The 133,589-nt window shown below is 50.1% G+C and overlaps 4 protein-coding genes and 1 non-coding gene across 17 annotated transcripts; 2 read left to right on the plus strand and 3 right to left on the minus strand.

The window, feature by feature from the left end:
* Window positions 1-2,690: 2,690 nt before the first annotated feature.
* On the minus strand, window positions 2,691-25,308 carry RSPO1 (R-spondin 1). 3 transcript variants are annotated; one of them, XM_033114901.1, is made up of 6 exons: window positions 25,192-25,308; window positions 17,567-17,936; window positions 7,400-7,591; window positions 5,322-5,471; window positions 4,875-5,063; window positions 2,691-4,143 (listed from the first exon to the last, which is right to left on the minus strand). In XM_033114901.1, the coding sequence occupies exons 2-6, from the start codon at window positions 17,658-17,660 to the stop codon at window positions 3,977-3,979; spliced, it is 792 nt and encodes a 263-aa protein (XP_032970792.1). In that variant the 5' UTR covers window positions 17,661-17,936; window positions 25,192-25,308; the 3' UTR covers window positions 2,691-3,976. The 3 variants fall into 3 exon arrangements, with proteins under 3 accessions (XP_032970792.1, XP_032970793.1, XP_032970791.1); XM_033114902.1 differs by lacking the exon at window positions 25,192-25,308 and adding an exon at window positions 23,618-24,164; XM_033114900.1 differs by lacking the exon at window positions 25,192-25,308 and adding an exon at window positions 22,716-23,009.
* C9H1orf109 (chromosome 9 C1orf109 homolog) lies at window positions 25,210-66,139 on the minus strand. Of its 7 annotated transcripts, XM_033114893.1 has the most exons (8): window positions 65,891-66,139; window positions 65,426-65,703; window positions 62,361-62,540; window positions 59,778-59,896; window positions 44,588-44,693; window positions 43,641-43,818; window positions 42,402-42,520; window positions 25,210-25,322 (listed from the first exon to the last, which is right to left on the minus strand). In XM_033114893.1, exons 2-8 carry the CDS (start codon window positions 65,698-65,700, stop codon window positions 25,301-25,303), a joined length of 999 nt encoding a protein of 332 aa, XP_032970784.1. In that variant the 5' UTR covers window positions 65,701-65,703; window positions 65,891-66,139; the 3' UTR covers window positions 25,210-25,300. The 7 variants fall into 7 exon arrangements, 6 of the variants coding, with proteins under 6 accessions (XP_032970784.1, XP_032970789.1, XP_032970787.1 ...); XR_004423890.1 differs by lacking the exons at window positions 25,210-25,322; window positions 42,402-42,520; window positions 43,641-43,818 and adding an exon at window positions 59,529-59,603 and having other exon boundaries at window positions 44,658-44,693; window positions 59,778-59,900; XM_033114896.1 differs by lacking the exons at window positions 25,210-25,322; window positions 42,402-42,520; window positions 43,641-43,818 and adding an exon at window positions 59,529-59,603 and having other exon boundaries at window positions 44,675-44,693.
* A 175-nt stretch (window positions 66,140-66,314) lies between these two features.
* Window positions 66,315-82,693, plus strand: CDCA8 (cell division cycle associated 8). The gene is made up of 11 exons (XM_033115879.1): window positions 66,315-66,417; window positions 66,583-66,695; window positions 66,832-66,960; window positions 69,658-69,698; window positions 73,797-73,869; window positions 75,616-75,692; window positions 77,121-77,185; window positions 78,060-78,155; window positions 79,311-79,437; window positions 80,197-80,283; window positions 81,392-82,693. Exons 2-11 carry the CDS (start codon window positions 66,599-66,601, stop codon window positions 81,434-81,436), a joined length of 837 nt encoding a protein of 278 aa, XP_032971770.1. The 5' UTR covers window positions 66,315-66,417; window positions 66,583-66,598; the 3' UTR covers window positions 81,437-82,693.
* Window positions 82,694-85,815: 3,122 nt separating this feature from the next.
* Window positions 85,816-121,358, minus strand: EPHA10 (EPH receptor A10). Of its 5 annotated transcripts, none has more exons than XM_033115809.1 (17): window positions 121,209-121,358; window positions 119,040-119,104; window positions 117,589-118,270; window positions 111,850-112,005; window positions 110,973-111,323; window positions 102,503-102,636; window positions 99,813-99,984; window positions 96,197-96,305; window positions 92,698-92,759; window positions 92,389-92,514; window positions 91,141-91,326; window positions 90,622-90,683; window positions 90,193-90,396; window positions 89,741-89,890; window positions 89,319-89,512; window positions 88,536-88,691; window positions 85,816-88,389 (listed from the first exon to the last, which is right to left on the minus strand). In XM_033115809.1, the coding sequence occupies exons 1-17, from the start codon at window positions 121,312-121,314 to the stop codon at window positions 88,275-88,277; spliced, it is 3,030 nt and encodes a 1,009-aa protein (XP_032971700.1). In that variant the 5' UTR covers window positions 121,315-121,358; the 3' UTR covers window positions 85,816-88,274. The 5 variants fall into 5 exon arrangements, with proteins under 5 accessions (XP_032971700.1, XP_032971701.1, XP_032971702.1 ...); XM_033115810.1 differs by having other exon boundaries at window positions 89,413-89,512; window positions 121,209-121,352; XM_033115811.1 differs by lacking the exon at window positions 110,973-111,323 and having other exon boundaries at window positions 85,818-88,389; window positions 121,209-121,352.
* On the plus strand, window positions 103,439-103,545 carry LOC117027920 (U6 spliceosomal RNA). The gene has a single exon (XR_004424033.1). It is a non-coding gene; the product is annotated as a U6 spliceosomal RNA (small nuclear RNA).
* Window positions 121,359-133,589: the final 12,231 nt, after the last annotated feature.

The following is a 133,589-nucleotide window of genomic DNA, read 5'->3' on the forward strand; positions in this document are numbered from 1 at the left end:
AGAATTCCTTCCCACCAGTAATCCTGCAGACGTGGAAGCTCATAATGTCCCTTCCCTTAGCTGCCTAGAGCTTCAGGAGCAGCTTTAGGAGGCTCAAGGAGGTGATGCAGAGAAGCTGAATGCCAAGGTCATGCAGGAGATACAGCAGGATCCAGATCATTCTATGTCGCTAGGATTCTGGATTTTGATGTTGTTTTAGAGGAAAGATTAAGGCAATGCTTCTCAAACATTTATCATGTGCATGAATTACCTGGGGGATCGATTATAAGGCAGCTTCAGATTCTTTAGTCTGGGAGAGGCCTTGGCTTCTGCATTCTTTATCAAGCTCCCCAGTGAGGCTGAGGTGGCTGATCCTAGGCCATACTCTGAGTAGCGAGGACCTGAGGACATGGGAGATTGGGACAAATCAGAGCCAGGGCCACCTAACACACACAGCGATTGAGGATTGATACCCAGAAAAGAGACAGAAAAACAGAGAAACAATGGCGCATACAAATAGAATCAGAGGTTGAGGTGAGAACAAAGGGTGACAAACTGAGGGACAGAAAAGGGGACAGAGTCAGAGAAATAGGGAGTGGCAAAGGCAGAGAGACCAAAACCAGAGATGGAAGACTGACAGGGCCAGAGAGACTGGCAAAGACAGAGCCAGGGTCAGGGAAAGGAGGCAAGGCACGGAGCTGAGGTAGAAGCCAGAGGTGGCCGTGGGCAGCCGGTGACCACCCTGGCTCCTGACCAGCAGTGAAGGGACTCAAGTTTTGGTGGGACGAGCCCCAGTGTGTCAGGTGCACGAACCTGAGCTGCCCCACCTGCCAAGCCCCCCAGCCTTCCTGCCCCTGCAGCACCCTCTCCTTGCTTCTGTAAAGCTGTCCCTCCCCCCAGAGCCTTCCACTACTGATTTCCCCGTTCTCTCTCCTAAGTATTCAACCTCTTTCTCTTAACTGGACCCTTTGCAGCAGGTTTTAAACATTTTCAAATCTTCCTCGCCTAGGAAAAACAAGACTCTCGCTTGACTCCACATCTTTCTAGCCCCTTTCCTATTTCTCTCCTCTTTTTCTCAGCTAAACTTCCTGAAGGAACTGTCTGCCCTGCTTTCTGCCTCCCTCACCTTCCCCAAACAGCTCTCGCTGAGGTTCCCATTGGCACACGTTAAAAGCCCAGTGCTCGATTGCCTGTCTTCATCTACTTGGTCTCGACCTCCCCTCCTGCTTGCTGGCTTCTGCGCCATGACACTGCCTTGGTTTTCCTCTCGCCTGCTCCTTCTCTGCCTCCTTTTCTCACTGATCCTCCTACCCGTCATACGTGGTGGGCCACAGAGCTGTCCTGAGCCCCCCCATCCCCACACTGAGTCCTGAGCCCTCTCGCTACCCTGTACTCTTTTTACTCAACCTCTTCCAAACCCAGAGCCTCAATCACCTTCTCTATCCCCGTTTATATTCCAGCGCGGGCTTCCCTTGTGCACTCTACACCTGTGTTTGTGTCTACACAAAGGCTACTCGCCATCTTCACCAGGTTGTCTCAGAGGGACCTCAGACTCAACCTGGTCAAAACCAAACTTATGTTCTCCCTTCTCCTCTTCCACTGATCTTCCTCATGGATTCCCCAGCTCAGAAGACAGCACCAACATCTGCCTCGGTGTTCAAGCCAGAAACGGGGACTTTGTCCTTGACACCTCCCTCTCCCATGTCCAGTTTATCACTAAACTCTGCCAACTTTATTGTCCAAGTACCTTTAGACTTCTCCCCATTCCCACTGCCACCACCCTAGCCCAAGCCTTTGACCCCTCTCACCTGGATGACAGCAACAGCCTCCTAACCATCTTCCCTCCAATCTCTTTTCTACACTACAGCCAGCATGATCTTTGTGAAATACAAATCTGACCATGTTGGCCTGCAGCTTAAAAAACCCTTTAGCAGCTCCTCCTGGCTCTAAGAATAAAGACCCAACTCCAGGCGACCTTTCTGGGGTTGTCTCCCCTCACATGCGCTCCAGGCCTCCCAGTTATCATGGCCTTCTTTCAGTTCCTTCAAAACCGAGCTCCCTTCTGCCACAGGACATTTGCATGTGCTATGCCCTCTGTAGAGAGCTATGCTGTCCAACATAGTAGCCAGTAGCCGCAGGTGACTGGTGAGCACTTAGAACATGTCTAGTGCAACTGAAGAAATGAATTGTTAATGTGCTTTAATATTAATTAATTAAATTTAAAATTCAAAACATACTCAATTCAGTTATTGGCAAGTTTACCTCTTCTTGAAACAACTTGAGTTTGTGAATCTACTTTTCAACTTTAATTTTTGCGAAACCTACATGCAGCCCAACTATTTCTGGTGAAAGTTTAGTGTCTAAATTAAGATATGCTATAAAGTGTAAAAATACACACAGAATGTTGAAGAGTTAGTTTCAAAAAAATGTAAAAGATCTTGTTAATTTTTTATATTGATTACATGTTTAAAAAGATGAACATTTTGCATGTTTGGTTAAAAAAAGATATAATTAAAATTAACTTCACTATTTCTTTTTACTCTCTAAATGTGGCTACTAGAAAATATTAAATTACATAAATGGCTCATGTTATATTTCTATTGGACAGCACTGGACTAGAATGCCATTCCTTCTCTTTGTCTTAACTCCTTCTGCTTGTCCTTCAGAGCTTGGCTCAAATATCACGTCCTCCGAAAAGCTTCCCTGAGATAAAGTCTTTGACTTTTATTCACTTTATTTACTTTCATAGCCAGTGGTTGCCTGCCCTTAACTCTGCCCAATTGTAACTGCACATTTATTTGAATGATGACTTGATTCACACCTGTCACCACCAGCAACCTCTAAGCTCCACGGGGGCAAAGCCCAGGGTTGGCTCCCCACCGGAAACCAAACACTTAGTCCAGAGTCTGGGGCACAGATGGCTGCCAGTGGACACTTCTGAACGCATCAGAGGTGATTCCATCCACTGTGCTGCCTTTGGGTCCAACTGTCACCCACTATCTCAGGGCACTCCCTCCTCCTAGGAGTACCATTCAGTATGGAGATTCTACCTCTCCCAGATGGAAAGTCTTCCTCTATAGCGGACAAAAATCCCTTCATCCTTAGAGGTAGGTAATTAGAGCGGCGCTTCTCAAATGTGAATGTGCATGATAGTCACCTGGAACCTTGTTAAATGCAGACTGTTTCACCAGGTCTGGGATGGGCCCTGAGAGTCTCATTTCTAACAAGCTGCCCAGTGACGAGGCTAATGCAGGGCCACAGACCACACTCTGGGTACAGGGAAGCTGGTTACCATTCTGAGTATCCCCCAAGTTTCCTTCCTACTCTGTCTGCGAGGACATTAGGGGTCTCTTAAACTTCAGCTGCATCCCTTCCCGCTCCCATGCACACACCCCCAATTCCTGTTCCCTGAAAAGAATGTGGTTCCTGTGGCTTCTGTTGTCATTTGGGTTTTGTTTTTAATTTGAAATAAACCGTTAAGCAGTTTTCAGAGCCAGGCAGCCCTGATATGGATCACGGATGTGTAACAATACTCTCCAATGAAAAAGTCACACAGCTGGAAATGCTGAGCAGGCCTCACGCTTGGGCTTCTGTCTGCCACTCTGGGCCGGTCCTATCAGCTCCTCCAGAAGGCATCACTCTGCAGAAGTTTGGGCCTGGATGCTGGGCAGTGTTGTCTGCCAATCCACTGTTAGCATCGCAAACCAAGTGGGTGCTGCTGAGCCCTCTGCCAGCCAGAGATGACCTCTTCATCCCCGCCCTGTTTACATCGTGATGTCCGAGGGGTAGAAGTGTCTTCCAGTGGCCTAGAGTGTGTGTGTTGTATGTGTGTGTGCATGTGCGCACACGCACATGTGTGCATGTATGTTGGCTGCATGTTTGGACACAGGGTCTGTGCTTCATATGTGGAGTGTGTGTACTCCAGTTCCGTAAAGCTTCCATTACACAGAGCAGTGCTGGACTCTTTCTTCATGGGCCTGGAGGCTGAAGAATGTTCCTAGGTGGGCCCTGCAGATGTGAGTGGCCCCACTGTCCCTTGCTGCGGTGGCTGTTGCTGGCCCTTGCGTCTCCGAGAGCCTGTGCCCGCCTCCTTGCTCTCCTTTCTGCTCGGGTTCCTGTTGGCATTCTCCCGCCGGCCCTGGCCTCCCTTCCTCCTCTTCTGCCCTGCAACCCAATAGCAGGAAGAGTCAACAAAGGATGTCCTGCCGCAAGCCCGGGCAGGGCCAACGGCCCTGGGAGGGGAGTGGTGAGGAAGCTGGGCAGGGGGAGGCAGGGAAGAGGCTGGCTATGCTGCCTTTAGGCAGTCGGGGTCTTCTGAAGGCCTCCTCTGGCCATCAGCCACTTCAGAGGACCCTGCAACATGGGAACTGAGAAGGGGGTCCCAAGAGCCTTTGTACCTTCTACCCCTCAACGAACCAGACACCCTCCTCTTCCTCATATCTTCCTTGAACCTTGGGCCCCAATGGGTCAAGATGTTCAGTGCAGCTTTCAGGACAGGTAGGATGGTCCCCAACCCCCTCTGAGGCCATCACCCACATCAGCAACTGTAGGCTGAGTGACCTTAGTCAAATCACTGTACCTCTCTGGGTCATAGCACCCCCTTCCACACCCCATCTAACCTCTGAGGGCCCTTCCAGTGCCAACCTCTGCAGGCTCAGAAGAAACAGAGAAACTGGAAGGATGTGGACACAGAAGTTTCCAGCTCTCACCACACGTTGTTCTGGGTCTCTGAAAGCACCTGGCACTGGTTTGCACAATATGGGGTCTTGAGTTGGGGGCTGCCCATTTGTCCCTGGCCTGGGACCCTCTCCTGGGCAGCAGGCAGGAAGCAGAGGTGGTCACCTCCATGGCTGTGCCCGACCCCCGACCCCAGGGAGGCAGGGGTCGCAGCTCACCCTCAGGACAGGGTGTCCTCCGCACTGTACATCTCCGCACCTCCTTGGTGTCGGAGCAGACGGCATGGTCCCCCCCCGGGGCATGGAGCACCCTCCGTGTCCGCTCCTCAGAACCCCTCCGGAAACCACAGCGCCTCTTCTTCTTAGAGCAGGGCCCCCACGGGGACCACTCACTCATTTCACATTGTGCTGGCAGGAAGGGCGGGAAGAAGGAGAGAAAAGAAGAGAAGGGGTCACATCTCCTCCTCTGGCCCAGAACACCCCAGGGGAGCTTCTCCCACCTGCTCTCTGCCTGGGGCTCAGGCCCCGAGGGCAGAAAAGTCCTGAGAGAAACCCCAGAGCGTGGGGGGGGGTAAGCTTTCTCTGGACAACGCCCAGCCCACACTCCCTGGCTGCCCTCCTCCTGGGATCCTGGACCTTCTGCCCGCAGCGCCCATGGTGCCTTACCAGGACTGCTGCACTCTGTGGTGCCATTGGCAGCTGCAGAACCCTCGGGACAGTCGGGGTAGCAGCGGCCCTTGTGCAGGTACAAGCTCTCCTTACACTTGGTACAGAAGTTGTGGCTGAAGCAGGCCTCGCAGTGCTCAATCTTGCATTCTGAGGAGAGGACCAAAGCGGGGGCATATGGCTCAGCCTGGAATAGACACTTCCCCTCGTCCCCATCTTAACGCCCACCAGTCCAGGCCCATCCACACTGAGAGCAGGGCGGTGGCTTGGAGCTGGGACATGCAAGAGAGGAGTCTTGAGATGGAGGCAAAGGCAAGGACAGGGCCGGCGGAGGGGAGCGAGGAGGCTGAAGTGGCCACTCACAGGGTCAGCCAATTCCAACCCAAACCCTGGAACCTGAGGTGAGGCCCAAGAGAGCCAGTTTCAGAGGAGGGGGGCAGGACCTTCCGGGACGAAGGAGGGGCCTAGCCTCTCAGGGCATCCCAGGGATACAGTGACCCTCTGATTGTGGCTGTGTGTCCCCTCTGCCCCCATTGCTGGGTATCCACAACACCCCAAACCGAGGATCTCTTCCAACCAGGTAAAAAGAATCAGTTTGGAGGAGGTGGAAACAATCCCAGGGCAAATTCCTCTCCCTCTGCAAGTGAGTCCCAGGAACGGCCTTGGTTAGACTATGGGGCCCCTCCCTGATCACCTACTGCCAGCTCTCTTTCCTCTGGGGAAGTGGGGGAGTGTGGGTTGCAGGCTTGGAGAAGCAGGCAGGCTCTTGCACAATCTCTCCCTTCCCTGATTGTGGGCGGGGCTAACTTCTTCCCAGTCTCTGGCACCTGGAGCCTGGGCTGCCAGTTTCCCAGGACAGGCACAGCCAGGAACTCCCCATCCCAAATACCCTGAGGACCAAGCGGGCCGCCCCAGGTCCTACCTCCAACCTCACAAGCTCTCCCCCCCACCGCACCCTCCTCTGTGGCTTTATCTCAGCTTCTCTCTCCCTCCTTCCTGCTCTCGTGCTCTGATTCCTGGTTTGGGTTGCAAGTGAAATAGAACAATAGCAGTTACCATTTATTGAGTACCAGACAGAAAGGGCTTTACATAGGCCTCTCACAACAACCCCAGGGGTAAAAACTAGTACTCCTATTTTAAAGGTGAGGATTTGAGAGGTTGTAACATGCCCAAGGTCACACAACAAATAGGTAGCAGAGCTGAGAGTAGAACCCCAGTCGTCGCCCCTGCAGGCCTCACTGTCTCCCTCCAAAGGGTGTTGTGAGCTCAACTGACAGGAGATCGGGACATGCATTGCAAACTTCAGTGCCCTGAACAAATGGGACGGAGCGCAGGCTTTGCTCGTGGGACTGTGTTCACAGCATGTCCCCCGGGATGTCACAGCTGAGGCGGGATGGAAGTATGACAGTACATGCCTTGAAGCACATGAAACAGTTGTTATACGGGAGAGGAACAGAGTGAGAAGGAGGGAGAGAGCAGGCTCCCTGGGGCTTGAATTCCTCTGCAGTCAGTAGAGCCAGTGGTGGTTTTTAAGCAGAAGTATGATGGGATAGGTTGTGCGTCTCAGAAGCATCTTTCCGGCTGCAGTGTGGAGGGGAGATTGAAGGGAATCAGATGAGGTTTGGAAGAAGACAGATAAACAGACTATTGCCATCGTCCAGGAAAGAGGCAACGGGAGCCTGGGTAAGGCAACGGGAGCCTGGGTAAGGCAACGGCAGGGGGACAGAAGGGAGACGGAGCAGGTACGATTCAGTGATTGGATGGATGGGAGATGGCACACATGAGAGGCTGGCTATCAGGTCTCTGGTTTGGGTGCTGGCCTGGGACACAGGCATCTGTGGGAATACAGGTCGGTGCAGGTCTGGAGGGAGGAGATGCCGTTCTGATATGAACACACTGAGCTGGAAACGCGGATGGGATATGGAAGGAGATGTCTGGCCGAGCCACAGACTTGAATCAGAATTCCTATCGCCCATCCTCGGGGTCCCCCTAATCCTCTTGCTGGCTACCAACAGTTCAAACTCCCTCCCCCAGGATCCAGAGCCTCTGGTGCCCTTTTGCTCCCTGCCCACACTCACTGATGCACTTGTTCATGTCAGGGTTGCGGGCATCGAAGTATCCAGGAGGGCAGGACGGCAAGCAGACGCCCACCTGGCGGATGTCGTTCCTCTCGAGCAGGATGAACAGCTTAGGCGAGCACTTGAGGCAGCCGTTGACCTCGGAGCAGAGCTCACAGCCTTTGGTGCAGGCCTGACTCCCCTCGGCGCTGACTGCAAGTATGGAACAGGGGCGAGAATGTGGCTGGAGGAGAGACGTCTCTTTCCCAGGCTCCCACAAGGATGGGAAGTGAGCAGATGGGAGTTTCCTTCTACAGAATGAACCTGCTTCTCAGAAAGCCCAGGCCAGGCTGGCAGCTCTCTGCAAGGCTGCTTTATAAACCTCCCCAGTGTCCTCTCAAGGGAACAGCCGCCTGAAGCCAGAGCTCCCATCCACCCTAAATGCCTCCATAGCTCCAGGCACAACACAAGCTCACCCTCCAGGCTCGCAACACCCTCCCCAGAGAAGCCACAGAAGTGGCTTCATGGAATCTCCTCATACCCTTCCCCGAGGAAGAAAAGCTCAGCCTCAGGTGTGGAAGCAGGGATTTTGTTTTAATCCTTGAGAAAGTTTTAAGGACAAGAGGGATAATAGGTTAATCTATCAGAGAGAAAGATCACCTGCTCAGAGACAGGAAGACAACTGGAAGAAACCTATGTCTAGAACAGTGGTCTTAACCAGAGACAATTTTGCTTCCCAGGGAACATTTGTCGTACTGGAGACCAGAGTTGCGACTGGCGTCTAGGGGAGAGAGGCCAAAAATTCCCCTACACAGCCTACAGTGCATGGGGCCGTCCCCACAACAAATTATCAGGTTCAAACTGCTGGCGGTGCTCAGGCTGAGAACCCGCCTCTGAGAGAGCATGATCTCCAGTCACAGCGCAAGGCTCAGAGCTTCCATCTCCTTCCCTCAGCCACTTGTTGAACCAACACCCACGGAGCCCCTCCTAGGTACCATGTGCTGAGTGAGCACTGGGGACAAGAGGCCTCGCCTGGTCACTGATCTTCCAGTGGTGCAGACAGACCCGGGAACAGGCAAATGCTCAGTCACAGGATCAAGCAATCATGGACCCGAAAAGAAGAGAGGGAAAGAGTCACAGAAGAGGTGCCATTTGGGCGAACTCTTGAGACGTTAGTAGAGATTTGTCCAATAGGAAAGAGAGATAAGGGCCCCCTAGGAGCAGGACCACAGAGGTGTAAATCAACCCAAGGGGAATAGCAGATAACTTGGGGGAGTGGGCAAGAGGGGTAGGAGGAGAGTGGTGAAAGATACGGAGTCCTGTCCTGAGGAGCCTCTAATATCATGCTAAGGAACTTGTACTTGATCCTGCCAGGCTGCATTTCCCAAAGAATATTCCCTGGAACATGATTCCCCTCGATGTTCCGAGGGGTCTGTGCAGAAAAGGTCACTGAATCAGGAAAGACTGAGAACCACAGGGTGTCCAACAAGTCTAAACAGGATTCTTTACTTCTTACACCCTTTATTATGCTCCTCTGCTGAGTGCCTCTCCAAGACGGGGACAGAGAGAGTTGCATTTCCCAAACATTTGGTCACAGAACCCTGTTTTGCAGAGTTTTCTTGGGACCTTTCTGAGAGCTGATTAGCTGACAGGGAGCCACTGGCAAGTTTTAAGCTGGAGCAAGACCTGGTCTGATTGACATGTTGGAAAGGTGCTTCTGACAGCCTGGATGGAGCCCAGAGACTGAAGGACCATGTGGAAGGAAACTGACCATCAGATCATCCTGGTGAGAAAGTCTTAAAATTTGGTTCAGTGGAGATGGAGAGAAAAAGACTTCAGAGATGCTTAGCGAATACAATCAGCAGGCCACGGTGACCGATAGGAGGGGATGAGTCTGGGGTGAGTTCCAGCATTCTGGCCTGGGGTATGGGTGAACTGGGGAGGCCAGTCCCTGAAAGAGGCCCCTGGGAAGAAAAGCAAGTTGAGAAGTAAAGAGGTGAAGGAGAGTAGTATGAGTCCCTTAGGAGGAGCCAGGCAGCGAGAAACTATAGATACAGGCTGCAGGCAGGGAGCTGGGGGAATCGGAACAGAGATGGCAGGAGATCATGCAGGACCCAGAGCTCAGGCTTCAGAATCACTGGACCTGGAGTCAAATCCCCAGCCTGTGACCCCGGGCAAAACACTGCATCTTGTGTGCCACCCCCCCGCCCCCAGAAAGGGAGATGAGGATGCTGTGGGAGGAACACCTGCTCCAGGAAGGGGCCCTGATTGCCGGAGAATGAGGAAGAGGTTGGAAGGTGAGCAGAGGGAAAAAGAGAATAACAAATACAACAAGAACAAAATCACAACCATAATAATGGCAGCTGATTGCGAAGTGTTGAACACTCATTCGGTGGCAGCACGCTCTCCGTGCTTTAGAGGTATTGACTCATTTAAGCCTTACAACCCACGAGGTAGGTATTATTATTTTCTTTTCAATCCTCATTTTTACAGATAAGGAAACGGAGAAGTTAAATGACTTGAACAAGACTTCACAGCCAGTATGTGTTCCAGGCAGAGAGAAGAACGTTTGAAGGCCAGTGACAGGACAATGTGAGTTGACAAGGACACTGACAGGCAGGGCTAGACTGATTTTGTTTAAAACGTAGAATTTATTTGTATAGCGTCAACGTTATTTAATCAATCAATACATTAAAAAAAACTAATATTGTTCTTGTTGGTTTAATTATTATGAGAGGAAAATTATTCCAAATGTTATATTGGAGTCATGAGAGAGCCCTTGGGATTATTTTTCCACTTGGGGCCTTTATGCAGCTATATTACAAATTAATAAATCACTGCGGATATTAGGTACCATTTCTACTTCAAAGATATTAAATCCTCTATTACTCAAGGATTTCACTTAATTCATTGTTGAAATGAATGCTCCCTCTTGGTTTTTGCCTAGGTTTCAATAACTGAAGTCATCCGGATGTCCCATTTGCAGCCTCTACAGCTATGTTCATAATCATTTTTTCCTTCCTTATCACTTTTGTTAAGGACAGATTTGCAAAAAGCCTTCTCGGAATGCCGCGGCCTGCCTCCCATTCAACCAACAACAAATCTCGGAGTGCATTTTCCTTCAGATCTGTCAGTGACACAACAAGAAAAAGTATGGCACACATGGGCGTCTGAAATTAGTTCAGCATAGCTGGAATCTGGAGTCCGCGGTTAGACCTGAAGCTGGAGAGGGGAACAGGGCCCAGACAAGGAAGGGTCTTAAACGCATATGGAGGAGTTTGGACATTATCCTGAAGGCAACGAGCAAGCACTGTGGGTTTAAAATAAGAGCCGTGGTCAGGATTCCATTTTAGGAAGATCACTGTTGTGTAGAGACTGGGTTGGATGGAAGGGAGAAGACACATGAGATACACAGGCCAGACGACAAGGTGATGTCAGGAAAGAACAACTGAGGATGACGTGGAGGTGCTGGGCTCGGGTGACAGGATAGCTGTGGACTCTACACTGAGGAGAAGCAGGTTTGGGTGCAGACGTGATGAGCAGTTGAGTTTTAGAGTGTTGAGTTTGTGGTTTCTGTGGGATACCCAGGGGAAGGTGTCTATTAGGCAGTTGAACCTGTGGGTCTGGAACTCAAGAGAAACATTTAGGCTGGAGATGGAGACATGGAGTCCTTAACATATAAATAGTCGTCAAAGGCATGGAGGTCCATGAGACGGCAAGGAGAGAGGGTGTAGAGAGCGAGACTAGGAATTAGAAATTTAACAGAAGGACGGAAAAAGGAAGGCTAGCTTAGAGGCTGAGAAGGAGCAACCAGACAGAGAGGGGACACTCAAAAGCACATGGCATCATGGAAGCCAAGAGAAGAGTATACTCAACAGGGGAAGGAGGCGTCACATGGCAAATGCTGCTAAGGTGTCATGTAAAGAACAGCAAGAAACAGGTTGTTGGTACTCTGGGTGGGGGTGGAGAGAAGGGGCAGTAGTTCAGGAGGAAAAGGAAGGTGATGAAAGAGGGCCATCTCATTTCAGGAAACCAGCTGTGGAAAGGGGGAGAGAACTCAGGGATCCATTCTGGTTGCTGTCGTTGTGGTCAAATCCGCGGGAGGAGAAACATCCAGGGCAGAAGCTGTGCAGCTGGAGAAGAGGGCCAAGGTCTGAGGCCTGGGCAATACTCGCAGTCCACAGACAAGCAGAGGAGGACGGGTGCAGAGAGAAGCTGAGAAGGAATCATGGAAAGGTGGGAGGGGACTGAGAGAGAGAGGGAATAGAAACTGTTGGAGAGACCGCAGGGACCAGGGAGGAGAGGAGATCACGGCCAGCGAGCTCTGAGGCGAATTTGGGAGGCTTGCGTTAGGAAGTGACCTTGACAAGGGCAGTTTTGGTGGAGTGGCAGGGATGAAAGCCAACCCACAGTGCGCTGAAGAGTAGAAAGGATGGACGTGGGAGTAGAGCAAGAGGGACAGAGGGTCCAAGAACATCGAAAGAGAGAGGGAAGAGACCAGCTGGGAGCAGAACTATGCTCACAAGACTCAGAGGTGGGCTAAAGGCCTAAGGACGGGGAAGGTCAAGACACAGAGCTCAGGTGGTCGGACTGGCCGTGGGCTTGAGGTCAGGATCAAGGACAAGGGACTAGGGGGTTGAGCTCCATGAGGTTTTGGGGCTCTGGAGGAGGAGAGGGGTTAAGTGATGGACAGGGGTTAGTTCAATGAGGAAAAGGATGCTTCTCAAGGGGGATAAGAAGCAAAGGGTGTTCTCAGCTTAGCAAGGCAAACGGATGGGCAGGGAGGGGATGGAGAGCCAGAGGGGAGGGAGGCTCTGTGTGTGTGTCCAAGGAAGACAGTGGGTGTTGCATAATGATTTAAAGGGAAAAGCCAAGACTCGTTCATTCTGTGGACGTTTACTGCACATCTAACACATGCCCAGAGCTGTGTTAGGAGCGGGGAATGTGGAAGTGCAGCAACACCGGCCCACCTCGGAATGTGGGAAGCAGGGCTGGCTGTGCGCTGCGGTGAACGGAGGAGCAATGAGGGCACTCCCTTACCTAGCCGGCTAAGTGAAGAGGGTGCGCCCGGCAGGAGGCAGCCTGTGCAAAGGATCTGAACGTCCTCGAGCGGCCACGGAATGGAAACTAGGGCTTTATTCTATTGGCAAAGGGACCACAGAAGGGCATGGTCAGATTCACAGTTTGACAGGCTCCCTGAGGCTCCTGTGCCTATGATGGCGGTGAGGGTGGGGGAAAGTGTGCAGGGGAGCAGCCCTGCAGGGCTATAGCCTGGCCAAGGAAGCTGGCTCAGTGCGTGTGTGTGTGTGTGTGTGTGTATGTGTGTGTATTGTGTGTGTTGTATGTGTGTGTATGTGTGTATGTGTGTGGGTGTGTGTACATGTGTGGGTATGTGTACATGTGTGGGTGTGTGTATATGTGTGCCTGTGTGTGCCTGTGTGTGCCTGTGTGTGTGTGTGTGTGTGTGTGCAGGAGGGCTCAGAGAGGGGATGGAGCCTCCTTCCCAACTTCCTCACACACCCGCTCACACAGCTCAGCCCTCCCTAACCACCATGCCTTCTCCCTCGGCTCCCAAGCACTCAGTGAAGCCCCCTTCACTGAGCCAGGAAGGCAAGGCTGTGCCCTCCTCGATTTCTCTGTTGCTTCTCCTCCTGCTCCATCCTTGTCCAAAACCCTTCTAGTTGATATTACTGTAATCAGGCCTTGTCCCAGGGTGGCTTAGGGCCGCTGCCTCCCTGAAGACTGGCTTTTGGCCATAGTCCCTCCTCTTAAAGGGACTTGATTTCTCACAGTTCCCCAACCTTCTCATCTCCAGGGGTCTTTCTAAAACCAAAACTCTGAAGGTGTCACACCCCTGCCTAAAATCCACCCATAGTTCCCTAGGCCTGCAGAATTAAGACTCAGTTCCTCCAACTGTCCTAAAAAGTTCCCATGAGCGGATCCCACCGGCCTCAGCTCTCAACACTGCCCCTAAGCAATATGGAACTCTTTTTGTTTCTCTGGGCACATCACACTACTTCACACCTCTATTCCTTTATACAAGTTGGTCCTTCTACCTGGAACACTCTCTGCCTGCTCCTGAGCCTGACTAACTTCTTCAAGCCTCAGAACTAAAGTCACCTCCTCTAGGAAGTCTTCCCTGATCTCACCTCCCTGCAGCGACTGAATGGAATATATCTCTGTGTTCCCACACCCCCAGTACTTGAATCCATTGTGGTAGACATCAACATGTGTCATTCTTCGCTGCTAATATGTCTTTTCCTCCCACTGGAAAGAGCTTTGGAGGGCGGAGCCTATCTTATTTCTGAATGGTAGCCCAGTGAAGGGGTGAGGCCCCACAAAGGGATGGGGATTCCCCCCAGAATGTAGGGCTGAAGATGTGGTGAGTGAGGCAGAGGCTCGGGGAAGAGGGCATATGGATGAAGCTCACTGTGTGTTTGACAGAGCGTGGGGAGAGGGACTGGATGGGAATGGGGGCTTGGGGTGGGTTGGGTGAAGGTCAATGGGGGTAGAGAGGAACTCGCCAGGACGCAGAAGAGGGATGATCGTGGTATCTAGCCTTCGAGGAACCAGATTCAGTAAGAGACCTGAGTTAAATTAGCGGGAGTGGGGTGGGAGGCGACAGAGAATGAGACCTCAGTGAGGCAAGGGCCCTTCTCAGGCTTCACACGCTCCCAGGAGATGTGTCTATTCCTGAAGCCCAGGGTCACCCTGGGGCAGGCCCCCCAGGAGGATCTAGCATTCTTGAACTCACCTGGGAGCTTAGTTTAGACCTTCCCTTTTTCTCACCTGGGCCCAAATAGGCTGACCTGGCCTTTTACCGCCCACCTCAAGCCGCCTCCCCTCGCCCCTTCCTGCAGCGGGAACACACTGCTTCCTTGATTGAAACCTCTCCTCGTTACCCACAGCTCAAGTCAGGTCAAGTACAGACTCCTCAGCCTGACCCGCACAGAGCACTCCACCATCTGACCTCTGTGGCATCATACCCCCAGGATGCTCCCTCAGCCCCAGGCAGCTGTGGCTGCTCTATCCTCGGGGGTGTTGGGCTTTTTATTTTACCAGCACAACCCTTCCTTTCAACAGAAAAGATTCTCCATGTATGAAACAGATATGAGCACAGCTGCCCAAGTTAAAACCCTAGGCTCCCCTGAACTCTGCTTAGAAACTATTTCTCCAGCTACCGCTACTAGCTGTACCCCATTTCCTGAGCAAACAGTCTCAGCCTCCCCCAGCTCCACACCTGTGCACGTGCTGGTCCCTTGGCCTGAACGCCCTCCCCCTCCCCTACCTCGTACACCTTTGCCTAGACATCACCTACTGGGCTCTAAAAACAACTCAGGAGGCGCTGGCTCTGGGCCCACCCAGCCCCTCCCCCATCCTCAGGTTGCTTCCTGTTTCCTCCTGGCAGCTTGACACTAGATTGAAATTGTCTCTTCCCCTGCCCTTCTCACTCGGACTCCTCAAGATTCATCTCTGTGACCCAGGTCCAGCCTCTGTAGATTCCAAATGGACGTTTGTGGAATAGCCCAAGAAATGAATGGGAGGGAGGGGAAGAGAGACTCTGCAAGTCAGTGTGTAAGGGGACAAAAACTCCAGGTGGAAAACAGTGCAGCGAGAAGGGCCCAAAAAGGGGTCCCGCTTCTGGAGGAGTCAGGGTTCAGTGAAGGAAGGGGTCTTCATGGGGGGCGGGGTAAGACTGAGCAAGAGGGCCCAGGAATCCTGTAGGAGAAGGGTCTCGGTAAAGGGAGGGGGCACTCCAGGTGAGGGAGGGTGAGGGGCAGGAAATCCAGGTGGGAAGGCAGTCAGGAGAGGGTGAGGGCCAGTGAGGGTGAGTGAAGAGGGTGCTCAGGGTGAGGGTGGGTCCTCGGGGAGTGGAAGAGGAGAAGGAGGCCCTGCCAGGGCTCGTAAGTCACAGCCAAGGCATTATGTCCCCAACTTCCCCCCTCCATGGACGGGGAGACCCTCAGTCACACCCGAGGTCAGCCATTCCTGGGCTCAGAAGTGATGTGTGGCTTCGGATCAGAGCTATAGCAGGTGGTCGCTGGTGGCTGTAGCCACACGCAGTCACAAGATGGTGGACAGAGGCCAGAGACCTGAGGCTCATATGCCGAGCAAGCCAGCTCTGCCCCACTGGCTACACAGTGCCTTCCTCACGGTCTGGAGGCCACACACAGCTATCTCACTCCTCTTTCTTCCCTCCCCCACTTCCCCTGACACCCGAGGGCAAAATGGTCCCCACATTGTTGATATAACAATGACATGCATCCCCAAGTCAACATGCAGCTTGGTATTTCACCAAGGTTTCACTATATATCGCTCTCATCTCACGTAAGCCTAACTATATTCCTATACAACGACACCTGCAGCTTTACGGTTATTATTTAATAAGTATTGCCTAGCAACATCCACCGTCCTCATCTCTCTCCGAGCCCATGTCTCTCTTAGACCCTCACTGCACCTGGAGTCCTTCCCCCTCACCTGACCCCAATCTCATATCTCACCACCAAGGACGTCTGTCACTTATACCACTGGCTTATTGCTGCCAAGGCTGTGGGGTGTGGCTGCAGCGAAACTGTCAGAATTACGGTATTCGATCGGCCATTGCTGGGACTGGGCCCTTTCTGATGGCCAGAGCAGTTCTTTTTTTGGACAACAGTTTAGAACAACAGGTCTCCTGCCCCTGGTTTAGGTGGAGTGTGGATCTGCACGTGTGAGGGGGCAGCATGACCACGAATGCGCAACGCACGAGCCTGAGTGGTTCCCCTCAGACTCTCTCTGTCTCATCTCGGAAATTGAGGAGACTAATTATAAACCGCCAAACCACATCTGGCCCGTGGAGTCCAAAATACTGGCGGCGACAGATGAGATGGGAGGAAAATCAAGGCCTCGCTGCTGATTAAACCTAACCGTCTCTAATTGTTTGTTAAGCCAGGGATTTTCAGCTTCACCAGTTCTCTGAGCTTCTCTCCCCGGGTTCTGCCCTTGGCCGCTCCCGTGGGGACCCAACCAAACTCTGCTGCCTTTCAACTTTTACTGGAGGCCTCAGTCTGCAGCCCTCAAAAGGGAGCTAAGAGGTGGCTGGACCAGGCTTCAGAGGAGCTGCCTACCTATGGGTGTGACATCTCTGATGGCGGATGTAAACACAGGCCTCCACCCCACTCCCTATTTGTGTCTCTCACATGCACTGGCCACTCCCACAAAATAATGAGCAGGTACAGAACGCCCATCACTGGAGACTTTAAGCAGAAGCTGGAGGACCTAAATTGTGGGAGCACCTAAGACAGGACTCGTGAGGGAGAGTGAGGGCAGTGGGCACAGGTTCGTCCTGAACTCTATCAAGCTCTGTTTTCAAGAAGACTAGACTCACAGGAATCAGAAGGCCTGGGGTAAAACACGGACTGTGTGTCCGTAGGCCTGTCATCTCTTCCCCTTTCTTAGCTTCAATTTCCCCATCTGTACAATGGTAGGATTTATTTTATTTTAAGCTGTGAGAACTCTTTCTTCCAATGATATCTTATATGGACTCTTACAGAAAACAGGGAAGAGCCAAGGTTTTCTGGTTGGAGGGGCGGTAGGGCCTGTCTCCTGCCCACTTGCCTTTCCTTCACCCCTCCGCCACCCCAGTGCGGCTCCTTGATTCCCACGGGACAAGGTTAAAAACCACAGGGGTGGACAGTCTCCTGAGCCTCCTGTTCCACGGCGCCTACCCCATGATCTGGGCAGGGAAGACTTGTGGCCACCACCAAGCAGGGCAAAGTTCCTGTCCCAAAGGGGTTGCACATCAGCCACCACTAAAAGAAAGGGCCCTGAACTGTCAGTAAGAAGGGAACCAAACACCCTGGGGCGGGGGCCAGGACGCATCTCCACAGATAGCACATAAAGCTGGTGTTATGTAAAGGGCACAATCCAAACCCTGGATCCTCAGGAGAGAGGGGTTACTATAGAAAGCAGAGTCTTCAAAGGGGGAAATAGACAAAGTGAGGAATCTACATGGTAGGCACTCTCCACAAATTAATCCACAAACTGGATAATCCACAAACAGGACAATTTGTTGAGCAATCTACACATCTGTAATAGACAAAGCAGAGATCGGCAACAGTCATCACAGAATGAAGCCACCGAGGCCCGTGCCCAGGTGGCCCCCTCCCACTCCCATGGCTCCTCGCCCTGTCCCCTGTCGTTACTCACTCCGCCTCTGTCTCTTCCCTTTGATGCCCCGGCTGCCAGCAGTGAGATGCATCCAGCTCAGAACCAGGGCCACCACACACAGCCCAAGCCGCATAGTCACTCGCCAGCTCTAGGCCCCTGGTAGGAGGGGTGGTCTCTGGGGCAGTGGATGGCGCAGGGCTCTTGCTAACGCCTCCGGGGCTGGGTCAACAGCAGGAGGCCCAGGCCTGGGCCACGTCCCAAATCCACCATAACCTCAGGTGGGGACAGAGTGGGTGTAGGGAGCCCACTTCTCCATAAGGAGGTCCAGAGAGCTTTCCTCAAAGGCACTTGGGAATGTCACATGGGAGAACTCGTTGTCACTTCAGCAGGGACACCTCCAAAACCCAACCTGTTGTGGGAGGAGAGAGAATGATTAATTCCAGGGTACTATGGGGTACCCCCAATTTATGCCTCCTATACTGCCATGTGGTCTCCTGCCCAGGAGACTGTGAGAACTCAGAATGTTTGAACATTACAAGTTGCCCACCTGGCACCCCCGTAGAAGAAATCTGTTCCTTTTCCTATCTTGCAGAATTCCCTAACCTGGGACTAGAGCTGGCTACCCAAGCAGCTGGAATATAGTAGACCCTCAAACTAAACTTGTGGATCATTGGGAATCAGCTGATCCCTACCCAATATTGGCCAGTTCTAACTGGAAGTCCTTCGTTAGGTCTACCCTATAGACCTCATGCTGCAGTAATGTCATGCCTGTTGAAGAGGAGCTCTCTCTGTCCTTCTGTGACTGACCCCTCAGCTTTCTCTTCCCAGTGCTGCGTCACCCCTATGCCTTTCACCTATCCTGGAGCTAGAGCAGTGGCCCCTGACAAGCTGGCAGACTCTGCATAGCCCTCTGGGCTTGGCGGGAGAAAAGGAAGTAAGGCTTCCCCAGCCACAGAAACTCTGACACAGCAGGCCTGGTGGGCCTGGCCTTTGTGAGAGGATAAAAGAGGCAGCTATGCCTACTCTGGCCAGAGACATAGAGAATGGGGATAATCCCCAGCCCAGTGAGAGCCAGGTCTCCGGATGGCTGGCTGGATGATGGGGGCAGGGGGAGCTAGTCCTTCCCCAACAAAATGTGTCTGGGAAGCTGGAGCCCAACCTGGGAGTCAGAGTATGGAACCCCAGCGCACACTCACAAGATCGAATGCACTCACAGCAGAGGCCAGCCCAGGCATTGCGGCATACCAAAGTCCCCTCGCAGGGAGAGGAGGAAACATGGAGCCTTCAGGAAGCTTTGTAGATGCCAGGGAAGGATCGCCCTCCCACCCACTGGTTAGATGCCTTTGGACAAGTTGCTTAGCCTCTCTGAACCTCAGACTCCTCATCTGTAAGACCGGGATCAATATGCCTATTTCACAGGCTTGCTCTGAGTTGGCCGAGTTTTGGCTTACGAATGAGAAATCTGAATTGCTGGAGGAGAGGTGCCCTTCCAGCCCCTGTCCCTACCATCTCCCCTTTTGCCTCTCAGAGAGGCCTCCGGAGAGCCCACCTGCATGGCAGATAAATCATGATTCCACAGGGAAGATCAGCACCTCCCTCCTCAGCCTCTCCCACTGGCTTTGAAGGCCAGACACACTCAAGTGGTTAAGCTGCCTGTGAGAAGTGTTTACATGAGGCTGATGGATCCCACCTGGCGCTGGGGCCAGAGCCAGCAAAGATGCCCCCAGCCACCCTCAATGCCCTGTGAGCTGCCAGCCCCTACCTGCTCCTCTAGTACTCCCTGCGTGACCTGCAAAAGCCTTCCCATTCCTCCCCACCCCCCACTACACACTTCCATCACCTTGAGTTTATCAAACTGGGGTCTTGAGCCCCAAGTACATAGTCTCAGAGGTTTGCCTTAGAGCATGACGGTCCAGGGCATAAACTTCCGAGTCAGACTGCCTGGCTTCCAGTGTCGGCTCCCCGACTTGTTAGCGGTTACCTTGAGCTAATTGCTTAGCTGACCAGAACCTCAGTTTCCTTATCTGCAAGGGGGTTGTTTTTTTTTTATAGTTTCAGTGAGTTAATACATGACACTGCTTAGAATGATGCTTGGCACACAGCAAGGACTCAACGATATTCATTGTATTTCCTGTGACAGAGACTTCACTTTGTGGCTGCATTCCAATGGTCATCTAAGAAGCAATATAGACCGTTTTTGTCATCATCTAGATATGACTCGTACACTGAGCACTGTTATGCAACGTCCATATTTGCATTTCTCTCTATCGTTGATCACCGGGACCCCAGCGTGGTCCCTCAGAGTGATAGGGTTAACCTTTAATTGCAGCATTTCTCAAACTGAGGTCTGAGGACCCCAGGCAGATAGATCCTCGGGGTACCATCAGTCTTTATACTGGACAGACCCTGGAGAAGACCACCTGAGAAACACCTGGTGTTAAATCCTGGGTCTGTGAGACGGGTCTCACCTCTGGGGTCCTTGGCACAGAAAAGGTGTCCTCTGCACCGCAGCCCTCCCTGTGCCTGCCCTGCACCAAGCGAAGCTGGCACTTCAGGATTAGTGCTCAGCAAAGGTTAGCTGCCTTCCTCTACTTCCCTCTAATTCCCTGCCACTCCCCACCAATCCTCCCAGGTCTTAGCTTTCAGCTTGCTCTTGCCATGCTCACCCAAGTCCTGGCCCACACACCCACTCAAAGCACCATTGAACCAGGATCTCAGCTACCGTGTTTCCCGGAAAATAAGACCTAGCCAGACCATCAGCTCTAATGCATCTTTTGGAGCAAAAATTAATATAAGACCCGGTATTATATTATATTAATTCTATTCTATTCTATTCTATTCTATTCTATTCTATTCTATTCTATTCTATTCTATTCTAAAGACCCAGTCTTATAGTAAAATAAGACAGGGTCTTATATTAATTTTTGCTCCAAAAGACACATTAGAGCTGATGGTCCGGTAGGTCTTATTTTCGGGGAAACACGGTAGGAAATGGGGGGAGGGTCTAGATCTGAATGTCACTGGAGCAGGTGACACTGGTCCCTCTCACCCATCACTGGATGGGAAGAGTTTCAAACACTCGAAAAAATATGTACAGATAGAATCAACTCTGAAAAGGACCTAAGAGTTTATTAGACCAGGGGTACAAGCAACAAATAGGAACGAAATTGCATGTGCGTATTATATGGGGGGGAAGGAAGCGAAGGGCAAATGCCCCATTTAAAGGCAGCATATGTTATTCAGCTCCAGTTGGTTGTTGATAGGCAGAAACAATGACTCGATATTGCCAGATGTGATTTTTTAAAAGTTGAAAATTCAGAATTTTATGTGAAATCTGATTTTAAAAGCTGGATGGGTCCCAGACTAGGAACCCTGCAGTACCAAGCCCCAGTTCATCCCTGCCCTTCCCCACCACACACACACACACACACACACACACACACACACACACACTACCATGTGGGCTAGGGCTGAGAGAGGTGACAGGAGCTGATGACTTTCTTTTAAAGTAGCCTGCCTCATTTCTACTAGTTCCCTTGCCCCTTAGGTTATACGGCAGAAGCAATTCATTTTTTGAGGCCCATTACTCTTCCCAGGCAGAGCCAGCAATGGAAGGTGCTGGCAGTGATCAAGGTCTCAGGCATCTGTGGGGGGTGAGGAAGGGCATTTTGTCTCAGCCAGGGTGGGAGTGAGGGATTCACATTCATCACGGACCTGCACCACCTGCCATGTGCTAGGCCCTCATTTACTCCTCAAGGAGGAAAGTAAAATTCTTCCCCTTTTACTGGCACTGAGAGGTAAGTTAAGGGTCTTGCACTTACAAACCTCGTCAGTGACCAGCTACTTACGTAGGACTGGGGAGCCGGAGGGCGGGGCAAAGAGCGGGGAGCGGGTGGGTGTGGGGCCCGAGCCAGCTTAGGGACTAGACCCCCAGAGGTGGGGAAGGGGCTGGAGGCAGAGGCAGCGCTCGGGTGGGAGACCGAGGAGAGATGCCACTCGTGCTAGGTGGTCCGGGGAAGGGGAGGGCACTAGCCAGGCAGGGGGACACAGCTGGGGGTGGAGGTGAGGGCGGGGACTCAGTCCCCCCAGAGCGCTGGAATACTTTTCACCTTCTTGCCTGCAACACTATCAGGATAAATTGGTATTCCGTCCGCGGCCGGACACAGTCCCCACAATGTAAACCATCCACATCATTTCTCATTAGCCCTCCCCAGGACCCGCTACGGGCGTAGAGTTTTGGGGGCAGTGGGCTGGCGGGTGGGGGCAGAAGACTTGCTAGACGGAGGGCGGGACCAAGTGCTTGCTCGCCAGACCTGGGGGGATTAGTGTCCGCCGCAGCTAAACCAAGTGCCCCCCCACCCCCGCCCCCAACACCATGGGCAGCGGGGAAGGCTCCCTGTCGTCCCTCCGTCACCGCTCCAAGCGTGCAAATTTTCCGCTCCCCACCCTCCCGAAGAGGCCCGACAGGTGCAGGGGGAGGGGAGACCTGAAGTTCCCCGACTGCCCCCGCCCGCCCCCCAAATCCAAGAGTACTCTCCAAGTCCGAGAGACCGGTTTCATAAGAAAACTCCTGCCCCCAAGTGCGCGTACTCAAAACCCGCCCTTGCCCTGCGGAGCCCCGGGCGAACACACGGCCCCCACCTTCCCCCGACCAAGCAATGTCATCCTGCCCCGCGGGCCACTGAGCCGCGCCACCTCGCAGCTCGCGGGGGCCGCCGCGCAAGCTGCCTGCCACGTCGGACCCGGGCTCGGCCTGCAGGACTGGGGTGTGGATAGGTAACCAGGGGCCGTAGAACTAGGAGAAATCCGAGGTGATGAGACCAGGGATCAGTTTCTGAAGTGCGGGCGGTGTCGAATAGGGCTGGCGGACTTGGGGAGTTCCGAACTACAAGTGAAGGCGATCATCGGGGCTGCGGGGTTGAGGGGAACCCGAGGTAGCAAACGGAAGGCGGCTGCCCACTGGCTTGAGGGATGACGCGGGCGGAGGGCAGCAGGACTTGCAGGAGGGGATCCAGGAGGTGCCCTCTCCCGCCCGCGCTGACCCGAGAGCAGTCAGAAGTCCCCTTCCTCTTGCTGTCTGGCCCCCGCACTCAGCTCCGCCAAGCCCCGACGGGAGGGCCCGCGGCACCCCAGGCCCCGGGGAAAGGGGCAGGAGGGTGGAGGACCGGGCAGCTCAGGGGGCACTCACCTCCACGCTGCCAGCCGCGGCGGGGGCAGGCCCGGGAGGGGCGAGGGCGCGGCCGGCTCACCCGCCAGCCGTACGACTGTCCCGGGCTCCCGGCTCTCCCGCGCTCCGCCCGCGGGTTCCCAAGTTGCTCAATCTGCGGGCGGCTCACGCCCTCCGGGGCCAGCGCCCCACCCGGCGCATCGGTCCTCTGGGGCGGCGCGGCTCGGTCCGGCCCTCGCTCTCCGCCGTGTCCCTCTTGGCGGTCCGCTCCCGGCTCTCCTCCCGGTGCGCGTGCTTTCCGTCGCGCCTCCGCTCGGCCGGAGCTCCCAGCCGGGAGAGGAGCCAGTCCTCCGCTCGCACGAGGGAGGGAATCCCCCCCTTTGCAGTCCCACCTCCGAGCCGGCCCCCCTTCCCGGGATCCACAGCAAAAAACGGACTGGAGCGCCAGGCCCGGGAGTCCGTAGCCCCCTCCCGCACGCCCTTGCCCGCTGCTGGGGCGCTGCGCTGGGAGCGCAGGGCTGGCAGCCGCACGTGTGCTCTAGACCCTGGCGCAGACCCTCAGCCCTTATTCTTCTCCTCCCCCCGCCCTGCATCCCGGCGATTCCACGCAGCCAGAGCAGACGCCGCAGCTCCAGGCATCCTTAGGTCAAAACAGGGCGGAGGTGCCTCGGGAAACCTCAGTTTCCCTATCAGGATCCCGGAAAATGACACGGAACAAGCTCAGCTGGGTCTGTTGTCCTGGCCACGCCCTCCTCCTCTCAGGGTCAAGTCTTCTGAGCATCTTCCCAGTTCAGAGAAAACATGAGGCTATAAGATCGATCCCTAGAACCCAGGTGAGGACACTTCCACACCGGAACAGGTGTAGGAGAGTGAGAGAGCCTTTGAAATAAAACCTAAATTCAAATCCCTACTCAATCACTTACCAGCTGTGTGGCTATGCCTAAATTACTCAATCTCTCTGAGCTTCCGGGTTCTCATCTGTTTTGAGGGTTCAGTGAAGTGAGAGGTCCAACTGCCTGATAAGTGGTAGGGGCTCCATAAGTGTTTGTGGAATGAGCCCTGAAGGGCTGCAGACACCTGCAGGGACGCAGATGTTGAAGTCAAGCCTGAAGAAGACAGGCAGGGAGACACACTTCTTAGGGTGGCACCCAGCGGCTCTCCAGCCTCATTTCAGAGCGGCTAAAGGAAAATGGGCTAAAACTGTAGTTAGCAGGAGTTAAGTTAGAGCGGAAAAGCTATACTGATTGTGTGTGTGTGTGTGTGGAGGGGGTAGGAGTGGTGGTAATGAAGACAGGCTGTGGAATCTTCTCAGGAGAGGAGGGGAGAACACTGACTATTGAGACAAGGGCACAGAGTCTTTTACAGTGACAGGGGAATGGATGGAATGACCCTTGGTGTGTCGAATGGCCAAGGAACAGGGATGGTGGAGGGCACGAGAAAGTGGCGCAGTTGGGTCCCAAAGGCACTGTGTCTGGGCTCAGTCAGCCAGAGCATTGCCAAGTTTGCAGGAGGCAAATAGTCACTTCCGAGTTGGTCCTGGGCCCCCTCCAACCCCCATCCAGTCCCTCCCTTCTCCTCTCTACACTGAGCCTTCTCTAGGTCTCACTGGCCCTTGGCTCTGCTCCGTGCCTAATCAAACAGCCCCAAATGCTGAAAACTCAATGTTTATTTTATTTTATTTTTTTACACACTTGCATAACTCCCCGACAAGCCACGCCAGGCGTTGGGCTTTTTGTTTGGCTTTATTTTGTTGCATTTAGGGAAAAAAAGAGAGAGAGAGAAGAGAAGGAATAACACAAACCACCCAGCCCTAGAAGCTGTCTTAGGCCAGGCAGTGGGCTCAGATTTCCTGCCTGAGGAAAAGTCTGTGGGAGTTAAAGGGGCTCACTACTAGGCTCAGGAATGAGTGAGAAAGGGAAGAAAGCCACCTGGGTCGGAGAAGATAATGGATTAGAACCATGTGACAATGAATAATGAAGAGCATTTCTTGTGCATCTAATATATGCCAAGCACTGTGCTTGCTTATATATTGTTACTTAAGTTTGCAACTATTTTGCTTTATTTTTTCTTTTTCTATTTATCTCATAAATGTGAATTCTGAGCCTTAGAGAGGTCAAGTCGTTTGCTCAGAGACACATGACCTGAAAGTGGCCAGCCCAGTTCCGACCGTACTAAATGACTTGTAATTTCCCTCAGAGAGCCATGTTGCCCTGAGTTTGCATATGCTCTTCATTCTGCCTAGAAATGCTTTTTTCTCTGACCCTTCCTTCTCTCATCATCCTTCAAAACGCCTCCATGAAGTTTCACCTGGCCACTTTGCACATCAACCTCCCGACCTTGTATAGACTGTACATTACTCATCACTAGCCTGCAATTGTCTTTCCCACTGAGCTCCTTAGGGCAAGAACTATGTCTGACCCGTCCTTATAATCCCAGCACCCTGGACGTACTTAATTGACGTTTAGTGAACTGAACCCCCCAGCAGCCAGGATTGTACCTTTTGTAAATCCTGCTAGGTGATTCAGATGACGGCATTCAGATGTGTCCCAGGTCACTATCACTGCTCACCCGGGCCAAGATCATCATCCTCATTAGACGAGCAAAGGTCAGGGACCAGACCAGTAACTCCTAGAGATCAGCAAAGTTCTTTATACTTTATGTCATCCTTGACTAGGCAAAAAAGATTCCACCACCTGCATTATCACTGTATCAGTATACTTTTAGTTACAAGTAATAGAAGACCGAATCAAAATAGCTTCGACAGCTGGGTGGTTCATTATTTCATGTATCAAGAAGGGCTGAGGTAGGAATGATGAAGTAGCTCAGCGGCCACATCAGATTCTTTCCTATATTCCCCTTCTACCATCCTCCGTGTGTTGGCCACTAACTATCCTTGTGATCGAAAGGTGGCTGCAGCAGCTCCAGGCACTACATCTTTATCAACCAATTCCAGCTGTCTCTTTTAAAGACTTCACTGGCACTTAAACATGGTGAAAGTGGCAAATTTTGTGTTATGTGTATTTTACAATTAAAAAACCTTTTTTTTTAAGAGGAGCTAACTGGATCACATGCCCACCGATGAACCAATCAGAGATAAGAGGGATGCTGCTGCTAAGATTAGCTTAGACCCCTTGGGATTCACCTGCATTACATGGAAAGGGTGTTCACAGACAAAGGCAGGACTCTCTTAGCACTGAAGAAGGGAAAATGGCTTTGGGGAAGACAACTAACAGTGTTTGTGACCATCGCTATTACTCCAAGGAAAGCTGACTTTGTTATTGTCGAGTTCTCACAGACTCCTCTGCAAACCGTAGTTTCCGTGACCCCACTGTTTTCTGAGATCTTGTCATTCTCTCTTTCGTGGAGGCAACATAGTGCAGGGACACTGGAATGAACGCTGTCTAAGTGCAAAGCCCATTTCTACTACCAACTAGCTCAATGTCCTTGGGCAAGTTACCTCACCTCCCTGAGGCTCATCTGTAAAATGGATAGTAACAATATCTATCCCACCACAGTTCATATGGGGGTAACATAAGGTAACACATTTAAAGCGCTTAATGCAGCTGTAGGAATTATAGTGAGTCCTTACTTAGTATGTGCTGGATAATTCACTATAATTCTGTCCTTTCATTAATTAACTATTCACTGAGTGCTATTGTATCCCAGGAACCAGGCTGGAAATGGAGGATAGAGAAATGAATAGCACACTGTCTGTTTTTCTAAGGAGTTCCTGGTCTCTCTCTCTAGGGAGAGGAGATTTATAAGACAAGGCAGATGAGGCAGAGTGACAGCACAAAGGAAGAAGCTTCTCCACGACTGCTTGAGGAGAAGCTTCTCCAAGGAGGAGGTGCTTGAAAGATTTGTTGGCATTTTCCAGGCACATGAGATGAAAAAGGCATTTCAGGCAGCAGGAATGGCATGTGCAAAGGCCCAGAGGCCGGATGCATCTTGATGCCCTTAGTGAATAAGTAGTTCTGGTTTGTGGGGATTTAGGATGAGAGAGGTGGGGAGGAGGGCAGAAGCTGAGATCCTTCCAGAAGGGTCTCTGGTACCAGGCTAAAGAGGGAAGTGGGGAGCCCCTTGTGTGTTATGAGGTGAGTGAGAGGCAGGTTTGGAGTTGTGCTTTAGAAGAAGTGCCTGGTAGCTCTTTTAAAGGCTGAATTTGACAGGGAGAGATTAGAGGGGGTGCCGAGCTCCAGTGAGAGAAGGGAAGGGGCTCATTTGCAAGAGCACTGCTGTGCTCTTCCCCTTTCTTCTCTCAACCTTCCTTCCAGAGGTCCAGCTGTGTCAGCTGGGAACCCACTACACTATAGACATGCACTCCCAGATTCTCCACCTTGTGTAATGGAGGGAACTTGGGATCCCCTAATACACACCTGGGACACTGCAGCCTTCACCCAGCAAGGTCTGGGTGATCAGCCTTCTTTTCCCCTCATCCTCCCTTCCTCGCCGTCCATTCACCGTCCTGTGAATGCTCCTGCTCTTTTCCATTCTTCCTGGCACGTCCCTCCTCTCTTCATCTTTGGGACCCACCATGTGCCCCTTGGTGCCTCCTTTCTCACACAGGACTTTGACATCTGCCTCAAGGTCCTCTTGTCCACCACAGTCTCCAGCACCATCTTGAGGACCTCATTCTGCATGTCAGTGCCACACCCAACACCTCCTGAGCCTCCCAGACAGTGATGGTAAGACCCCAGACCCCTAGACCCCTAACCCCTACCAGAACGTCCTTCTGTTCCCAATCTCTTGCACACTTACTCCCAATTCAGATTCTTGACATTTCAACTACTTAATGATTTCCGCCTCGCCTCGACATCTCAATTGCCCTGCAAACCCTCTGCCTCTTCCTGCTAGTTCTACAGGAGAATCCTCCAGCTACCTGGGACAGGGCCACTGCGAATCCACAGCCAGCGTCAGCTGGGCCCTCAGCCACCAGTGTTGATCCCTCAAGCCACCCAGGCCCCACCCTCATCCAGACAGCTGAGACAGCCAAGCGCTTCAACTTTCTGCCCCCGAAACAAAACTTGTGATCCCTACCCAGAACCGCTTTCTCCCCAGATTTCCCCCATCTTAGTAAACAGCAATGAACCTGATAAACAGGAAACTGGGAGTTGTTTTTCATTCCTCCCCCTCTCTCACCTCCCACATCCACTCCATTGGCACATTCTGTTGGAGCTACCTCCAGGCCATTTCGCAAACCCATCTATTGCTCACCTACTGCCACTGCTTTAAGCCATCTTCACTTACCTGTGCGATTGTAAGCATCCTTGACTGGGTCCCCTGCTTTCACTCTGCCCCCCACCAACACAGGCTGCACACAGTAGCCAGAGAAAACTTAAAAAAAAATTATAAAGCAGATCCCATCACTCACTCCCTGCTTAAACTTTCCAGTGATTTTCCATCGCACTTAGAATCAAATCCAAACACCATCCCTTATAAGGCCACATCCTTCCAGCTTCATCTATCACCTCTCTCACAGCTTCAACCTTACCAGGCTTCTCTCAATTCCCTGAGAACGCCAAACTCTTTCTCGACTCAGGGCCTTTGCACAGGTCCTCTGCTGGCTTGGCTCGCCCTTTCCCTAGGTCTTTATATGGGCGGCTTTTCTTCCTTCCAATCTTAGTTTATACATCATTTTTGTTAGACAGGCCTTTCCTGACCTCTCCATGTAAGTCGTTTCCTATCGTTTCCTATCACAGCTGCCTTTGTGTTTTACTGGACATTGCATTTTGTAATCACTTACTTGCTGGCTCCCCTACTAGATTTGAGTTCCCAGGGCTTGCCTGTGAAAGAGCCCTTCTTCCGTTCACCGTCCTCATGCTCCCCACATGCTCCATTTCTAAGGGCACCAACAACCTCCTCGTCCCCGTGTTTTGGACCTCCTTTGTCTTCCTCCTACTGTCTCTCTGCAACTCTCGACATCGCCTCCTTCTTGGAATGCTTCTCCCCCGCCCCGACTCCTGGTCCTCGTTCTCCTGCCCACCTCTCCTCCTGGCCCTGGACAGTGGACAAGCCCAGAGTTACTCCTGGCCCTCTGCCCTGCTCTTCAACCATGAACTGATACAGATAAAAAGCACAATGTCCAAGAGTCAGTCAAATAAGGGTGATGGTTAATTTTATGTATCAGCGTGGCTAGGCCATGGTACAAACAGGAATCTAGATATTTCCATGAAGGAATTTTTTTTTTTTTTAGATGAAATGAATATGTAAGTTGCTGGACTTGGAGTAAAGCAGATCACCCTTCACAATGTGGGTGGGCCTTGTCCAATCAGTCGAAGGCCTCGATACAACAAAGACTGACCTCCACTGAACAAGAAGGAAGTCTGCCAGTAGATGGCCTTCGGACTCAAACTGCAACACCAGCTCTTCCCTAGGTCTTCAGCCTGCCAGCCTACCCTGCAGATGTTGGACTTGCTAAGCCTCCACAGTCATGTGAGCCAATTCCTTCACACACACACACACACATACACACACACACACGCACAGGTTCTGTTTCTATGGAGATTTCTAATACAGTAAGTGTTAACTAAATGTTAACTAAAAATCTCCTAAAGTCTTGTCCTTAATGAGATTATTTCAAAGATCCAAGCATGTTGGGCCTGAGAGTCAAGACACCCAGGGGTTCTAGCCCTGGCTCTGCCACTTGCTGGCTGGATGACCTTATCTAAGCTCCTTGACATTTCTAAACTTGCTTCTCCCCCACTCTCTTCCATTTCAATAAACAGCATCTCCACCCACCCGACTGTTCAAGGTAGAACCCAAGAGTGTTTATCTTTGGTTGGCATCTTTTCTTGACTCCCTACATCGGATCCATTAGCAAATCATTTTACTTTTGCCTCCAGAGGGTCTCTGGATCCACGAATTACATTCCATTTCTTCTACCATCATTCTGCTCCAAGCACCCATTGCGGTAGAATTTGTTCCTTCCAGGTATGCTGCTCGCCAACAATGATGTCACTCATCCCGTACAGTCTATCTCAATTGTCATTTTGCTAGTATTGGGCTGTGCCTTTAAAGATCTTTTGAAGTACCATTTTGTACTTCTGTAGGTGAACGTAATAACGTATATTTACCTCTCTTCCGTTGTTAGACATGTGGGTGGGTTTTTCCCCTATGATAAGTAATGCACAATGGACAGCGCGATTCCACAGGCCTGCCACTGACTGGGCAGTCATTCGAGGTCTGGTGTTTTATACTTTCATTTGCTGAGAGTCAACACAACTCTGTAAGCTGGATGTTATGATTCTTGTTGTACAGAACAGGAAACTGGTTTTGACCCCGTAGCCAGCCCCCCAAGGTGTCACAGCCACTAGTGACACCCTCTGGGTTTGGATCCATGTCTGTGTGAATCACCACCTGGCTCAATCATGTCAGTTAATGCCGTAGACGCATCTTGTTTGTGCATCGCTGGCCTGAGAGCTTTGAAGGCCCTGCACCCTTATTGCCAACAAGCTTTCTGGCCCCCTGAATGGTGCCTGGTACACAGTATGTACCTGAGAAACACTGAATTGATGAACGAAGAAGGTGGTGGTTTTTGAGGTCATCTTCTTCATTACGATATTACCTGTATTGTGTATTCTCTTTAAAGAAACATTGCTAATCTAATAGGCAGAAATGTTATTGCTTTAAATTTCCTTTCTTTGATGGTTGATAAAATGAAATGTTTTTTAACAAATGTCTACCACTAAACATTTATCATTTCTCTCCTGTGAATTTCGTACCCATATCATTTGTCCGTTAATCTCCTGGGCTCTTTGTGGGCTCCCCCCCTAAGTTGTATGAAATCAGTCTAGGGCAAGAACTGTAATTATTTCAATAGTCACTGCAACTATTTCCCCAGCCTGTTGTCTGCCCTTCCCCTCAGATTACATCATGTTGTCCCACGGGGCTCCTGAATGTGCATCCATTCTCCTGGTAAGATGATGAGTCTCAAAAAGCAGGCAGCAACTGGAGCTCAGGCTTTTCCTGTATCTGACATCCTTGTCAGGGGCCTGAGTACAAAGCAGTTTTCAAACAAATTGACCTTCAGGGTCACATGACAGTGTGCTTCATGGACACTCTCCTTCTTTGATCAAAGGCTCCCCTACAGGGGAGGTATTACCATTTCCAGTTCTGATGAGGAAACCGAGGCACAGAGAGGCTAAGTGACTTGCCCATGAGTACACCGATTGTAAGCGGCCGAGTCTGGCTCCTGAGATCCTGGGCACATAAGTGGCCAAGTGGAAAGAGCTTAGGGAAGCACCTGGCCATCAGCTTTCCTCCACCTCATTGAGGAGAGAACCAGGCCCAAGGAGAATGGTGACTCGCCCAAGGTCACACTGCAACTTAGAGAACAGAACGCAACCTCTCCAAGCAAAACCAGGATGTCGATGAGGAGACCGTGCCGAAGGTGTCTTTCATTCACTCATTCATTTCATTTATTCAATTAGTATTTATGAAGCACTTACTACATACTGTGTTTCCCTGAAAATAAGACCTACCCCGAAAATAGGCCCTAGTTAAGATCATCAGCCAGACAGACGCATTTAGTATGTTATGATGATGTTCCAGAAGGAGATGACATAACTATTTGAATAAATGTAGATTGTTGTACATGAAAAAATAAGACATCCCCTGAACATAAGCCCTAAGGCGTCTTTGGAGCAAAAATTAATATAAGACCTGGTCTTATTTTCAGGGAAACACGGTGTCAAGTTCTAAACTAAAACAATAACAACAAAAAACCCCAGAAAACACTGACAAACAAGACAGAGTTGGTCCTGGCCCTTGAGGGCAGCCCAGAGGAGAGGGACAAGTAATGCAACAATTACATTTCAGAGGACTATTGCTCCCCTTGAGATGAACTGGAGGCAGTGCCGAGCCCTGAGCAGAGTGAGACGAGCCATGAAACTTCCTGGAGAAAGTGACTCTCCGCTGAGACCAGAGAGCAGAGTGGTCAGGCTAACAGTGAGAGGGAAAGGTTCTGTATTGAGGACAAGGGCACATGCAAAGTCCTGGGGCTCAAGGTGAGTCATCATCAGAGACCTGAAGGAAGTAGGAGATGACGGAGGAGACACCCTGCAGATGGAATAATAAGAGATGAAGCTAGATAAGCAAGGCCAGTGGAAGAGTCAGCTCTTTATCCTGAGGGCAATCAGGAACTCCTCCTTTCTTTTTTAGTAGGGGTGTTACATGGTCGGAGTTCTGAGACAGGCCACCCTCACTGCCGTGTGGAGGGCAGACTGGAGGGGGACAGCAGGCAGGCAAGGAGGCCAGTGAGAGACAGGCACCTGGACAAAGGGGAAGGAAGGGCACGGTCCTGGGTCCTCTGGAGACCAAGCTGGAGAGCTGGCCTGGTGCAGGGACAAGGCGGGGGGCAGGGGCCTGTCTGAGCACTCGTGCCAGGCCCTCCTTCTGCCAGCCTGCCTCGGACAAGAGCTACACAGAGCAGGCTGGATGGAGAGCCCCACCCCCATCCTGCAGAGCGAACCCTCAGTTCAGCTCAGTCCCACGCTGCAGTGCAGTTCAGGGCCTAAGCGAGCTCAGAGGTGGTGGAGAGACAGGGTGGCTGGAGCAGGTAGAGGAGTCAAACAGGAACGCTCATGATGGACTGAATCTACTCATTGTGCCCTGTGTGTCTGTGGACCATCTGAGTCTGCGCAGGAGGAAAGTGAGCAGAGCAAGGGCTTTACAGCCAGACAAGCCCAGCTCTGCTATTTACTTGGCTGTATGACCTTGAGCAAGTTACTCAACCTCTCGGAGCCTCAGGTGAAAATAATATAACATGGAGATAATAATCATATCTGCCTCATAGAGTTATGAGAGAAGGACAGGTATTAATTTAGTCAACAGATATTTATTGAGTACCTACCATGTGCCAGGCACTGTGCTAGGCATTGGGGTTACAACAGTGAGCAAAACAGATAAGTCTCTGCCCTCATGGAATTACCTTCTGGTAGACACATACTAATATGTGTATTGTCCTGATGCAATGCCTGGCACACAGTAGGTGCTCCATAAATGTTTACGTCTTACCCTCTCCTCCCACCTGATATTATTTCCTAGGTAAGGAGCAAGAGCCCCTCTCCCCACCCATTCTCCTCCCTCCGTAGTTCTTGACTCTAGCCCAAAAACCTTCCAGCCCAGAAGCCTTCTTCAAGGAAGGGTGCACAGAGGAGACCCTGCAGCGGTGCAATAGCTAAAAGCATAGCAGTAGCAGGGGCTGCCTTTGGCCTTGGCATGCGGAGGGGAAGAAGGGCTATGTCCTGACTGCACCCCTATGGCTGGGAGGAAGCTCTCCACTGGAGGGCACAGGCAGCTCCAAGCACCGCCCGCACCGCCAGCACCACCTGCTACCAAGTAGCATCCTTCCTTTTCCAAGGGCCTACAGTCTTAGGGTGTAGGAGATTTGACAGGAAGATTGGAAGAGCCAGGAAAGACTCCCAGTGGGAGACACTGCCCCTCCTCATCCAGGAAGGAGCTTCCTCCTACTGAGGTGAGGCCCAAAAGGGAGTGTTTGCCGAAAGAGGGAATTACCAAGCCTGCAGCCTGCCCATGAGTGGAGACAGGTGACCTGACTCCAGCATCGCGTCAACAAGCTTTCACTGACCACCTACTTAGCGTCAGGCCCTTTGTGCCCACTATCTCCATGGGTTCTCACCACAAAGCCTATATCCTCCCATTTTGCAGGCGAATAAACCAAAGCGCGGAGAAGCTGAATGCTTTGCCCCAAATCACCAAGCAAGGCAATGGCTGAGAGCATCTGAACTTGGGTCTGTTCTGACTCCAAGAACAGAGGGAAGAAGGAGGAGGCCTCAGTTTGCCTAAGAGCCCAGAGCTCAAGCAGGGAAAGAAGGGGAGCTGGGGGATCTGGGGGCCCTTGGCAGCAAGGCTCTGACTCAGGCCTCCCAACACACACAAGTTCCAAGCTAGGTGCTGGGCAAGGGGGTGCCCCAGATGCCCTGGGCTCGTGGAAATCTAACAAGGAAAACCCCTCCTCCCACCTGCTTTGGGTTCTGGGTTAGGGGAGCAGGAGCTGTGACTCATAGACACACGTCATAGACATAGATACTGGTCGGTCAGCTGGGAGGACGCGGAGGGCGGCAGCACACTGGGTTCTAGACATCCTTCTCCATGATGCCTGCTTCTCAGAGCTCCTCAGCTCCACAGCAGTCCACCACCATGCCCATCCTATTGGGGGCTCCAGGCTCCTGGTGGAGGGCTCAGCTAAGCCTGTCTGGAGTGCTCCAGATAAGAGAGGTCCGGGGTTGGTCTGACGCAGCCATTCTGGAAGCCACCTGTGGTTGGCGGGAACTGGGAGAGGCAGGAAGTCTGGGAAAGGGAGGCTCTTGTTTCTAAGTTCATGGCGCAGATCTAGGGGCTGGGGTACGTGGACACAAGGTGACAACCAATGGACTATATGGATAGAGGAGTCATCACACTGACCCTACTGATTCGCCCACCCCCACCTCTAGCCTCTCTTTCACTCAGAGCTACTTGGAAGTTTCTCCAGAGGTGGGGTGACTGGGGTGGTCACTGCCAGGCATCAGGGTGGTGTTTACCATCCCCCCCACCTTTCCCACCCCCAGCCCCAAAGTTGGGTGGGGCTGGTCCTCCCCCCAACAGTAATGCACTCAGCCTGCCCAGAAGCTGGGGAGAAGTTGACTTCCTCCCTCAGTCCCCACTCCAGTAAGTCCAGCTCTGGACCCCGGAACCCACCTTCCCCCACCCCACTAACCCCCAGCCCCTCCCCAGGGCATTCCAGTGTGTGGAGCTGGGTATGAACCTGTGAATGGCTGAGAGAAGGGGATGGAAAGTGCAAGTGCCGTGGTGGTGCGCCTGTGTTAGCGAATGTGTAAGCGGGAGGTCTGGCTTCGAGTGCACGTACATTTGTTCACGTGTGTGTTGAGCTGGGTTGCTGAGCACACGTACATATGCAGCTGTGCACATCTGTAAGGGGGGAGCATCAAGAATCACAGAAGCTCAAGGTTCCCAGGGACCCTAGAGATCCTTCAATCCCACCCTGTGCTCATGTATTTAGTGCAGGAGCAAATATGTAAGTGTGTGGGGGGAGGGAATGGGGGAACTAGTGACAGTAACAATGACAGGTGCTGGTCCAGGAGCACCAGCTGCCAGGCACCAAGCCAGGTGCTTACACACAAGATTTTAACCAGCACAATAGCCCCATGAGCTAGGGAAGGTGACGACCCCATTCCATAAATAAGGGAACTGAGGCTCAGAGAACCAGAGCAAGGTCACATGACTCAGAGGGTCCGTGTCTAGACTGGAACCCAGTTTACAGGCCACCCTCCGGTGCTATGATGCTCACCTGTAGCCGGTGAGGTGGTCAGATCGTGGAGGACCTGGGGAAGGGGATGGCAGTCCCCACAAGGGGACAGATGCAGGAGACGTGCAGGCACGAGGCCGCGCATGCTGGTTTGCACGTGCCGACTAGGTGTGCAGACACACCTTGGAGATAATGCAGGTCAGTTTCTGACCATTGCACTAAAGCAAGTACCGCAATAAAGCAAGTTGTAATCTTTTGCTGGGGGTGGGGCTTGCCTTCAAATTGTAAAAACCGCAACATATGTGAAACGCAATAAAGTGGAGTGCAATAAAACGAGAGGTGCCTGTGTTGGGGTTGGAGCACATCTGTGGAAGCCGACGTACGCTTGGGAGTGAGTGCGGTGGAGTGAAAGTGAATGTGGTCTGAGTGTGGGTGAGGATAAAGGAGTGAATTGTGGGGGTCTGTGGGGGTGAAGGAGGAAAAGGGGAGAAGGGGAGAGGAGGGGAGAGGGAGAGGGAGAAACAGAGGGAGAGCAAGGGGGGTGAGAGAGGGAGAGAGAGAGAGAGACAGAGAGAGAGACAGAGAGAGAGAGGGAGGGAGGGGGAGAGAGAGAGAGAGAGGGAGGGAGAGAGATGACAGGGACGTGCGAGTCCATGTGCATTTGACTGAGGGTGTGCAAAATGCATCGAGTTGTCCTTTTTTCTTTCTCTTCTCTGACTTCAACCAGGAACAGATGTCTGAGCAGGCTAACGAATTGGAAACATCTGAAACAACTGTGCGAGCTAAAGTATAATAAATAGAGCTTTCATCACATTCCCTGCAAGGGGGTCGCTGGGGACAGGCTCCAGGGAGCACTGAGAAGGGTCGGGGTTGACAGTGGCCCAAGGATGGGTGGGTGGGAGGACCGACTGACCTCCCCTCTCCCAGGAAGGACAGACTGTCCCGGGAAGATGGGCAGACAGACTGCCTCCTAGCATCCACAGGCCTCGGTCTTCCTATCTGTGTAGTGGGCTTGGTGTTCCTTCTGGGATCTGAGACCTGGCTCCTTAAGGAAGAAGCACCTTTAACTTGGAAACGGGCTGACAATTGGCCAGACATGGTGCTGAGGGCCATAAGCCAGGCCTGAGGAAGCTCTCAGTCACAGGTGCCCTCGTCCCTGGCCCTGCCCTCCTTGGGTCTGGCCCCAGCACCCCTACGTTCACACACAGGCCTCCTTCTGGACTTCAGCTCTCCAAAGGAGGACACATTGTCCTTTCTGTCCCCAGATGTGTCAATTTGAAGGGTCTGGTGAGAAAAATTACGGCTAGGCTGGTGGGGGCAGGCAAGGGTCCAAAGAGGGGTATCAGACAAGGGGTGTCCTGACAGGCCTCATCCCAGGCCGACATCTGCCACAGTTGCAGACACACACCGCTGAGAACTGCCCGGGGAATGGAGGCCTACAGGCCTCGCTGTGACAGAAGCCAGATGCAGCCCCCAGGAATTCCAGGGACGGTGAGATGGGCAGAGGAGGGCCTAGCGAGTCAAGGCCTCCTATCAAGGCCATCAAGAAACTGAGTATGGGAGGAAGTCAGACCACAGGTTCAGGATGGACAGGGTCTCCCAGAAATCTGGGCTCAAGGTATTTGGATCTCAGAGACCCCAGGGGCTGTATCTCAAAGGAGAGGGCCTCCGGGGCCTGTCACTCGCCTGCCAGCTCCTGTCTGGGTCTTTGTTCAGGAGTCCTCTACAGTAGCAGCAAAGAAACCTTCCTCTGATCCTCCAAATAAAAGAGAAGGCAGAGGGTCCTGACTCTATCCCTGACCCACTAGCTGTGTGACCTTGGTCACCTATGTGAGTTGCTAGGCCTCAGTGTCTCTGTCTGTGAAATGGGAGTATATTTCACAAGGTTGCCACAAAGATTCCATGGGATGCAATGTGAATGTCCACTGCAGGAGTTAGAAAAAGATCAATGCCGCATTCAACAAAAATTGACCTGGGCTTTCCTCTGGGCCAGTCTCTGGAGCTTCTGACAATAACCTAGACATCGTGCCCTCTGGGCTTTTGTACATGCTGTTCCTGCTGCCTAGAGTGCCCTGCTTCCTGCTTGGGAAGTGTGAGAGGAGTGTGGGTGAGGGTAAGGGGCCTCACCCTGCATGTTCCTACCTCAGGAGGCACCTCCCCAATCCACTGCCTAGGTGAGGAGCCCTGCCTGGGGCTCCCCTAAACTCCTGCCTTCCCCCATCACAACAGCCCTCACACATTATTGTAGCTACTTGATCAAGCATGACACCTCATCCTATCCCCGACCCCAAGCCTGGAAGCTCCCTGTGGGCAGACACTGTGCCCACCTTCCTCACTGCCAGGTCCCCAGTGCCTGTCCGTGTCTGGCATGTGGCTGGACATTCTTTCACGCTAACATTTGCATGGCACTTACTTTGTGCCAGGTGCTGATCCGTGAGCTTCACATACAACTCATTCGACCTTAGAATCCTTGAGGAGGGCCCTATTATTATCCATCTTTTAGAGAAGAGAATTCACGGCCCCAGGTTATGCAGCTGGTCATGAATGAATGAGTGAGTGAATGAATAACGTAAAATAAGGTCACCATCTAGTGATGGAGGCAGGTAATTGGTCCCAATACAGAGAGACTAGTTGCAGTCCAGGAGCCATGGGAGAAGAGAGGTAGGCTGTAAGCCAGGAATGAACGAGGGGAGTCAATGAATGGACCTGGGTGACCTAGAGCTCAGGCCTCAGGCCCCAAGAGAGGCAAGTCTTCTTCTGTCTCATTCTGGTCCTTTTGGCTGTGGACATGACCTTCACCCCAAAGCCACTCCTCCCCTCCAAGCCATGCTGCCCAGAGTCGGGGGGCCAGGCTAGCCATCCTGCTCAGGTGCCCTGACCTGTCCATGCCGTGGTCCCCACCCCTGCGTGTTGTCTGTTGAGGACACCACAGGGACAGACCTCGGCCTTTTGCTCCTCCTTTTTAAGGAAACCAACCGGATGTTCTCAGCTTGGACAGGACAAGTTGTCCTCCCTAATCAAAACCAACGCTTCTCTTTGGCAGGGGCCCCCTGGGAATCCTCCTACTGGCCCACCCCTGTCCAGAACCCTCTCCCTTTGAGAGCCAGCCTCAGGCTCCAGCACCTGACAGTTTGAGTCACTGGAAGTGGTTCCTAAAGGACCAGATCAACAAGGTCCATCTGACTAAAGTCAGATGTCATGGGAACCCTTGACCTTGGAGTCAGGCCCAAGAACTGGGGCTCTCCCTGGTGATACTGCAGCAGCTGAGGAGGGCTGGGGAGGGCCTGCGGGCAGGGCCTGGACCAGGTGCACTTTCAAGGACCCTTCAGCAATGGAACCCTAGGGCTCCTCACGTGTCACCCTGTCCTGAGAATGAGGACACGCTTGAGTATGTCTGGAACAGGCCCCAGCGTGTGTATCTGTGAGTGAGCCTGCTGACATATGCGTGCCTGAGTGTGTGTCCCCAGAAGTGTCTGAGTGTGTGACTCTGAGTGCTTACATGGGGTGGCTGTGTGCATGTCCACGTGTGTTAGTACATGGCAAGGTCCGTGTGTGGCTGGAAGTACAAACATCTGTGTGTCTGGGGGAGCGTGCATCTGTGAGTGCGTGCATGTCAGTCACCGGCAGTGAGGGTCTCATGGGTTTCCGTGTGCTAGGTGGCTGTGACAGGGAGTGTTGTGTACAGTGGGAAGTGACAGGGAGCTCTGGCAGCTTGACATTTACACCCTGCTTCCCCGGCCTGGTTCAGCCTCTCAGAGGATTCCAGAACTTTAGAGAAGGCAGCATCCTAGCCCTTCGCAGTCACCCAGACAGACCCTCTGGGTGGGGAGGAAACCGGAGCCATCAGAGGCTCCCAGGGGCCTAACTCAGTTACATGCTTATTACACAGCTTCTCTGCTGTGAACCCACACTACGTAAGGGTGGGCGGGTGCAGCGTGCCCCACCTCAGCTGTGCAGCCCCATGCTGTCCTGCTGATGGGGAAAGGCTGAGGGAGGGGGCCCTGGTCCTGGAAGACTACTCAGAGGAGCCCCAGCCCTGTCCTCGGGGAGCCCTGATCAGAGGGTGGTCACTAGAGGAGCACAGGGCTGAATGCCTCTTCCATCCCTGGAAGCACAGATGGATGCAGACGAAGGCAGTGTGGCCTGGTCCCAGCCCCACTGCACCCCCTGCTCCTCTCAGGAAGCCCGCTCCCTGACCCTCCAGGCTGGCACTCGCTGAGGACAAGGGCACAGCTGTCTCGAGTGCTGGGAGTCACCCCGGGAAGTGGGAGGGGCCTGACTGCTCTCCCCTCACACGAGATGCAGTTACTCACACCCCCCACCTTCACAATTAGACGTGCGGTTTTCCAAAACCCAACACCAGCCTAATGCAAAGCACATTGTCTCCCAGAAGCAGCCGGGAAGAGAAGAGGGCAGCTCAGCACCGTGCAGCCCTACAGACGGCCTCCGAGCTGCCCGCCGCGCGCGAGGGAAGGCCGGCCAGACTCTCTGCCTACCCCCGCCAGCCCCCCTTCCCTTGCAGCGGTGTCCCCAGGCCATCACCTTCCCTCCTGGGGGGGTCATTTGGGAGCCAGATGTGGAGCTCCAGCCTCTGCAAGGCAGGGGAACAGAGGGAGCTGGAGAATGGCCTTTGGAATCAAACAGCTGCAGACACTGGAATGTGGGCTCCACCACTTGCACAGGAACTGTGTGATCTCCGGCAAGTTTCCGAACCGATCCGAGCCTTCATGCCAACACCCCCACACCCAAGGGTTGCCAGAGGATTAAAGTGGATCACTGATGCAACACCAGTGAAGCAGTGCCTGACATAAAAGGTGTGTCACACTTGGAGTCTCCACGGGGACATGGAGATTTAGCTAATACGGCAGCAGATCCTGTGGGTAGAGGCAGGTGCTGGGTGCTGAGAGCACAGCCTCGGTGAATTCCAGCTCCCTGGGCCCTGGCCCCTCTGCCATGGAGAGACAGGGAGAAGCTGCAGGGTTGGGGCCAGCTCGCCAGGCTCAGTCCCAGCTCCACACCTACTGGGGGAGTGACCCAAGACAAACCAGTCCCCTCTCCAAGCTGCGGTTTCCTCCTCCATCAAGCAGAGAGGACAATAGTCCTGCCCACCCCAGAGTGGTGATGTGAGAAGTAAACGACCAGACAGGGATCCCAACTGTGTCTGGTGCGGGGTAAGCCTGCAAAGAAGTTTCTCTCTCCTTTCTCTATTGAAAATTATCTGATATTGACTGATCTAAGCCCTTTACATACAGTATCTTATTTAACCCTTAAAACACCCTCTGAACACCCAAATGTCCATCAACTGGTAAACGGATAGATGACATCTGATGCTCCCATCAATGAAATACTACTCAGCAATGAAAAGGAACGCAGTACTGATACATGCTACGACATGGAGGATGGACCTCAAAAGTATTATGCTAAGTGAAAGAAACCAGACCCCAAAGACCACACATGATATGATGCCATTCATAGGAAGTGTCCAGAAAAGAGCAGATCCATAGAGGCAGAAAAAGGATTAGTAGCTGCCCGGTAGGAACAGGGAGTGACTGCAACTGGGCACGAGGGATATTTAGAGGGTCTAAAATGGGACTGGGATGATGGCTGCACAACTCTGTACACTTAACTAAAGATCACTGCATTGAACACTTAAAGTGGGTGGTTGTACATTTCATCCCTCAAGAAAGCTATTTAAGAAACAACCTATGAGATAAACATTATTAGTCCTTTTACCCTTAAAACAATTCACAGTCAATTTCTGGGATTCTATGCCAGGTTTGTTTGCTTTCAAAGCCCATTACTCAAGTGCTTTAATTTGGGAGACAAAAGAAAAAAAACAAAAAACACGTTTGTTTTCCACTCAGTAGCCAAGAATCGGCTCACAGAAGTGCTGCAAGGAACAAGGAAGGGGCCTGGACTCCAGAAACGGTCATTCCCCAGGGAAGGTGTCCCTGGCACTGGGGCTTCACGAGGGACCACTGAGTTCTGGCTGCCGCTGTCCTCCCCTCCACTGTGTACACTACATATATGTCATATGTCATATACTACATATAAAGCCGTATTGTGAACACCGATTGAGTTCCAGGCTTTGCACTCAGTATTGTCTAGTGCAGGGGTGTTCAAACTTTTTGCAACGTTTTTCACCAAGGGCCATATGCGGGAAAGTACACAAACAGCCGGGCCACTCACTCGAGGTGAAGTACGTATTGCCTCACCTGGTTTATTTAAACAACCTAAATATATTTTTGGAATTTGCTGTGGGCCAATTAACAATGGACTGCGGACTGCAGTTGGCCCGTGGGCCGCAGTTTTGACACCCCTGGTCTAGAGTCTAGACAGTATTTCTATGTTGCACAGTGATACTGCAAAGTAAGAATTATTACTTCCATTTTGCAGGTAAGGAAGCTGAGCCTCAAAGAGATGAAGTAGCTTGCCCAAGGCCACACTACGTACCAAGTGTGAGTCCAAACAGAGCTGAATGGTCCAAAGTCTCCTTTCTTCCTAGAATCTCTCCTCCATTTATTTTTCTTGATCCCTCCAAGCCTGTCTACCTCCTCTGTCTCTGTCTTCCCAGCTCCCTCTCCTATCTGCCTGTCTTTCTTTGTCTCTCTTTGCTTGCCTCTGTCTCTCAGTTTCTCTGTCTCTGTCTCTGTCTCTCTCTGGGTCTCTCTGTCTCTGGCTCATTTATTTTTTAATAACCACAATAATGAGAAAAGCTCCTTTCCGACCCTCCTGGGGAGGGAGACAAAAGGAGGGGAGCCCAGGGAAGAGGGGGAGGGGTAACCTTCCCTCTGGCTCCTGAGAAATGTAATAAAGGGCCTGAGAAAGTGCTGGGCTCCACTGCCGGCCAGTATCCTGGGAAAGGGGGCGACCCCCTCCCCCACCACAGACCCGGCTCTGCACGGGCCTGGGGTCAGGGGAGGGAATGGCTCCGTGCTGGGCCCCCCTTCTCCAGCTCACAGGCTTTATCTCTCCCCTCCCTGCTGGTGGGAGCAGTTCCCCCAGCTAATCCGCCCCTGAATATGGTCCATGCCAGACGCCCTCCCCTGACCCAGACCTGCCAGCTTTCCCAGGAGAGCTGCTCAGAGGAGAGAATCACTCAGGAATTGTAGCCTCTGGGCTCACAGGAGGTCAGGCTGTCCAGCCCCCTGCCTTCTGCCTGTTCAGGCCAGCTCCCCATGCGGCTGTGTCCAGCCCCCCACCAATGTCTGGCAAGAGGGGGCTGGGCCTGCCCACCCCATCATGGCCTGCAAGGAGCCTGATGCCCAAGTGCTGGCTGTTCCCAGATTGTCTCCAACTGCCCCCAGGCCCTGGCATGAGAGAGAGCCCAGGATCCCCCAAGGAAGAGAGAAGGCTCTGCCCTCCCCTCTGCCCCCTGGAGGACCAGCATTGGCCAAGACAGACGAGCAAGTTACGGTGTCCCCGTCAGCCCCCAGCCTCACCTCGCCCTCCAAGGGCTACTTGGAGAGGGGCTTAGCAGGTCCGAGGTGGGAGAATGCCTTGGTCCGAGCTCCTTATGAGACTTGAGGGAACCATGGGGATGACAGGTGAGAAGAGACTTCTGGGGAAAGGGAAAGGAAGGCCAGGTGTGGCCATGAGCTGACATGGACACCTGGCAAGGAGCAGGGGGTTGGTAAGATGCAGCCAACTCATCAGACAGGACACCGAGGCCAAGTTCACCGGTGCAGGTGGGCATATCCAGCTCCCTACCCAGGACCCGGGGTCCTGTGTGCCCAGGGAGACTGTGGGTCGTGAGGCTGCCCAGGCATTGTCATCCTGCTGCTCCCAGGTGTCTGCAGAGTTTTTCCACTGCCAAGAAACCACATTGTGGCAGAGCTGACAGCGTCTCCCACCTGGCCAGGGACGGGAAGGAGGGGTTGGGAAGCTGGAGCCGGGGGGCCTGGGACTGAGCATGGATTCACCCACTCACTGGCTACCTTCTACCCAGCCTGGTGCTGAGTTCCAGGAATAGGGCGAAAGAAATAACAGCTTATTCTTCAGAGGGCTTGCAAAGCGCCAGGTACTGTGTTAATGCATTATCTCACAAGACCCTCACCGCAACGCATGTGCTATCTGCAGTTTGAAAATTAGAGGTACAGAGAAATCGTCTAAGGCTGCACAGCCAATCACAATTCAAACTCAGCACCGAAGGGCACTGCTTAGAGCGCGGCTGACTCCACAGCCTGGGCAACACTGCTCGCCCAGGGATAACGAGACACCCTTCCTATTTCACAAAGCTCACAGACAAGAGAAGAAGTGAAGGAGGGCTAGGGTGCTGGGAGGTGCTGGGAGACGCCCAGGAGACAGAGGGTGCAGAGATGTCCGAGCTGGGACTCAGTCCACATTGTTAGAAGCAGGAAGGCAGAGCAGTGACCTCACTCACAGGCACTGCCAGCAGATCCCGCGCGTTAGGCTCTGCACAGAATCCTAGAGCAGCCCGGTGCCCAGTGGGCAGCCAGAAAGAGCCCACACTGCAGCATACCTGGGCTGACGGGCTGGCTTGGCCTTGCCCTAGGCACCCTTGCCTGGAGCCATGCGCAGAGGAAGGGAAAAGGGGTCCAGATGGAACGGGGAGACAAAGACATCCCCAGCTCCCAGCCTGATTCTGTCCGTGCCGGGGCCTGCACTGGGCTTTGTGAGCGGTTAGACGAGCCCACTGGGCAGCCAGCTCCCGGACCCACCTTAACGAGCCAATGAGGTGCCTTCCCAGCGCCTCCTCGAGAGCTGTGGCCACGGGAAGCAGAGTGAGGAGGGCACCAAGGGAAAGGCAGGCAGGACAATTCCAGGGCTTCCAAAGACCCCTCTCCTGGGTTGCAGGATGGTGTGGTGAGGGCGGGCTGGCTGCTTCCTTTTCTAAATCTGCAGGAGCAAAGGCCAGAAAAGTAAAATCTTTCCTAAACATCCCACCCCATTGGCACAACACTTGTGCCTTTTAAGACCCTTCCTCGTTCTCTCAGATGATTTTGAACCTCCAGTCCTTCAAGATAGGAATTACAAAACTCCTCCATTTGAAAAAAGAACCTGAGGCCCAGAGAGGTAAAGAGCCTTGCCTGAAGCCGCACAGCCAGTGAGGAGCAGTGTGCAGACATTGTATCACCCAGCTCCTCAGCCTGTGCGTGGAGGTCCCTGGTATCTGCTGCAGTTGACGGAGCTTGGGGGTGCTGAAACCTTGTCTCCCCTGCAGGCAGCTGCAGGTGGATGGGTACAGCTACCCCCTCACAGTTTAGCACCAGACACCAAGTGGTTAGTGGGCAGGCAGTGGGGGCTCTTCAGGACACGTGTTTCCACTTTCACTGAAGTTGGGAACTAAGAGCAGAAAAACCTGTGAAGTTGCTAATGGGATAATGGAGAAAGTATTTATTTATTTTTTGAAGGGGGCCTATGAGGATCGGGGCGGGCTCAGTGTGGGGCTCAGAGGCCGGAGGTCAGCCTGCTGCTAACAGGGATTAAGCAGACACCGTGGAATGAGGGGGTTTCCGGAGCAGAGGCTGGAGGCAGGGGCTCTGCCGCTCTCAAAGCCAGCTCTCCCTGGAGAGGGCAAGGCTGGGCCTGAGGACTCAAGTCACTTCTAGGTAGGGGCATGCATGCTCTGAGCTTCCCTCCACACCCTGCTTCCTGCTGTCCCCACCTGAGATGCAGGCCTGTGTCCCCAGCAGTCTTCCGAGGAAAGCTCCAGTGACTGCCTCCCATATTGCTGCTGCAGCTGGAGCGAGACCGTCCCCAGGAAGCTGGTTCTAGTTGAGAAACGTCTTTGTGAGAAAGGACCAACGGGCCTGGCCTCCCCACCCCTACTGTTGAACCCGACATCTTGCCAGCTGATAGCACTGCCCTTGGATCTCTCAGTCCTGAACTGCTTAGGAGCCCCACTGAACTAAAGGGCAACAAGTCCTTTAGACGTCATGTGGTCCCATGGCTTTCAGCCATGGATTTGGGTGAGGTGCCCAAGGCTGAGCAGGTAGGACCCCATGCCTCCCCGACTCCAACCAGAGCAGCTCTGCTTTTATTTTTTTTGCATATGGACATTCCACCTCAGATTTCTCTCCAAACTACTAAAGTGTCCACTACTATATATATATAAAAAAAAAAACCAAAGCATTTAAATATCCTGGCTCTCGCCCAGTCTGTGCAGGTGAAATAACCTCAGGGCTCGGAGAGAAGAGACTTGCCCAAAGTCACACAAAGCTGGAACTTCACTGGCAGTCACCTCCCTCTGCTGGAGTAAACAACACGACTTCAGGAAACCAGACAGAGACTACAAACAGCTCCTTAGGGAGTGAGGAGGAGGGAAAGAGGGTAGGGGTTGATGCCCCTGTGGGTCTTGCGAGGTTGTTTCATTTCTCAGGGCATGAGGCCTGCACAGCAGAGGGGACAGTGAACACTGGGGTGAGGGCGGAGAGGATGGCAGTGGCCCATCTGCAGTCAGGCTGGAGGCCCCTGCCTTTGGGGCTGACCCTGACTGTAGATAGGGTCCTTCCTTCCTGCAGAGGCCCCTTCTTGCCTAGTGGCGAGTAGTCCTGGCCCAGGTTCCGGGGTCCTCTGTCCAGGCCGGCCTGAGTTGCTCCTTTTAACCCCAGCCCAGCCTGGGAAGGCTGAGGTTCTGGAGAGTTCCACCCTGACTCTGCTTCCTCCACCACTGAATGTCTGCTAAGCATTCCAGGATTCCTGATATCCCACTGTGCACCAGCTGGCACCCACCGCACTCTTGGGGAGGCCTGGCTGCCCATGGCTTGAGAGCTCACCCCTCTTCATTGCCAATGCCCTTCCACCAGGAGAGCTCTTAAGATTCTGGTCAGACGCAGGCCCACTTCGCCAAGCCCCGCTCACCACAACAACATTCTGTCCTTGGAAACATGTGCTTGACATTTGTCAGTTCCATTTCTAACCTGCCCCCTACCCCCACTCTCTTTCCTGTTCTGGTCCCGCATGCAGTCTTTTCCTTGGGGAAGCAAGAAGAGGCATTTAGGGAGGACACCCATCTGCCTCCATGCTGCCTGGCTCTGGGACAACAGGCTTAAGTTATTCCTGGAGATTTAGGCAGACATTGGGAAGAACTTCCTGACCAACATGGGCTTAAAAACAGGAACGGGAGCCAGAGGAAGATGGTGAAATCATTGGCCCTGGAGACATTCCATGGGGGCTGGGTTTGGGTGGAGGCCTGAGGGGCAGTCCAAGGAGGAAATAGGTTACTGTTAGGGGCCCCAGTCCCACACCTGGCCACAGGCCCGAAGTCTGAACCTCATCCCTTTGTTTGACAAATATGAGTCGAGTGTCTTCTCTGTGCCAGGCATCTACTGGGTTCTGGAGAAGAACAGAGAACAAGGGACATGGTGCCTGGCTATCCTTCATCCTGGACGAGGAACCGGGCAACTTCACCATATGTATTGTCAGTGACAAAGAATCAGGAAACAAGGACAGGACACTGGACCCAGTCTAGAGAGGGATTGGGAAGGACTTCCTGGAGGAAGAGTCTGAGACGAGAAAAAGAGGGGAGGCAGTAAACAGAAGATCCTAGAAAGATGTCACCCAGGACTTGTACCCCATTGAGATACACCCAGCAGCTCAGCTAGGCGGTGTCAAGGAGCCTTCTTCCTTTCACTGATTTTCAAAAAATGGATAGCCCAGTGAGGAGAGAAATAAAATCACCAGATCACACGAATGACCATAACGTGGGGAGATGCCCCTATCAGCTCCCTATTTTTAGCCCAATGTTTGGCACACAGTAGGACCTCAATAAACATTTGTTAAATGCACAAGACATTTGGTTAGTCAGGAATTTACCCCTCCCACTGGCTCTTTTCCTTCCAGACTGCAATACATCTCAGCTTTGAGCCCCACCAAGGAGAGGATTAACCTCCAAAGTATTGAAGTAATGTATTTACCAGGCCTTTCTCCCATTACTGCGTCCTACAAAGAAATCAAAGCAATGATAGTTAACGTGTACTGAATGCTTACCATGTGACAGGCACTGTTCTAATCACTTTACATGTGTTACCTCATTCATGTAACCACCTGCCTTATGAGATAGACTCGACCATGGTTTCAATTTACAGGTGAGGAAATCGAAGCACAGAAAAGTTATGTATCTCACCCAAGGTTACACAGCTAATACATAATGGAGGGAAGCAGTTTATGTGTGTCTTACAGGGTGTCAGGCATATTCAGGGCCTTTCCTTCTTAGAACAATTAAGAGAAGCTGGTATCATCCCCTTTTACAAATGAGAAAACCATAGCTCGGAGAGCTAAGTAACTTACCCAGCCTGGAAGTCGCTCCTCTGGAATTTGGCTCACCGTACAGTGCTCTCTCTCCCTTACACCCCATCAGTTCCCTGGGGCCTTTCCCGAACTAGGGTGCAAACAGCTGCTCCTGGTGAGCTCTGGCAAGGAAGCAGCTCCAGGAGGAGAGCTGGCCTGGTGACTCGCCAGCAGGATTTATGTCCTGTCCAGGGTGGACAGTTTGGCTGCTGTATGAAAGGCTGAACAGAGCTCAAAGATGGAACTTATTCCCATTAAACGATTGCAAATGTCAGGCGGCAGGGCCTGGGAGCTCCTTGAGCACGCACCCAGGCGGCTGGAGGCCAGGCTGCCCGTTACGAGCATGCCCGCTGACCTCATGGTTGCTCCTAATGCAATTAGAGCCAGCTAGGAGACAGTGGATTCCATCACAGAGCCCGAGCAACGTGCTCCCCAGGAGAGCCGGGGGCCCCTCCCGCCTGAAAGATGGCGCTGGGACAAAGGGTGTTGTTCTAATTAATTGAATGAGATCCGTTTCAATGCAGATGGATGCAGAAATTACCTGCAGATGTGACTATGCACAGCCATTTTAACTGTCCGGGCTGTCACGCAGGCGTGGGGAGCCAGGGCCTCTTGGAGCAGGATTCATTCCATGCAGCCCCCTGCCTCTAGGCAGGGCAGACCTGTGCCAGCCTGAGCTGAGGAATGATTGCTACCTCTTTTGGGTCTCCTGGCCATCGGGGCCCACTGGGGCCCTGCTGTCAGGATGGGACTCCCCAGGGGTCCTGGCTAACGGCCTTGGGGAGGGCTTCTGCAGGGCTACCTTGGTGCAAGGTGCCAGTGGTGCTCTGCACACTCCCGAGGGCCAGAGTCCTCTTCCACGTGTGCTGCAAAGTCCCCTTCCCTGGGTCTTTGAACCCCTATGCACTTTTGGATCGTATAAAACCGGATCACACATTTTTAAATAAAGATGCGATAGCAGTGGTTCCCCCACTGATGACGCAGGATGCACGAGAACATGAATTGATTCATTCATTCATTCCGGCACCCATGAGACTCCAAACTCTGTTCCCTGTCGGGCCATAACAGAGGGTCAGACCTGGGCCCTGGCCTGGAGGAGCTCACAGTCGAAGGAAAGGAAGCAGATGTATTAATAGCCAGTTACACAAAGTGGGATGGGCTGACCTACTGGAGGACATGATACTAGGGGACGCAGAGGAAGGAGGTGACAGCATGGGTGGACAAGGCCGGCTTCACAGAGGAAGTGATCTTTCAACTGAACCACGAAAGGGGACTAGAAGCCCCCCAGGGGAGGAAGGGAGGAAGGCACGAGAGTTTGGGTTGCTACCTAGAAACTCTGGGGATCTTTGACAGGACAGGAGTAAGAGGACAATAGGGTTAGATTTATATTTTAGATCGATCCTCTTGGCACAGAATGAACCAGGAGGAGAGAGACTGGGGGCAAAGGCCAGCAATAGTGCCGGCCGTGAGAAAGGAGAAGAAAGGACAGATCTGAGAGGTGTGGACATTGCCACCCTTGGGGACTGCTGGAGCACAGGAGGGGAGTGGAATGAGGCGGCAGATAAGGGAGGAGACGAGGTTGAGGAGCCTGAGTGGCTGGTGGGAGGGAGAGCACCATGGCGGGAAGGAGGGGAGGCTCCTCAGGCGTGGCTGTCCAAGTGGGCCGGAGCCAGAGAACCAGGACCTCCAAGTTATGGTCCTGCTGCCTTCCGAACTTTTGTGAGCACTTCTCTTCTATTTTCCTACATCAATCAGAATGTTAATTCCCACCCCAATTCCATTTCCTCCCAATATGGAGAAGGCACAGATCTTTGAGGCGAATCACTGCCTAGAACCAGTCCATGTGGTGTTTTCTGGGCCCTCCAGGTCCACTCCAGGTGCAAGGACAGAGAAGTCCTAGGCCCAGGCTTCCCACTGAGTCTGGCAGTTTCCTCACGCAGCATCCATAGCGGCTGTCCAAACCGTCCCCTCTCTCTTCAAGCCTCCACCTGCCTGCGCCTCCTTCAGCAACCCTTCGTGCCTAGTGCCATCTAGACGCCACCCCCTCCACTCAAACTCACTGTAACTGCTTCCGTCCTTCCCTCCCCTGGTCTTACGCCGGTTTCTCACCTGTGCTCTGGGATGTGGTGCCATCAGTCATCCCCTCTCAGCCTACACAAAAGGTTCCTGTCTCCTCCATCCTAAAAGACCCCCTCTATATCTCCTTTAAGTTATTCTCTCCCTTTCCCTCTTGAAAGTCTTTCTGCACGCATTACGTGCACGTCCTCATCTCTTTTCACCCTCAGCCCAGTGCAAATTAGTGTTGCCTCCAACCCAAGAAACACTTCTTACAGCGTCCTCATCCTACGTGACCCTGACTAGCCCAGAACTTCCTTCTTAAAACTGTCTCCTTCCTTGGCTCCTGGTCCCCAGGACCTCCTGGATCTCCTCTGACCCTCTCTGACACCCACTTGGGCCATGTTGCCCAGGTTGCGATTCCCTAGCAAAGTGCCTCAGGGGCCATTTCTTCTCTCCGTACACATTCTCCCAGCTTTGATTATCACTGTAAACCTGACTCCACTAGGGACGTCCAAACCCATCTATTCCAGAAGTTGGATGTCCCCTCCCCCTGACACTTCTAATATTCTGTCTGCCACGCCCTACCCTAAGACTCATCAGCTCCTGGGTCCCCTACTTTGGGAATGGCCAGCAACCTGGAGCCATCCTCCCTCACTCCCTGTATTCAATTCATCTCAAGATCCACTTGATTCCACCTTCCAAATATCATTGGAATCGACTTTTCTCCATCTCCACTGCTGGCACTCTGGCTCGGTCTTTTTATCTCACACCTGGACAGCCTCCCGGTCCTCCTGGGCCTGAATGAGTCCTCCCTCCAGATCCACGCATGCCTGGTCTCTGCCTCCGCTCCGACCTCATCTGCCACCGACCCCTGTCCCTCCTCACTCCGGTCCCTTTGCCTTCCTGCTCTTTTCTGAACACGCCGAGTTGTTCCCACCTCAGGACGCTCTGGAGGGCTCTTCCACCAGATCAGCAGTTTTCAAACTCTTTGATCCCATGACTCTAATTTCATGCTCAGAAACTGAGGATCCCGAAGTGTTTCTGTTTGTGTTCATGTGGGTTACAGCTATCGGCACTTGCCAAAATAGAAATTCAATCTGAGAATGTTTTAAAACACTAGAATACACAAGTCCATGCCCTGTTAGCTGATGTCATTACACTTCACGGGGCACGTACACTTGAGAGAGAATGAGAGTAGAAAAGGTATATAGCGTCTTAGTAAATGTTTCACCTGGCGGACGCCCTGAAAGGGTCTCAGAGTCCCCAGGCCACACTTTGACAACGGCTGTGCCAGAGGATATGTGTCTCTCTCTTTCACTTCATTTAGGTCTCAGTGTAAATGTCACCTCCTCAGAAAGCCCTTCTGCCCCTTACCTGCTACCCAAGTCATTCTTTCCTGTTACTACTTCCATGTTCTTTATAGCACTTATTACCATCTGAAATTATCCATCTTGCTTATTTTGTCTTTCCCCACTGGAATGCAAACACCATGTGGGTAGAGATTCAGACCTTTCTGTTCACCTTAGAGCCCAACATAGCACCTGACACACAGTAGACACTCAGGAAAAGATTCTTAAATGAATGAGTTGTATAAAAGCAGTTGTTCTCAGCCTTTGCTGCATAGTGAAGTCATGGGGGGCGGGGAAGGATGTGTTTTTAAACTTCCTGCATCCCAGCCAATTAAATCAGAATCTCAGGGTGGACACAGGTGTCAGTGCTTTATAAAGCTCCCCAAGTGACCCCAATTGCAGCCAAGAATAAGAACCACTGGTCTAAATTCATAAATCCTCACTGACGGAGGGCTGTTTATTCCCCACTGGGTGAGAATTACATAGGGTGTAAATCCTGGCAACTCGACGTCTTGCCTATCCTGTGCTGGGTCAGGCTGCCAGGCCTAGGGGCGACTGGTGGAGGAAGCTATCAGGCTGCAGTCCTTCATGGAAGAGAAGTGCCCTCCTCAGATCCTTGGACCAAAGCGATGGGATCTGCAGCCTACATAGTTGGTGCTGGTTATTCTCACACACGTCTGCAGGGATTGCTGTACGGCTGCATTCTCCCCCCATGCAATGGTGTGGAATTCTGGTGCTTTGGCGACACCTGGAGAATGATGATGATTCCAGTGGATAGAGATAGAAATGAGACAGGTCCCCAGATTGCCCCGGGCAGGAGGGAGGATCACAGCTGCTGGCCTTGCCTCTGAAGTGCAGCCAAGTGTCTCCAGGAAATGACACACCTTATGCGATGAGCAAGGCTTTCCTCACTGAGGGGTCACCAGAACCTCTGCCCGCTTCAGGGGCTCACTGTTCTGGGAACCACTGTTTCCCCACAAAGGCTGGAGTCAGCCACCATCCCACCCAAAGCCGCTCCTGAGGGTAGGGCCGAGAGGGAGAGAAAATGCGCCCTGCACTGTGCCAGGTACTCTCCGGTAGGGTTTCCGGGCGGGAATTCCCGCCCATTCTCAGGAAGTTTTTTCGCTTTCCCATTCCTGAATCCCAAGATACAAACTGTTCTCTGTTCTCCACGATGAATCGTTTCCACAAAATGACAGCCAATACTATCAACCACCTGGGTTCAAGGAACCGATGTTCCCGATTTCCTGACCAACTTTTCTTGGGATTCGGGAACAGAAAAGCGAAAAAAATTCCCAAGAATGGGCGGGAAGTCCCACCCGGAAACCCTAGCGATAAATAGGAAAAATGTCTAAGAGTAGTAGTACAGAGTGAGTAGTACATTTATTTCCCATTGTGGGTATTACTGGGTTCAAAGAGCTGATTTTCCTGATTTCCCAACCAACTTTTCTCAGGATTCCAGAATGGGAAAGTGAAAAAAATTCCCGAGAATGGGCTGGAATTTCCGCCTGGAAACCCTACTCTCTGCACACGGGCTCTTGCATCCCAGCGGTTGTCAGAGGGAGATAATGGTCTCCATTGCAAGGGGAGGAAAGAGGCACAGACAGGTTCAGATGACTTGACTAAGGACACCTGGCCAGTTCCGTGTCAGACGACTGCAGCAGACTGGGATGCTAGAGTTCATCAGCTACTGAAATCTCAGACCAGCGATGTGACCTTGGAGAAGTCGCCTGACCTTCCTAAATCCGTCTCCTTATCTGTAAAACCTGGGAAATAGTACCTGCCTCACAGGGTTGTTGTAATGGATATAAAAGCACTAGACATAAGCCTGAAGCACAGAAACTGCTCAATAAATCGTAAGTATAGTGTTATCCTTAGAGGCTCCCAAATCCTTCTTTCCATCACAGCCTGCTGCTTCTCAGAGGAAAATTAATACTTAAATTTGTATGATACGACTTCAAAGTTCTTTCATGTGCATTATTGGCCCATTTCACTCTGGCAGCGGCCCAATGCAGTTGAAACTTTTATCTACCACCCCACTTTGTTTTTGTTTTTTCGATGAAGACATGGATGGGTCCAGAGAGGTCAAGTCACCTCCTCAGGTCCCGCGGGGATGAGTGACAGATGTCCCGACTCCCTGCCCAGAACCTTCTTCAGTGTAAGGCAGCAGCCACCGAGGCCGTGACTGACCCTGGCCTCAGGCAGAGGTTACACCCTGGGTTCTCTGGGAAAGAGAGAGGCAGAGAAGCCTGAGGTGGGAGGGGGTGTGGAGAGGAGGGTGGAGCCCTGTCCTTGATGTGGTGGCTGGGCCCAGATGGGGTTGTCGCCACAGTCCTAGGGTTTGGCTGGGAGAGCAACCACCGTTTCCTCTGGTGTAGCAATGCCCAGTGGATCTGGGAACCCGCTGGGCGGAGCTGGAGCAGGGAGGGGGGATGCTCTGCCTAGCTTGGCCTGGGGCTCTTCGTCATTGGGTGGGAGTCTACTCCTGTCCTGTGTCACTTCCATCAGCAGGCCCTGCTCCTAGAGGAGCAGGCACCTTCCTCCTGGTGGAGTGGGCTTAACTACAAGTCTTTGCTGAAAGGTGGTAAGGGGCCAGGAGCAGGTGACGCGACACTTAATGAGTTGAGATTGGGAGGCACCTCTTTCGGGCGGTTAGAGATATTGTCATGTGACAGGGATTGGCTGTAACCAGAAGACGGGGTAATAGGAGCCTTTGGGAGTGGGGCAAGGCCACATTCCTCAGTAACAGGTAAGTAAGCTGTTCTGCGCAGGCTTGGACTTGGACTTGGGAGGAGAGAGGGTCGTCCACAGCTCAGGGGCAGCGACCTGCATTGCAGAAGGAAGTGGGGCAGGGCCAACGATGCAGTTTGCAGGGCCCAGCGCAAAATGAAAATCTGGCCTCTTGTTCAAAAACTATCAAAAGTTTCAATAGGGTGACAGCAGAGCATTAAGCCAAACTGGGGCGGGGTGGGGGGGACCCTGGTAAGTACAGGCCACAGGCCCATGAAGCCATCCTGAAGTGGGGAACAGGGAAAGTGAGCAAAGGATGAGGCCACGTGAAGGGCAGCAACAGGGGTCGTCTTCCATCCTAGTGGCCTCCCGACCAAAATCAAGAGACCCTATAAACACCTACGTGAACAATTCTGGACACAACATTTCCTAGCCGGACAGCATGCTCCACCGAGGTGTTTATAGCTTTCCCAAGTAACCAAGCTACCTCAGCCAACCAGCATCCTTGGAGAATCCAGGTCTTGCCTTATTTGGAGGCGGGATGGCATTTAAATTTCATCTCCATCTTGGGGGAGCTTGAAATGCTGGGAAATGCTGGGAGACCATCTGGGAAAAAGGCCTCTGGAGCTGTTTCGTTAATTTACAGAACTGACAACCAAGGCTAGGGGCCTTTGGCAAGTACCAAGTGTGATGGCCCAGAAAAGAATCAAAGTATTAATAACGGGCTCGGCTGGCATGGTCCTCCAGTCCCCTACGCGGGGGTTCGTGTGGCTGGGAAGCCTGATGTCTCCCTTCCACCAGAGGGATCAAAATCAACTTTCAGAGCAACATAAGCCAGGGGTAATTTTTAGCACAGACGTAACTTTCTAGTTCCTTTTTCCTACCCCTCATTTTTCAGTTGCCTTTAAAGAGGCCGCACAGATCTAAAAAACAAATCCAAGTTTAAAGAGACAAGTGCAAAAATGCAAACTGGGCAAGGGGACAGAGCCGCCAGCTGGACAAAATGTGCCTGGAAAACAGCACCCCCTGCTTGGCAGGTGTCGGGGATTTATGGTTAAAGTTTTGCAGACGTTTCATCACGTTAGGAGCCAGCTCAGGAGACCCTCATAAAATCCTTATATGAAAGAACAAACTAGCTGATAAAAGTCAGCTGCTGCCTATAAACGCGCTGTGGGGATTGCGATTGAATAGTGGATTTATTAGTCTGGGCTCTCTGAGAATTAAGAACTACTGCGCACGTCTGAATCGGGAAGACAAGTGCCTGAGCGCAGAGCATTGCTCCTTGCTCACATGATGGCCAAGGGACCACGCTGACCCCCTCCCCCGTCACTTACTCCCTTGGAGACCAGAAGGAAGATGCTCGCTGGAATCAAGTTGCTGGGGATCTGCTCTTACATTCCCCTTTCTTGCCTCCCACAAAAACAATCAGTCATTCTCCATCCATGGCATTCCCTGCACATTTTACGATCGCATTTCTCACAACAGGCTTATGAAACTGCCTGGCCCACTAAACTGTGTGCTTCTCTTACTGATCTTTGTAGCCCCAGTAATGGGTTGTGTGCTGCGCACACAGGGAGGCCTGTGAGGCAACATACCACGGACGTTCTTACTACCCCACTGCGTGCAGCATGGAGGAGTGCGGGGGACAGAGCTGAGGTGCCTGCTGGGATTGAAGATGAGCTAGATGATGGGAAGCAAGAAGAAGGGAAGAAGGGGTACAATGAGGAAGTGAAGGCTAGTTTCTTCCCCAAAGGGCAATCTGTGGCTACTCTACCCAGTGCTCGCTCTTGCTCTCTCTTTCTCTCCTGCTTTTTCTCGGGATTAAGGTTATCTCTTAAAGAATGACCCTACAACAGAATGAGGGGTACTTGATAAGAAGGCAGATACCTAGACCCTCCCTACATATACTGGATCAGAACCTCTGCGGCTGGGGCCCTAATATGCTGTACCAGGTACTAGTCTTGGAAAAAATGACTTTCCTTTGCACTTTGTAGAAACCAAGAAGGAGCCTTCCAGGAATGATGGGGAGGAGGGAGAGTGCCTGGAAGGGGCCGCCCCCCCACCCCCACCCATCATTCCTTAAGGACTGGCTTTCTCCTCCTAGCACCTGGCATCAAGGGCAAAAGGGTAAGACTCTGGCAGACAGCCCCAGGACTCATTCCAGCCCTCCTGGCTATGGGATCAGAAGGGAGATTAACTGGCAAGGTTGCAGCTGCCCTGAGAGAACCTTGGCTGCCTCCTGTGCCACTGCCAAGCCAGATGAGTGCTGCACGTATTTCTGCTGTTTGGAAGAATCATGTTCTAAGCAGGGCTGGGTATTCAGGAAACCCAACGCTTGTCACTGCTGAGTAGGTGTTAGGGATGCTTTTGCTTTCTATGGCATAGAGGAAACAGTGATGTAAGGGAAAGACCCCTTTCACCAGAACCAAGAAAATGCTGGTGCAGATTCTGGCACTGTCACTGACACGCTGTGGACACTTCGAAAATTCACTATGTCTCTCAAGGCATACTTGTTTCACAACACAGAGCTACACACTTAGGTGACTAATAAATCTCAAGTGAATTTCAACCTCTTAAATGTTTACAAATTTCCCCAAAGCCTTCACATACCTCCTCTCACTTCAAACTTATAACCCTGTAAGGACATACATCATCCTGTCCATTCTACAGATGAAGAAACTGAAACAGAGAGGAAATGACTTACCCCAGGTCACTTGGCTAGTAAGAGGCTGTGCTGAGACTTGAACCCACGTCTGGTCATTTGCAGTTCAGCAAGGTTTCCCGAGTTGATTATCCGTGCAGTGGTTCTTTCCCCTCATCCCTGAACCTGCGCCCCCAGTTGTGCACTCTCCCTACCTTCTCCCAGGGAGAAGAAATTATAAACAACCCAGAGCTTGAACAAGTTGCAGATGGCACCTGGCCCCTATCAGCCTGATTAAAGTCAGACATAATATAACCACCAAAAGGCCCAGACGCTGGGCAGGGGGAAGTCCTCTTCAGAGCCTAGGTTTCCCACTGGGTTTGAAAAACCCCTCCTCTGCCTGGCAGAAGAATCTTGTGATTGATTTCTAAATGTGGATGGGGAAGAGACAGGAAAAAGAAAGAAACCCAAATTCCTCATTCATCCCAACAGATTGTCTCACAGACAGTGAAGGTGGTTCTGAACACAAAGAGTCTATTTCCCCAACTGAGGGAACAGAAAAGAACGCACATTTGACATCTCAACCCACAAGCCAGTGGCATGCTTGGAGGAGGGCTAGAAGGACTCCCACGATGACGATTCTCCCAAAATTAGCTTCTAAATTTAATATGATTCCACTAAAAATACCAACAGAATTCTTTTTCTATTGGGGGGTGAGTGGGTAGGGTGGGATTAGCTAATTGAAAATTTCAGGGAAAAAGGCATCATGAGCTGGTGGGAGTTGAGGGAGGGTTGCTGATACCTAACAGATAGAAAGACTCTGGAAATAGCCTATATGTCTGTCAGTAAGGGTCTAAATAAATTATGGTATACCCAGAAAACTATGCAACTGTTTAGAAAAAATCAAAGAAGCTCTTTATGTATTTACATAGAATGATCTCCAAGATACAGTAATTAGAAAAAACAAGGTCAAAACTGGGTATACAGTATGCTACTATTCGTACAAAATTATGGAGAACACATAAAAACATATTTGCTTGTTGTATAATAGTATCGATTACCCCAAAACTTACTGACTTAAAACATTTATTATGTGTTTCCATGGGTCAGGAATCCAGGCACAGCTTAGCTGGCTGCCTCTGGCTTAGGTCCTCATTAGTTGTAATCAACTTGTTAGCTGGGGCTGTGGTCTCACCTGAAGGTTCATCTGGGGAGGAGAGGCTCTACCTCCAAGCTCACTCAGGTGGCTGTTGGCAGGCGTCGGCCTCTCACAGGAGATCTTTTTTCATAACCTAGTTTCAGAAGTAACATCCTACCACTTCTGTAGTATTCTTTTCCCTAGAAGGAAATCTGTAAGTCCAGCCCACACTGAAGGGGAAGAGATGTACATGGCGTGAATACGACTAGAGGGGGATCACAGGGGGCTAGCTTAGAGGATACCCAGCACTACACTTAGATAGGCAAAGAATATTTTTGGAAGAATACACCAGAAACATTTAACATTGGTTGCCTCCAGGAAAGGGAAATGAGTAACTGGGGGAGACCTTTTCATTGAATATGCTCTTGTACGCTTTGAATTTTGTATCAAGCAATAAGCACAATGCCTGGCACACAAACTTTTGATACAGGTTGCCTTCCATTCTTTCTCAAAAGCTGCCTTTACTCAGGCTGTTCCCCATGCATGGAATGCCCCACACTCCTCTCCTAGCAACCAAGTAAAATTAGCCTCAAGCCTAACTCAGGTGTCACTGTCACTACGAAGTATTCTCAGGAGCAGGTATTAGTTGTCACCTCTGTTCTCCCACAGCATTCTGTTTTAACCTCAAATACAACACTTTAATTACTGTATTACAATTTAAATCTCTTCAACTCAGTCTGGTCCTGGGATCAAGCATCAACATTATCTGGAACCTCAGAAATGCAGAATCTAGGGCCCCGCTCCAGACCCACAGAATCAGAATCTAAATTGTAACAAGATACCAGTGATTTATATGCACATTAAAGCTTGAGAAACACTGGTTTAAATCTTTCCCTGGTTGAACTATAAACCTTTCTAAAGCTCTCTTTCATCTCTGTCCTCAGAACACATCATGAGACCTGACACCCAAACGTCTTTTGAGTTAAGTTTTATTTACAATTATTATGCATGTAATAGCATAGTTTAAAAAAAAATTCCTAGAAGAATATATATATCATATTGTTAAAAACAGTCATCTGGTAGGTGGACAATGTGCACTTTCACTTTCTGTTAATACTTCAATTTTTTACCATCAGAATGTATTATCTTTATAGGCAGGCAAACATGAAGATCTGAAAAAACAGGTAAAATGTAAGATATAATACATTCGTAAAATGGAATATGATAATGTATATGATGCTACATAATTGTGGTGGTCTATATTTACTGATATGAAAAAATGGCCAAATTATATATTTTTGAAAAAGACATTTAACACTATGTATAAATGATACCATATATATATATATATATATATATATATATATATATATATATTTTAATTTGTGAATATGGACACTGAAAGGATATATATCAAAATCTCTGATGGAGCTTGTTTTGTACTTTTGTACATTAAATTTTTTTTAAATTTTCCTATGATTTTTTAAAAAGCACATATCACTTTTGTAATAAGAAAAAAATGTCATTTTTATTTTCAAAATTATCTATACCCTTTGTTAAGACCCTTCACACCCAACGACCCAGATTTTTACAACAGCCTAGGAAGTCGGTGGGTCTGGAAGTCCCGCGACCATTTCACAGATGAAGACACCTGGCCTCAGAAACACAAGCCTGATCACCGGACTCGGGGGTAGTGTTCTCCCACCCACGCAGCTACTCCAAGATCAGAGGAATGTGGCAAATCAGGTGCCAGTTTTGGTTCAAAAACACCCCTGTGATTTTAGGAGACCCACTATCCTGTTACTTACTCTCAGATATTAAGAGCAATGAGAGAGCACCTTCGAAGACAAAGCATTCCGAATGTCATGCTGCACCACCTCCCCCTGGCGGTAGGCTCTGGAAACTAAAATGGGCTTGATGATAAGGAGTTCTGGCAATTGGAAAACAATTACTGTTTTCCATCAACATCACTCCTATTTCTTTAAATCATCAAAGTCACTTTCTCTTCCTTTAAGGGGTTGAGGACTGACACAAAACCAGGACCTGGTATCAACTAGGCTCAGAGCGCTGGATGACACCAAGGGCAGCACTAGTTTCTAGCCCCCGTCCTTTCCTTCCCTCCCACTTCTGTGGCTGCTGTTCCTGCCCACCGTGTTCCTCTGCACTGCTCTTCCTCCATTCTCTCTGCCTCCGTCCTCTCCCCTGAGCCTTAGGAAAGGGTGATGGGCGGCCCGTGTACCCTCAGCCATGACCTGGCAGGGAGAAGCCCCAACATCAGAAACATCTAGCACAGTCCTCCTGAAAGTCAGTCCTTAGGCTCTACACACTGATTTTTCAAACATCAGGTTGCGATACTGAAATTTCTTTACAAATACCAGAGGGCAGCACTATCAGTCTTCACCTGGGTTCCCTGGCCTCCAGATAAATACACAGCTTCCTTACTCTTCCAGGAAGAAGGAAACATTCAATAGGATATCTGGAATAGGAAGAGAGAAAGACTGTGACATACACCTCTCCAGAGAACACAAAACATCAGACTGGTTAAAGGATACAGAGGCGCTGGGAGGGCATCTCTACAATGCTTCCAAAGAAGTGAGACACGGCAAGAAAGGAGGCGAGGACACACGGGGGAGTAAGTGAGAACCAGTACCTTGTACGAGGTCTTGGTGTTCATCCTCCGAAATCCGGTCCCAGGCCTTGGGCATAGCTTGGATGTTCGGCAAGTCTCCCCAGTGGATTGAGGACAGGAGGTACTTTCTCTTCAGGTACCTTCCTAGAAGTTAAGGACTGCTCAAAATGAAAATGAAGTATGCTGAAGGAAAACCATACCCTGAAGAGAGCTACAGATGAATAAAAGTGAAAGTGCAGCTATCGTGACATTTTCCAGGGGCAGGATTCGCCCACGCTACCCGTCCCTACTGAGCACCTCTTCACTCACGTGGCTCTGTGCTACACGGATGGAGGAACGGAACACTGCTCCTGCAACCTAGGGTCTCACCACGAGGAGGAAAAAACCAGAAACTGCAAAGGAAGACTCTACGTGAGAGAAAACTCAGTGGAAGTTCAGAGGATGAGTTCATCCAGTTTAGAGGGTAGCAGGAAGATCCCAGCTGGGAGGAAAAGCCTAAGCAAAGGCACAGAAGTGGGGAAGCCTGGAATGGATTCAGGGACAAGTAAACCTTCCAGTCTGGCTGGTATGGAACAATGTGTAGAGCAGGAGGAAAGGTGGTTGAGAAGGCAGGTTGAGCCAGAACACAAACAGCACTACAGACCAACATGGGGCATCTGCGCCCTGCCCTCCCAACACAAGCTACCAAAAACTCCTGTACAAGCAACATGATCAGAACTTAACCTCCTGAAGATATATGGAGTGAGGTCACTCACTGGGGATGGCTTAGAGGGAAAGAAGCTAGAGACAGAGAAACCTGTCAAGAGGCTGCATGAGATCCAAGTCCAAGTGAGGAGTAAGAAACTATGGAAGAGGCAGTGGGGATAGAAGAGGGAAGTACAAAAAGCAGCAGGGAAACAGCATCAAAGGACTTGACAAGCGACTGTGTAAACATGCTCCGAACAGTACCTGGCAGAGTAAGTGCTCAGTAATGTTAGCTGCAGTTACAGCTCCTACTGTGCATGCTGTTGCTATACTGCAATTAAAAAAGAAAAGAGAGAGAAAGGGGTGGGGGGGCGGATGGCTCAGTTGGTTAGAGAGCGAGCTCTCAACAACAAGGTTGCCGGTTCAATTCCCACATGGGATTGTGGGCTGCATCCCCCGCAACTAAAGATTGAAAAACGGTGACTGGACTTGGAGCTGAGCTGTGCCCTCCACAACTAGATTGAAGGACAACGACTTGGAGCTGATGGGCCCTGGAGAGACACACTGTTCCCCAACATTCCCCAATAAAAAAATTTAAGAGAGAGAGAGAGAGAGAGAGATGTTACTTAAGCTTCCAGCCTGGGTGATTAGACAGGGTTGATTCTACAACTGATGGAAAAGGGAGCTGAATGTGAGGGCTAGACAGAGGAGTTTGATTGTAAATCTGACTTTGTAGTTCTGTGAGCAATCCAGTTAGAGGTATCTCCAGGAAACTGAAAATCAAAATTAGAGACAAGAATAAAGACTGGATTTGAAGTTATTCAAATGAATGTAGAACTTTAAACCAGCAGGTTAAATGTGAGTATCAGGCAAGAATTGAGAAAAAAGCCAGACTCCAACCAGCTGGTCTTTCGGCTTCTACCCGGCCCGCACCGCCCACAAGTCTTTCCTCAGAACACAGCCAGGGTGATTCTGTTACAAACATACTCGTAGGGGGTGGCTGGTTAGCTCAGTTGGTTAGAGCGTGGTGCTCATAACACCAAGGTTGCCAGTTCAATCCCCACATGGGTCACTGTGAGTTGCGCCCTCCTTTAAAAAAAAAAAAAATACACATAGGTTCAATTATGTTAGAACTTTCTAATAGCTTTCTGTCTCTGTCACAGTAAAAGCCAAATCCTTTCAAAGACCTTGAAGGCCTCCATGCTCCAGCCCCGTCTCCCTGACCGCATCTCCTGTTAGGCTCCCCATCTTCATTCTGCTCTAGCCGCCCTGGCCGCCTTGCTATTTTCTGAACATATCAGGCACACTCGCACCCCAGGGCCTTTGCACGTGATGTTTCTTCGGCCTGGAACACTCATCCCCCAAATAGCACATGGTTCTCTCCCTCACACTCATCAGGTTTTTCTTCAAATGTCACTTTCTCTGTGAGGCCTGTCCTGCTCACCCTATTTAAAATTACAACTCCACTCTCACCCCTCACCCCTCATTTCCCCTGTTTTATTTTTCTACATAGCACTTATTCTATGGTTTCCCTTTTTTTTCAAATCATTATCTTACTTATTTTTATTAATCCTTTTTTTTTTTAAGGAGGGTACAGCTCACAGTAGCCCATGCAGGGATCGAACCAGGGACCCTGGTGTTATTAGCACCACGCTCTAACCAACTGAGCTCACCAGCCGCCCCCTATGTTTTCCTTTTCTATTGTCTATCTCCCAGCACCTAGAACAATGTCTGGCAGGTAGTAACTACTCAATAAATGAACTGAGGAATGATTGTACGAAGGAATGCAGGAAGAACCCAAGTTTAGGAGCCAAAGAAAACTAAGCCATACTCTACAGTTTTGTACTCTTGTTAATTTTGAAATTAAAAAGACTTCCTGGAACAGCTCTGGGCACTATCTGAAATGTGTGCAAAGGATACGAACTTCGATAATGTCTCTCAATGTCTTGCAACCATTCCAACATGTCAGCCACAGAGGGGCTCACAACGGAAGCCTGCAGGACAGCATCAATGCCGATTGCGTCTGCGTGCTGCTCATAGATCTGAAGCACTTGTCCCACGTGGCTGCTGACCGTGTCACGCACCTTGAGGAGGGCAGCTCTGAGGGAAGGAGTCCGACATTAGGCTCCTCATGAGCAAGGCCGAAGGCAAGTTTCTTCAAGCTTGGCACACTGACATTTGGATCAGATGATTCTTTGTGGTGGAGAGCTGCCCTCTGCACTGCAGGATGTTTAGCAGGTTCCCTGGCCTCCAGCCACTAGATGACAGGAGCAAACCATGCTCCCAACCCTCCCCAAGCTGTAACAATCAATAACATCTCCAGATAGTGTCAAATGTCCCAGTGGGAAAAACTGCCTCCAAACGAGACTCATTCATCTATGGAGATTGGTTACAGTGGCCCAAGACTTAAAAATTGACTTAAAGATGGAGAAGCTGAAGAAGTGACGTGGCTCTCAAACCTGTGTGATAAGCCCAGCTGCCAAAGAAAGTGAAGACCAACGGGCCTTTCTGGGGCTGCCATAAGCTGTATAAGGAGTAACTGCTCACACAGTCCCATACCACGTATGTGAAAGGAATAACCAAGAAGAAATTGAAGCAACAAACTAAGTACTATCCACATGCTACCTAGCTACCTAGCCCAACATAGTAAGTTCTTGAAATTCAGTACAGTTTAGGCTCTCGATGCACACAGATTACTGTGGATCATAGGAAAGTTACTTATTGACAATTGTGTATAAAAACAGTCTGTTTTGCTTACTGCACATCCTAAGTACCTAGAACACTGTGACTGGCAATAGAACACTTGTTGAATGAATGGAAAGGGATACTTGCAATAATGCATATACAGTGCTCAGGGAAGTGCCTAGCTTACAGTTAGTATCTCTCTTATTCCATTGGTGACTCCAAGGGGCCCAGACACCAAGACTAAGGCTACAACTTCCCCAAAGGCAAGACATTCCCTAGCTTAGAACTGTGGCTTTCAAAATGTTTGACCACAACTCGCAACTGAAAAATAGATTTAAAATAAGAGCCCACTACCCACACACAACTATGTAATTAATTAAAATAAAAGTTCACTCTTTCAGTTAGTTCACTGAATGTCTCCCTTCTACTCAACTAAGGAACTAAGTCTGGTTCATTGTTGTATTCCCAGAACCCTGTGTTTAGCATTCCATTGGTGATCAATAAATGTATTTCGTACAACTGAATATAAAGAAGCTCCCCATTTTTGACAGTTTCCTATTAGTCTATGGCACAGACTCTATACGCTAGAACCGTCTTTTGTTCTGGTCAAGGAGAGGCCACATGGGCCCTGTCTTTTCTCTGTCCTCAGAATCTCTGTCCTCTAATCCATAATCTCTATAAGATAGAGAGTCTAACATTAGGCATCATAAGGGCTGAGCGATGAGCTGGCCCTGGGCCCAAAGGCACTAATGTACAGCAGAACCAAGTAGCGGGTAAGAGGTCTGGCCTTGGTGCCAGGCACACGAGGGTTAGAATCCCAGCTTTGCTATTTGCTGTGAGACCAGAGGCAATCTGCTTGAACCTGTTTCCTCACCTGCAAAATGGGATGAAATGAGGTTAAGTTACAGAGGTGTTGAGAAGGTTTTCTGAGGTCATGTATGTAAAAACTCTTAGCCCTGGCATCCACCAAGTTCACATATACAGTTGACCCTTAAATAACACGGGCTTGAACTCTGCAGGGAGATATTTTTCAATTTACCCTCACAGTTCAAACCTGAGTTGTTCCAGCGTCACCTCCCTGGTTGGGTATTCACCAGGGGCATGGATACCCAACCAGGGGCATGCGGAGGCAGACTGTAGTTATACCAGGATTTTCCACTGTGCCGGAGGGGGGCACCGCTAACCCTCTCCCCACCCCCGCCTGTTGTTCAAGGGTCAACTATAGCGCCTCAGTGTTTTTTACCAAAGAAAACTGTAGAGGAGAACTAACAAGCTTTCTCCACTGCTTTTTTGTTCCACCTCTGTAACTTCTCCTAAGTCTACCACTGCCATGCCTAGCCTCTGACAAGGGAAATGCCAAAAATGGCTTTTTTTTTAACTTTATTTTTAATTTTTTTTTTTTTATTGGGGAAGGGGAATAGGACTTTATTGGGGGAACAGTGTATCAATCTTAGTTGTGGAGGATGCCGTTTAGCTTCAAGTTGTTGTCCTTTCAGTCTTAGTTGTGGAGGGCGCAGCTCAGCTCTGGGTCTAGTTGCAGGGGGCGCAGCCCACCATCCCGTGCGGGAGTCGAACCAGCAACTTTGTGGTTGAGAGGACGCGCTCCAACCAACTGAGCCATCTGGGAGCTCAGGGGCAGCTCAGCTCAAGGTGCCGTGTTCAATCTTAGTTGCAGGGGGCGCTGCCCACCATCCCTTGGGGGACTTGAGGCGTTGAACCGGCAACCTTGTGGCTGAGAGCCCACTGGCCCATGTGGGAATCGAACCAGCAGCCTTCGGAGTTAGGAGCACGGAGCTCCAACCACCTGAGCCACCGGGCAGGCCCAAAAATGGCTTTTTGACAGAGGTCCCACTGCAACGGATGCAAAGGATTAAGGTTGAGACACCTCCAAATGCCATGCTCTCAGTAAAGAGAAAAACACTCTCCTGACTGATCCTAGCCACTTACGGAACACCCGGTGGAGCCGGCCCAGTGGCTCAGGAGGTTGGAGCTCCGTGCTCCTAATGCCAAAGGCTGTCGGTTGGATCCCCACATGGGCCAGTGGGCTCTCCACCACAAGGCTGACAGCTCCACTCCTCAACTCCAGCAAGGGATGGTGGGCTCCGCCCCTTGCGACTAGCAAACCCGGCAACTGGACCTGGAGCTGAGCTGCGCCCTCCACAACTAAGACTGAAAGGACAACAACTTGACTTGGAAAAGGCCCTGGAAATACACTCCATTCCCCTTCCCCAATAAAATCTTTAAAAATAAAATAAAATAAATAAAATTCCGCCAAGAAAGAGCGCTATGGAGCCTCTTACAACTTCTCCCCTAGCTTGTCCAGGACGGTGTCACCAGCCTCCAGCTGCTTGCGCCTCAGCCGCTCCTGTAAGTCTGGGAAGGCCCGAAGGGACGGCACATCCTGAAAGCGCAGATTCTGCGCCGCCTGCAGCTGCTCCGCCAAATTGCTGAGGGAGGCCAGGAGGGGCTGGCAGTCCCTCAGAGAGCCCTGCCACAGGCCCTGCTGCTCCTCCACCACGGGAAAGCACTTCTTCAGGGCCTCCTGTACAGCAAGCAATGGTCGGTCCTGAGTCATCTTCTGTTGAAAAAAAAACAACAGAGGAAAACAAAAAAAAAACAGTATTTGGGTCCCAGGTCGGTAGAAGTACCGGATCAAGGCTGGGAATTATTTCCGTTCTCAATGAGTTTCAACTAAACTAGGGTTTCCTCAGGTAGGGCTGTCTATCCCTTCCGACAGGAGCTTCTGGTGCGAGGCCCTGTCTTACCTTCAAGGGGCTCTTGGAAAGCAGGGCCCTCGTCTCCCACCTCGGGAAAGGTTTCTCGACTATCCCTCGAAGGAGGCTCTTTTGGGGCTAAGACAATCCGCTGTTGCCGACAGCGGATTCCGAACCGGGAATCTTGTCTCCTCTCCTTGAGACTGCTGGCTCCTTTCCTTAAACCATAAGGAAAACTTAAAGCTAAAGCCATCCAAGTTTGAGGACCCGCCAGAGCAGCCAGCCTGCGCCCGCAGTTTCTCTGCGCATGCCCCAATGCAACTAAGTCGAGAAAATATGTCGTGTGACCGCAATGCTTTCTGGGTGCTGTAGTTCTACGTGTGAGCTGGCCGCCTGATTGTGGAGCTTCCTTGTGATTGGACGTTGTGGACCCTCCTTCTAAGACCGCGACTTCTCATTCGTCAGCCTGTGGCAGTTTGAATTTGGTGACGGCGGTCGCACGTTCTGTTGGCCACTGAACCGCTCCCTCTGAGCATCAGCAGCGACGTTTTCCTCAGTCCTTGTTTTGAGACCCGCAGGTACGATACTCGTAACTCCTTTCGCTCAGGCCCCGAAGGGCAGCCCTCCCCACCCCACACTAACCCCCTGGGGTGCCCGTCCTGTCCCGCCCCTTCGCGGCCCCCTTACTTAACTTTCCCATCTCCGCTGCTGACCCCTGTGGCTGGATCCCCCGCTCCCTACAGCCTCCACCGAAGCGCCATGGCTCCGGCTAGGAAGGGTAGCAGTCGGGTAACCAAGACCAACTCGTTACGGAGCCGGAAGCTCGCCTCCTTTCTTAAGGACTTCGATCGTGAAGGTAAGGGGCGGAGTCGGTGTTGTCGCGACTACCTGGGACAATCGCGGGGTGCTAGCGGATTGGGCCGCAGACCACGGATTCACGGTCCATTCACCCGCCCGATGACCCGTGTTCTGTTGACTTTGCCCCCTCACAGTGCAAATACGATCCAAGCAAATTCAGTCGGACAGGCAGAACCTCCTCAAGGAGATGGATAACTTGTACAACATCGAGATCCTGCGGCTCCCCAAGGCGCTGCGCGAGATGAACTGGCTCGACTACTTCGGTAAGAGCTGCTCGAGTTCCCTGAGGCCTCGGCCTTGAGCCCCTCTGTGGTTACCGTGACAGCCTTCCCGTTAGGCCTTCCCTGATAACTACAGGAAATTGCAGCCCCACTCCCTATCGCACTTCCCTGCTTTTTTTTCCTCCGTAGCACTTAACCGTCATTTACCCCTGCGGGTAGTCAAATGTTTCCTCTAAAAGACCAGGCAGTAAATATCTCAGGCTTTCTGGGCCAGAGACTTCTCCGTCCAACTACTCAGCTCTGCTGTTACATTTCCAACAGAGCTGTAATGAATGGGCATGGCAGTGTTAAATAAAACTTATTTATGGACACACTGATATATATTTTATCCAACAACTTACAAATGAATGAATGAATTAATGACTTGGTTTGTTACCAGAGCTCAGATGAAAGTTATACGATGCTTTCTGAAGCTTATGGGAATTGCCAATTTAAAAAGGGCAAATCAATTTGTGAAGTGCAAGTACCTAAGAGTTTTCCTGGCCAGAGAAAAATCCCAACCTGTACCCTATCCCCTTGTTAAATGTCCAAGGAAATGCAAGAGATTGTCCTTTTTGCTGGGTTACCCTTACTTTTTCTTTTTTTTATTATTAATTACTCAGTATTTAGCCTCCTTCCTGGATAGAAATGCATACTCTGCTCAAATAGTATTTTAATGATCTTGTTGGCTTGCCTTTTTATTTATTAATCTATTTGTTTGCACATTTCTATAAATATTCATTGAGTATGTGTTAGTCCCAATGCTAGGTGCTAAAGATGCATTGGGAGCAGTGGCTGGTTAGCTCAGGTGGTTAGAGCATGGTGCTGGTAGCACCAAGGTTGCCAGTTTGATCCCTGCATGGGCCACTATGAGCTGCGCCCTCCTTAAAAAAACTTAAATTTAATTTTAAAATAGATAAATAAATAAAGGTGCATTGGGGAATAATAACAGACATTGTCCCTGCTCTCAGGAACTTACAAGTTAGTAGAGAAGAATCATTTAAAAAATTCACACAATTATATAATTAAAGTTATGAGTACTACAAAAGAGATAGAATATAGTGGTCAGTAAGCACATTTATGTAGTGCATCCTATGCCAGACAGACATTTACCAAGTGTTTTACATGTACAGTAAGCCCTCAATATCAATAGGTTCTTGGAAACTGCAACTTTAAGTGAAACAACATATAACAGAATCAATTTTACCATAGGCTGATATAAACAAAAGTTAAGCTCCTATGGCATATTTATGGTCACAAAAAACATCACCAAATTTCTAACTAAAGACCCAACACTTCTAATATTAAACATTGAAATAAGTGTGACTTCTACATGTATTGAAGAAAGATTAATAAAAACAAGTAAGAATTATTTTCTAACCCACTTATTCCAGTTCACGATCACAGGTGGCTGGAGTCTCTTATGGCACAAGGCAGGAAGGGACCGACCTGGACAGGACGCCCTTCCATCGCAGGGCCGCTCACTCCCACCCCCAAACTCACTCAGACTGGGACAGTTCATCCCAATGTACCTCACGTGCATAACTTTGGGATGTGGGGGGAAACTGGAGAATCCAGAGAAAACCTACACAGATATGGAGAGAATGTGTCAACTCCACACAGACAGTAGCCCTGGACCGGAATTGGTTTTTTTCTCTCATCCACATTATAATGAAATGATGTTGAATGGAACCACGTTATTCGAGGAGCTGCTGTATTAACTAATGTTATCCTCATAACAACCTATTAATAGTATCCCCATTTTATAGATAACAAGTTCAGGGCCCAGAAACATTGGTTACTTTGCTCAAGATCTGATGAGCTGGTGAGTGACAGAGTCTATCTGGATATGGCATGTTCTGGTTCCAAAGCCTGAGTTCTTAACTGTCATACAGGACACTACCGTGTTTCCCCGAAAATGAGACCTAGCGGGACCATCTGCTCTAACGCGTCTTGGAGCAAAAATCAATATAAGACTTGGTATTATATTATATTGTATTATATAAGACCCGGTCTTATATTAAAATAAGACCGGGTCTTATATTAATTTTTGCTCCAAAAGATGCATTAGAGCTGATGGCCCAGCTAGGTCTTATTTTCGGGGAAACATGGTACATACAAGAGTTTCTAGCAGGAGAACCTAACCTAACTTTATTCTACATCTAAGCTTGCACAGACCTCTTCATTCAACACTCATTTACTACATACCTACTATGTGTCATGTTTTTGCTAGAAACTATGGATATTATCCCTGTCCTCAAGGAATTCAGTTCAAGATGGGGTGGACACTTAAACCTCTTTGAGTAGTTGTTGGGTATGGTGACAATGAATAACTCAGCACTTCGCAGTAATCTGCTGTAATAGAAAAATAAACAGTTTTGGGTTTGAGCTGAGTTTTGAAGGATGAATTAGACATTTGTTGGGTCCGAGGAGTATTTGGGGCAGAGGAAATGATAAGTACCAGGCCACTGAGTCATGAGACACGGTGGCACATTTGGGAATAACAGGAACTTGGCTGTGGTGGAACATGGAGTAGGGAGGGGTCAAGCCTGGAGCAAGACTGGACTAGATTACGAAGGTCCTTGCTTGTTGGACCAAGGGCTTAATCCGGTCCAGTTTTAGAAAGATAACTAGTCCCATTAGGGAAGATGATTTATTGTTAAAATCTGATAGTAACTAAACAAAATGTTCTTTTTAAAGCCCTGGGAGGAAACAAGCAGGCCCTGGAAGAGGCAGCAACAGTAAGTGACTTGTCCTATTTTGGAACTGTTGGTTGTTGTTTTTTTAAGTTGGTTCTGCTCACAAAATCCAACTAGTGGATGCTTACTCCAGAAGAGGTTCCATAGGGGACATTATCTGTTTATGTCAACCAAAAAATCACAGTTGTTAAATGCTGAGTTTCAGATGGAGCTCATATATGATAGTTTCAAGCCCTATGAAGGGAGGCAGTTCTGTTTCTGGCAGGTTCTTTATAGTGCTTTGCTCTGACCTCTTCAGGAAAAGTAAAAAGCCTCAAGTCCAAGCTCCTTCAAGCCCCTGGGTCATAAAATGGTAACCGAAACCTGCTAGGTGACAAAGACTGTTGCTTTATTCTGTCTTGCTATAGAAGTTGTGCTCTTGCTTGGGACTCTCAGGATTCCCTACCCCCTTTCACTTCCTTCCTCCCAGCATCAATAGCAGGGCTGAAGACAGTAAGGTGGGAGGCAAAATAGTTAAATTTGTACTGTCCAGTACAGTAGCCACCAGCCACATGTAGCTATTTAAATTAATTTAAATTAATTAATAAAATAAAAAATACAGTTCCTCAGACACACTAGGTACATTTCAAATGTTTAGAAGCCACATGTGACTAGTGGCTACCATATTGGACAGCTCAGAAATGAACATTTCTGCCCTGGCAGAAAGTTCTATTGGACAATGTGGGGAGCTGGTCCATAAATGGGTTTCACAGGGACCCGAGGCATTCTAAAATCATTCATGAGCAATGTGTATGTGTAAATCCATTTGTGTATCTTTCTGGGGGAAAAATTATTATAGCCTTCATCAGATTTACAAAGTGAACCAAAAAATCTACATCCTTCTCTGAGTTCATTAGGATCATTGTAATCTCAGGATTTTGAAGTGATCTGAGTATAAAGGGTAGCACTAAATAGTGCATCTCCACCAGCCTCAGAAGTTAAAGATACTTAGGAGCCAGTTGTTCAATCAGGAAAAAATTCGAGAGTTTGGGGGTAAATATTGTAGGAGAGGGGTGGGAGATAACTGAAAAATAAAAATAAGAACTAGTAAAACATTTTTGGTCCATGCTTTCTCTTTCTTTGTTATATGTTCCCCCCACATACACATTCAGATCTAATGTTTCAAAAGACTTACTTCTGAGATGATTTATACTCATTACTAGCTAATGCATCACCCTCTTTAGAACTACAAATCAGAACTTCTAATGATAGCCAGTGTCACCACACCAAGTCAAGAGAATATTAGCCTTAGTTAATATGATTTCAAACCCAGGAAAGGAATGATACTTTAGTACTTACTATAGCTCTTAATGGTTGAGTGTGTGGGGGGTTCCCAAGATGACTTCCAGGATTTGTAATTTTCACTAGGAGGACACTCAGGGTTCAGCATATGTGGTAGCCCCCCTTATCCACGGGGGTTACGTTCCAAGACCCCCAGCCTGAAACTATGGATACTACCATGTTTCCCCAAAAATAAGACCTAGCTGGACAATCAGCTCTAACGCATCTTTTGGAGCAAAAATTAATATAAGACCAGGTATTATATTATATTATACTATACTATACTATACTAATATTATATTGTATTATATTATATTATATGTTATAGACCCGGTCTTATAGTAAAATAAGACTGGGTCTTATATTAAAATAAGACCTAGCTGGACAATCAGCTCTAATGCATCTTTTGGAGCAAAAATTAATATAAGACCAGATCTTAAATAAGATATAAGATCTGGTCTTATATTATAGTAAAATAAGACTGCGTCTTACTTTTTGCTCCAAACGACGCATTAAAGCTGATTGTCCGGCTAGGTCTTATTTTCAGGGAAACACGGTACTGAACTCTACAGAGGGTGCCGAAAAAATGTATACACATTTTAAGAAGGGAAAACTGTATTTAAAATTGTAATACTCAATATATACTGATAACAAAAGATGAATACAAGTCACGTTTGACCTCTGCAATTACAACAGGTACTCAAAATGGTTACCATCAGTGTCCAGACACTTCTGATTACGGCAAACTACTGCTTGAGCAACATTGACCAAAGTGTCCACTTGTATACCTTTTTTTGGCACCCCCGGTACATATTACTGTTTTTTCCCTCTACATACATACCTATGATAAAGTTTAATTTGTAAATTAGGCACATTAAGAGATTAACAACAATAACTAATAATAAAATGGAACAATTATAACAACTGTAATCAAAGTTCGGTGCATGTGGTCTCTCAAAATATACTGTACTCACCTTTTCACTTGAAGCACCTTACGGCTTCTCTTTGGCATATCCAAATTGCCAACATCACTCTTGTGCTTTGGGGCCTTTCTGAAGTAAAATAAGGGTTACCTGAACACAAGCGCTGTGATACCATCACTGAGACGGTTACTGAGTGACTAAAGGACAGGTGGCATATGCAGCGTGGACATGCTGGACAAAGTCATGATCTGGTGGGATGTCGTCATGCCACTCAGAACAGTGTGCAACTGAAAACTTAGGATTTTCTGTTGACTATTTCGGACTGTGGTTGACCATGGGTAACTGAAACCATGGATAAGGGGGGACTGCTGTAGTCATACTCTGCTATGGTTTGTAACAGTGAAAGGAGACAGAAGATAAGCAGAGGGAACAGGTGGATGGGGCAAAGTCCAGAGGAAACCAGGCGCAAGCTTCCAAGAGTCCTTTCCCAGTAGAGGCACACAGGACACGCTGAATTTAACACACGTGGACTGTAATCTACTAGAAAAGCTCCTTAGAGACTCACTGCCCAGGGTGTTCACTGGGGCCTGGTCACTCAGGCATCTCCTCCCAGCACATACCACAATCGCAGACTCCCAGAAAGAAAGCAGGGGTTCAGCATAAACCACATTGTCTGTACGAATCTTAGGCAGAGCGAGCCGCTCTTACCAGGGGACAGTGGGGACTGGGAAATCCAAGTTCCAGTGCCGGGCACGGCCAGCCATGTAAACAGGTCTTTCCACAGCTATCACTCTTAGGCTGGTTAACTCGTCTGCACATTAGGTGACCAGTGGCAGGCCCTGCCACCAGTGATACCTTTATAACATGCCAGTTGTTCCTAGAGATGGCAGAAAGCTGGCCACCACTTTCTGCTCCATCAGCCATTTCAGACATCACTAATCTATTCCAGTACTGTTTCTTGGTAAGCCCGGACAGCCTCAGAATCCGTCTCTGAGCACTCCATGTACCAATCCAGAGATGAAACCTGTGTCATTCGTAGTCTGTGAAAACTATTCTGATATTTACTCCTGCCCTATGAAGAAAGGCCTACAAATTATGCCTGCACTTGGCTATTCCCAGACATGTAGGTGGTCACCGCTGTGAAGTTTAATTAGAACGGTCACTGGGAGCCTTGTTGAAAGGCCCAGGAGTATCTTATGGACCCTCTAGACTTAAAAAGAGAAAAATGAGAAGTCTGACACAGTACCAAGGGCCATTAGGAACTTGTATTTGCTTATGGAATGGAAACGAGCAACTGCTTTGGAAAGTAATTTGGCATAATATCGAGGCTGAACATTTGTGTACCCTAAAACCCTGTCATGCCCGACCTCTAAGTATACAGCCAAGAGAAAACGTACATGTGTGTCAGATATATGTAATGACAGTTCAAAGTAGCAATGTTTGTAATAGCAAATGTCTGGACAGGATATTGAACAAATCCACATGGTGGGATATTATATAGCAGTGAAAAAAGATTAACTACAGACACAAACAGTGGTCAGAAACAAAACCAAACAAAATATTGTTTAAGCACATGTATATTTGTGAACATACACACACTTTTAAGCAAATGGGATGATAGTGGTTTTCTCAGGAGAATGACAGAGTCAGGAGACTCGTCACCTTTGGAGGAGAGACAAGGAAATTGAAAGGGAAAAATACATAGCTAGGAGCAAGTCATTGGCAATGTTTTGGGTCTTGGGTTTTATGGTGGGTTTATGGGAATTTATTATACTGTGTTATAAGTAACGTAATAATCTTTTGTATGTATCAAATAATATGTTTTTTAAAGTAATTGTTTTTCATCTTAAAATATTGTTCCTCATATTTGATGGAATATGCCTGGTGTTTGTTACAGGCTGACCTGGATATGACAGAAATAAACAAACTAACAGCAGAAGCTATTCAGACACCCCTGAAATCTGCCAGAAGTGAGTACTTTTTAAAATCCCTTGTTGAACCAAGCGAGTTGCAGCCCAGGGTGGTTGGCTTGCTGCTCAGGGAGGCCTCACTGATGGAGCCTCTTCCCTCCAAGGGCCTCAGTCTTATAAATGGAACAATTGGATTTTGGCTGCTGCATTCATGTAGTTGTATGGAGGACTGAACTAACCTAACTCTGCTGACTGATGTGTGAGCAAAAGTGAAAGGACTAAAAACAAAAGCTGTGCTGGAAAAACCAAACATGTTACCTGCTTGCTTCCCCTGAGTTGGAGAGGTTAGCAAGATTGAGAGGTGTTACAAGACATAGCCATACAATCTGTGCCTCTCCCTGATTGATCAGAAGGGCTGAGAGAATTGTAAAAGGACTAACTTTCTCAACATGTAATTCAGTGTTACTTGATTCAGTGACCCATCCGTGTAAAATTCACATACACACCCCACACTCTGAGAAACACTTACAGGGAAAGTTTTAGGGGAAGCATGGAGTCAGGCCAGGATGGGCTCTCTTATGGACTTAATGTCACTGTCACCATCTTTGGTAACTCAGTGCATCCAACTCTTGTGAGGCCATCCATGGTTTCTGGGCTGCCCACTCAGGCGACCCGCTCCACTGGGCAGGGCCAGAAACACGGTCCTGTTCTTCCTCCCACTTCCCCTCCGTCAGCAATGGCTTGTATTGTGAAGAAAGCATGGGGAGATTGTTCACTTTCCTAGTGCCAGATCCCAATCCTGCCTCCCTGAGGTTATGGTGTAATTGGACTTGGGTGTTCCCAGAGTGCCCCTCAGCCACGTATTTACAACCTGTTGGGTCACTTTGTAGTATTTCTACGTTTAGGTAATATGAGTTTCTCTTTTGAGTCCTACCGATTTTGCTTACTTGCTGTGCGTTGTGGGAGTCTTCTGATTTCACCCGAGAACTGAACACACCAGAACCAATGTCAACAAGCAGGGAAAATGGTTTTGTGCCCTCTTGCCCACTGTCTTTCACTGCATTGTAAGCTATTTTTTAATGTAAATATAATTATATTCTTATTTAATATGTCAGGGGAGAAAAAAGCTTAAAAGTCATTTAGTCTGATCTCTCCCCCCGTAATTAAGTGCAGAATTTTCTCTTCAGAATCCCTGTTTAGGACTGTCTAGCTCCTAGCTGTACATATTTAGCAGTGAGACACCTGCTACGTTTCCTCGTGGCATCTACATAAATAATAGTTTATTATAGCAGATAATTATACTTATTACAATGTGTCTAGTACTGTCCAAGGGGCTTACATTCATTCATCACATAAATAGATAGACATTTATAAGGACACGTGTAGGGTTTGAGGATAAAAATAACAAAGACCCTGTTCTTCTAGATCTCATCATATACAGATCTCATCATATCCCTACTAAGTGCCTCCTTCCTTTTATAGATGAGGGAACCGAGGCACCACCATGAAGCCATGTGACGTAGTTAGTGGGAGGGCCAGTCCTCAAGCTTACGTCTGTCCATCTCCAGAGTGTGCACGCTTAGTCACAGGGCTGGGCTGCCCGGACAAGGCATCATACGGGGTTTCTTAACCACTCTGGTTAGTTTCCTTGGTCTAAATCCTCATTTTTTAAAAAACCATCTTTATATTGGGTCTATTTCTTGATTACAGCCTAAGATTGCCTAAGTTTTATTTCCTGTAAGAAATGTGAATGCATAAAAGTTTATTCTCGTGAGAAATACCACTCTGTTAAACTCTTTCTTACAGCACGAAAGGTAATACAAGTGGATGAAATGATAGTGGAAGAAGAAGAAAAAAAAAATAAGAAACCTCAAACGGCAAGAGTAAGTAGGTACTCAGATTCAGGGCTGTGGACTGACAGATGAGGAAATACTTAAAATACAATGTTGCCTTCCCAGAGTTCAGGTTAGTAGACAAGACACCACTTAACATGGCTAATAAAAGTGACCACAGAAGAGTGTACAAAGTGTGTAGAACATAGAAGAGGAAGCTATTAGGTCTTACCTACCCCTTAGGACACAGCTAGGCCTTCAGGCCTTTAAGGTGAGTGAGATTTCATCAGCTGGAAAGAAAGGGGAGGGAATTCCCAGAGGAGCTATGAAAGTGGCCCTCTAAGGAACAGGGCACAGTTTGGGATGGCGGGGATATAAGCTCTGAGGGTAACCTGGGTAGAGGAGGGGCCAGGTAATGCCTGGGCTTGTGCGCCAAGCGCAGGCGTTTCAGTTTCCTCAGGTAGGTGATGGGAGTGAGAAGGGACAGGACCAGATCAGTATTTCAGAATAGTGTGCAGGATAAATGGGAGAGGGGAAAAACGAGACAAGGACACCAGTTGGGAAGTGATTGTAATTCTTGAACTGAGGCTCTAACTGACCCTATAAAAAGAGATCGTTTTGAGATAAGATTTAAAAGGGAGAACGGGCAAGATTGGTGGAGGAAAGGAGGAGCCAGCAATGACTACATGATTTCTAGCTTCGGCGACTGCCATCCGGTGGGATGTGGGACAGAGAAGGAACAGTGGTGCCGCTGAGGGAAAGGGGAGCAGTTCATGTGTCAACTGTCGGCACGCTGAGTGTTTAATACTTTCCGGGACATCTAGCCTAGACAGAAATTTCAGCCTGGAGCTTAGAGAGGAGGAGGAGGAGGAGGCGGAGAATGGAAGCTGACTCCCAGATCTTCAGGAGTTTGTCCCAGTGTGGGAGTCGATGAGGCGCAGGGAAAGCGTGGAGAGGGGGCTGAGGGGAGAGAGAAAGAGGAGCTTGTGAGGCAGACTGCAGAGGGACAGCAGAGAAGCAGGGAAGGGGGGTCAATCTTGGAAGGTAAGGGAGGAGGGAATTGTCAGAAGATGAGGAGAAACCCTTGTCAGTTACCTCCAGAGGACTCAGGAAGGGTGAGGACTGCCGAGGGTTCCTTGGATTGGGCCCCTGGGATACCCAATCCAAGGATGACCTTTGTGGTTGGTACACTTTATGTAAAGGTGGGGACGGGTGGGGTGTCCAGCCAGGCTACAATCAGTTCAGAAGGGATTTACCCTTAACCTTGGCCAAAAGCCTCTACTATTTTGAAGACCAAGCCAAGTATAAGTTCTTAGTTGATCAATTACGTTGAATTATTTAAGTCCCTGAATTCTGCGAGATAACCTTCTTATGTTCAATATTAGTTTTCTTTTCCAGAGCTGGTCCCCCTCTCCCTTATCTTTCTCCTTTGTGGGCCAGGCTTTTTGTAACCTCAGTGTCATTTCATTGTGACTTCAGGTCAAAAGGTGTCCTCCATCCAGGAAGAGAACGCAGTCCATACAGGGAAAAGGCAAAAGCAAAAGGTAATGGGTTTTCCAAATTCAGCTGTGTGTTGTTGGTTTTATTGAAGAGCCACATTCATGGCAGTGAAAGGAGGTGAAGGGGCTTTTGTGACTCGTGTTCTAGTAGAGCTTAAAGTCATCAAATCCTAGAGTGTGTGAACTGGAGGGCCTCTAGAAATGATCTGACCCAAGCCCGCCTCCAGTTCTTCTGCCCACGTTCTCTTTCCTCCCCGCACTTTTTAAAACATGCAAACAGGGAGCATGTGGCCCAGAAACATGGGAAGTGCTGCATATTTTTTTTAGTTGCCTAACAGTCTATATGCAGAGCTACCCCACGGCCAGTCACAAAGTGGCTGTCACTTACCACTAGTTCCTTGAAATGTCCCTCCTAGTCTTGCTAAATAATCACCATGGGCTTCACCTAATTCTGCTCAGGAGTGGGAGCTACATCTCACACGTAGGAAAATCGTCATGGGAGGCGGGTGTCTGTGAAGGAGTAGACTCCTCTCGGTTCTCCCTGAGTAGTGGTGACCGCCTAGCAAGAGGACAGCAACTCCAGCTGGGGGGCCTACAGCTCTTGAGAGGCTGTCTCCTGCCTCTCGTTCCATTAGCTTGATTGAGAAGTCAGATTCTGGAGGCAGACTGCTTGGGTTCCAAGTTCTGGACCTCTCCTAATTGGCTGTTATCTTGGGCAAGTTGTGTAAAGGCAATCAGCTTCTGTATCTGTAAGTGGGTATAATAATGGTGCTTTTTGTAGGGTTGTTAGAAGGGTTACGTGAGTTTATGTAGGCGGCCAGGACAGTAGCTGACAAGGTCTGTGCTGAGTGTTACCTGCCTCTGCTGCTGCTGTCATTGACCTGAGCTGGTGCACCTAATGGCCATTTCTTACCTGTAGGTCAAGCAATTATAACACTGTTACCCCAGCTGTGGGCCGAATGGAGTTGTCTATGGTGAAACCAACTCCAGGCGTGACACCCAGATTTGACTCAAGGTGAGTATTGAGAGCAATGCTTGGATTTTGGTGGGAGCCCAACATTTACCATTAGTCTGGAAAAGGTGTTTAAGAAAATACTCCTGACTCCCTCTCCGGGGGAAGCCCTCAGAGGAGGGTCATCATCTGGGCCTCCCTCGGGTGCAGGTTCATCTGTTTTCAGCAACAAAATGATTATCTGATGAGAGGGAGAACATGCCGTCCCTGGTGACGAGGAGGCCTCTAGTGACTTTTGGTCCTTCTGATTCTGAGCCAAAGTTTTGGAGGTAGGTAGGTAGGTAGTTAGTTCGTTCGTTAGGTTAGTGGATAGGCATTCTCCTATACCCTTGGTGAAAACTGACACCACCTTTTGGAAGACGAGTGTACAAAAGAAGTTCTTGCAGCAGAAGTTCATCCCTCCCATAAGCTGGTCAGCTAAACAGGACATGCTGTACAGCCAGATAAAAAGAACTTGATCCGTATGTGCTGCTCGGAGAGGAGCGTCAGGATTACAAGCATCTCCAAGCTGTCGTAACAGGCTGTCCCAGACAACCCCATTTGCTTTCAGACTCAGCATGTTTCTGGAAGGATGCATAAAGAATTGAAAGTGCTTATCTCTGGGGTGGAGAGAGTGAGGACTCAACTTCTATTTTATTTCCCAGTCTTCTTTGTTTTGGGGTATGTGTTTTTTCCCCACACGAGTATACAGCAAAGGACATTTAGGGGAAAATAGGTAGGAGCATTTTAACTATCTTGAGAAAGTTAGTTTGGGAATTAATACAATGGTATAATCTCTAAATTGTCCTCCTTTGATCCTCTTGAAGCACTGAGCTACTCCCGGAAATACATTAACCATAGTTTATTTCTGGCTTTGTGGATGGATGGATGGATGGATGGATGACTGACATTCATATGGAACTTTTGACCTAAAATTTACATAGATAAGAGTTAACTGTTGCTAGATGTATGTTTGATAATTACAACCTCCCTTCTCCAGCTGTGTTTAGTCATTACTGCTTAGAAAGACTTTTCCCCCTAAATTTAGAACTTGCCTTCTTAGGAATGTGTGATTTGAAAACTGCAGCTTGAGGCCAAATGGAGTTCATCAAGGGCTCGTAGAGCCTGGAGTCCTGGACTCTGCCAAGCCATCTTTACAGAGATTTTCCCACTTTATAGGGTCTTCAAGACCCCAGGCCTGCGTACTCCAGCAGCCCGAGAGCGGATTTACAACATCTCAATGAATGGCAGCCCTCTTGCCGACAGCAAAGAGATCTTCCTGACTGTGCCAGTGGGAGATGGAGAGGTAAGTGGAGAGGGGGAAGCCGGGCCACCGCGTGCTGCCTAGTCAGCATTGCTTTGCCTGGTCTGTCACCCACTTCCTTCCCCCAAAGTCCTGGTTGTACGACTCCTGGGCTCCACATTTACACAGGACTCAGAACCCAGTTTTCTCTCCCAGGTTAGAGGCCCAACTAGGAAGGTCCTTGCCAGCCATGGCTTCCATTTGTTCGTCAGCTAATGTTTGTGCACCTGTCTTGCAGCAGGTCCAAGATGTAGAAAACGTTCCTGCCCTTGAAAAGCAGTTCAGTAGTCAGATAGGCTCCCAGTTAATGATAGCATCACTGTGTGGCGTGTGCAGTAACGGAAATCTTAAAGGGAGTGCGGGGGGGGGGGGCACCAGCAGGCTGTGCGCGTCGTCTGAAAGGGGGAGCACCAGCTGTCTCTTCCCCTTTGTCTAACTGAGAGGTTCGGAAGCAGGCTGAGTACAGCAAGCTGCTGACCTCACCACCTGGGAGGGAGGGTGCTTCATCTCAGATGTGTGGTCTGCAGGGCATTTCTAAGCTGATGTGCATGCCCTGGCACCGGGTGATGCAGCCACTGGCCAGTCCAAAGCACTGATGTCACGGTCTCCTTAGAGACACAGTGACAGCCTGGGTCCTGTCTGCCTTGCCTCATCTGCCCAAGTGCAGGACACCAAGGGGACCCCCTGGGGCGCACTGGGCTGCTGGAGGGACGTTCCTGCCCTGAGGGACATGCCAATCGAACCCCTCTGCCCTCCACACAGAGCATGCGGCTGTTGGCCAGTGAGTTGCAGAGGGTTGACATCGCACAGCTGGATCCAGAGGCCTTGGGAAACATTAAGCAGCTCTCCGTAAGTCATATTCATCTCCACACCTAGGATGCCTCCGAGAGCTTTTTGTCTGTGGGGTCTAGGCTAATGCTTTATACCTAACAATTGTATTGCCTTCTTTCCCACGAGGGGTTTTGCCTGTTACCCTACTTACCTAGCAGCAACCCTGTCCCTACTTGATGCTCCGTTTCAGTCCATCCCGGAGTACCTGCCACTGAAGTTGTGCAACAGAATCGAAATTCAGGTAGTTGGTGCCCATGTGTCAGGGCACAGTTGAACTCCAGGACCTGAAACTTCCTCGGAACAGTTCAGGAATGGGGGAGGGGCTCGTTACCAGGAATCCCACAGAATCGAAGAAAGCACAGAACAGCCAGGCCTCGGGGCGGTGGGACTGCCAGCGACGGGAGTTTATGGAGCTCCACACTGGGGCACCAGCCCCTCCAGCATCTTGCTGTCTTGGGTCCCGTGCACTCATTTCTCTTGCACTTTGTCCCTCAGCAGACGCGCTTGGTTCTGCTCTCCCTGAACATTGGTTTATCGTGGCTTTGAGGAGCCACACTTGTAACTCTCTTGCTCCATTGCCTAATACTAACTGCCCAGTTTCTTGTCTTTGTTTAAAATTCTCAAGAGGAGGAATTTAATTGGATCAGCTTTGGTCAGATGGGCTGCTTCCCAGGTCCAGTCTTGGGTGGTGGATGGGAGCACTTAATGCAAACATGGTTGCTGTAGGTCCACCCTTCTGGGGAGCCTGTGAAGGGTTCAGCCTAGGACCAGGGACAAGGGTGCGGCTGCTTTCCCAAACATATCCTCCTAAACGTGGTGAGGTCACACACACACACACACACACACACGCAGCCACCCAATCTGGTGACGTTCATCATCTAGCTGACCTACAGCATTACTCTTCCCAAATTATACCTTCACTGTCTCATTTGAGATGTTCTTTTGTTCAATGAGAAACAGATTCAGAAAGGTGAAATCATTTGTGATACAAATAGAGAATGGAGGGCTGATTCTCTCAGACCTGCCTGACCCCACAGCCAGCGTTTCCTGAGTAGACTACGTGGCTAACTGGGCAAGCATACCCAGTGTCGTCTTCTCTAAGTGACCTGTCTCCTTTTCTTTTTAGAGCCGTCTTGCCCAAATCTGCAGCAGCATACGGACTCACAAATGAGGCTGCTAGTCCAAGAAGCCAAACTTGACAGGATGGATCTTCCGTGGGCATTTCTGGGACCTTCTTCCCTTAAAGCTTATTGTGTGTTTGAGTGTGAAGTTCCAGAGCAAGGAGAGGTGTTCCTCTTGGAGAATTCGGGAAGTGAGGAGACATTGTTCCCCCATCAGTTAAAGTTTTGCTATTCACACCTCCCTCCCAGTCCGGGTGACAAAGACACTGCCTGCTGCGTCCATGCCATGAAAACTTCCTGTCTTCCCAGCCGAGTTCTCCTTTCTGCTCTCAGAGCTGCAGCCTCCTGTTTCCTGTAACTCAGCGCCCTCTTTGCCCTGTCGCAGTCCCAGAGGAGGTGGCGTGGAAGAACCTCATGTTCTGGGGAAGACTGCCTACTCGCCCTCACCACAGAACGCTCTGCATCTGGTGTTTCTCCTCTGTTTGTGCTTGAAGCTGGGAGGTTTGGGCTCAAAGAAGTGAGAGCTCTGGGCCATGAAAGGGCAGCTCCAGAAAGCTGGGAGGAACCATACAAATGCAGGACAGGATGAGTCCCAGCAGTGACCACAGCAGGACATACCTCCCCCTCCCACGGCCATCCCCTCCTCCTGTGGGGGGTACTCAGTGGGGCTTTGGAATTGCATTGCTATGCTCAGTAGTATTTTTTAGGCTGGCTTAGAGAACCATGTTTTGTATTTATCTGTTTATCGAAGACCAAAAATTGGTTTGGAGGCAGTTTCCATGTCTTGCTTCTCTACCTCTCCTGTCAGTGGGAATTTGAATAAGGAATTGTGGGGCTTGGATGAGTCTGGGTTTTTACATGACTGGCACAGAGCAACTCTCTCTAAGCTCTCTGTGGTCCCGTGGCCCCTGCCACGTCTATAGACTTTGCAGAGAGCGCTTCTCTCATGGGCTTCGTGGGTGTAACTGGTGTGGTGGCCTCATTCCACGTGTGGCCTGTGCCCTGGACCAACTGGCACCTCTGCCCCCAAGAAGCACCTGATGTGGTTCAAGAATATGGGAGCTGACAGCACCCCAGGTTTGAGAGCAGTTTTCTCATGTGTGGCTCTTTGCTGTACTGTGTATTATTTTGCTGCATGACCAATCTAGTAATCCAGTCCTGTTTAAGTTGTCTTCTTTTCAGGTTGTTTCATTCTTTCCTAAGACTTTTACATACTGTTTTCCTCAGTAATGGTATCTCTAAGCTGATTTCTTGTAATCAGCTACTGAAAGGTGTCTTTTTTCAATAAATTGTGGGTTTGTTTTTCATCAGTGTTCAGCTTGCCTGTCATCTCCAAGCCGTGCTACCTGGACTAGAGGCAGTGTTGGAGCTGAAGCTGTGAAGGTGGGGGTCTGTGAACAGCGACTTGTCTCACAAGATGTGAAAATCTTACCTCAGGCAGAATCTCTCTGATAGCTGAAGAAAGGGCCCTCACCCCCAAATCCAGGACATAGGTAACCTACCCCAAGAACTTTTCCCCAGTACCTTTGTTCCATGAGCTAGGAGTTTACATCTGGGACCCGGTCAAAACCTCGGTATCTATACTTCACCTAAACAGTCAAGTCTTGGCCAGGAACAAAGCCCGGTCACAAGTAATTCAGTGATCCTGCTTCTCACTTCCCAGAGTTCTGGGGCTCTGGCAGGTCTGCCTTCCCGGAATTCTTTCTACATTGAAAGTGATTAGCATGGAACTCATGGTGGAAGAGAACCTTCTGAGGTCATTACTTAGCCAGGTCACCTGACATTGCCAGTTTATGGAGAAGGACGCTTTGGTCAGTGACAGCGTTTGGAATAAAAGTTACTCATTTAAGTAATTAAGTCCCCAAACCTGAGGCTTCTACCTTTTCCTTTTACCTGGTACAGTGTTAAGAGCCTGACATCAAGGAAACACTTAGGATCCAACATGCTTTACCCAGAACCAGGCTCGCCTTATGTCACTCCATTTGCTCCAGTGCCCAAAGGAACCCAATTGTTGGAAGCGTGTGGTATGTAGTAGGTGCCTAATAAATGCCAATCGTGTGATGAAGAGAGCAGTCCGTTCCATATAAGGGGCTGATTTGGAAGGTAACGAGTTCCCCCTTCCAGGATTTAAAGCTTCGGCTGAACTCAGGGCTGGAATGTTGCAAAGAAAATTTAAACCTTACTGCCCACTTCACAGACATACTTTCACTGTTTGGAGTTTGTTTTTCAAATTAGTTGGTAACAATTTAAAAATTGCGAGGTTTCACAAAAATGATTCTAGCCTCCAAAAATAAGATCTGGCAACACAGGCCACGTCAACTGGAGCCGAGTAGCAGCTTTCTTTGGCCCTTAGAGAACCCTCTTCCCGTTGAAAGCAATGCCTACTAGACTTCCTTTTGTTACCTACCTCATGCCTGTGGGCCATGTACTTTGTACCCACTGCCCCTGTGTATAAAGTAAATAAAAGCAGCTGCTCTGGGTTGAAGGGAGGGTGGGGCCTGGAGTTCAGAACCCTAGAATTTCAATAAACAGGTTCATTGCCCGACAAGCCCCCTGATCGTTCCAAAAGCCCTCCTTGGGGTTTCCTATTGAAAGAATTCCAAATATAATGCCTTACAAAGAGTTAAGTTATTCATAGGAAGAGCTAGTTCCTCGGGAGTGTGTGACAGGATATCACCTAACCGTCATTCGTTCATGGCATCAGACATACCTTTTAGCTCAAAGGAACTACTATTCCCATCACCAACAATGAGTTCGCGATGTGTCCTAATCCCTGAAAAACAAAGTATATCTCAATGTCCACATGTGCACAAACTCTGATAAATGTATTTGCTTTTCCTAATTTTTACACAATGGCAGTTGTTAACCCATACCGAAAAGTGAGCCTGCCATACATACTGAAGATTTAATAGGTAATTCAAGCGGCTTCACAAAAGAGACAACATGAGAGTGACCAATCCGAACCAGGGCCTACACTGAGCTGCCGCTTAACAGGAGTCTGGAACCCAGTTTACTCTGGCTAAGGCGCCTTCTCTTCGCCCTTTCCAGGATTAGGCATTTTCCCAGCCCCTTATCATCCCCACCTGCATCACCTCACCGATTGAACAAGTCCCCTCTCCCCGCAATTTCCTCCCCACCAGCTGTAACCCGCACTTCCTGCCTCCTGCACTTTGCCATCATCTTCCCCTTAGTTGATATTCACATGCATCTATGTAGTTGGCGTTTTCAGATCCTCGGATGATGGAGATGGTGGAGGACACAACATACCCTTGGCACCAAGATACCAGGAAGAGCCCAGCTCCCACCTGCAAATTGTCAGTGCCCACAAGCTCATGCTGCCGTGTCACAATATGCCCAAGAGCCATCAGGATGGAGGCAGATGCCCATCTCCAAAGAAACAACCCCTGCAAATCTGACGCAAAGGTCATCCTGGCAAACCTACTCCTCTCAACTCCTAGCAGTGCCCCAACTGATTTGTCAAGAAGGCGTGTGGTGGTGGAGGAAGAAGGGGCTAGATGGAGCCTCACTTTGGGGGATGTAAGGTGTCTGTAATGGGGAAACAAACTTGGTTTGGGATGTTTAGTTTTTCTGAACGTACACGAGCAATCTTGGTCCAAACATATTCTTGGGGTGAGACTTGAGATACCCATGCTGGGCTCGCAAGATGCTGGGAGGCATCATGAGGTCTCCGTGAACAGAAGGAGTTTCTGACTTCTCTCTGGTGCCCCAAGACCGAGGGAAGGCGTAGAAGGGGGCGGGGACAGCTACTAATATGGGTAGGAAACATCCCGAGGAGACTCGCGGGGTTTTTCTCAAGATACTGACGGACACTCAACGTTACATGACAAAGGTACAAAGAGATTTAGAGAGAGGGCGCCATACAGTAGTAAGTTTTACTCGGTCCTGAGCAGTGTGATGTGAGGAGCTGAGTCCAGAACTCAGTCACCGGTTAATAAGGGCAGCGAACTCACGACCCGGTTTTCCCTGGGGGCCTTCTCACACCTCCCCAGGGACTAGGTCAGGCAAAGCCCTCCACTGCACTCCACCACACCTAGGATTTATCCCTATCGCTGGGCCTTAACTGACTGCCCCATTAGGCAGTGAGGGCTTCACTTCCGAGTAGGTGCGAAGTACATGTTCACCGAATGCGCAGACCCTTGCCAACCAGTCAGCAGCCTCGGTGCCCGGAGAAGTTCATTTCAATTCCCAGCCACATAGTGTATGTCCACCTGGTGCCTCACACCTTGCTAGTATCACTTAGTGGGTGTTTCCTGGGTGCCAGGCACTGTGTTAGGAGTTGGAGGGGGTCCTCCATGCTCTGGCTGTGAGCCCCAAGGGGGCAGACTTCAGCAGAGCTGTCATCTGTTTCCTAAATGTGTCCTCCCCTGGTCTGGGGGATGTTTCATGGCAGGGACAGTCTGCTTCGTCTCTATGCAGAGAGATCTCGGACACACTCTGGAGATCCCCCTCAACGGGCCGGGGAGGACACTCCCCCACACAAGCTACTTAATGGTTAAGCGACTGTCACTGAAAGAGGCACCATATCACACACAAGTTTTTATTCCTCTGTCCTGCATATAGAACCCAAGAATTATAAAAACATCTCCAGCATTTAGTCAAAGAAATCACCTCCCCAACCAGCCCCTTCCCTTCCTGGGTGGGCTCAGATGGCGGTGCTAGGGGTTTGCAGGCCACTTCCTTCTGTCCAGTGAACAAGTTCCATATAAAAATAGATCTGTAGAGGGCTCCCAGAGAGCCATCAGCCTGCATCACACCCGCCCCGTGCAGGGCTGAGGCCTGGAACCCCTCAGGGTTCTGGGACCTCTCTCCTCAGTGGAGGGAGATCTACCCTGGACACCGAAGTCCTGCCAACAGGAGCCCCTCTGCAGAACAGCTGGGGGAGGTGGAGGGGACTTTGACCTTTAGAGCATGACAGATGGAGCTGGAGACGGAGATGAGGCTCCCTCCACCCAAGACTGGACACTGGTCCCGTGCCGTGTCCTCTCCAGGCTTCCCAGGGGGCAGGGGGTGGGGTGCAGAGTCTGAAGGGCACCAAACACTGAGCAATAGCTCAGTCTCCCCCAGAACCCCCAAAGTCACTGAACTTGGGCAGTTGCCCAGGAGATGGGGGAGCAAGAGGTGGAGGGACTCTAAGGAGGGCAGAGCTGCCCCGGCAGGGCCAGGCCAAAGGCACTGCTGTGAGCACCGTCCCCCACCACGGGCGCTCCCCAAAGATGCACTGCAGGCTCCTTCTCAGGCTAGCCCATCTGCTTGGACTCCTCTTGTCCTAGGCCCTCCATCTTGGCCTGCTGAAAACTCTACCCACCCAAAGAAGGAACTCTCTCTCACCTTTAAGACCCAGGGCAACTTCCCAGGCAGTCTCTCAGCCATGAAGCCTTTTCAGACACCCCCCATATACACAGATCAAGAGAGCGTCCGTCTGCCCTTCCACCCACCAGCCCACAGACCCGAGGTTTCCTTTGGGGCCCTGGGGCATTACTGGAAGGCACCCTTGTGGTGTTCTTGGTGCCTGAGCTCATCTCCCCACCTGGTCTGAGCCCTACGAGGGCCAGCTCTGGGTCTCATTTACCCCTTTCCTCCAGCCCTTGGCTCTTCCTTCCTACCCCCAACATAAACAGTGAAACCCAGAACAGGCATGTCAGGGGTGACTCGGAAAGACCCCATGGCCCTATCTAGACCCAGCTGCCTTCCTGCCATTCTATGAAAGCGTGGCCTCACAATCACCACAACTTTTGGGGAGCCCTTCTGGATGAGGACCTCTGGAGTCAGCTAAGTGCACCCACTTCTGTCAGAGGCCTGCAGAAGCCAGGAGGAGGAGGCACTCCTGGAGTGGTGGCCAGGGGGTGGAGCTTCCACCAGGGGGTCACCTGAATATCTCTGACTGCCTCAGGAAGGAGTGATGGGATCATAGGGCAGGACCAAGGCCGCTCTCTCCAGATCCAACCTCACCCCTAGACAGGAAGTTGGCCAACGTGGTTCCAGCCCAGGCCCGACCCTAGCTCCTCACTGGGCCTCGGCTTTCCCCATCTGTACAGTGAGGGTTGGACCAGCCTGTCAGAGAGAGAAGACCCATCTCTGAGACTCTTCTTCATCAATCCCCAAGGCTGGACAACAAAGCCCTTGGATCCCCCTGGGGAGGACACATCTCACCTCAGGCTCTTCCCAGGTGTCCTGGCCAGAGAGTTTATAAAAAGAACGCCAAGGGGAGGCTGGCAGGGCCTCAGGAGCACCAGGACATTGAGTGGCCTAGCCAAGACCCTCACCCTGGCCCTGAACTGTCAGCCCAAGGGCAGGGGAAGCAGAAGTCAGCTCCTGGGTCTAGGGCCCTTGGGGAGCTGAGCTCAGCGCCACTTCTGCTGCCTAGGCCTCAGGACAAGTGTCCAGGCTGAACCCAGTACAAGGAGCTAAGGACGCTGCCCCTCCAGGGCCCAACAAGATGGGCGACCAGGCAGCTGTGGTCACTGGCAGGTCTAATGAGAGCCCAGCAGTGACCTGTGCTGCCTGTGGGCCAGTGGGTCTGTGGGATAGTGGGGTAGGCCCGGGCTCCCTGTAGCATGGAAGACAGAAGGGCATGAGCCCGGGGATTTAAAGCTGTACCTTCCCTCTGCGCCCTCAATGTCTGAGACCCTGCATTTCCTCCTGCTATTCTCTCAAGGGTCCTCTCCAAGGATCTGACCCTTTTTCCAGGGGGCCTGAGTCAGCCAAGGTGTTCAGACTGGGGGAGGTAGGAGTAAGCAGTGAAACGGGAGGAAACTGGCCCCACGTGAAGGAAGAGAATGCTCACGTCCACAAGAGTGGAGAGCAGCTTGCCAGGGCTGGGGTCTGCAGCCTCCCTGGGGTCCTGGCCTGGAAGAGTTGGGGGGCTGCTCACACCTGGACCCGCCGGCCCTGCAGCTGGAGTACTCGTGCCCTCAGGGCGCTGATCCCACTGAGGAGGGCCTCCCGATGTTCCACAGACGAGATTCCCAGGCTCATCAGGTCCCTGCAAAGAAGGGCTGGTCAGAGCAGTCAGCTCACCCCCACCTTCTGCTCTCCCTCCCCTCGTCTGGACAGGGAAGGGCCCAGAAGCAGGACAGGCTGGGCTTCCCACGTGGGCAGCGGCAGGGCCCCTGGCCTGCTCAGACTCACTGGGCAGTCATGGCGGCCACGGCCTCCAGGCTCCCGTAGCCGGCTGCAGCGAAGCTGTCCTTGTAGCGGCCCAGGTCCAGGGCCCCCAGCCACGCACCCACGGAGCCGAAGGAGGGGAAGGTGGAGAAGGCACGGTCCGCCAGCGGAGTGGGAGGCCTAGAGGCAGAGGAGCGGTGGTCAGCGGACAGCAGGGATCTGGTGCCCAGACCTGGTCACTCTCCTGAGGAAAGGCCAGCTCGAAAGGACAGGAGAAGAGGAGGCAACTGAGCCCCGGGGCAGACCTGGCTCACACGGAGTGCCAGGCATTCTCAGAGCAGATGAAGTTTCAACATTCTCAGGCAGGTGGAGGTGAGTGGTTGCACCTGAGCCAGCTGAACGGACCGGGAGTATCTGAACAGCTTGGGGGGTAGACGTTCCTAGGAGAGTTTGGGAGGTGACCCATTTTTGGGACAACTAATACTAATTTCATGTATTTTATTTACTGGAACTACAAATGTGTTAGGACTATTACCACATATATTTATCCTGTCAATGGTCGTGGTACTTGGGACCTGGGAAGCAAAATCCAAGACAAGCAGAAGTGACTAAGCTGGATGAAAGGTTATGTGCCTGAGGCCGTGGGCATGACTGTTAGCTCTATCTGGGGCAGCTGGGTGAGCAGTCATACCTAGGCAGGAGGGGTAACACAGGTGAGGCAGCTGTACTGGGGGCTCAGGGGAGGCCATTGTGGACAGCTGAGAGGTCAGCTGTATCTGCTGTGGACGGGGCTAGATGGGGATGTACCTAGGACAGGTGGCTGTGGCACACTTCGGGGGTTCTGGGTCCTGCACCATCTTGCTCAGGATGCTGTGGATCTGGGAGAACCTGGGCCGCTCACCTGGGTCCTTCTGCCAGCAGTCAAGCATCAGTCGGTGCAGGGGGGAGGGGCAGTTCCTGGGGGGTGGCAGCCGGAAGCCATCCTCCACGGCCTTGATTACCTGGGCCATGGGGGTGGGGGGAGGGAGCAGACAGGAGGTTTTAGGTCCCCCCAATACACACACACATTCTATCCCAAGGAAGACTCAAGTGGTGGCCAGGCGGGATAAGAAGCAAGTAAACAGTGAAGAGGGGCTTGGAGCTAGGAGGTCAAGGGTCAGGGAACTGGGGTCTGAGGTCAGAGGGCAAGAGGGTCAGAAGACAAGGAGCCGGAGCCACAGGTCACTCACATCTTGGCCAGACATGTCCCAGTAGGGCCGCTCCCCAAAGGCCATCACCTCCCACATGACAACACCGAAGCTCCACACATCGCTGGCAGAGCTGAAGTGGCCGAACTGCAGCGTCTCGGGGGCTGCCCACAGTGCTGGGCTTCGGCCACTCTGTGAGCAGGCGCGCAGGTCAGGGGCAGAAAGGGACGGGGTCATCCCCAGGTTCCCCACCCCACCGAGCCTCAGAGCCAGCCCCACCTGCCGTCCTCCCAGCGGCACATCTGGGGAAGGCACACAAGCTAACCACAAGGTGACATCCACACTGGCATTTATGCGGGACCAACTGGGTGGAGAGGCAGGGTGGGGGGTGTGACCTTGACACAGCAGGGAAGGGGGCACCAATGGGGGGTTGCGACTCCAGGGCAGTTTGACGGGAAATAGAGCAGTCTTGCCTGGGGGAAGGAAGCCCTCACCATGGTGGTGTAGACAGCCTCTGCTCGGTCCCGGGGTCCCCGCCCAAAGCCGGACATCTTGCAGATGAGGCCACTGCTGACCAGCACGCGGCGGGCGGCCAGGCCCCGGTGAACGTAGCCCATCTCTGACAGATACTTCATGGCCGACGCCAGCCCAGGCAGCAGCCCCATCAGCTGCCCGGCCACCATTTGGCCCTCATGCCTCTGAGGGAGAGAAGGAGACCGAGGCCAGGGCTGTACACTCAGCCTCCCTGGTGCTGTGTGACTTTGGGAAGTCATGTGGCCCTTTCTGGGCTTCAGTTTGCCCGGTAACCCACCAGGTCAGCCTGGTCAGTGGGTACTTTTACAACTCCAAGCCCCACCAAAGAGAAAAGTGAGGAACCAAGAATAACATGGTCATCTCTACCCCCCAGGGCCCAGGCCACTCACCCTGAGGAAGCCATCCAGGGCCCCATGGCTCATATACTCAGTGACAATCATCAAGGTGCTTCCTGTGCCCAGGGACGGGGAACATACAGAGGCTGAGTTGTCTGCTCCCCTCCGCACACATGCTCCCCCCACGTAAGTTCTGACCTGGGCCAAGATGGCCAGAACGAAGGCCATACCCCCTAATGTTGCCACCCTCCTTCCCAGCCCAGGATCCCCTACGCTGAAGAACAAAAAAGGAGGCAGCTGCAGGGTGACAAAGGCCAAAGTCAGGAGCTGCACTGCAACAAGTTTGCTAAGAAAGATCACCCAAGGTCCAATGATCCACCCCCCAGAGTGTGACCACAAGTCAGAAAGGTCACTCCGTCAGAGGGGCCACCCTGAGTCAGTAAAAGAAAGCTGAGGCCTTCTCTCCATGCTGGGCCTCGCAGGTGCTGCCTCTCATGGCTGAGGGAAGGGCCTCGGGGCACAGGAGCACCGCCCTCCCGCCCCGTCAGTCATCTCCACATGCATGGGCCCTACCTCGGGTGACGACCCCCTCCAGCCGCACGATGTGGCTGTGGTCAAACTGACCCAGGGTCAGGGCCTCGGCCAGGAAGCTGAGCCTCTGCGAGTCGGAGCAGCCTTCCCTCAGCGTGTGCACGGCCACAGGGAGCCCCTGGCGGCCAGGGAGCTGCAGGCAGCCGCAACACAGCTCCCCAAAGCGCCCTGTGGGGACACAGCACCTCAGACACCCCCCTGGAGGCCACTCCTGGCCAACCCGGCAGGGTGAGCTGAAGAGAGAGCAACTTCTGGATCATGGGCGTTTCTGGCCTGGGACTCAGAGCCCCCGGGGTCAACTCCCGAGAAACTGAGGACCAGCGGTATGGGGGCTTCACCTCTCTTTCCCCCTCTTGGCCTCAGTTTTCTTCTGTGTGAAACGGGGATTTCTCCCTGCCTGCCTCAGCGGGAGGTTTCAGAGCCTCAGAGAGAGGACTTGGCAGATGCCAGAACACTGTAGGTTACCAAAGCCCAGGGTGAGCCAGGACGGGTACTGATGACACCCATTCTGCCACATGGCCCCTTCCCGGCTTCTGCCCAATGGATGTGGCAACAGTGTCAGGGCATAGCACCAGGCTCCTGGTGAAAGCAGCTGCCTTCTCTGACTGAGCACAGGGGCCGATGGTTTGTAGACGGGAAGAAAGGAAACCAGGAGACTAACCGTTAGGGGGCGAGCACCCACCATGAGCCAGGCCCTGTGCTGAGCTTGTGAAGTCCACACATCAGCTCCTGCTGAGGCAGCTAGCATGACCACTTCACAAATGAGACACTGATCCCGCAGCTGGTCAGCGATAGTGCCAGGACTAAAGCTCGGGCATGTCTGGCACCCAAGTGTGCAGAGGCCGCTCCCCACTGCCCCATGGAGGCCTGGGGCTAAACTTCTGCCAGTGGCAGTCTGCAGAGACCAGCTCTGAAAGGGCCTGAATGGAGAGCTCTCAGGGACCCTGGGTTCAGGTAGAAGGTAGGAAGGCAGGGCAGGTCACAGACTCCTCTGCCAGCCCTTACTCTGGAACCTGGTGGGTGGAGGTGGGGCTGGACGTGGACTTGGGGCTTTTTCGGCAGGGCGGGGGACTGAGGTGAAGGCATGGCTTCCAGAAATGGGGGCAGCATTTGGGGCGGAGAAAAGCTTATGGAATCACGGTGGGGTGAAGGCAGGGCTTCTAGGGTGGGAGAGGCTAGGGCAGAGGCAGGGCTCTCGGATGGACAAGGTTTCCTGGACGCCCAGCTTGCCTGTTCCAAGGCTCTTCTCCAGAGTCACGCTTTTCGCATCCAGCTCCTTGGCGAACAGATGAACAGCCTGCAGCGGGTCCCCACAGCTCTGGGGGTCCACAAACGTGCGGCGTGTTGGGATTTTGACTGGGAGCGCAGAGAGAGAGAGAAAGAGAAAGAGAGAGAGAGAGAGACACACACACACACACACACACGGGCCTGAGGATGGGGCAGGAAGTGTGGGAGTCATGCAATGGCAGCAAGGAGGAGGGTTGAGGCGTGAGGTGGGATGGTGCCCACCACCCCTGAAGCCAGGCCCAGACAACTCACAGTGGAAATACAGCTCCTCCTCCTCATGGGCGTCCTGACCCCCCTTGCCATAGCTGCAGGACCTGGGAGGGGAGAGGCTGCAGAGTCAGAGCCATTCCCTGAGCCAGGCTGCCCCAGCCCCTACCATTTCACCAGCATCCCAAGGCGGCCCCTCTTTGTCCTTTCAAAAGGACAAGACGTGTGCCACAGCGGATGGACCTTCTTTTTCTGCTGGCGTGAAAGCCCCTCCCCCCAGCACACCCTAACCCTAGCTCCGGACCTAAGCCCTCAGCCCCATCAGCATTCCTGGTTATTTTCACTTTGAGACACAGTGCACACTCTCGCCACTCCAGAGGCACCCAAATCCACACCCCTGGCTTTAAGCTCAAGCTGCCCCCCTGCCTATAGGTGAACAAACAGGCAGGCCTTGCAATCAGGGGCAGCGTCGGGTCTAGTCAAGAAAACCACCCTAATGGTTGGACCTGACCCCTTCCAGAGCCATCAGAACGGCTCGGGCTCCCTGAGACAGCGGCAGCTGTGGAACAAAGGACTGCATCACAATGAACAAAGCCACAAGCTGGCATTTAGGGGCCCCTGAGGCAGGGCCTTGCAGCCCAGATAGACTTTGGCTTTTATTCTGCAAGCAGAGGAGAGCCCCTAGGGAATTTTGAGCAGGGGGGTGCTGTGATCCATTTGCATTTTAGAAAGATCATCCTAGCTGCTGTTGCTGTCCCTGCAGGAGATGGGGGTGGCTCAGGCTACGGGGTGACCATGGAGGGAAAGATGAGAGGACTCAAGTGACATTTAGGTGACAGGGCCACAGGGCTTGGAGATTGCTAGAAGACAGGAAGGGAGCGGGAGAAAGCTTGCCCAGCAGAGTTTATGGTGCTGCCATTTACCAAGACAGGGAGAGCAGAAGTTCACGTAAGGACTTGTGGGTTTGCAGGGCCTGCAGTATAAGCAGGAGATTCAATCAATAGGGAGTTAGATGTGTGTGTGTGTGTGTGTGTGTGTGTGTGTGTGTGTGTGTGTGTGTGTCTGGAGTTTGGAACAGAGGTCGGCTCTGGAGATACAAATTCGGGAGCTGTGAGAAGTGGGGCGAGGAAGAAGTCTGAGGACCCCCAACATTTAGATTGGGTGCAGAAGAAGGAAGCCAAGGAGATCACAAAAGAACGGTGGGAGAAGTAGAAGGGAAATAAAGGGAAGTCAGGGTGGCTATGTCTAGGTACCAGGGGAAGAAAAGTGGAGCAGGGAGAGAGGTCGTGTGAAGACTCAAGGAGGAGGCATGAAGGGAGGACGGAGAGGGGTGGTCGCGGTTCCATACCAATGGGAAAGGGGAGAGAGTCGGTCTGCCATACAGGATGAAGTGGTCGCAACAGGAAGTGAACAGCATGGGCTCTGGAACGGGACTGCACCGACCGACCGACCGGCTTCCCAGCTCCTCTACTTGGCAACTGTGGGACAGGGTGGCTCAGTGTTCTCTTGAATAAAATCAGGAGAGCGACGACAGCCTCGCCTGATGGCACTGTTGCAAAGACCTTACTGAGGGTCTTACTAAGACCCTACTAACTCAGTAAGTGTTAGCTGTTATGCAGGGGAGAAAGGGACTTACAAATAGTAACAGGTTCCTGAGGTGTAAGAGGGAGTGGGTTCAGGTCCCAGGTAGGAGGACTGATCCTGGCCAAGAGGAAGCCATGTCCTCTAGAGCAAAAGACGGGAGAGGCCCCGAGAAGACTGGCGGTGAAGGTGAGGGGCTAATGAGCAGGTGCAGCAGATGTGGCTGAAGGAACGCCTGCAAGGACGCGGAGCTGCAGGGCACAAGTACAAGTGGGTCGGTATTTGGGGGGATGGCCAGGTCCTGCTCAGGATGTGGGAGAGGGAGGCAGAGGTGGAACAGAAGAGAAGGTCCTTGGGGATGAGGAAGTCAGGTAACTGAGACGCCAAGAACTGGGAGTGGGGGTCTAATGGCGACTGCCGTCACCTAGCATGGTGACAGGACTGCCATGAATGAGGGGAACATCCAGGAGAGGTGGGGAGAGATGAACGTTCCGGAAGGCTGAGTGGATGCAAGAGTGGGAGAGAAGGTGAGAAGCTTCCACTGGACAACACCCCCTAGTGAGAAGTGGGGCGAGCCAGGAAGGACTGAGGAGGGAAAGTGGAGGTGAGGAGACCATTGCATAGAGCAAGCACTACAGAGAGTCGGAAAGGGGGGGGTGGGGACAGATTTTTAAGGTCTGCAAAGTTGGGACACGCCTGCCGGAGCAGCTTGCCTCCAGGCCCATCAGCACTAGACCGGCTGATTCTCCCCCATTTCACTGCCATTTGATTTTGAGCACGTTTTGAAATCCACTCCTTGGCTTGCTCTGCCTGCCTAGTGCATCTTTATCCGAGGCACTCCTGGGCAGCTGCTCTGGTCCTGCAGCATCTTCCTGGAGAGGCGCTCCTGGTTCACCTCTCCCCTTTCCTCTTTCTGCCTCTCTGAGCTGCTCACCTCACAGCCAGGACAAGATGCTGTCAGCTCCTGTCCTTGCCTGCTTTCCCAATAGGTCCAACATACAGATCTTTAAGTTCTGTGACTAAAGAGCTGGATCCTCTTGTCCTGCGTTCCTGACTCACCTGGCCCAGGTAGAGCTGACTCCCAGACTCGTAGGACAGGTCGTCTCCGCCTCAGTCACTTCAAGTGCCTCACTTACGGCCAAGTAAACAGTCAGTGCTAAATGAATGCTCAGTGTCCCCTCGGCCCACAGGCAGTTCCAGGCTGCTGAGATGTGGCTCCTGGCCAGCCCATTTCTCTCCTCTGCTCCCTACAATGCAGCCCTTTTCATGTAGACTGTCTAACCCCTCAAGTAGGCTGACTTCAGCCCCAACCCTGGTACCTGCCTAGGGAACCTCTGCAAGTGGTAGTGTGGCCCTGGGGAGAAGGGAGAAATATATACCACAAGGGTTCTGCTGTGTGCAAAAGGACTGGAATCTTCTCTAAGCCAGACTCAAGCTCCACATCTTTCCCCTCCTCCCATCCCCTTTCTCTGCCTACTCTCCTGCAAGCTTCCTTCTGCTGGGGGTTGGGGGGTTCTGGTGTATGAGTTCCCCTCCTTATCGTCCCCCCTCCCCCCCACACACACGCAACACAATTTATGCCTTTCTTCTCTATAGCTGTCTTCAAGGGCCTCAAGACCCCTGGGGGCAGGGGCTGCGGGCCTCTGAGTGCCTCAGGAGAACCCTAATCACACTGGAGCAGCCGGAGCTTGATTCCGTCCTCAGTAATGCCTTCTGACATTTAATGACTTAAGGAGCTAAATCCCCCTCATCCCGAGCGAGCGGCGGAGCTGGCTGCAGTGCTGGCAGCCGCTAGAGCGTAAGTGGGGGGAGGGGCGAGGGCGACGCCAGCCAGGCCTTAGCTCCACAGCGGTGTGCGTGCATGTGCACGTCTGCATGCGCGCACACGCGGGTACAGAGAGAGGTGCCTGTGAGCACACGTTAATGTGCACTGGGGCCAGCCAGGCCGGGACCAGCCACCTACCTCCTCCAAACGGCCAGCACACTCATCACGGAGCCCAGGATGAGCAGGGCTGAGACGGTCACCACGGTGATGACGACTGCCGGGCTCTGGCCCCTGGACCCGGAGGCAGCTGCAAAGGCAGGCAGAGGACCATGCTCATGGGTGAGCCCCAGGACAGACTCCCGTCCTCGCCCCAGCCTTCCCGCAGCGGAGGGACCAGGCAGCCCCCAGCAAAGAGGCACCTGGAGCTTCCTTCTCTCCAGGGCGGGGCGCCTCCACTGCAGCCCAGCACTGAGAGGGAACAGGGATCCAGGCAGGCTGGCCTCTGGATCCCTCTTTACTTTTCAGATGGGCAATGAGAGACTTAAGGTAGCTCTGAAGGGGGAATGGCCTCTCGTCTGAGCTCCGCAGCCCCAAACCAGACCATTCACCAACAATGATAATAAGAGTTAACATTTAATGCACACTTACTCCATTCAAGACACTATGCCATGTGTCTTAACCAAATGATCCTGCTTCGTCATCACAATAAGCCAGTCAGGTGTTACTGTCTCCACTTTTTTTTTATAGCTGAGGAAACTGACATTGAGAAAAGCTGTGTAATTTGCCCAAGGTCACACAGCTAATAAATAATGAGCCTAAGATTTGAACCTGATTCCAAAAGACTCTGCTTTGAATTATTTCACCAAGGGAGGGGCCTAGAGGACCCCAGGCTCTTAGCTCCATCCATCCATCCATCCATCCATCCATCCATCCATCCATCATGTGTGCCTGGCTGGTGCTAGTAGTGGGGAGACAGTAATGAATGAGCCAGAATCTCTGCCCTGGAAGAGTGTACAGACCAGTGGGAGAGACAGAAACAAAAATCTTAACTGTAGAATGAAAAAAGAAACAGAAATGAACACAGCTGAGCAGAGAGGCACAATAATTTCTTCCTAAGCCAGTGAGGAAGGCTTCACAGAAGAGGTGTCTGACCGGGAAGATTGACAACGTGGGTGATGCTTAGATGCACACGCTGGGTCTAGAAAATGGCAAGTTGTCTCATGTGGCTAGAAAGAGACTGGAGGCAGAGAGTGGCAGGATGTGAAGCCGGAAGGTGGGGGGATGCAGGGAACCGGGGAGGAGACAGAACCTGGAAGGCCTTCAGTGCTAGGCCAAGGAGTGTGGACTTTATCCTGCGGGTCACAGGGAGCCAGGGGACAGTGGACAGAGCGTCCGCCTCAGGGGAAAGGAATGAGGGTGTTGGCTGGGGTGTGGGTGGAGGGGAGGCTTGTGAGAGGTGGAGGTCTGGGGTAACCACCGAGGATGGGGAAAATGCTGCCCAACCCTGAAGAGTAACCTGGGGTTTCAAAATCCACCTCTCGGGGAGCCTCATGCGGGGCAGACAGAGGACCATGACCCAAGTCTGGGGGCTGGTGGGGCAGGTGCAGCACGATGATTAGGGAATGAAGGCGGGCAGAGCTGGTGAGTAGTTCTGCCAGGACAATCTGCAGTAGCTGGGTAGATGGATGTGTGGCCAGGAGGGGCTGACAGCCTGGGAAATGAGGTCAGACCCCGAGAGCTGTTACGAGGATGTCAGAGCAAGTAAAGAGGGACAGAAGAGGAAAGGAGAGTCAGAGGCCGCCAAAGCCAGGGTCAAAGAAGGGATTTCAGAGCCCGTGATTCCAGAGGTGGGGAATAGGGCTCAGGGTCTGGCCAGGGGCAGAGGGGGTGTGGTTGCCAAGGACTGTTAGAAATGCGGGGTCCAGGTGGACATGGAAATGGAGAATGGAGATGGGGTGTTCGTGGGAAGCGGCCCTCCGGGGTCCCCACCTCCTGGTGTTCATCCTCCTGGAGCGTGGACTGGACATAGTCGCTCACTTCTAATGAACAGAATGTGGCAAAGTGATGGGATAGCACTCCCAAGATTAGGTTACAAGAGATGGTGCCTCTGTTTTGGGTGCACTCTTGCTCACTCACAGTTTCTAAAAGAATCTAGTTCCTGTGTTATGAGTAGCCCCATGGAGAAATGCATGAGGCAAGGAACTGTAAGAGCTAGCAAGAACCCGAGCAGGGAGGCAGTGTCTCCCCTAGTTCAGCCTTGAGATGACCACAGCCCCAGAGGACACCCTGACTGCAGCCTTGTGAGACACCCTGAGCCAAGTGGCACCTAGTTAAGCTGCACCCATATTCCTGACCCACAGAAACCATGAGATAACAAATGTTTGTTGTTTTCAGTTGCTAAGTTTTGGGGGCAATTTGTTAGACAGCAATAGATCACTAATACAGTGGTGAAGCATGGGCTTTCATCACCATCTTGATGTGGGGTCACAGCTCACTGGAAAAAGTACTCTGCTGATTGGGAGACCCAACCCCCCATAGCCAGGCCCATAGCAAAGGAGGCAGCGGAGCTGAACAGTAGTTATTCACGTAGAAACACCAAAAGAATGGAGGTCATCAGCCCCTGCTCCACCCCACCCCCATACCACACTCAAGCCAGCAAGAGCCATGAGCCTTTGTTCAGATGACTTCCTCTCTCCAAAATGCCTTCCCTGCCCGTCTCCACACATTGAAATGTTCCCCCAGCCGTCAAGACATGGCTCTAATCTCCTCTTGCCAGCACCTGGCTGAGGTCTGGCACAGACAGGCATCCAAGCAAGAAGTGCTGTCTTCCTTCCCAGAACTCAGACTCCCTCAACATTTTATCTCCACCTCCCTTCGGGCTCAGAGCTCTTCCTATCTTGGATTAGACTCGTGTAGCAGGTTGGAAAGAATTATTATCTTGACAGCTGGTGCCAGAATACCTCTTAGGGGGAATTGCCTTTGTCTAGGAAAATACTTTCACGAGCTGCTTGGGGTAGATAGAGGTGAGACCCCAAGGGCTGGGTTAGCAGCAGGCAAAACAACAAAAGAGGGAGCTAAATGCTCTATGGGCATCCTGAAAGGGAACTTGGGGGTGGCTGGGAGAAGAGGAACCAGGGGAGAGAAGTGAAGGAGGGCTGTGGTAGAGCACTGCAGTAGAGAAGCTGGAGGGAGCTGTTTTAGGATCAAGATATCTAATGTTCAGCCTTTGTTTTATTTGGTCTTGTTAACAGCTCCAATGAGAAATTATTCCCAGGCCATACAACTCACCATTGAAAGTGTGCAATTCTCGTTTTGTTTTGTTTCATTGATCGCTGCAGTGCACCCCCTCTACACGGCCCCCAACCTTCAGTGAAGTTGGCTTCACACTCTAAGGCCGAGTGTGCCATGTTTGGGTCCATGATCATGGCAGAGAGAGAGGCAGAATGGGAACAAGAATTTAGCGGTCAGAGCAAGAGGTGACCATGACACCAGAACTCCTTTCAAGGAAATAGCAGGAATCTTGGGGAGGACAGGGATGTTTCCACAAGACATGGGATAGGTCCTGTGAGGCAGGAAGCCACAGCAGAGACTTGGGGTGTAGGGATTCATGACCCCCTTCCCTGTGAGCTCCTCCAGGACGGGTACCCAATCTAATTCATGTCACCAAGTAGATATCAGTTAGTGGCCTCCCAATTTATTACTTAATTAGGTTGTAATGGATTAAACTGTTTTGTAGGCTCTCTTAATGTCACATATAATCCCTCTCCCATCTGTCTCCTGCCCAGGTCCCTCTCCGCTGGCCCTTGGCACTTACCCTCCCCTGGGGTCTGTACTTCAATGCTGGGGCTGAAGCTCTGGGTCTCCCAGGAGGGCCCTGGGGAAGCAGCCCGGACCTGAAAGACGTAGCGGGTGGCCGGCTTCAGGTTGGTGACGGTGACTGCAGGCATCCCTGTCTTCACAGTGGAGTAGGACTGCTCACTCTGCCCCTGCGGACGACAGAGGCGTGAGGCCCAGACCCACGCCTCTGGGAGAGGGACGAGGAAAGGGAAGGGGGCCAGAGAGCACCCTTAGGAGAACGAGCACCTGACTCCGGTCGTCTCGGGGGGCTGCACAGATTTCTTCCATAGTGTCCCCCCAAGTTCCCACCCCACAGTCAGTGAGCACAGCCCCACCTCAGAGAAAGAGAAACTTTACAGAAGGTGCTAGATCGTCCCTCTCGGGGATGTGAGGATGATGGACACATGGCCTGGCAGTCCAGGGGTGAGCTGGGCCTGACGCCTCAGAGGGAAAAATAAGGAAATGGGCCCTGACACCTGCCGGGTCTTGGTCAGCTCACAAAGCCTTTTCTTCCCTTTGTCATCTGATTTTCATAACTGTCCTATCTGTTGTATTTGTTTGTCTTGTTTCACAGATAGTGAAATCAGGCTCAGGGGGTAGAGCAGCTCACCCAGGGTCTGCACTGGAGAGTGGGCCCAGTGACAAACGGCACTGAGCGGGCCCTGCTCACTGCCAGGTGCCGGACCAGACCCTCTAGGAGCCCGACCTCCTACAATCTTCGCAACACCATCTCTATCTTCTTTTGAGGTGAAGGTCACATGAAGGTAGGGTCAGGGTGTCACCTCCATTGCGTCCCGTCCCGCGCTTTGTGTTCTACATCCTGCTGCCTCCACACATCTGATAACGGCAGGTGTTACAGACACTCCCATCTTTCCGTCTCTGCCCACACCTCCTTATTAGAGCCCCTGCCACACCCACAGAAGGGCACCTCCATGACATCCTGTGGCCCCAGTCCCTTGGTCATGGTATTTAGGGACCAGGGAAGACTTGACCCAGGCTGGGCCACTCAGAATCTCCCTTCCAGGCGTGTGAACAGTTTTGAAAAACAGTGAAGCAATGGCTGCAGGACCTAGGAAATGCAGCAGGCTGGGGACGGGGAGATGGACAGGAGCAAGGCTGCCCACCTTGGCGGCAGCATGATGTGCTCTGAGCATTCCCCTCTGCAGAGGAGGTTGGACTGGGGTGCAGAAAGACGCCCAAATGAGGGGCGTTGTGGCTCCAGCAATACCCCCAGTCACTGGGGTCCATGAGATGGTCCTGAAGACTTCAAATAGTCCCTTTTGTACTGGCTCCTGCTTTCCAGGGTTTTAGTTCCCAGCAAATTCACACTCTCTGAGGGCCTGCGAGCATCCGCCCAGCTCAACTCCGGGACTCTGTCTATACTCTGATCCCCAAGTGTCAGTTCAATGAGCCCTTTCTAAGCTACTGCTGCAAGCCTCGCTCCTTCCCAGTGTCCTTTGCTCCTGTCTCCTAAACAGCAGGGCTCCTCAGAACTCTGTCCTGGCCACTCCTTCCACTCACGTTCCCCTCCTAGGGCATCTCTTCTGGTCCTCTGGCTTCGCGACCATCTGTATGCTGAAAGCCCCACCTCTCTTTCTCTAGCCCACGCCTCTCCCTTCAGCTTCAGACCTACAAGTCCACTTGGATGTCCCATGGCCCCTGAATGCTACGTGGGTAAAGCCAAGCTCACCACCTTACCCCAAACCTGCCCCTCCCCCTCAGTGGTTCTCCACCTCAGTCAGGGCACCCCACCCTCCAGGTCGCCCAGCAGTGACTCAGAAGTTCCTCCTGTTTCCTGTCCAATATCCCCCCGGCCCCAACTCACAGTTCTCAGTAGACTTCTGGGATTTAAAAACTATTGTCTGATTCAGCAAAGAAGTCCCTTGAATCACTGAGAAGTGAGTGAAGTTCTGATACATATGGTGCTGAAGTTGAAAGCCAGGTTTCACTTTAATAAAATTTGCACCAAGGTGAGAAACAGTTTAACAGTAGATTACATATCAGATTTAAAGACTTTATATTTATGGGGAAAAGATTTTATATTTATGGGGAAAAGAGAGAGTGGATTGGACTGTAACTCCATTTGTCAAATCATGATTGAACTGCAACCACAGACTGACAACAGACACGAGGTCAGCAAAAGCATCCTATGAGAATCAATTGGCTAGATGGAGTTTACAATAAGGAGCACTGTATGGTTTTCATTTGTAAATGGTGTGTTACACATCCTTTGTATCAGTGCAATTATACCAATTGACCTAGCAATGTGTTCCAACACCTCACACATTTTTGTAAAAATGGAAACAACATAATCTTTCTGCATTCTTTTTCTTAAAAGTGTTGCAAATTGTATGCATATGATTTGGGCACACAAACTCTGGATCAGCCCACAGACTGATCCAAGCTCTTTGTCAATTGTACACACTAGGCAAAAGTGGTGAAAATGGAGATGATACCTAGTGAGGAACGGAGACTTGAGGGAAAGAGGAAGAGCAGGGGAGTCCACGGTATGGAGGGGACAGGAAGAAACTCCAGCCTGGGAGGCCAGTGGACATGTTTAGTAAGAAAGTAAGAAGGGCTTTTGCTGGGAGGAGGTTGTAAAGAAGAGGAAGTGGACTGACCACAGCCGGGGATGCAGCCCCAGGTCCTTCCCAGGCTCCGACTCACCTTCTCATAGTAGCGGATCTCATACTCCGTGCTGTTGGCCCCAGGGGCTCCAGCAGGGATGGGTTCCCGCCATGACAGGGACACACTCTGGGGTTCCACTCGGTCCCTGCGAATCTCATCTTCCTCCCAGGGCCCTGAAAGTAAGTATTGTGGGATTCTCAACAGAGATCCAACTGCAGGGCAAGGCCAGGGAGCTGGAAGGCCCGGGCATGCAGGAGTGGGGGAGACGCGAGGGAAGGCTGAGGGCATGGTCTAAAGGGCTGTGGGTGCGACAAGAGGTTCCTGAGGGGCAGGGCCTGAGGGGTCCAGACCAGAGGGAAGCAAGGCCCCTGTCCCCCTACAGCTCTCCACTTCAGTGGCTCCTGGGGGAGGGCGGAAGCACCCGGCCTCCTGCTGCGTACCCATATGGTGATTGGTTCTAATCACCCACGCTCTTTCTACACTTCTGTGGATTAGAGACATTAGACAGCTTAACAGGCAGGAAGGCCGGCTACTGAACTATTCTAATGATCTGGTCAAGAGGTAATATACTCAACACACTAGGAATAGTAGGACACTACCTCAACCCAATAAAAGCCACATACGAAGAGACCACAGCCAACATCTTTCTCAACAGTGAAAGGTTGAAAGCTTTCCCTCTAAGATCAGCAACAAGACAATGATGTCCACTCTCACCAGTTCGATTCAACATAGTACTGGAAGTCCTAGTCAGAGCAAGCAGGCAAGAGAAAGAAACAAAAGGCAACTAGGTTGGAAAGGAAGAAGTTAAATTATCTCTGTCCCCAGATGATATGTAGAAATCCCTAAAACTTCCACAAAACAACAACAACTTGTTAAAATTAATAAACAAATCCAGCAAAGTTGTAGGATAAAAAAATCAACATGCAAAAATCAGTTGGATTTTTATACACTAACAATGAAAAATCTGAAAAGGAGGTGCTCGCTTCGGCAGCACATATACTAAAATTGGAACGATACAGAGAAGATTAGCATGGTCCCTGAGCAAGGATGACGAAAAATCTGAAAAGGAAATTAAGAAAACACACCCACTTACAATAGCATCAGAAAAAAATGAAATACACAGGAATAAACAATAAAAAAAAGCTAAAGACTGGTACAGTGAAAAGTATAAAACATTGCTGAAAAATTTAAGAAGACACAAATAAATGGAAAAGCATCAATGTTTATGAAGTAGAAGATTTAATATTGTTAAAATGTCCATGCTAGTCAAAGTGATTTACAAAGTCAATGTAATTCCTGTCAAAATCCCAATGGCATATTATTACTGAAATAGAGAAAAGCCATCCTAAAATTCATACAGATTCTCAAAGGATCATCAATATTCAAACAACCTTGAGAAAGAAAAAAAAGCTGGTGGCCTCACACTTCCTGACTTCAAAACATATTTCAAAGCTACAGTAATCCAAACAGTATGGTACTGGCACAAATAAATATAGATCAGTGGAACAGAATAGAGAGCCTAGAAATAAACCCTGACTTGTATGGTCAAATGATCTTCAACAAGGGTGCCAAAGCTACACAATGAGGAAAGGATAGTCTCTACAACAAATGTGTAAGTTAAACTGGATAAATGAAGGTAGACCCTTACCATATGCTATATACAAAAATTAACTCAAAATGGATTACAGACCTGAGCTTAAGACCTGGAAATATAAAATTCCTAAAAGAAAATATAGGGAGAAAAGTTCATGAAATTAATATCAAATCTGGTAATGATTTCTTAGCTATAAAACCCAAACCACAGGAAACAAAAGCAAAAGTAGATAAATGGGACTATATCAAACTTAAAAACTTCTGCGCAGCAATGGAATCAATCATCAAAGTGAAAAGAGAATCTACAGAATGGGAGAAAATATTTGCTAACCATATATCTGATAAGGGATTAATATACAGAATATATAAAGAACTCCTACAATTCAACATCAACAACAAAAACCCCACAAATCACAGAATTGAAAAATGGGCAGAGTACTTGAATAAACATTTCTCCAAGAAGATATACAAATGGCCAACAAGCCTATGAAAAGATGCTCAATATCACTAATCATCAGAGAAATACAGGTCAAAACCACAATGAGATATCACCTCACACCCATTAGGATGGCTACTATCAACCCCTCCCCCCCAAAAAAAAAAAAACAAAAAAAGAAAAACAGAAAATAACAAGTGTTGGCAAGGATGTGGAGAAATTGGAACACTTGTGCTCTGTTGGTAGGAATGTAAAATGATGCAGCTGCTATGGAAAATAGTATAGAGGTGCCTCAAAGAATTAGAAATAGAATGACCATATGAACTACCAATAGAACTACCCAGGGGCTGGTGGGGGATAGAAGCTGCTGTTCAATTGCTCAGTGAGTTTGAGTTTTGCAATATGAAAAAGTTCTAGAGATCTGTTATACAACAGTGTGCATAGAGTTAACACACTTAAAATGGTTACGATGCTAAATTTTACGTTAAGTATTTTTTACAACAATAAAAAAAATATTGATGCCCAAGTACAACTCAAAGCAATTAAATCATATTCTCTGTGGGGTGGGACTAGGCATTAGAGTATGAGAGTGTGTGTGTGTGTGTGTGTGTGCGCGTGTGTATTTCAGCTTCTCAGTGATTCCAATATGTAGACAAGCTGGAGAACCACTAGTCTAGATAATGCCAATGGACAGCAGCAAAAACAAACAAACAAGTACTAACGCCTGAACTAAGCCAGGGACCACCAGGTTCCTGGGGGGAAAGATCACGACTTCACTGCAATGTGTTGATCCAAGGGGTTTCCAAGACAGGATGCTGGAAAGGCAGCTGGGTCAGTGGTTCCAGGGCTCACAAAAGGTGTCTGGGAGGAAGATGGAGATCCAAGACCCATTAGAAAGTGATTAGGTAAAATTACCCAGAAGGAGAGGAGGAAAAACTTTTAGGAAGTAAAGCCAAGAAACCACAACATTTAAAGACAGACGAAGGAAAAGGTGCTTGGAAAGGAGGAGCCGGAGAATTAACAGGAGGACCCGGAGCAAACAAGGTCGCAGAAGTCCCAGGAAGAGAACATTTAAGAAGCTTCTCTCCTGACACTTCCGGTTATTAGCTACGGGTCTCTGAGCAAGTGCCTCAGTCTCCTCATGTGCAGCATGGAAACAATGACGACGCTTCACAGGCTTGCTGGGAGAATTTTATGAAGTAATGAATACAAAGAGCTTAAGCACAATACCTGACACACAGTGAGCACTCAGTAGAAGTTTGCCAACAACAGAGGCCAGTGGTTGGCAGCGTCGTGTGTTGAGAAGAGACGGGGAAAGATGATTCAAAGTGCCCTCCGGCTTTCACCACATGGAGGTTCCTCGTGACTCCAGGGCACTGAGGGGAGCTTGATGTCAGGTAGTGATGGGCCCAGGAAATGGAGACAGGGCATACGTAGCTCACTCTTTGAAAAGTCTGTGAACGTGGCTTCCAGTTTTAAGTGGCACCCATCTAGCAGCCCCACCTCCAGTCCTTGCCAAATTCCAATTAAAAGAAAGAGTTGAAAACCCAGAACATCACCATAGAGTAGTCTTGACAGCTGAGCGGGAGAGGTGTGGAGTGGTATCTTCCCACCTGTGATAAAGCCAGTGGAACTAGACTGAGCAGTGGAATTGTAGTGAACCTCCAGGGCCAGCTGCCCACAGAGTGGCACTGCCTCCCATCCTAAAAATACTTGAAAGGTCCTTTATCCTTCCTCCCACTGTCTGACCCTTAAAAAATAGCAACATCTTTGTCAACTGGACAATGGACAGCCATCACTTGACTGCATAGCTGCTTTTGAGGAAAAGCACTTTTCCTTATCCCTATGGAGCGCCTCTCAGCCTAAATCCACTTGAGATGGCAGCTCCCAGAAAAGATGTGGGCACAAAGGGGAGAGGAGTGATGAAGCATCCCAGGAGGTGGCATAGTCCCTTGTAGATACAAGCAGAGGGCACAGATAGGAAGTAGCTAGGAATGCCTTTTTTTTTTTTAAAAGATTTTATTGGGGAAGAGGAACAGGACATTATTGGGGAACAGTGTGTACTTCCAGGACTTTCTTCCAAGTCAAGTTGTTGTCCTTTCAATCTTAGTTGTGGAGGGAGCCGTTCAGCTTCAAGTTGTTGTCCATTCAGTCTTAGTTGTGGAGGGCGCAGCTCAGCTCCAGGTCCAGTTGCTGTTGCTAGTTGCAGGGGGCACAGCCCACCATCCCTTGCGGGAGTCGAACTGGCAACCTTGTGGTTGAGAGGATGCGCTCCAACAAACTGAGCCATCCAGGAGCTCAGCTCAAGGTGCTGTGTTCAATCTTAGTTGCAGGGGCGCTGCTCACCATCCCTTGTGGGACTCAAGGAATTGAACTGGCAACCTTGTGGTTGAGAGCCCGCGCTCCAACCATCTGTGCCATCCGGGGGGCAGCTCAGCTCAAGATGCCCTGTTCAATCTTAGCTGCAAGGTGCATAGCCCACCATCCTTTGTGGGACTTGAGGAGTTGAACTGGCAACCTTGTGGTTGAGAAACCACTGGCCCATGTGGGAATCGAACCAGCAGCCTTCGGAGTGAGGAGCACGGAGCTCCAACCGCCTGAGCCACTGGGCAGGCCCAGGAATGTCATTTTTTGAAACATTTGTTGAAAGCAACAGGTGGCCAGGATGTAGATATAGGAGAAGGTTGCATTTCAGCCCCACAGAGATAGATTATATGAAAGCCTGATAAATCCAGAGAATGAAGCTAAAAACTGAGCCCAAGCACCTGCTCTCCTGCTGTAAATCTGTGATGAGATTCAGCCAGCATCCAGGGGGGGCCAAGGGTACAGTAGACACTATCGGAAACCTGTTCAACAACCACATCCCCCTTCCCGCTGGAAGAAGGAGAGGAGGGAGTAAAAACTGTACAGATCTCTTTCTCTAATTATGGAGAAGTAAAATCAGAAACAAAAAGATAAATACAAGCAAGTCATCCAGAAATTGAAACACGTTTTCTAAAATAATTTGAGTCAAAACTACAATACTAGAAGAAAACACAGGTGTAAATTCTTCATGACTTTAGATTAGGCAATGGTTTCTTAGATATGAAACCAAAAGCACAAGAAACCCAAGGAAAAAAATAGATAAATTGGACTTCATCAAAATTCAAAACTTTGAACTTCAATGGATACTATCAAGAAAGTGGAAGATAACCCACAGAGAAGGAGAAAATATTTGCAAATCATGTATCTGATAAGGGTTGTTACATGTTGAATTGTGTCCCCAAACATGATATGTTGAAGTCCTAACCCCCACTACCTCTAGATTGTGACTTTATTTGGAAATAAGGTCTTTACAGAGGTAATCCAGTTAAAATGAGGTCATTAATCCAGTATGACGCATGTCTTCATGAAAAGGGGAAACTTGGACACAGAGACAGATACTCGTAGAAGGAAGGTGATGTGAATACACAGAGGGAGAAGATGGCCACGTGACTAGAATAATGCATCCACAGCCAAGGGATGCCAAGGATTGCCAGCAAACACCAAAGGCTAAAAGCAAGTAAGGATTCTCCCCTGGAAAAGCCAGAGGAAGCATGGTCCTGCTGACACCTTGATTTTAGACTTTTAGCCTCCAGAACTAAGACAATAAATTTCTTTTCTTTTGAGACACCCAATTTTTGGTACTTTGTTACAGCAGCACTAGGAAAGTAATACAAGGGTCTAGTATCCAGAAAAGATATGAATATTGGCCATGCTTCAAAAAGTTAAGCAGTTCCTCAAAAGGAAAAACTTACCATATGTATTAGTCATCTTAGGCTCTCATAACAAGATACTGCAGACCGAACAACAAAAACGTGTTTTCTCACAGTTTAGAGGCTAGAGATCCCAGATCAAGATGCGTGCAGACTCGTATTGTATTCTGGTAAGGACTCTCTTCCTGACCTGCAGACAGCATCCTTCTTGCTGTGTCCTCACCTGGCCTTTCCTTTGTGTACACTCAGGGATAGCAGGCAAGTTCTGGTGGCTCTCCTCCTCTTCTTAGAAAGATACCAGTCATATGGGATTAGGGCCCCACCCTTATGATCTCATTAATCTTAATTACTTCCTTAAAGGCCCTATCTCTAAACACAGTCACAATCCCACTCCAAGATATATATCCAAGGGAAAACATGTTCACACAAAAACTTGTACACAAATGTTCATAGCAGCATTATTCATAATAGCCCAAACGTGTAAACAGCCCATGTCCATAAACCGATGAATGGATAAATGAAACTGTGGTATAACCATGTAATGGAACATTAGTCAGCCATTAAAAAAATGACGTACTGATGGGGCAGCCAGATGGTTAGAGCATGAGCTCTGGACAACAGGGTTGCAGGTTCGATTCCCACATGGGCCAGTGAGCTGCGCCCTCCACAACTAGATTGAAGACAACAAGCTGCCGCTGAGCTTCTGGAGGAGCAGCTGGATGGCTCAGTTGGTTGGAGCGCGTCCTCTCAACCACAAGGTCGCCGGTTCGACTCCTGCAAGGGATGGTGGGCTGCGACCCCTGCGACTAGGAACAGCAACTGGACCTGGAGCTGAGCTGTGCCCTCCACAAACTAAGACTGAAAGGACAACAACTTGACTTGGAAGAAAGTCCTGGAAGTACACACTGTTCCCCAATAATAAAAAAAAAAAAGTAGAAGCATTATATAGCCAAGGGACTTTGGCAGTAGACAGACCTGAGTTCAAGGATGGGTCTCTACTTACAAGCTGGTTAACTGAACAATTTACTTGGCCTCTCAGTCCTCAGTTTCATCATTTGAGAGATGATTATCATTCCATTTAAATGAATTAATGTAGAAATTCATATCGCACATTGCCAAACACAGAACAGTGCTCAATCAGTGGAACTTTGGTATATTAAACTTTGGTATTTTTATTAATAAATGGAAATAAAAGAGTATTTCCTTAATATGATTTCTAAATCCACCTCTATCAAAACAGGATTATTAATATAAAATACCAGGAAAAAATTTGTATTACATATAATATTATACAAAAGGGATTTTACAGTAGATAGTTCTAGATATGAAGATAGAGACAGAAAAAACTGGAAGGATATTAATAGTTGTTTGTGCCTGGGTAATAGAATTATGGATGCTTTTTTTCTCTTTCTCTACAAATTTTTTAAATGTAAATGCAACAGCAAACATTAAATCACAACAGAGATAATAAAAAAAACCCAGAACTGTTGTTCCAGAAAACCAGACAAATTGGACAATGTCTCCCAAAAGGCAGAGGAAATGGATTAAGAGCTAAAAAATGATAAAGGAAGTAACAAGATTTGAGAATGAGGAAACAGATGTACAACCTATGGCTTAGAAAGATTCTTAAAAGAGATATTGGAACTATCAGAAGTTCTAGTCAAAGCAATAACTGAATAAAGTTTTCCAGGAATTAAAAAAAAAAAGGTGTGCACATCAAACGTTTTACTATGTTCCAGTCAGACTCAATGAAAAGAGAGTGATAACTTGTTAAATTTTACTTTCAACAGTAGGTTAAAGAATTATACACACACCTGTGTATGTTTGTAAATACATACGTATATATATTTACAAAAGAATAAAAATTACACTGGTCTCAGATTTTCTGCAATACAACTGCCAAAAGACAGGGAAGTTGAGTCACAAACCAATCCTATCTTCTCAGATATGAAAAGACAGAAACTACCACTCACCTATCCTTCCTGCAAAAGGTAACTTGAAGGTGTACCCCAGCTGAATGAGAGCCAGATCTACAGTCATTTCAGGAATGAGGAAGATGTAGTATAAAAGGGTTGTTGGTCTTTATTCATTCTTCTCCGTTCCAGACTCAGAAATGTGACTATTATGGATTGACCAGTGGATTCTATCTCCTCTGCAGTCTGACCCTTCGTGCTTCCTTGCTCTTTTCCAGGACCAGGAAAGAGGCTGACGGGTACAGCACGGTTGCAGAGGCTGAAGGATGGAGAATCCCTATTTCTAAGACAGAAGTATGATTCTGCTTCCTACTGAAATTTTTGAAAAGGGAGAAAAAAAGATTGAGGGGCTCTCCGCCTCTTTCCCCCGGGAAAGTAGAGGCAAGGCAACTGCAGAGTTAAGTGTAGGGCAAAGCCTTGGCGCGGTCAGGAGAAGGGGGGCTTCAGAAGGCTCCCGCAGTCTCTCTTAAACGCTCAATCCTCTGTGGCCCAGCGGCAAGGAGTCACCTGTATGCCCCCTCAGTCCCTCCCCCTTGGCACTGATAAGGGAGCTGAACCTCGATGGGGGTCACTGGGCTTGAGGATTTTTGTCGTCACTTCGTCTCCTGGAGAGACGCTGTGCACTGATTTGCGGCATCGTTGGCACCAGTTGTGGTTTCTCTGGGGTGGCTGCGGGGTGTAGGGGTGCTCCCGTGGGACGGACAGAGGAGGCTTGGGGAAGGCGCAGGGGGGAGAAGGAGAGGGCGCCTCTCCAGGGCGCGGAGAGGCCTTACCCCCGGGCCCCGTGGAGACGGTGACCTGCGCGTAGGTGGCTCCCGCGGCGGCCGCCGGGCCCGAGACGCCGTTGAGCGCCGCCACGCGCACGGTGTAGCGCGCCCCGGGCCGCAGGTGGAGCAGCGTGGCGGCGCGCTCGCGGAGCCCGGCCTGGCGCGGCACGAAGGCCACGCGCGGCCCGCACGGCTCGCACGCGCCCGCCGGGCCCTCGCGGCCGCAACGCAGGCACAGCAGCGAGTACGTGACGTCGGAGCGGCCGCCCGAGTCGGCCGGCGGCAGCCAGTGCAGCCTAAGCGCCAGGGGCGAGCGGCTCAGGCTGTACTGCAGGTCCCGCGGCGCCGACGGCGGCCCTGGGGCGGCACAGGGGGGCCGCGTCGTCAGGGGGGTGGGGGGAGAGGGCCGCGAGGGGCGGGGCCAGCGAGGGGGCGGGGCCAGCGAGGGGGCGGGACGGGCGTGGGGCCGGTGAAGAGGTGGGATGTAGGAGGGGGTTCGGCGGGTCCTGAGGTGGAAGGAGGTTCGTGAGGGGATGAGGCTGGGGTTTGCGGGTGGAGAATAGTGTAGGGGCGGGGGTCCGCTTCCTAGCTGGAGAGTGAGATGAGGTGGGCGCGGTCCACTCGGGGTGATCTGTCTAGAAGCCCAACCTCAAGCCTCTGTCTGGACTCTCCCTGTTTTCCTGGTTCTTCCAACCCAAAGCCCAGGCTCCCATCCCCACCCCAGGCTCCCCTCCTTAAACCCGAGGTCGCTGGCCCTCACTCCCACCCTTCTCCTCCCCAGTGTGGAGCCCTCTGCCCCCACCAACACTTCGATCCTGCCTTTATTAACCGGCTCCCCACCCACCTCCCCACCCCCCTCAAAGCCTTCAGGAGGGGAACTCACGGGTGCAGGAGGCCCAGGGCGGGTCAGTGGGTGAGCGCGCATAGCTGTCCTGGCACACGCAGAACGTGGAGGCATTTTCCAGGGCCCGGCTGTGCTCTGGGCATGGCGAACAGAGGGGCCGCCGAGAGGACATCTTGTAAAAGCCTGGGGGACAGGCTGCGAGGAGGAGCAATGTGAGAAGGAGGGGGCTCCTACACAGCTCCTCTCTCCCTCCCCTTTCTGCCAGCCCTTATTAGGATGAGAGTTGTCTCTAATTGTGGTGGGGAAAGGGGGGTGGTGTCTCAGCTACTCTCTGCCCTATGTATGGGGTGGCAGCTCCTGACTGAGCAACCCCATACTACCTAACCCTTAGTAAGCACTTAACGTGTTCTAGAACAGGCAGTGTTTTACTTCTAGTAATTCATTTAATCCTCACAACAACCTGTGAAGTATGTACTTTATCCCCATTTTAAAAATGAGGACACTAAGGCTCAGAGAGGTTAAGTAACTTGCCCAACGTCCCACAGCTAGTAAATGGTGGGATTCCAACCCCAGTAAACTGATTCCACCATCCCAGTGCCCACTGGAAGAAAATGTGCCAAACTTCCAGTCTTGATGTGAGGATAGAAGATAGGTGCCCCCACAGTTACCAAGGGACAGACACCCACACACGCCCAGTTACACAGACACAAATACTCTGACACACACACATGTTGTCAAAGCTCATCCTCCCTCCACCATTTGGGGTTAATGAATCATAAATCCTCAACTCACACATTTGGTTCCAGTTTTAAAATAGGGCCAGCCAGGTGGAGGAGAGTAGAGAGAGAAGAGGGATAGTGAAAGTTCCCTGGTTCTAGTCTTGACACCTCCTCAGTTACTTTGCTTCTCTCACCTCACCCAGAAAACAGGTTGTTAAAAGCACAGGCTTTTCACTGAACATCCTGGGTTTGCAGCTGAGTTGTACCACTTATTTGCTGTGTGACCTTGGACAAGTCGGTTGACCGCTCTGAGCCTTGTGTAGAATACCTACCTCAAAATGGTTAATGGAAAATTAACTGAGATAAGATGTGTAAACTGCTTAGCAAAGTACAGACGACATTTACACAATAATGGTTGTAATTACTGTGCCTTCATCACAAGCCGGAAGTGGAAACTGCTACACATCCACTTATAAAAATTTCTCACCAGCTGGGCCAGGGAAAGAGGCAGTGGCTCTTGGCCCCTCCTCTCAGAGCCTGGGTGGTTCTCACCTTGCTCCCTAGCCCCACCAAGTTCTCTGTCCCTCCCCTGTAATTTAGCTGGCTATGGAAGGCTGGCTGCTCTCCAGTCCCAAGAAGACATAGTACAAAGGAAGGGATGCAGACTAGCCCTTGGAAAGAACTTTCAGCCTGCCTGGGAAAAGAAGGGAAGAGTTGAGGGTTTCCATCATCTGCAGGGCTTAGGCTTGGGAGGGTCCATCTTGCCTAGAATCCAGGGCCACCCAGCTTTGGGCAGGGCCTCAGCAGCCCAGGAGCCTTTGGAAGTCTCTGCCTCAGAACAAGGCATGGAACCCACTAACGTTGTGTGTGGTCTGTAGTCTGGTGGGCAGCAGCAAGCGACCCTGGCTGGGACTCAGAAGGCTTGGATTTGAGTGTTAGCTCTGCCACTTCCTATGCCTGTCTGGCTTCAAGAAACCCTCAGTCAAATGCAAATAACCATAGCTTTCCCACCTCTGTTGTGGAATAAAAGAGGTGATCTGTTTGCAGGGGCTTATAGCTGTAGGGAAAGAATGCTGGGGGCTCCCTTTCTCTGTGGATATGTGTCCTAGAGGTGGGTAGTCCCATCCGAGACAGCACTCGTTATCTTTACTTGGAGAGGTTCTGTTTAGAAGAGGTTTGTGTTGAAGGGCAGACTCAGGAAAGCAACTCCTGACTGCCAGACCCTCCCTCTCTTCCTCAAAGTCAGAGTCGGAATTTCAGAGGTCATCTCATTCCCCTCCCAGCTGGCCTAGTCCTCCAGCAGCTTTCCCAGCAGTTGCCACAGTCTTTGCTCATATACTTGGTGATGGGGAGCCCACCCTCTTCTGAGGCTGCCTCCGCTGAACAACGTGGCAGTTAGAAAGTGCTTCCTATGTTGAGCCCCAGTCAACCTCCCTGTCTGTAATCCCCCTCGTCCCACCCCATCACGGGTCTCAGTGTGCCCTGCGGAGCCTTAGAAGACATGTCTGCTGGGGTCCCTCTGCTCCAAGGAGGTCCTACAGAGATCTGAAGACACAGGTCACATGCCCTGAGTTTTTCCCAAAGTCTTTCAATAATTCCTCTAGTGGCTGGGAGAGGGGGGACAGAGTCAGGATCCCTAAAGAGAAAAACAAAAAGGGGAGAGAACATCTTTGCTCTGTCCCCTCCACATCCATCCACCTTTACAGAGGGACCTCCACTTAGGTGCAGAAGGCCCTTGGACGTCCTTCACTTTCTAAATACTGATCTGACCATTTCACTTCCCTGCTTGAAACCCTCCGACAGCTCCTCACTGCTGTTACCCTACCCACGCCACGCTGAACTCTTCCCTTAGCACCTACGAGTCCTATGTCCTACCAGTCCTATAATGTCCTACACCCCTTCTGTCCTGGCAAGCTCTTCTGCTTCTTCAAACCCCAGTTCAAAATAATACCTCTCTGTGAAACTTGCCTTGGCAACCTCCCCAGCGCCCTACTCCCCAAGGCAGAGCTGACGCCATTACAAGTGGCCTTTGTCCGGTCTCAGCCTGAGGGAGTTCAACATAGCTCTGGAGTGGGATTGGGTTCCTGAGTGTGTGTGTGTGTGTGTGTGTGTGTGTGTGTGTCTGTGTGTGTGTGTGTGTGTGGTGCGATTGTCCAGATTAGTGGATCCAAACCTCCTCCTCCAGCCGCTGCCCATACATTCAACAATTTTATTTTAGCATCTGCTACGAGCCAGGTACTGGTCTATGCTCTGGAGATACAGCAGTAAAGAAACAGACCAACGTCCTGCTGTCCACTGGTACAGATACCCTCCCTCCCACCTTATAGGAAGAAGAGAGGCCATCAGTAATTTCCTCAAGGTCTGGCCATCAAACCCACAAACACCTCCGTTCACACCCATCTTCCCTTTCCTCTCTTCCAGGCCTAGTGGAGGGGATGAACAGCCTCCTGTTGAAGAACAGCTCCTCTTCCTTCACTCTGGATCCTATCCCTTCACCTCCTCCCGGACTACGTTCCACCAGTCACTTAACCTCACACTGTTCTTTCTCTACTGGCTCTCCCCAGTGACAGAACAAGGGAGTGGAGCGGTAAAAGCGGCCCGTTTAGGGTGTAGGCAGTAGGGTACTGTCTGTATAGTACCTAAAAACAATAAAACTGACTAAAACATCATTCCACGGAAACTGCGCTCAGCAGAGCCACCGAGCAGACATTGTCCAATCCTGGCCTTATCTGAGGGCTCCCAACACTGTAGGCCGTTCCCTCCCAAACACCTCCGTCTTCCTTGGCTGCCATGAAAGCACACTCTCCTCCAACCTCTGGCCACTGCCTATTTTATGGGCTCTGTTTCTTCTACTTCCCTGTACAGATAGCTGTTCTGTGAGTCTTCATCATTGGTCCTCCTGCTTCTCACCCCACACATTCTCCGTGGTCTGTCTGTCCCAACCACACCCACAGCTTCAAGCAGCATCTCTTTCTGTTGCTGAGCTCCAGACCCACTTTCTAGCTTCCTCCACTTGAATGCACCATGGAGACCATAAATTCGATATGTCCATCCACGTCCTGTATTCTCTACCCCAGTGAAAGACCGTCTGTCCACTCAATCCTCCAGAAGCACAGGAATCAAAAGACTCCTTTGTTGCCCTGTATCACATGGTCACCGAGTGTTGTGGATGCTCTGTCATTATCACAGCCACCCTCATCTCTCAATGATCTCCACTCCACTACAGGCCTTGTGCTCTTTCTTCTCGACTATCGTATCGTCTTCCTTATCTTCTGGCCTCGAATTCTTCCTTCTCCAATCCTTTCTTTGTAATTACAGCTCAAGTGATTCCTGCTTCAAATCCTCCCCAGTGGTCTAAAACATAAAGTCTAAACTCGTTATCTCAACGTTCAAGGTCCTTCATGATTTGCCCCCAGCCCTCTCCAGCTCCATGGCTCCCACCCCTCCAAGTGCCCTGTGCTCCCGCCATGCTAACTTGCATGGCCTCTATCATGCTACATTCTCTCCTGTCTCCATGCTTCTGCACACAATCTCTTAACTCAGAATTCTCTCAGCTGTCTGGAAGATAAGGCCTTCTTACTGGCTCTCTCCACCCTTAGAATTGGGTTCTCCCTTCCCCAGGCTTTCTCGCCTCTCTGTTGATATGTATCACACCCGATGGTAACCACTTACTCACCTGATAATTTCCACTGGGCGCCTACCATACACCACATCCTGTTATGGACACTGGGGCTACTGAGACTAATACAACCCATTGCCTGAGCTCAGAAGTTCCTAGTCCAGTGGTGGAAACACACGTAAGTAGAACACTGCATACTATGAGGTAAGTGCAGAAATAGAGGTTGCAACAGGTGCCTTTAGAGCACAGAGGTGGATCCTAACCCTACCTAGGGAGCTCAGGAAGGTTCATTCCTCCAAATCCCTTACTAAGTCACAAGTTTCCCCAGGGAAGAAATGATGACATTCATTTATATACATACCGTAAACCCTCAGGAAATGCAGATGTTGTGTTCTCAATTCATACTGAATGGATGATTGAATAAAGAAATGAAAGCAAGTCCCATCGCTTCCTGCCCTGTCTTCCCACCACTGTGTTAATCCCTCTATTAGAGCATATGAGTATGTCATCCTGTTGTGATTTTTAAATTTTTACATCTCTCCATCTAAACTGTGAGCTTAAGAGCTGAGACTGTGCCTGAATCATTTCAGTTGCCCTGGCACCCAGAAAAGGACACGGCTTAGAAAAGGCTTCACTGGCTCTTTCTCCATTAAGCGCACACATCCATACTCCACGGTCACCCTCAGTCCTCAGAGCCATAGAAGGGAAAAGAAGGAGACGTCAGTTCCTGGTGCTCCCACAGACCTGAGAATCCACAAAACCCCCACCACAGAGGGTACCCCAGGGGGTACAGTGACTCTGGTTGAGAGAGTTGGGTGGGACACTAGTAGTCACCTAGTGCAACCTTCCTGTCTCTCTCTCTCAAGCTCCAGAATCCCCCTACCAGCCTGACTTGCAAATTGTCAGTGACAGAGCGTGCTCACTTCCTGTAAGTACCCAATCCCAGCAGCCAATAGCTGGTAGAGTTGCGCCGCTGTTGAGTTCTTTATGCACAGGGAGGCAACATGGTGTAGTAGAAAGAACGTGAGAGTTGGGCAAATCTGGATTCAAATCCTGGTTCCCTATTTCCTAACTTTGCAAGTGAGGTGGTAATCTCTCTGAGCCTCTGTTTCCTCATTTGCAAAGCAGAGATAATGATGACTTACTTGACTGCCATGAATAAATGAGAAGACCTGTGTGGTGAGGTGTTTATCATAGTGCCTGAAATATAGGCCCCTAAGGCTCCCTTGTATAGAGTCAAATTTACTTCCTAGTAACTTCACTCATTGGCCCTAGCTGGACCCACCCACTGGAAGCTCAGGACTCAAGACTCCACAACCCACAGCTTTTCCACGTCCCCACTTCCCGCCCCCCACCCCCCACCCCCAGCCCGCCTCTTTCATCTAGGGCACTCTTTCCAAATTGCCACCTGCGCGTGCTACACTCCAACCCGCTGGATACCTTCACAGATGTCACCGCGTTCCTGGAATCCCGCACTGCAGCTGCAGCGGCCCACGGGCACCAGCCACTCGCCATCCGCGCCGCAGTGCATGCGCGGGGGGCTGCCGGGCTCCCCTTCCGAGTGCGCCACGCACGTTCCGGTCACCTCCACCAGCGTGGAGAAGGCGCTCTCCGCCGCGGTGGCTGGGAACGCCGCCAGGCCCCGCACCGTGGCGCGGCACTGCTTGTAGTAGACGCGCACGGAGACCAGCGCCACGCATGCGCCCACGTCCTGGAAGGCCAGGTGGAAACCCCGCCGGCTGAGCGGACCGATCTCGCGCACCTCTGTGTTCAGCTTCATCTTGCGTTCGCCCAGGTCGCCCTGCGTGAAGCTCTCGTCCGCTGCGATCGTGTCGATCTTGCGGGGCCGGCTGCCGCCAGGGCGGGGACGCCCGCGGACCACCAGGTCGGCCTCGGTTTCCAGGTAGTAGACGTTGAAAGTCTCCTTGCAGGTGCCCGCGGCGCCGGGGATGCTGCTGCAGTCGCGCAGTGTGAACTGCAGCTCCACGAAGATGCGCTGCCCGCGGCCGCGGCTGATCCAGCCAGTCTGCAACCAGTTGTCTTGGTTGGGCTCCAGCACGTTGCACACCTGGTATGTGCGGATGGGACGGTCGTGCTCGTCCACGCCGCTGATCTCCTCCCACTGAGGAGGAGAACAAAGGTGTGGGTAGCGCAGAGCCAAGGCGCCCCCAGTAGGTCGAGTCCTGGCGGTGACTCAAGCTGAAACACCCCTGCCCCGTCATTTCACATTCTCCTTTCCCTCCTACCCTCGCCGCCCCCTCTCCCCCACTCGCCATACACACCCCTGAAATTATAAAATGCAAAGCAGAGATACACGTTGGAGACAACTGAGTCCAAGTCTTAATTTTATGGATGGGAAAGCTGAGCCACAGAGGGACAGGGAGTGACTAGATACGCACGTGGAGTTAGTGGCACAGGTAGGAATAGTGCCTGGAGTCTCCTGGCTCTCCCCCCAGGGCCTGTTCCATGACACCAAGCTGCTCTCATACCGCCACATCTCCCCGCCGACCCTGTTTCCAAGCCTCTTTTAGAATTGCAAGTCTGGCTTCTACCAATCCATCAACCAACAGCACTGCTTGAAGGAGCTACTGTATGCAAGGCACTGTCCAGCACTGGCTCCATCCAGGGCCACATTTCTGTTCCTAGACACAGCCAGTACTCGCCTCACTTACTTTATTTTATTTTACTTTATATTTCGACTATCTGATTGAAAACAACATTTTCTAATAGGCGACTCTGCCTTGAAGTCAGGGCTGCTGCCTTCCACATGTTCCAAGGAGCGTTTTAACCTGAGCAACCATGGGGAGCTAATGCGACTGAGTCAGGAGCACGACAGGATCCCTGGGATGGGGCGGGGGAAGGGGGCAGGGGGAGGGAAGGTTTGCACTTACCCCATTACTAGGCAATGCAGTCCAGCCCAGCTCAGCCTGGGAAGCTTTGGAATCCAGGAGGACGACTAGGGAGAGGGGAGAACAGAGATGCCAGAAAGCCAGAAGGTCAAAAGGGTGGCCCTTTGGTGAGTTCACTGCAAATTTGTTAAGGGATGGCAAATGTGACAAAGGACACAGACAAGTTTTTTCCATTCCATACACCCCCAGGAAGGGGTGTGCGTAGCTCAAATCCAGAGAAGGATAGCCACACGATTAGGGAAAGAGCCTGTATTAGTTTCCTGTGGCTGCTGTAACAAATTACCACAATTAAGTGGCTTAAAACAATAGAAATTTCTTTTCTTACAGTTCTGGAGGTCAGAAGTTGGAAATCAGTTTCACTGGTCCACAGGGTGTCTGCAAGCCTGGTTTATTCTGGAGTTTCAGAGAGGAGATCCACTTCCTTCTTCAGCTTCTAAGGCCACCTGTATTCATTGGCTTGTGGCCCCCTCCTCCATCTTCAAAACGCATCACTCCAATCTTTGCTTCTGTCATCACATTGCCTTCTCCTCTGACTGACTTCTCCTGCATCCCATTTATAAAGACCATTGCGATTATATCAGGCCCATCCAAATAATCTCTTCATCTCAGGATCCTTAATCATATCTGAAAAGTCTCTGGCCATTTAGGATAACATTCACACGTTGTGAAGATTAGGACGTGGAGATATTGCGGGGAGTCATTATTCAGCCTGCCACAGAGTACGTGGCAAGTACTCTAAGGCTGGCTTTAAAATGGGGGTTGTCAGTGAACCCCCCCTGGCCTTCCCAGATTCCCTAAATTATAACTAAGCATCAAGAAGAGGAAAAAAGTGAGCGTATCAGAAGATTCCTGTACATCCCAGAATCCATTCAGACTCAGGGGCTCTTCTGAGATCTGGGGTCATCAGGCAGGGATGGACAAAACTCGAACCTTTTTACTTTGACTTGCAGGGCCTCTGGGGGAAAACGAAATGGAGAAACCCTCTCAGCAGCAGGGGAAATAAAAAATCTCTCATCTTCTCAGCCAGTGCCTTTTCCAGCTGCTGTCACCTCAACTGCCTTTGAAAGAATGTCAGTGGTCCTCTGGAACAGGAGGTGTCATAAAACCATGACCCCTCCTGTTCCAGAGAGGCTTGGAGTAATTTTCTTCCCCTAGAAGGCATTATCCCAGCAGTCTGAATTCTTCTCTGTACCGGTCCCAGAAAAGCACAGGTTTGGATAGCACAGCAGCAGTTCAGAGATAGGAGCCCAGGCCATCCTGAAATCTTGAAAGATTACTCATCCGGAGCTTAAGCAAAGAGATGAGGCCCCAAAGTGAGGGCCTCTAAGCGGGTTGGCCCAAAGGCATCATGGATAGTGGGCAGGGCCGCCAACAGCGTCCTGATTTTAGTATAACTGACAGTAAATCAGAACTGCATATTGTAAAGGGTCAGAAATCCAGTCCAGGACGAACCCAGTGGGCAAAGCCACAAATGCCATTTCCTCAGTATTCAGCACCTTGATATGACGCTTCTGGATTCAACTAAGTGTACAGTTCCCCTAAATTCAGAATCAGAAGCAAGCCTCGGGGGTCTGGTACTGCGGGCCGCCCAAACCGGCAATGCTGACGGCTCCAGGTAGTCCACGCTTCACGTTCAGCACTGCGGACACCTCCTGGATCAGCACGTCGGGCAGCCCCCACCCCCAAACCCCCACCGCCTACCAGCACTGCACCTCCTGTTGGCCGCACAGTGGTCCCCTAGGCCCCGCTATTCGGGCTCCATCCCGTCCCCCCATACTTCTATCTCACCTCCGCATCTTCCTGTCTCCTGCGCTCTCTTCTTCTCCCTGCCCCCACACCTCCCACCTCCAATCGCTCAACCTGTCCGTCTCACCGACCCCTGGACCTCCTCCTCTGGCTCCCACGGTTCCTGGTCTTTCTTCCCCAGCCTTCCAGGTCTCCAGCCCCAGAGCTCCTCAATGCCTCTCTCTTTCCATTGCTTAGCCACCTTTTTCTCTTGTCTCTCCAGTTCTTTGATTCCAGCTGCCCGCTTGCTTCAAACCCCTATACGGACTCCAGTCTTTCCACACGACTCCTTCCCCAGCACCCCGGTTTTTCAGCCCCCTATCTTTTGGCATCCCAGGTTCCAAGAACAGCCACCAGTCTCCTCACCTTCCTCAGCGGTCCCGGGTCTCCCTGGTCCCAAAAGCAATGCGAGACAGAGTGGCATCAGGCAAACGAACAGGCGCAGCGGATGTGGACCGACGCGTGTCTCCATGGTCCGCAGACCAAGCTGTCTGTGCGGCGGCGGCTCAAGCCGCGACAGCCCCAGCACCGCTGAGCAGTGCCCTCAGACCACAGAGCCGCCTGGGGGCGGGATCTCACAGGCTACCGTCATCCATTGGGACCAATCACTAGGCACCGCCGCTGGAGCTCCACCAATCCCCGCCAGCAGAGGGTGAAGGGGTGGAGTTTCATAGGCCAGGGGTGGAACAGCGAACTGAACGGGGAAAGGAAAGGGTCCCGCCAATCTCCAAATCGTGGGGGTAGGGCAGCGCTGAGCGCTGGCTGGACTCCTGGGGAAGGGGATGAGCTGCCTCGGTGGCTTAGAGCACTAAACCATAGCCCCTCATTCCTGAGTAGATGACGTGGGCGTGGCTGACGGAGGGGCGAGCCTCGGGGAGGCAGCGACCCTCGCAGCCTCTGAGATAGCCTGGAAGCTCCGTTGTTCCCAGGACTTGCAGAGGATTTTGATATCCTGACCCAAGCTCAGGGGAGCTCTTCTATCTCCCAGCTCTTGGCGTCTTCCAGTGTCTGCGGCTCCTGGTGTCTCATGGCTCAATCCCGCCCCCTTCTCTCCCCGCCCTCTTCACACACACACACACACACACACACACACACACCCCGGCAGGTTGAAGGGGCCAAGCCCGGCCCCGGGAGCTGCTCAAGAAAGGAGGGCAAAGTGGGAAAGAGGCCCACCCTCCCAGCAACGCTGGGAAACTGTGGATGCCGGGATGGGGCAGTGGCAGATTTTTGCACAAACGATCGACTTCTCAGCTTCTTGCTCTTGCAAGAGGACACAGACAGCACTCTTCACAACCACTCCTTTCCCCATTCTGCTCAGAGCCTGGAGTTCCCCCCCTTTGATAATCCCTCTACGCCCATCCCAGGGGACTGGTGAGGAGCGCAGTGGCCAGAACTCCTAGACGTCTGCGAGAAAGGCGGAGTAATCCTCGCAGAGTTCAACCAGAGCTGAAGAAGCCGCAAGGAAACGTGGAACACGACCTCTACCTCGTGAAGGTCATTTATGTGCAAGCTGAGGGTTTAAGGCGTTGGTGTGGGAAGGGTTGGGGCCCTCCAGGACGAGGGAGGCGGCTATTGAGCGCCACCATCTGGGCTGAACTTGAACGGAGAAAGCTCCACCCACCCTGTGGCTTTTCAGAGCTCTTTTCTTGGGGGACCCAACCCCTCTCCTTTTGGAGGAGATACTAGCTGAAGAAGTCTTGAGAATGAATGTGAATCCTGTGTCTACGTGACCTGTGTGGCCTGTGTGTCTGTGCATTTTATATATGTATTCCTTACCCCTCCAACCAACACTTACTGGGACCCGTGCTTTGTGTTGAGGATACCTGGGTCAACCCCCGTCTCTGCCACCGTCCATACCTCCTTGAGAGCACAGAGTGTAATGAAATTTTCTGGCATCGTAGAGCACTGGCCATTTACAAGCTGCTTTCATATGTTGTCTGTCTGTCTGTCTGTCTCTCTCTCTCTCTCTGTGTGTCTCTCTCTCTGTAGTATGTGAACAAGCACACTTGCTTGCTCACAGACATATCTGCTGGACAGTAGCAATAGGAATAGCTGGGAGGAATTGGGTTCATTTGCCTGTAAAAAGAAAGGTCATCAGGAGGGGCTTGGGCTCAGACTACTGAAGCCCGCTGAGGAAGCAGAAGGAGGTGTGGCATCCGGCCAGTCCTTGGATGCTGATGTGGGGAGGGGAGGGGGGTCTGAAATCAGATCTACCTGAAGAAGGGCTCTTAACCCCCCCACACACACACACACACACACTTCTTCCCATCTTCATTCTCCTCACGCTCGCTTTTCCCCTTCCACCTCCCTCCAGCGCTGGGAGATGGTATTTTTAGAAGCTGCTTAGAGACCCAGGACTCCTTTCATTTCAAAACGAGTCTTCCCTCCACCACCCCTCACTCCTTTCTCCAAAACCAGGTCCCATCCCCTCTGCAGTCTCTAAGGCGCCAGCTGTGGCTCCAGAGACTTCAGTGCAGAGGTTCTGGCCCTGTGGACTAAAATAAAATGCAGACTTCCTATGAGCTTCGCAAGGATCTTTCAGGAGCCAAGCATATGGGGGAAATAATCTGGGGAAAGCCACACAGGATGTCCCACAACCCCTGACTGTCAGGAGTCTGGTTCCCACCCTCTCCCTCCACACACACCTGCAGGCACCTCGAGGGAATCGCCAGATCGAGACCCTAGGAATGAGGGAAAGAAGAGGAAAAGAAGTGAAATAAGCCTTCTTTTTCTTCCTCTGAACGATTCATTTATAATAAAAACAGAACGGAGAAACCCCAGTGCATGCAGATATATGCAAATCAGCCGGATCTTAATAAGAGTTGCTCCAACGTGGACTCCACTCTACAAGGAGGCTGAGGAATAGACACCTCATGAAGAAATTGAGAAGGGCCTTAGATAGAAACTAAGCCATGGTTTATTGAAACGTTGAGTGTTGGGGGCCAGTCAACTAAGGGCTGGGTTAGATCCCTCCCTGAAATAGTAAGCGTGGAGAGTGGGTTTGTTGTCGTTGTTGGTGGTGGTGGTGATGGTGGGTGGTTGATGATTTTTCAGGCTGTGGGGCTGAACTATCAGCCCGCGGGCAGCGGCGGGCTTGTTTCTGTCCATGGTGCTGAACCCACCAGAATCCGCATCCTCTATTTTCAATTAGACCTGGGACTTCTCTGCTACCGCGGTCTGATCCTTGGCCCAGGGCCCACTGCCTATTCCAGCCTATAACCAAGACCCAGCTATTCGAATCTCCAGGAAACAAGCAACCTTACTCCCTAGGGTAAAAGTGGAGGGGCCTTCAATCTATCCAGAAACTTGTTTTCTCTTCTACTCCTCCCAGACCCCATCTGAGGTAAGATGGAAGGGATGTTTCTCTCTACTTCTACCACACTATCTCCAGGATAATGGGGGGAACACCAAATGATGAAAAGTCGTCTTCCATGGATCAGATCCAATGTTACCGCAACCTCCACCTCCAAGTTACTGAAAGTTACAAATACAGGGGCTGAAAATTTGGTCTCTTCCTTTTGCACAGAAGCAGAAAGTACATAAAGTCTGCCTGGACAGGGAAAGTAATTTCCCTCATGAAGAATACTAAGGTTGTTGCAGGGAACTCAGTGTCAAGCCCTGATCTTAGGAAACAAGACAGGGAAGGAGCAAAGAGAAATGAGAAGACCTACTGCTCAAAGAGACATCTCCAATTTGTCTCCTTCCTCTTTCATTCCATCTCCCACTTGCTAGCCTAAGAAAGAAATTTAAAAAATCCAATGTGAATGCTTTTCTAGGACAAGAGACTTACATGCAAAAATAAGATGGAGGTTATAAACAAATGTTTAAACCATTTTCTAAGATAAAAGAAACACAAAACATATAATTTATTGACTTTGAAAATTAAGTAGAGAAAACCTTTAGATTATCAAACACAACATAGCCTTTATGTGCCTCTACTTCATCCTCTGTAAAATAGGAATGAAAACACTTTTCAAAGTTATCATGAGGTCAGACTATAATTTATATATATGGCCCAGCACAGTGCTTGACATATAGTTCTGGTATATTTTATTATTCAACTGCATGGTTAAGTAAAGTGAAAACCAGAAAGAAAAAAGAAAAGGATAAAGGAAAGTGTGGAAAGCATAAAGGAAAGTTAGGTGGTGAGGTAGGAAGAGAGAGACAGAATTAGACAAACAGTCATGGAGGAGAAGACAGAATGAGGGATAAAGAAAGAGACAGCTGGTTAAGATGAATGTGTCTAGAAAGGAAGGAGCCTGAAGAAAATGTGTTTGAAGAGACAGGAATATTATCATGGCAGGCTGGCTGGCCAGCTGCCAAGTGGCCTCAGAGGTGACATTTACCTTGGTGAATTCATCATGGTCCAAGCTCATAAACTTGACTTAACAGTACTAAAAGAGAGACTATATACTGGGGGCTTGGGAAGTAAATCATATTAACTCAGCTCCTATCCTGCTATCTGAGCCAAAGAACGAGTGTATTAATATACCATGAGAAATGGAACTGCCACAGGGGGTCAGAATTGCCATGTCCAGCAAATTCTCCCCCTATAGGAAAATTTGCATAGGAAGCCTGCTTTGAGAGTGTAAGGAGAAGGAGTTGGATGGTTTAAATATTTGATGGCATCAGGCTCTGAGAACCCTGTGCCTCCAAATCCTCAGTAGGAACAAACCTGCCACCGGCACCTGACTGTACTGGGCGTCAGAACTGGGAATGGGATCCACCGACATACGCTTCTCTGACTCTTTTTAAAAAATCTTAGTTCCATTTCTAGGAGCCCACTTTAAGATTGTAAGATTGAAGCAGTCTGTTTAAACTTAAATTACCAAAGGAATATAAACTAATAAAAATTTCGTAAGTAAAAAGTGAAATATCCATTCATTCCACCCCACAGAGTTCCATTTCAAAATTTAAACTATGTTAATAGACTGATATATACCCTTCATGATATTTTACACACACACACACACACACACACACACACACATACACCTTTACAGAAAATAAATACATCTGTTAGCGAAGTAAACACTTTTGATTATCTACCCAATACCTCTCCCCTCTCATATTTTTTATTGAGAAAGCCCCAATTTTGTTTGGATGTTCATTTACTGTAGTCCTTTGCTCAGAGAGGATGACCATGTCCCTAAGTTCACGGATGAATAAAGATTGTTATTAGCTAATCATTTTCATCCCATGCCATGTCTCAGGGTTAGCTTAGGCATAGGTATGTGATACAGTCCTGGCTTTCTGAATTAGGGATTCTAGAAAAGGTTTGCCCTCCTAATAAAAAGAGATGCATAACAGCAATATTCCACTTCTTCTCCACATGTCATGTCTGTATTTGACACCTGGAGCTGCTGCAGCCATCTTAACATCATGAATGGAGATTTCTCAACACCTTCAGTTAAGATTTTTCAGTTGCATGTAACTGGAATCCCAACTAAAACTGGATTAAACAAGAGCTAAATGTTATTGGTTCATGTAACTGAATGGGATAGATCTGTGTAGAATAGTAAGATTTTGCATTGGGATTGTGGTAGAGTGCTAGCTAATCACCAAATTTGGATATCCTAAAAAGGAATACAATTGACTGAAAAATACAGTAACTAAATTTAACATAATAGAGGGATCTAATATTAGATTAGGCACAGCTAATTCTAGGGTTAATGAGGTGGAAGATAGGTCAGTAAAAAATGTCCATACTAAAGTATGTAGAGAGAAAAAAGAATAGAAAATATAGATAAGAGAGTAAAAGACATATAAGACATTGTGTAAAAGCCTAAATACCTGGAATTAGAGTCCTATAAAGAGAGGAGAAATGGAATGACAAAGAAGCAATATTTGAGGACAGAGCAGTTGAAAATTTTCTAAAGCTGATGAAAGACATCAAGAAGTGCCATCAATCCTAAGCAAGATAAATGCAAAGAAATCCACACCTAAACACTTCATGGTAAAACTGCTGAAAATCAAAGACAAAGAAAAAATATTAAAAACAATTAGAGGAAAAAAAAGACACATTACCTCCACAGGAACAACATTAAGACTAACAACTGACTCACCAACATAAATGATAAAATCCAGAAGATGATGGAATGGCATCTTTAAAGAGCTAAAAGAAAATAACAGTTAATCTAAAATTCTATACCTAGTGAAAATATCCTTCAAAAATTAAAGAAAAATACATGTTTTCAGACAATCAGAACCTGAGGAAACTCTTCATTCACAGACCCACACTAAAAGAAATACTAAAGGGAATTTTCAAGAGAATAAAAATGAACCCAAAAGGAAGCATGGATGTGTAGGAAGAAATAAAGAGCAATGGAAAGGATAAATATATGGGTAAAAATAAATGAACAGTGACTATATAAAGCAATAATGTCTTGTGAAGTTTTAAACATATATAGAATTAAACCACATCACAAAAATGGCACACAGTATGGGAACAGGTAAATAGAGTTAAAGTGTTTTAAGAACCTTGCATTGTACAGGGAGTGGTAAAAGAATTAATATATATTATACTTTAAAAAGTCATGGGTGCATACTGCCATTACCAAGGTAATCATGGAAAAACAGTAAAAAATATGTTACTAATAAGCTAATGTAGGAAAATATGGAATAATAAAAATAATCCCAAAAATGTTTAAAATAAGAGAGAAAAATGGAATATAGAACATGTGGGAGAAAAAAATTCAAAAAATATTTGAAACTCAAATGTATAAATAGCTATTTTAAATATAAGTGGACTAAACACCTTTATTAAAAGAAAAAGATTGTCAGATTGGTTTTTAAAAAGCAACTCTTTACTGCTTTTTTAAAAATCTTAAATATGAGAATACAGATATATTAAAGTAAAAGGTTGTAAAAGACATACTATACAAACAGTAACTAAAAGAAACTCAGTGAAGCTAAATATTATACGAATTAATCTTAAGGCAAGAAGCATTACTAGATACTGCATATGAATAAAATGTCAATAAATTAGAATGATATAACAATTCTAAATTTGTATGCACTTAATAACATAGACCCAGTATGTAAAAGCACATCATATATACCATGCCTCCACGTCTGCAAAGAGCAATGAACTGAGAGCCTGGGAATCCAGGAAAAGAGAATTTGTATAAAGCAATGAACATGGAAGACAGAGTGCATCCAGGGATATAAATATAGCATAAGAATATCAGTCAGTATAATTAACTGCTAGCTGCTGCAACAGACAAACCCCCAAATTTCAGTGACTTAATTCAACAAATTTATTTCTAGCTTTTATTACATGTCCAATGTGAACTCGTAGGGACTCTGCTCCATTCACAGTCCTTAGGGAAAGATGACTTGATATCTTGACCCTGCATCATCAGGAACATGTGACAGGGGAAGAGGGAGATGGATGAGACATTCAAACTCTTAACTACCTCAGCTGAAAAGTAACACTTCTGCTCACAAATTATTGGCTAGATCCAGACACATGTCCCCATTCTAACTGCAAGGAGAATGGGAAATTTAGGGGAGGACATGAAGTATTTGGTGAGCACTCTTTCTGTCACAGGAATTTCCCAAATCCTTAGAGGAAAATATGTTCTTTCTTGGTGTGTGACACTATTTGAAAATTGTGCTAAATAATCTCTCAATTGGTCTGTCATCTGTCTTTAAAATTGCATCCATTGACTTTCTCTCTCTCTCCCGCTTTCTTTGTCTCTCTCATCCCAACCTTCACTCCTTCTTCTTTTCCTTCTCTCCCATATAGTATCTTCCCTTGGCTTATTCAAAACTCCTAGAAGAGGTCCTAGAGTGATCCAGAGTTAAGAGAAATAGCTGTAGCCTTTCATACAGTGTGGTTTAGACTATAAACCATAGACAACTGTTCAGACACATCTTCTTCCTCATCCCTTACCGCAAACATTGTTATCCATATTAGTAAGACCAGTAAGCAGGGGGCTGCATGTTTGGCTCCACAGAAGGAAGGATGGAGGCAAGACTGGAAGACCAAACAATGAGTTAGGATTCACAGTCTCAACCGGGGGCATTTATTTTGGTTTGGAGCCCTCTGAGAAGAGAAATGGAATCAACAGGCATCACCCACAATAGAACCGTGGTCAGGAACATCATCCAGAGCATTACAACTGAAAGGGACCTCAGAGCTCCACTAGTCCAACTGTCCATTGTGCAGATGAAAAAACTGAGGCTCAGAGAGGGAAAAACTCTTGCCTGGATCCAAGAAAACTATAGAAAAGCTGAAACTAGAACATAGGCTTCCTGACTAGAAATCTCAAGCCTATTTGTTTAGTCAAAGTTGGTTGGAAGAGTAGTGTATTAGTTTTCTATTGTTGTGCTAACAAATTACCACAAACTTAGCAGCTTAAGAGAATACACATTTATTATCTCACAGTTGCCATGGGTCAGGGCTGGGCACAGCTTAGGTGGGTTCTTTGCTCAGGGGCTCACAGGATACAGTCAAGGATGTGGCTAGGCTGCATTCTCATCCAAGCTTGAACTGGGGAAAAACCTGCTCCCCGGATCATTGGGGTTGTTGGCAGAATTCATTTCCTCTGGCGATAGGATTGAGGAGCCTGACCGTTTGCAGGCTGTTGGTTGGAGGCTGCCCACAGTTCCTTTCCAGCTGTACTTCCTCACATGGCCACTCGCTCCTTCAAGCCCACAAGTCTCTCACCTCAGGCGGCAGCCAGTACCTCTTTTAAGGACTTTTTCATGATTCAGAATAATTTCCCTTTTAATTAACCCAGACTCAGCTGATTCAGGACCTTAATTACATCTACAGAATGTTTCATCTTCGCCATATTCTATTGGCTACAAGCGTCAGGTAGGTCCCCCTCACACTGAGAGGGAGGCGATTTCTGCAGGGCATGAAAACCAGGAAACAGGAATGATGGGGACTGCTCTAGGGTCTGTCTGCCCCAGACAGAAATATTTAAACCTACTCAAGTGAAGTGGACAGGAATTATCGGGTGGACGGAAACATCTTCCAAGAATGAACTAGACAACCTGGCAGAAAATGGAGCTGGGTCTAGAAGCTGTCAGATGCTGAGGCAGCTGCTCTATCCTTTTTAAAGAAGTCTTTTGCTTGCTCTCTTTTCCTCTTTCCTTCTGAGGTCAAATATCTCTGGTTTCTTTTTATAGCACAGTTGCTGCGTTTTGCTTTTTGGAGAAAGAGGGCTCGCCTCAGCCCTCAGGGCTTACCTACTTATAACATCTGTCCCCTCTAACTCTGGTCTGCCCATGATGTTGGCTTGTCATATGTCCACTCTGGCTTCTGCTGTGGCCCTGACTGCATGACTTTTCAACTTACCTCCCCACAGCGAATTCTGGCAAATTCTTGGGGGAAGAATCTAACTGCCTAGCTTGGGTCAGATGGTTACTGGTCCAAAAAGCTGTGGTCCAGGAACAGGTTTACATGGCATAAGGATGGTCCCTTAAGGAGAGAGCGGTGAATGAGCAGGCATCCAGTTCACGTGTTTTCTTTCATTCCACTGCATGAAACGGGTCAGCAGCAAATGGAGGGGACTGTCCTTGCCAAAGGTTGCAGCCTGCCTAAGTCGCTGCTCTGGTCATTGTGACAGTGTATGTAAACTCCACAGATGCATAAAGCTTATTTATCCTTTTAGCTGTTCAGTACCTAGAACTATGCCTGGCACATTGCATGTACTCAATCAATATATAATGAATCATGAATGAATGAATGAATTGTACCGTAGCATGGTTCAGTACTCCCTTCTAAACTCCCTTTCTTAGAAACGTAAATGTCCCAGGAGAGTCAATTACATTCCCCTCTGAACTACAAATCTGAGCAGAGATTTCACTGCTCCCTTTTCTCAGGGTTAAGGGTAAGGATTAAGCGGCAACATGATGGGAAGGGGTATGTGTGTGTAAGTGTATGTGCACAGGGGTTGGTGGGGATAACTACTCCATTGGGTGGATTGGGTTGAAATTAAAATCTGGAGGAAGGGGTGAGAAGGAGCACAGGCGCCAGGGGAGGATGGAGCATCTTTCTGTCTTGGTGGAGACCAGAGTGATCTTTAATTATCATATCCTGTTGTTCTGATGACATCCCTCAGGTCCAGTGAACCCACCATGAGCCTTTATTCCATGTCCTGCTTCATGTTATCGTAATTCTTGCTGCTGGTTCTGTGCCAAACACGTTAAATGCCTTGTTTTGTTTAATCCTTACTACAAACCTGTAAGATGGCTACTGCCGTATGTTTACTTCTTCCCTGGTTGTATCTCCTGCTATTTCCTCACACTTATTGAATGTGGTACTGAGTCAACTGCCCCTTCTAACTCTAGTCTGCTCATGATGTTGGCTTGTCATGCTGTCTCGGAAGGCACAAGGTGGGCCTTGGTAAGTGGGGTGCTTTCCTGCTCCGACTGTGCTCTCAGGGCATGGTGAGTTGGGGTCATGCGGCCACTAACACACATGAAACAGTTCATAAACAACTCAGCGACCATTTACTAGCATTTCCTGTGTGCCAGGTTTAGGAGACAATATTGCCCAGTGACTAAGAGCACAGGTAGATGGAGGCTGGAATCCCAGCCCGGTCTCTTTCTACCTTGCTAAGTCTTTGTTTCCTCAACTGTAAAATGCGGAATGACCATACCCATGCCACAACATTGATGTGAGGATGGAGATGTGGGTGTGAGCAACAAAGCATCCTAAAACACAGCTTCTGCTCTTTTCCATCAGACAGAGAAGCCAAGTTTGGAACAGGTTTTGAAGGATGGGCAGAAATGGAACAGGAAGGAAAAAGAAAGGCTATTACAGAAAAGAGATGAGCTGAAGTGTAGCATTAAAGGCAGATGTGAACATGGTATGTTTGAGGAACAGGGAAGACCAATGTAACTTGAATGTTGGGTTCTTTTGAGATGTAGGAAATCACGTCAGCTCGGCATCTGAGGAAAGCCTCGCCAGGACAGAGCAGAATCTCACTGCAGGACAGTGGGGGAGGAATGCGGCAGTGTGCAGGAAGCACTCGTTTGTGGGCAGTAGGCAAATGGATAGGATTCGGGCAAGGGGCAGACTCAGGTTGATGGAATCCACCTTTGCCTTGTACTCCAGAGACCCGGCTGAGAGTTCAGAGAAGTAACTTCATTTGGGCCTCAGTAACATAAGAGTTATACCAGATACTCTCTAAGGTCCTTAGAGTCCTAATGTTCTATAATTTCTATCATTATAGGGTTGATATGGTGACAGGGGGAATATAGCAAAACAGAAAAACTTATAATGTGTTGCAAGTAGTATCAATATGATTTGGTCACCATTTGGATACTGGGAATAAAAAAGTGAACCAGTAGTGACCAAAGTTTGAATATGGATGCCTAAGATATTGGGGTGCCCTAGGATGGGGAAGTAGATTGTGGAAGTGACAGTAAACAATGCAAGAGAAAATTCTAATAGATGCATGAAAAATACACCAGGCATGTTCCTGTCTCTAGGATTTTGAACTTGCTCTTCCCTTTGCTTGGAACTCTCTTCCTCCAAATGACTGCATAGTTTCCTTCCTTTCTCCCTTCAATTCACCCTTGCAGTGAGGTCTTCCCTGACCAGCCGACTAAAATTTACAAAACTTCCCCACCCTGGCACTCCCTCTCCCCTACTCCTGCTTTGCTTTTCTCTATAGCATTTATCATCACCTGACCACTCCGTTTTATTCACTGACTGACAGACATCCAGTCAGTCTGGATGGGAACTGTGTAATATGGGAACTGTGTAAAGAACAGTATTCAAAAGAGTTTTAGCGTTGCATTGGAGAGTTTAGGAAAAACAATTAATAAAGATATAGAAAACAAATAAAAAGGAATTATTAACTCCAGAAGAAACAAAAATTTTACAAGAAAGGAGATGTAATCATAGTTCACACTTGGCTCAACAGTAAAAATATTCTATAATGTAATGTATCCACTAGTGATTTAATCTAAAATAATACAGTCACATCAGGACAATGTAAGAGGAGACTTGGAAGGGGGCTATATATTAGGGTATCTATCAATTTCAGTTGTTCTTGGGACACCTGTCCTGGGGCGTCTTCCTGCTCCCTTCATGGCAGACTGCTCTTTGGACTGGCACAGCTATTCACCCTGGGGCTTTGTCTTTTGCTTGTTTTAGGTGGCTTGCTAATTTATTTTGTTTCCTTTGATCTAGTCATTCTTGTTCTTACTCTCTTGCTCTTTGTTTGTTTGTTTCCATATTTTTATCTCTGCCTTTCATGTAAGAGGCTTCCACTAAATGGGAATCACTGGCTGGTTTTTCATGTTTAGAGTGAGGCACTAGAAAGGTGATTGAAAGATCTAAATGCAAGGGCCAGATTTTCTGACTCATGTATTTAACTCTGGATTGATCAGGCAGTGAGCTAACTTTTCAGTATGTGTAGGATTTTTCTCAAGGGTCTTTCTTTTACTCCAGAGAGGAGTCAGCCAGACTTCTGCTTGGAAGGAAGATTTCTCCGGGCTGGACTTCTTACCACTCATGGATATTTTTACTTGTTCCCCTGGATTTCAACATGGCACCTAATCTCTGCCTCTAATGTTCCCTGGTGCCCCTGAGTCAGGAAACACTTTTGTTCCACTTTTCCACAGAATGAATCTGCCATCTCCTGACACAGTGGGGAGGGTGGCTCTCTCAACATAGTGAAAAAGAAGGGAGGAATAGACTCTGGGTAGATGTGAGACACAGTCTTGGCTGTTTACCCAACTTCAATAGTTTCCTCCCTTCTTTCTGATTTCATTCACCCT

Source organism: Rhinolophus ferrumequinum, chromosome 9 (assembly GCF_004115265.2).
Source record: "Rhinolophus ferrumequinum isolate MPI-CBG mRhiFer1 chromosome 9, mRhiFer1_v1.p, whole genome shotgun sequence".
NCBI lineage: Eukaryota > Metazoa > Chordata > Mammalia > Chiroptera > Rhinolophidae > Rhinolophus > Rhinolophus ferrumequinum.

Coding starts and splice junctions, on each gene's coding strand:
- EPHA10 (XM_033115809.1), bottom strand. CDS start 121,314: ATGGAGACACGCGTCGGTCCACATCCGCTGCGCCTGTTCGTTTGCCTG. Junction 112,006..117,588: donor ACGCGGTGACATCTGTGAAG/GTATCCAGCGGG, acceptor TCCTCCTCGCAG/CCTGTCCCCCAGGCTTTTAC. Junction 102,637..110,972: donor CGTCTCCACGGGGCCCGGGG/GTAAGGCCTCTC, acceptor ACTTACTTTCAG/GGCCCTGGGAGGAAGATGAG.
- RSPO1 (XM_033114901.1), bottom strand. CDS start 17,660: ATGCGGCTTGGGCTGTGTGTGGTGGCCCTGGTTCTGAGCTGGATGCAT. Junction 5,064..5,321: donor CACAGAGTGCAGCAGTCCTG/GTAAGGCACCAT, acceptor CCTTCCTGCCAG/CACAATGTGAAATGAGTGAG. Junction 4,144..4,874: donor GAGGACACCCTGTCCTGAGG/GTGAGCTGCGAC, acceptor ATTGGGTTGCAG/GGCAGAAGAGGAGGAAGGGA.
- C9H1orf109 (XM_033114893.1), bottom strand. CDS start 65,700: ATGACTCAGGACCGACCATTGCTTGCTGTACAGGAGGCCCTGAAGAAG. Junction 44,694..59,777: donor ACACCAAGACCTCGTACAAG/GTACTGGTTCTC, acceptor TTTCTCAACTAG/AACCAGCTTCCTGGGGACGG. Junction 25,323..42,401: donor AGTAGCCCTTGGAGGGCGAG/GTGAGGCTGGGG, acceptor GCTGATCTCTAG/GAGTTACTGGTCTGGTCCCT.
- CDCA8 (XM_033115879.1), top strand. CDS start 66,599: ATGGCTCCGGCTAGGAAGGGTAGCAGTCGGGTAACCAAGACCAACTCG. Junction 66,696..66,831: donor TAAGGACTTCGATCGTGAAG/GTAAGGGGCGGA, acceptor GCCCCCTCACAG/TGCAAATACGATCCAAGCAA. Junction 75,693..77,120: donor AGAAACCTCAAACGGCAAGA/GTAAGTAGGTAC, acceptor TTGTGACTTCAG/GTCAAAAGGTGTCCTCCATC.